The sequence below is a fragment of the Ceratotherium simum genome, chromosome 12 (assembly GCF_057802395.1).
Source record: "Ceratotherium simum simum isolate JZ-2026a chromosome 12, ASM5780239v1, whole genome shotgun sequence".
Classification (NCBI taxonomy): domain Eukaryota; kingdom Metazoa; phylum Chordata; class Mammalia; order Perissodactyla; family Rhinocerotidae; genus Ceratotherium; species Ceratotherium simum.
The window spans coordinates 7,016,544-7,160,722 of NC_141911.1; the positions used below are offsets into that span (position 1 = coordinate 7,016,544).

The following is a 144,179-nucleotide window of genomic DNA, read 5'->3' on the forward strand; positions in this document are numbered from 1 at the left end:
GCAAGTTACTTAACCTCTTTAAACCTCTGTTCTCCAATATGTAAAATGTGGATTAATAACTACCGTAATTACTATAATACTGCTATGAGCAAGAAATGGTAGTGCATGTAAAGCATTTAGTGTATTGTCTGGCATGTGGGGAGTACTCCGTAAGTGCTAGCAATGACTATTTTTGAGGCAGATGGTTGGTTTAGCTGTGCTGTGCTGGGAAGGATGACTGAGCCAGGGCACTGAGGGCTCCTGTGGTCCAGGGCTCCAGGTGCAACGAGGAAAGAAGTAGGACCACATGGGGAGAAAGAGCACGGAGCCATCAAGAGAGATGGGGATATTTCTCTAGATATTTCCAAGCACAGTCATAGTCATTCATGTGGCCTTCGATTTGCCTCGTCAAGATCAGGCTTGTCCATGTATTGGCTGCTGCTCACCGGCCAACAGCTCTGCCCTGGCCCCAGGAGTCCACTCTGCCCTTTCATTGATGAAAGTTCGGAAACTCAAACCATCTGTCGTGTTGTTTTTCTTTGTAGAAGCACCATTTTAAAGTTGCACGAGTGGAAGGATGGTCTTCCTCTGGCCAGGCGCTAGTTAGAATACAGTTCTGGAAGAATTTATTTCTTGTCTGTAGGCTTACCCCGAGCATTTTTGGACCAAGGCCAGAGTGTCAAATCTGATGGCCAGATTGCCATCATCTCAAATCGAATACAGTCATCCTCACTATTCCCAGATTCTGTATTTGCAAATTTGCCTACTTGCTAAAATTTATTTATAACTTCCAAATCAATACTTGCGGCATTTTCACAATCATTCGTGCGTTCCCAGCTGAGGTCGAAGAGGGCGACACTCTGCCTTCTTGTTTCAGCTCTCATACTGTAAACAAATGTCCTTTAGGCAGTATATTTAGTGTCATGTTTTTGCAGTTTTGTGTTTTTTTGTTGGGAATTTCATTGTTTAAAACGACCCTCAAGCATAGTGCTGAAATGCTGCCTGGTGTTCGTAAGCGCAAGAAGGCTGTGATGTGCCTACAGAGAAAATACCTGCTTCGTTCAGGCATGAGTTACAGCGCTGTTGGCCGTGAGTTCAGTGTTACTGAATCAACAATATCTGGAGTTAAATAAGATGTCTTCAAATAGAAACACACATAAGACAAGGCTGTGTACTGATCAGTTGACAGATAGTTGTGACCACAGGCTCGCAGCAACCTAAGCCTGAATTTCCCCGAGGGGCGATGGTTCAGGATTTGCTAATTCAGTGTTTGTGGTGACTTTTCAGTACAAAACTGCAGCGAATAATGGGAATCGACTGTATCCTCTTCCTCCTACCATGACAAATATACATTCAGAACGACCTGGAAAGCAGGTTCAAATGACCGAACCTGTGCGGAGAGCTGCCTCTGGCCTGCAGCTCACTTCTCCCTCCCCACTTCCAGCTCCATGGTGTGCCTGTGTCTGGATCCTGGGGCCGTGGGTCCAGGCTCCGCCCACAACCCTGTAAACAAGCTCCTGGGCCACTGCCTGGGCTTAAGTGGGCAGATTGAGGAGGAGGCCTGGGCAGGCTTTGGAAGCAACCTCAGGGCCGTCTGGGCATTCCAGGGTACCTGGGCCATGGTCTAGAAAGTTGGGGGCTCACCTGGCTTCATGGATTTCTTGCCATATCAAAGTGAGGCCTCTGAAGGTCGAGGCTGAGGACTCTACTGCCTGCCCACACAGCTTTTAACCCTAAGCAAGAGGGAAGGTGACGCTTGTCAGTCCGTGTAATTTTTCTTCATTTCTATTGACTATTTCCCCTAAAGCAGTGCACAGGGACCTTGTGCCCGAGACATGAGAATCTTATCTTTCCTGCTTTGTTCTAGTATTTTCTCCTCTAGGTTTACAGTGGCAGGCACAACTTGAAGATGTCTCTTCCAAATATGGACGTGAATTCTTCTCACACCTCAATATTCTCGAGTGTCCACGGAGGGCTGAGCTGGACAGGAGACTCTTTTTTCTCTTACTAAATATTTATCCTAATGTGACAGGCCTCCTCCGGTCCTTTACGTGGGTAGTAGGGAGTGATTAAAGTAGCAACTCTCCAATTACCAGCTAACTGGGGGCCAGGGTATTAACTCTGGGGCTGTTTTTGCAAGCAATTAAAAAGAGTGTTACTGAGATGAATTCTAGGGGGAAATTTTTCTGGAAGCGATATCCACCATCTGGAGAATTTCAAGATCTGAGTCCTAAAGGAGGCATCCAGCTGCAAGGCCAGAAGTGGCTGCAAAGGAATGATAATTTTCAGTGCCTCAATGCTGGTGTCCACATTTTATTGGCGCTGGTTTCTTATTGCCTTCCTCATCAGAAAGTCATGAAATTAGAATGTATCAGCCCACTCATGGGATCATGAAATTAGTTTAGGGGCGACTTAATGTAGCTGAGCAGAGGAGAGTGTTACACGGAGGATACTGGCTGTGAGACCTGAGGACCAGTGCAGTTCAGCAACCAGGTGTCCACGGGATGCACCCACGTCGAAATGTCTTGTCTTCTTTTTAAAATTGCACACCCTAATTTTGGGATGAGAGAATAATTGTCACCTGTGGGTGGAGAATGTGCTTTTGTAGAGAAGCCACAGTAAACGTTTTATTAAATGCTTTATTATACGCAGTGGAGAATTTTTAAAGCAATGTTCTAATTTAAGGCAGCATTTGAATATTTTGCAATGCAGCAAGTTTCTTTGCCAAAAAGTGAGGTTTACTAGAGGCAGAGAGGAAACATGACTGGCATTCCACAGCTGGGAAACTGTGAGCAGGTGCTCCATCTTGCTAGGCCTCAGTTTCCTCACCTGTAAAAGGAGCATCCTATGTGCTGGAAAAGCCTCCTGTCAACGGCAGGGTGGGCAGTGTGTGTGACGCGCCTGTCATATAGGAGTCTGAAGGCACGTGACGAATGTGTACACGTAAAACGTTTAGAACAATACCGCCCCCCCCACCCCCGTCCATAGCAAACAAGTATTAGTCATCAATTTACTCAGAACTTGCTCAGGGAAGGAGCATGGTGGGTCTTGGGCTCCTTAGGGAGCCAATCTCAGTTCCTGCTCCACCATCGCCACTGCTCCCGAGCCGGGGCCTCTCCTGACCACCCCACCTGCCTCGGCTATAATTCCCAAGAATTTCTTCTTAAATACACGTGCATTCCTTTTCTAGTTTTTAAATAGATTATTCTCTTTGCTGGAGTGAAGGGAGCAAAATGAAAATTGAGTATTTGTCTTCTCTGTCATCATTACACTATTCACCCAGGCCGTGGGCCTATCCCCTACTCATTCACATTATTGATTCAAAGAGAGTTAGTGCGCCCTCTCTGTTTTCCACAGCCTTCATAAATGTCTGCTTGCTCTGGATTTCAACCTTCAGGAAATCGTTCCTGAATATCTGAGCCCCGTTTGGTAATAATCTTTGGTTAGCAGCCCTCCGCTGATCATTAGTAGGATTCTTTAAAAACTGACCTCTATAGTAAGACACCCTGACCCCCATAGCCTTTACTACCTATTCCCTCCCTCACTTGGGAAACCTTTATTGGCTGACTGCTACGTGCCAAGTCTATGAGAAGGTAAAGCAACAACTGGTCCAGAAGAATGTGTAGTTCAGTGGTGCTTAAACCCTGCTCCAGGCCGTCCTAAGGGTCCTGTAGAGACCCCTCAGGGATCACGAGGGAGAGGGTGTGTGTGGTGGGGGTTTCTGAGTGGTTGGGGTTTTATGCTACTCCCTACATTATTCCACCACTGCCCTGCTTTTCTTTGTTCTGTATATTGGGCTTCTGCATAAGATTCCAACCAAAGAGAGGATTGCACTGTCAAAAAAAAAAAAAAAAAAAATTAAAAACCATTGACCTAATTTTTTCCACTGAATTTGTTCAGAATGACTTTTTATAGTGGTTTGACCCTTCCAGCTTGTTTTTGGCCAACAGGACGACAGGGCAATTTGGCCAAAGCATTGGCACCAGTCACATACAGAGTCAAACAGAGAGGACCTCTGAAGTTGTCCTCTTTGCTGAAAGGCTCACCTTCTGGGCTTCATGGTCAAGGCTGGTTCTATTTACGGTAATAAGTAAACAACATGGGATTTTATGGGTGAGGTGCCACACATAAATTGACTCCAAAGGCAATCTCAAAAGAGTTCCAAAAATACTTTAAGCAGTGACACACCATTGAAATAAGTTTATGGCCCCTAAAAACGCTAGAAGCTCTAAAATAAGCTCTCAAAGTCTTTTTGTAGGACTCGTAATATCAAACCGTAACATCAAACCGTAACTTTCCAAAGGGCAGGAGACTGGACTTTGCTTTATCAATTTTGTGGGTTATTTGTTAAGGCAAAACTTCAGAGATCTAAGATAATCAGGGATCGACCAATTACTCAATGACAGACCTATAAAAATGCATCTAATGTAACCAATCAGAATATCTGGCTCATTCTGCTTTTATAAAGATATTTAAAGGATCCATATATTTGCATGTGCATAGAGCATTTCTGGAAGATGCTCTAGAGTGGAGGCTTCATGGGGCAAGCTTTTTTCTCCCCGTTTTGTTCATTAGTGTACCCTGAGATGATGCCTGGCGTATAATGTATGTTCAATAGATAAGTGTTGAATGAATGAATTCACAAGAAAATGGTATGCTGGTTACCTCGAGAAAGTAGGACTGGAGGCTGGTAGAGCTATTAATTTCTTTCTTTCTTTCTTTCTTTCTCTCTTTCTCTCTTTCTCTCTCTCTCTCTCTCCCCCTCCCTCTCTCTCTCTCTCTCTCTCCCTCCCTCCCTCCCTCTCTCTCTCTCTTTCTTTTTTTTTTGGTAAGGGAGATTGGCCCTGAGCTAACATCCATTGCCAATCTTCTTCATTTTGCTGAGGAAGATTAGCTCTGAGCCAACAGCTGTGCCCATCTTCCTCTATTTTGTAGGTGGGATGTTGTCACATATGGCTTGATGAATGGTGCGTAGGTCCACGCCTGGGATCCAGACCTGTGAACCCTGGGACGCCAAAGTGGAACGTGCAAACTGAACCACTATGCCACCGGGCCGACCCATATTAATTTTTAACTTATACCTGCATGTGGTATTTCTAGGGGTGGGTGGGAAGAATGTCTGCTTCTTTCTTTATGCTTGTGCCTTTGCCCACAGAGACGAATAAACTTCTGCCCTTGTTTCACTGTTGTCTTTTGCCCTTATGACCTCCCCGGCCCTGGCCAAATGGAGGAGAAATGCACATTCTGGCCGGTTGTACCTGTATTCTTAGCGGGCAAGATTCCACTCTTTCTGGTCCATTTCCCATCTCCATTGCATTGTGATTGAGGCCTCGCTTCCAGAAGGAGGCGTGGCCATAATTATACTGTCATTTCAGCTTTCTTATCAGTGCCTTGCTCCTGGGGCTGGATGGAAATAGACTTTGGGGTTTATTCCTCAAACCTGGACATTTTAGAATCAAGCAGGTGATTGTAAGAAACCTTGAGTGGGAATGGAGCTCTCCGGGGGATTTATAAAAGTTGTCCTTTGTTCCTCATTTGCCTCTTGTCTTTCTGTGTATAGTTCCTGCAGAAAAGAACTGCAGGGCGGTGTGTGGTAGCATCCAGGAACCCCAGACTCACCCCAATCCTGTGATGCTGTAGGGCTTCTATTCATGTAGTTTACCGTGTGCATGTGTTCTCTTTGAAAAGAGCGTATGGGTCAGAACCTGATAATGAAGTGAGGAGTGCGCACAGGGATGGTGGGTTTTGTCCACCTATGCGACAGAATAATTTTTCATAAACTCTGTTGAAGGCAACTTGTATAAACAGAAGTGATAATAATAATTGGATGGCAGAATGGTTTGGCACTAAGAGGCTCTGTGTTTGAGACAATTGGTTCATAGAATCATTAAATACTTTGGTTAAAATAAAAATGTAAAGAAGCAGAATTATTACTGAAAAACTCTGGTGTCTGAAACAGACATTAACAAATTTAGTGTGGGTGGGGGTGAGGGGTCAGTTGCTACAGAATGTCTGAAGAGGACTGTAATACTGCCACACACGTTTAAGAAGAGTTGCTCCATTGGGAATTAAGGATGAACGCTTTCGCTATTCTGAGATGGTTTCTGCTTTGTGCCTACATGAAGCAGTATTATAGTAACAACAATAATCGCTAACATCCATTGAATGCTGACTGCGAGCTAAGCACAGAAATTCTTTACATGTATAATCCAACGGGGAAGGTGCTGTTATTATCCCATTTTACACATGAGGAAATGAACACACAGATAAACGTGGTCACACACTCCTAGGGGCAGGGTGGGATCCGTGGCGTGCTGAAGTTGGTTCATACGGGCTCCAGTAAGATGATTGTGTACATCCCTCCTTAACACAGTGCTCAACGACATCATGTTGGCAGCTTGCTATTGGTCACTGTGGGAGAATTTACATCATAGGAACTGACAAATGCTGCAAATTGTGGGGTGTTTTTGTTTGATTATTTTTTTCCTTGAGACGTGGTTGCTAAACATTTATGGACACATCACTGATAGGATTCAAACCCAGGCAGTTCAATTCCAGAGCATTTTGGTAAAGATGAATGTTTGATAAATTTGCCAAATTATTGATAAAAGTGTATTATAAATTTCCTTATTGTGTGAGCCACTTCCATTTGGGTATTCTGTTACTTCCAGGCAAATGCACTCTAATTGATTCCCGGGCTTCCTTATAGGATTGTTAGGAGGATTAAATGAGATGATGCATTTGAACCAGTTAGAATAGGGCTTTCCATAGTAAATGCTAGCCATGGAAGAATGCACAGCAGAGACATGGTCCTACTGTCATTATAGCCATCTTTTTCAAATTGTTTCTCCACCTCTGTAGGGACTAATGAGTGGCAAAACTGACCATATTTTCACATTCTCTCTTTTCCATAGTCTATATCTTGGAGCAAAAAATAAATGAGTTAAAAAGAGAAGTCAACAAGATAATCCAGTGATGTTAGTCTACAAACTAGTTATGCCACTTCCAAGCTCCATGAAAACAAAGCCTGAAAAACTGCAAATTTTGTGTACCTTAGGATGCCCTCTCACTCTGCATCTGTCCTCTACTCTGCACCTGGGGTCCAGGGAGTGAGGCCATTTTCATGCCAACTGAGCCTGGATTGTGACCAGCAGAGCATCTGCAGGGCATCACACAATTTGGCAAAACCCAAATCAGTGTAGGAGATGTGGCACTATCATTTGACTTAGATGCTAAGGGCTTTGGGTAAAAAATAATGAACCCTCAGCATCAGGAAGGCAATGTCCATATTTGTAACTAAAAAGACAGCCACAACAAAAACAGCAAGATCAATGAGAAAAAGAACAACCTATAATTTCTGAGTGCTAACTAGATGTCAGGCATTTTCTAAGTATTTTACATGCATTGTTTTATTATCCCAGCAACGCTCTGAGTGATGTACAGCAATTGTCCCCATTTTTGAGAAGAAGAAACTAAGATTCAGAGATGCTGAATAACTGGCTTGAGATAGTAGAGGTGGCGAGTGGTTGAGGGAATTTGAAGCCTGTGACAATTTGATTCCAGAGTTCTTATCCCCAATGATGACACCATGCTGCCGAGGAGTCCCACTGTGGGAATGGAGCTAAAGGAGTAGTCCCGGGGCTTCCAGGTTCTGAGAGCACGGTCAGAGGAGAATCTCCATCTAACAACTCTCCTTGAACTGTGTTGCCCAGGACCTTCTCTGACTGCTAGCACCCCCTAACCTATTGTCTTGGCTTTGGGTCACTTAATACATCCAGCCTTGAACACATTCAACATTTTTATGTGTCTGACTTCCACTGTCACCTGCCCCTGGCTCTAAACCTGATGATGCTGTTGTATTTTGGCTCTTACCTGTGCCTTGAACACTGCTAACCAGCAAATCTTACGTACAATCTACCCTATTTAGCTGGCCAAAGACACCAACTCTCCTTCTTAGAGCTATAACTCCACTCAACAGACATATTAACGATACATTATGAATGAAGAACTAGGGCATTATCTGTCTAAAGAAAGAGGTTTAAAACATTTTATTAGAGAACATACACCAATACTGAACAACACAAATATTATGGCATTCATATTTAGAAGGACAATATAAATGCTTATAATTTGAACAGTCACTTCATTAAACAAACAAAATAAATTCCTTTTTAACAGTGGATTGCATTATCCATAAAGTATATTATTTCAATAATTTATTCATCTGCTTAGTAATATATACATTTGTTTTCTTCAAAGAAAAACAAAACAATGTGATTGATCACCACATCACATCATAAACAAATGGACCTGTAAAAATGGTATGTAGAAAATTCAGGAACACTTAGCACATTCCAAGGATACTGAGTCCATTTCAAAGGAATTAAATGCTTTAGAAGCCATTGTAGTCAGCCTAGGTGTCATATATATGCATCCGTACGAAATGCTGTGGTAAATTCAAGTATAACAATTCACACTATAAACATATTTATTTGACATAGGAGAGAATCTCCCTCTTATGGCAGAGAGCACAGACCAAACTCTTAGCGGATTCAGATGAACTCTGTTACCTGGAGGGGAACGTGGTAAGATCACCTCAACTGAACAGACGCCAAAACCTGGACAATGTGGGTGTGGTTCCCCAACACCACACAGGGAGAACTGGTACCTTACAGGGATCCGATTGCCACAGCAATCATAAGGATTATAGGGAAACCACAGCAGCTCAAATCAGCCAGTCAGCCCACATTTGCGTCCCTGGCAATGTGGAAATGCCGTGTTTGTAGTTTGAACAGACCTAATGAGGAATCAATCAAAAAAGCTGCAGTAAGCCAGGAAATGTCATGGGGTTCACATTTAAACCACATTGGCTTTACTTACTAAAATACAGTTTTAATTCCACAGACAAATAAACCACCAAATTTATTTTCCATAGCCCCAGCAAGTCAAGTCCTTCCGAATTGCTAGTTGATGGCAAAAGTGCAGTTCCAAGGCCTTCACTTTTGTTTGCTTCTCCCATCTCCTCTGCTGCTCTTGGTTCGTAATGAATTCCCAGGCACCCTTTGCTACTACAGCGGTGTCCTCATAGAGCCGAAGACACCGACCCTTCGGTGACGGACCAGGTGAAAGCCAGCCTCTGGGGTACTATAGGGATCCAATTATTTTCTGCTTTTTTTTGTAGGGAAACCTCTTTCTTTTAAAACTTACTGCACAACATTTTCTTGCTAAAAACAATTCCTCAATTTCTAAAAATGCTGAATTGCCTCATGTAAAGATTTGCTTGTTAAGATTTCCAAAGCGTTTGGTTATTCTTATGGATTAGCCACTTCACATTTGAGCAAATGTTTATTCAAACGATGAGAAAGAAATAGACATTTTTTTCTGTTTAGCCACTCACTGTAATGCTGTGCTAAGCCTTGAGAACAAAGAGGATCAGACAACTGAAAAACCAAGGCCTTTTGATTTTCAGCCAAGCCAAACACAGGAGCTTGGTCAGGAAAGCCCCTGAACTCTTTCTTCATTTATTCGCTGCTCCTTGGCCCTTCCTTGGCTTAAAAAGGAGTGAGAAGGAAAGCAGGTGTGGTTTGCCTGCAGGGGACTTCAGGGATGAGGTTTGCAGAGCCAAGTGGCCACCATGATAAGCAAGACTGACTTCTACGGGCCCTGACAGACTGGAGGGGGAGCAACTCCAGCACATGCCTGAGGTTCACAACCCCCGGGGCTTTGCACGGGTTCATTCCCTCCTTGCCTGGAACAACTCCTTCTGTTCCTCACTCCATTTTGCCCTGCAGGCTCCGAGGCTGGGTTGGGTGCCTTCCACCACACTCCCACGGTGCTGTGTGAATACGCATGTCACAGTGCTTATCATGCTCTATGGAACTGTTGACTTGACTGTACTCATAGGTGCCTTGAGGGCGGAGACCATGTGTCCGCCATTGTTTTTCTCCACCCTCTGGAACCCTCACTGAATATGACAAAATGCATAAACGAGTGGAAGAGCCACTGGGTGGCAAGGGCAGCTTCGCTTGGAGGAAGGTGATTTTGCTTTGCTGTAGGGCTTCTACTTCTACGTGCTAGAATTTGAGGGACACGAAGAGAACTTTAGTGTTTAACCTTTAAGAACACAACAGGGGAGTTGTACCAAGCTGACTTTCAAAAAATTGAGCTATTTATCTCCCAAACCTGTTTTTCTCTTTCTCTTTACATCCACAATCACTCCTTAAATCACTATTGTCCCAGTGTTGACAACGGTCATATGTTAGATGTGTGCCTTGGCTGGATGAATGCTTGATAAAGAAGTAAATCCACGTGGCAGGTAACACTTATAGGCTCCTGAGGTGGATTCAAGACAGTGGGTAGCAGGAAAGGGGGCTGGGCTGGGTGCTCTCCTACAGTGGGTGGCGAGGACAGCACTCATGGACACGAAGCTGGCTTCACATAATGGGTGTGCGTCCCCTCAAAAAACAAGGCAGACTGACCTTTAATGAATTATATTAATACTTTTAACATACTAGGTATCGTGCATCAACATGACTAAAATTTTATCCTTCTATAGAGTAAGAATTCTTACTCCAAACCCAATGTATCCATTTTTACAAATTCAGACTTTAGTAGAGCAGGTTCTTTGCAAATCGAGGCCCACACGTATTTCCCTGTTAGCCAGCCCAGTCACATTCTGCTCCCCATGGGGTGATGCTCTCAGTTTTCCTTCTCCCAGAACTGAAAGAACGGAAAACTCTTCTTTTTAATTTGGGCCAACACCAAGCTGTTCACCCTTGCCACAGCTCAGCAGCTGCTTCTCAAAACCCAGAAGACCGAAATAGCCATAGACCGTGTTTATACCAAGCAGAGTTGGGCCAAGAACCTCTTCCCCAAAAGTGACTTTTCCCCTCTGTTTAAAACAAGTTTGAGATTCCAAGTCACAAGAGACCATTTGGCAGGAAGATGGTGGCAGGTCCCTGCCAAACACAGCCGTTGAGTATGGCTGACTGCCCTCAGCAGACTGCATCGTGGTGAAGCAAGCTTGCTGTGTGAACTTTCCTGTCAAGCCATCTGCCCAGGGGAGTCCTGGAGATCATTTAACGGAGTTCACAGAAATGCCGGGGCTCTCACTGGCCGACCTTGAAATTAGAGCTGAGACTGTGATCCAGTGCTCCCATGCTGTGGGTTTGAATTCCGGCTGAAATCAAAACGCCTCTGGGTCATGACTGAGAATGTGCTCTTTGTCTTGTGAACACTTAACTTTTGACAGTTACCCAGGCCAAGCAGTGCCTGGCCTTATTTCCTGAGCTGATTTTAAACTCAAGCTTTGCTTCAAGTGCTCTCCTCTCTTCCAGTGGTCAAGATTACTTCTCTTTCTCAGAACGTCGGTTATATAAACACACATACCTCCTTTATATAGTGACTGCAGTCTATACAGTGTCTTTCATAGACCACCATGATGACGAAATACTTCCTATTGCCAAGTAAGCAATCAATTGAGAAAGATGACAACACCAGCCCTGGGTACTCTTGCTCTGGGCTGTCTACAATCTGAAAGTAGTGCACTGAGTCTGAGTTTTAAAAATTAAAACAAAATGTTCTGGTGGGGATATTTCCAACCCAAAGAAAATAGTATAGTAGGGGTGGGGAGAGAAAGAACTGAAACTTGGAGTTTGGCGCCCAGCATTCTAAATTTAGGAATGATAGCCCCCAAGCAATGGTACGACACCCCTTTTGGGACTTCCTTTCTAATGAAAGAGTAATTAGTGTCTTGAATTGGTGATGACCAACTTCCAGAAATGAATCACCCAGAACTAGGATGAAGAGCAAAGGAAACGGAAAGACTCATTCCATTTTTACCCCTGCATGTGGAGATCTCCACATCAGCTTCAACGTGATCTAATTTACAATAATGTTTTACTTATGTAGCATTTGGGAGGGGAAATGAAGGCAAGGAAAGAGTGTTAGCATTTATTGGGGGTGACTGATTTCAGATGTCTTGTTAGCTCACGAGGCATTTTCACTTACACCGTTTCGTTTGCTTACCCCATTTCACAGGCGAGGAAAACGGGGCCAAGAGAGGTGAAATGACTTGTCCAGGATCACTTAGTTAGGTACAGAGATGGGGCCTGAAATTATGCCCAGGCCGTGTGGCTCCCGGGCCACCGCTCTTCCCATGACACCACTTACAAGATCCCGCTAGTTCCCCTGCTATGATGGCCTTGTGGTGAAGGTGGTAAGGTCAGGCCACGGGCTCAGCGAGCCGGGTGGCCAGGACAGGAGAACTCCAGGAAGAGGTACACGGAAGGCTCTACTCTTTCCAGGCTCTCTTTTTCCTGAACTCCCTACAGACTTCGCTGTCTTTATTCTTCTCACACCCATATCACAGTATTGTTCTCTGTGAAAATGTTTCTTTTGTAATGTGACTGCAAATTCTTATATTTTACCATATCAAAATGTGCAAAGGGATTTTCATATAGTAGATGCTCCAAAAATGTAATTTGTACTACTTAAACTTTCTCTCTGCATACTTCATCACAGCGCATGGTATGGAGCAAACTCAGTTCATTGTCTGCAATATTGGGTTAAGTAGGTGTGGTAATACTGGAAAGTGGACTGCTTGTGACTTATACCCCAGAGACAAAAGTAGCTATTTTCCTCCCTCCACATCTGATGAAGAAAGCATGTGTTTTGATTCAGGCTTAAAAGGCTGAAGTAAAAGTTCTGTTGCAGAAGGTCAGTTCTCATGAGCTGAGGTTGAGGTATCAGGGTTGTGTGTGATGTTCAGAAGGGGAAGGCAGAGGGTCAGGTGAGCTGCTGGACATGGAGACAAAGCAAGCGTGGGACCCCACTTTTTCATTCAATTACTCCCTAGTAAATGGGTAACTCCTTTAAGAAAGTATGTAGAAAACTAGCAATAAAATGTTATTTAAATATTTGTAATACTTGCTTGTGTTGTTCTTAAAAATACTTCATCAGCTCACTTTCTAATAGCCTTCGGATTGGATTTGGGAATCCTTAATTTTGATGAAAGCTGCTCATTTGCCTATGCATTCATCAACGCTCCCTCTTTCCCCGCACTTTACAACTGTCTCCTCTGCTGTGGCACAGGGGCTGGTGGGGGAGGCACTGTGGACTGAGACGCATTCGTCCTGATGCTCGGCTTTTGATTAATGGGCCAAGTGCCCTCCAACTCTTGAGACAATTAGCCACACTGCAGAGCTGAGATCTTTTCATCAGGAAAGATAAGGCTGGGTTCAGCAAAAGGAATGGGGACCAGAGTGGGAAGAAAGACAAATTCTTTTAGTGGATAAATCAAAAAGCCATCGCTACACTCATTCAAATCTGTTTTTGGATGGTTTTGCCTTAAATACATGTAATGGTTTTGTAGGCCCTGCCTCTTCATGTGATTTTTCCTCCTATAATTTCTAGATTGGACCGAAGCTGGCAAACCACAGTACTCTAGAAAATAAGAGTGTTCCATTGTGACGGATATCATGGGACCAGAAACACCTCCAATGTGAGAGTTCCTGGGGAGGGGGAAAGGGGACAGGAAACCAGCGTGGCGGCGTTCCTCGCCCAGAAAGCACCACAGCAGATGCTGTGCAGTTAGAGCAGTCCTGGTATTTCCAAATGAGAACGGACACTCTTCGCGTCTCAGCAGGAACCAGGCAGAAGAGAAGACATCCCTCTACGCTTGTCAGGGAAGCACCAGGCAGGCAATAAATTTGTCTACAATAGGGGCTTGCGTGGGTTGATGAAACAGAAATGGGATGGAATTTCTTGAGACAAACAAGGTGACCAGGGATGGAATTTCTTGAGACAAGCAAGGTGACCAGGCCAAGACACTCTAAGGCCATGCAGAATGGGCAGCGGCACCCAAGACGCAGGCGCAGCAGCAGCTAAGACTGTCCCATTATAGCCACTGGGGGCTTAGGCAGTGAGAGTGGGAGGCAGTCTTCAGAAGGTCTGAATTAAAGTGCCTTTTAGCAGGAATAGCCGTCTAGATCCTCCTATCCAATCAAGTCAGTGTAGCTTCCTTTCCTCTACTCTCTCTTAGGCTGTGCGATAAGGTAGAGGAAAAGCTACCCAAAGGCTTGTTGGCACCCATTTCCCAAGCTAATCCTCATGCAGGGCAGATGTCATTGAAATAGTGTCAACTCACCCATTGCTGGGACTGGGCCCCGTAGTGATTACAGCCTCCCATGTGGTCCTCCATGACCCATCTCCCAGGACTGGGTTCTGTCATTGGTTCTTGATCCCATCTTGCTCTGTCTCATCTTGCTCTCAGGGTCCAGCATCTATCCTCTTCAGTGATGGTGCTCTGCTTTCCTGGGTACAGATGTGTCTGAGGGGATACCACGCCTGCCTGACTCTAGATGGTCACTAGCTTGGGGTTCCCCACTGCTGTGCTCTGTACCTCTGATGAGAATCTTACTGTAACTTCTCAAAAGCCCAGTGTTGTCAACTATTACCTGAGCCTTCGTGGTGGATCATCTGGTATTTCCAAGTCCCTGTGGACCTGGTCTCCCAGACCCTGCCTGTAACTATTGCTTGAATCTTGTCCCTTCTTCTTCTTTGTCTCCTCCCTGCTTACCTGCTCAGGAGGCACCCAGGTCCTCAGATATGAATACCCAGGGCTGAGGACTGTTGTGTGCGTACGAAACGATATGACTGTTCCTGCCCTCCTGGAGTTTTAATCTAGTTGAAAAGGCAGGACCCAGACAGGTACAGCATAAAGTGGGTTTTAAAGTGAAAAAATAGGTATAGGTTTTAAAAAGCAACAGAAAGAACACAGTAAAGTGCACACTTAGTTGCCAAATACGTTTTATAGACAATTGCTATAGGGACTTGGAGAGGATGATCAGGAAAGCTTGAATTTGAACTTCTGATCTGGGAAAAGAATCGTGGATAAATTTTTATGGGCAGAAAGGAGAGAGGGGGGAAGGAAATGTTATGGGCTGAATTACGTCCCCCCAAATTTCATACGTTCATAACTCCTAGTACCTCAGAATGTGACTGGATTTGGAGATAAGGTCTTTAAAGAGGTGATTACGATTAAATGAGGTCATTGGCCTGGGCCCTATGTGACTGGTGTCCTTTTAAGAAGAGGAGATCAGGACACAGACACACAGAAGGAAGGTAATGTGCGGACACAGGGAGAAGGTGGCCTCTGAAAGCAAGGAGAGAGGCCTCAGAAGGCCCTGCTGACACTTGGACTTGGACTTCCAGCCTCAAGAATTGTGACAGAATAAATTTCTGTTGTTCAAGCCACCCAGTCTGCGGTATTTTGTTATGACAGCCCTAGCACACTAATGCGGGGGATTACAAATGCATGGAGCTGCGTCAGCTAAAGCAGGAGCACGTCGGGTAGGAGGGAAGCCTTTGCTTGGAGTGGAAAGGCTCCTGGCACGAGGACATGAGGAGAGAATCGAGGGAGTCCATGAGCAAGTTCCAGGAGCAGACGGGCTGGTGGGATAAGGCCAGGGAGCAGGAGCACCAGAAGAGAAGGACCCCCGTTCACCCAGTCGAGCTCAGCTTAGGGTATGCCGCTAAGGGAGTAATCACCGCTTAGTGCGAACAGGGACCCAAGTCTACTTTACGGGATCAATCAAGGCCTTGAAAGCTCTAAGGGAAAGGGAAAGGGAAAGAAACAACAAAGGCAAGAGATGAAAGACGGAGAAGAAGAGAAAGAGAAGGTGGCTTTGCAGGGCTCGGAAAAACTTCTGAACAGTCAGAGGGAGAGATGGAAACTGGTAAAAGAGAGGAGCACATCTGGGGTGGGGTAGAAATGCCACAGAAAACCCTCCTGCCTAGCAGCTCTGTCTCCAATGTGGTGCCTGTCGTGTTTGCACCCTTCATTCAGAATAATAGCATAAGAACAGAAAGACAGCAATATGGGCATAGGGTAAAAGTCCCTGGGGACGGGGCCTGGAGTGTGCCCTCACCCCCTGGGCGCCTCCTGCCCTGGGTGCACTGGAGGCCACCGGGGCTGAGCTTGTAGCACCAGGCCTGACCGGGGGAGGGGACAGAGCAGCTGAGGGGAGCCCCATCTTGTCACGTAGGGCTGTGCACGGAGCATTGTCTCCCATGGGAACTGGCACCTCTGGAGCGAGGACACCTACCCCCATATTGTGCACTGCTTGTAAGTTTGGCAAGAAGTGGAGGGTGGAATTATGGAGAGAGGAAGGGATGAGGAAAGGAGAAAGGGAAAGGGTCAAGACAGAGAGGGGACAAGAGAAGAAGGGAAGCTGCCACACAGCTGCCCCAAGCCTTCCCTTCTGTGCCCAAGATGGGCAGTGGTGTTATTATTGATGAGCCTCCATATTTCCAGGTCATTCCATATCAGTTCTGCACCCACTACCATTCCACGTCCTTCCCCCAAGCCCTACTGTAGAGTCTCATCTCTCAACGCTGTGGACAGCCTGCCCTAGGCCACACACCTTGTTTCCAACCAGGAACGTCTTCCTCCCCCTCACTGCCCATGTGGACTGGAGAGAGGACGGCGAAAGAAGTCCCTCCAACAAAGTGTGAGCTCAGGGAAATACGGCTTCGTCATCCCAGGGGAGGGCTAATTACGTTTCCCCATGGTAACGCCATTTCGAGTCTAGTTAGACTATTTCAGACTTAAACAAAAAGGAAAAATAAGAAAAGAAGGAAAAGGATGAGGAGGAAGAGGGGGAGAAGAAATCCTGCTAGAAACTAGTATTTGTCTTTTGGAAGATGTCTCTCCCACCCACAACCGCTTTCTGTACCCCACTTCTGTACCCCAGTTCCAGCGCCCTGATGCAGGGCGCTGTGGTTGGAGGCTTGCCCAAGGAGCCAAATGTGGCCCCAGAGCCTCTGCGGACCTCCACTTCAGCAGGCTCCGGGGGTCTGGGAGGGATTTCACACCAGCCTTGGTCAAATGGCACCCACTGGTTGTTGCTACTCACAGAGTCAGCCAGAGTATGCTGGGGGATTTTGCTACCGAGATGAAAAGCTGAAAGACCCCCATGGGCTCCCCTGAGCTTCTGCTGACCTGCTGGTTCTACAGCATCCAACAGTGGGTGCTTTCCTCTTAGCCTGATGCCCATGTAGAGAATCACAATGATATATACTAAAGTCTATCTTTTGGGTGGGCAGGTTATATGGAGCAGGCACCCACCACTGAATATGAGCTTGTCACTTTGTGTAACAACGCATGCAGGTGGGAACATTAACATTGCCAACTGGAGATGTGTCACTGGCATATTAAAAAAAGATGCTTGTATGCTGAACACCAAATCCACTGCTTAGTATCATTTGCACTGCACTGTAAGCTAGCGATGGCACAGATCAAGGATGGCAATTTATGGCCCATGGAATAAATCCAGCCCACGGCCTGTTTTTTGGTATGGCCTGTGAACTAAGAATGGTTTCTACATTTTTAGAGGGTTGTCCAAGAAAAAAAAAATCAAAGAAGAATATGTGACAGAGACCATATGGCCCAGACTGCAAAAAATATTTACTATCTAGACATTTACAGAAAAAGTTTGCCAAACCCTGGTGTACATTAAATAGATTTTTATTTTTTCGTTCATCTGGGAACATCCCCCCGCCCCCCCCCCCCATTTATAACAATGCCTCTTGGGGAAATGCATCCTTGACTTGCAACAGATGAGCTTAGAACACAGCCAGCTCATAAGCTAGGGACTGTCTGTGCCTCTCTGTACTTTTTGTGCCAAATACAGCGCCTGGTGCAGGAAAGGAAGTGAGCAGCTTGCTGATGGTGATGATCAGGGTGTATACAACTCTCAGGCTCACCGGAAAAGGAACGTTCCCAAAACTCCCTTTGAGACCTTTGCATTCCTGAGGTCCTTAAGGTGTCAATCACTGCTGGCTTTGCCTTTCATGCTTCACCCTGTTGAGCAAGCCAAGAGCCCCCTGCCCTGCTTATTCCCTTAGCTCTGCTGCTGCCTATCTAGGGAGAAAGAGCAGAATTACGTCTGCTTGTCTTTTAGCCAATGAGAGAAGCATAGACAAATATGCACTCAGCCCCTGGAATAATCTTGCACTGCCCAGCTACTGGAGAGAGATAACAGGAGAGAAGGTGCAAATAGAGCTGAAAATACAGATCAGTGACAAATGAGTGAAATATGAAAGTTAGGGTGTCAGGAAACACAGCGAACCCAGGGGATACTGAAGCCATCCTGGAAAAAGGAGTCAGAGGCTGGATTTGGGGCTAGTCAAAGAAATCCTTAAACTTCTCCCTAGCCCCCCTCACTTCTTCATATGCTAAGTATAGATAATATTCTCTTCCTTCTTTTTATACCTCACAGGAATGACTTGAGATGGGCAAAACTGACAAGTATAAAGTGTTAAATAAATAGAAGAAAATATTAAACTCATGTTGGGACTTTTGTCTTAGCTTCTTTTCTACTGCATCTGAATGTACCCACTGTACTCAGGCTTTTTAATTGACCAGCAACTTCGTTATTCTTTTCTCCAAGTACAGTATAAATTTGCTCTTAGATTTTTTTTTACCTAATCAAGTCTGTATTTCTCATAGTTTAGCAATAATCATTTCCAGCTTATAACGTGGCCCCATTGACTATGATATGGAGGGAAAGTAATGTAATAACTTCTGAGCCATAAGAAAAGACAATTATTTTGTCTTTGGAAATGAATAAGCAACCAGCTTTAGGGCAGTTCCTTGCTTATCAGTTGCAGCAAAGTATTACTAAACCATCCATCCTGCTTTGAGTAATGTCCGTGGTAAGTCTTCCCCCTCCTTCTCAACACGCCCCCCTCCCCACCATCATAACCTTCTCTTTAGGTGGGAGACTCAGTAATCCATGTTGCAGTAGCAAAGAAGAAATGATATTTTCCTGCATAGAGCAGATAAGGTCCATCCTCAGCGCCCATGATGTTTGGGTCGTGGGGAGCATGAATGAGTTAACGCTGATGGGAGCATCGGCCAGAGGCCGGGTGTCCACTGCTGAAATCCTAACTTGCTTTTGCCAGCCGAGCCCCACAACAGTCATCTCCACTCACTCATCTTGCAGGGACTTTGGAGGGCCCGGAGGCCATTGCTGCCGTTGCTTTTTGAAGATGGTGGACCCCACAGCAGTCTAGGCTCAGCCCTGCTCCACGGCACAGTTTGTAGACAAGGGGCAGGCACCAACAGTGTTCCAACCGGGCTTGACCGGCGCTGTGTGCAGGTGGTTTTCGTGGTTAAAAGTCCTAGTAGTGTAAAAAGAAATCAGAGTAACAAGTGAGCATACCTCTGATGCCTCCATATTCGCCACCTCTGTCTTCTTCTTGGTCACCCTGTTTTTGCTTGCAGAGTTTACCTTCCATGCGCTTGGCCTCCCTTCTCCCTTTGCTGATGAGCAGAGCTCTTTCCTTAATTAAGTCAATGAGTACTCATATGCAGAGGCAGCACCTCTTGTGGCAGGAGGACCTGAGCAGAACCAGCCCAGAAGCAAGTGAGAATGTTTGTCAAGCTGTGATTAAGCAGCTGTGATTAAAGCGTGAATAATTACCTGCCAAAGCCAATAGTTCCTCAAAAGTTCTCACTCCCAGGCCATAACCATGAAACCTACTGGGCCAGAAGGTTTGCGTGATGGTTCACTTTGAGGGGGTGGAGGGAGCTGAGATGCTGAGGACATAAAGCTTTCAGTTGTGGAAAGAAATCCAGGAACAAGTGATGCCAGCTAACGAGTAGCCCTGCCAACTGATTCTTCATTTTCAAAGATTGCCTAGGCCTCTGGCTACCTGTAGATCAGCCTTCTGAACCATTTCCCCACCATGACAGATATGAAATCCACATGTTTGACACATTCTCTGAGCTCTTTGTAATTCCTAGTGAAATACCTACAATTCCTTCTCTCTCTCTCTCTACAACTCAAAAAAAAAAAAAAAAAAGATGTTGGAATACAGGTGAGTGAGAGTGATGTCTTATTTAATTTTTTTTAAAAAGGGATATACTGGGCCGGCCCCGTGGCTTAGTGGTTAAGTGCGTGCGCTCCGATGCAGGCGGCCCGGGTTCGGATCCCGGGCGCGCACAGACGCACTGCTTCTCCGGCCATGCTGAGGCCGCGTCCCACATACAGCAACTAGAAGAATGTGCAACTATGACATACAACTATCGCCTGGGGCTTTAGGGGAAAAATAAATAAATAAAAAATTAAAAAAAAAAAAAAAAGGGATATACTTCCTGAAAGCGTGCCAATCATCTGTGGTTGGTAGTCAATAACTTCAACACACTACACCAAGTGTTTCGTGTCCACACTGTGTTTTGCTGTTCTAGGCCAATGCAGCCTCTTCTGCATTTTCTTATATGTCCATCTTCTCCCAATTTGATATAATTTGTCTTTGTTGCAAGGCCTGAATAACACTCCAGGCCATTATCCCCTAAAAGAGTGGTACATTCTGATGGTTAGAATCGTAGGCACCAAACCCTTCCAATTATGACCTGCTCTTGGGTTTAGCTGGGATGGAGATTTGGCAGCATATTTACTGAGGTTAATTGGAAGGCAAATCCCAAAGGAACAAAACATTAAAAAATTTGAGTATGATTTAGTATCCTCAGCATACCCAATCTCAACTGGGAGACTTTTACCCCAACAATTTATGAGGAAAACAGACTTTAGTGTTAGGGAGTCCCAGGATTGAATCCTGGTTCCTCCTTGGCTTCGGGCAAGTCCTTAACCACTCCTAACTATCAGATTTTTATCTCTATAATAGGAATGTGGAATTGCTGTGAGGTTTAGAAACAACGGGAGAAAAACGCCCTGCTGATGCCTGGCACACAGTAGCAACAAACAAAAAAATCTTAAGAAAATATTTATTTACCCAAATATCACTATCTACCACAGATGGACCAGTCTAAGAGGTGGTGAGAGAGTTAGCAGCCTTAATACTTTGGAGAGTGGTAGCATACAATAAGTGATTACAGGCAGAAGCGGTCTTCAAAGAGACATGAGAGAAGCAAAAGGAAGAAAACTATGAGAAGTAAAATGCTTTTCTGAAGTCCTTGCAATAGTTTGGGGAAATTTTTGAATAAAGAGATTCAAGGTCTCTCAATGCACACAATTTGAGTTGCAGGAGAAACTCAAATTTCGCTTATCCTATAATGTCAAATTGATTTTTTGTGATATTTAGACAATCCCAAAGCAACTGCTTTTTACAACACATTAGAGAAGACATTTTGACCACTGTTACTCTGGGTAAATTCTTCAAACTCCAAATAGAAGCAGTAAACATGTGAGTATAAATATGACAATCATTTGTTTAACTGTGACAATTTTAGATAGTTTTTGGCATGCTCAAAGGTACAGAGATTTTTGTGGATGAGTAAAAAATAACTCGGATAATGTTTATCCCACTTTGACTAAGTCTTGGGTGACATTGTCAATTTCTTGTAAAATTGGCATGTTTATACGTAATATGTTATGGGAAAGGAAAAAAAATGTTAAAGTTTGCCTCCCTGGAGGGAGTGGGGTTGGAGAATAGCATAGCAGACAATTATTTATGGATAGTTTTACATGAATACAATTGTCATGGTTTTTATATGATAACCAAAAGATTTTTGATTAGAAGTAGTAGTAATGTGAGCTTTCTGGTGATCTTAAGCTTTCTAATACCTAAAATTTAAATTTGTCTGTAAAGGTGTTAAAAGATCATCTTAAACACGGAGCCATATTTTGCTGATGAAAAACTATTGCCATTCGTTTCAGGGGGATGCTTTTCCTCTAAGGGGGAGCCTGGCAAAAGTGGTTTTTTAAATTCAGATTCTGAAAGAAGCTTTTCTCAACAATAAAACTTATCTTTCCTATGAAGGCCACGAGAGGTGAGGTTTGCATATTCAAGTCCTTCCCTGATGCCTACATCCATAAGAGAACATCCACATCTGGTAGAGCTGTTATGGGACAGGCAGGCAGACCAGAAGAGTCTGAAAATCCAGCCAACATCTATGCCAGAATCCAAGTTATGAGCACCAGGCAGGGTGTCTATCTGGTCAACAAAGAAGACACCTCCAGAGAAGGCTGAGAAAGCAGTAATATTCTATGTCCAAATGCAATCAACAACCAAGCTCAAATGCAAATGCAAATGTACCCTCCATGGCAGTGTGGAAAGATATTAGCCTTTTAGAAAGATTCGAGGAAATTATCATTTTGCTGCAAGGGAAGAAGGATAAGATGATGGGGCCACAACCTTTGCCATAAAGGTTAAATAATGGCTATAATCTGCTTTGAAATTCTTAGAGGAAGTTATCCTAACAGGGGAAAGAGGCCACAGAAATGGTCAGGAGTTTTAGACCAGTGACTCTAGTCAAAAATTATTCCAAAACCATAAATCTTATTCTACATTCTTATTGTGGATCGTGAAAAATATTTTAATATTTACATATAGTTACCATCTTCCTCTTTAGTAATATACTGAGTTATTAAGGCTTACCAAAATTTGGTATACATAAGGGAAAAAATAGCATGTTTCCCAAGTTCCTATAAAAGTGGGAATAGAGGAAGTGAATAGGCTACTGGATTTTTCACCAAAATAAATGAGCTTCTGTCAAAAACTGTTTGCAAACTCCTGCTTTAGACGAGTTTTTGGTGACCAGTCTGTATTCTCCCAAGTTAAGCATGTGTATCTTTCAAAGTTCAGGAAGGATATACGTGGATCATGAGGCTCATTCCAGCATGCCACACCTGCATTCAGGACCTTGAATCTCATTCATTATGCGATAGTGAAGCAGCTGAGAAAAAACGGAAGTGAAGACGTGCCTTCAAAATACTATAGTCTCTGGATTTTCATAATGGAGTTCTGGAAAAGGTAAGTGATTTGTCAAGAAAGGCCTTTCTAGGCCATGGCAAAAAGGCTGTGGAGTAATTTTGCAGTCTCTATCTTGCATGAAATCAGCACCCATCCCACTGCAACCTCTTGATCTTTAAATGTTACACAAGAAGCCTTCCTCCATCTGATCTGGGAACTGTTTAATGGAATTTTGTCTGTAGTAGTTAACTTGAAAAGATGACCCTCATCTCTACTGTTTTCCATTAGTGAAAGCCATCTTTTCCCTGACTGGTTCTTTCAACACTCTCTGGACTCAAGCATAGAGGATGTGCCTCCATTAGTTCAGAGACATAACGAGTGCCCCTCACTCTCTTCCTCAGGGAATCAGGACCAGTGTCCAGTCAAATTGCAGCAAAAGGTAAATCCCACTTTACAGTTTCACCTAAGTTGAGAAACTGGATGCATCAGAAATGGTGGAGTTTAAAACTTGCTCTAAAAATAATGTGCCTGGATATCAGCCACCATCTCAAGGCTCTTCCTCTCCAGGCCCGCTCCCCGTAAATATCCAACGTAGCTGTCAGTAAGTTTAGCCTGAAAATAAAATCCCCTCACTCCATCAAGAAATAGCTCCAAACTTAGAGTGTATGCTCAAAATATTCATGATGAAATCATAATCCTATATTTATAGTCTTCTGGATTGTGTATGAAATTTTGTTTCCCATGGCGTTTTTCATTGAAAGGGCCAGACGTGGAAAGTGGGCTCAGAGGATGACTGAGAGAGCATTAGCCTCAAGGACATGCTGTTTATCGTCATGTTGAGCTGGATGGTTGCGTGATGTCCTCCCTCTTACCTGATCCCTACTCATTTCCCATGAGTCAGGTCTCCTCCGCCACCCCATTCCCAGATGGTCCCTCGTTTGATGGTCCTGTATTGTCATCCAGGAAGAGTGAACTGGCATCCTGATAAGGAAGTGGAGTGGGTACCTAAGATCATCCCCCCTCCCTTCTGACCTTTCCTGTCCTCTAGACTTCCTCCCCGTTTTCACTGAGCGAGATGGTGTGGATCTTAATGGTTGGAACTTGATGGTTCTCTCCAAGGCTGGGGGTTGAGGGCCCCAAGCAGCAGCAGACCTGCAAAAAGCTTTTACTTCTCACCCGGGCTGTGGTGCAGGCTGATTGGTCTTTGTGCACTGTAATCCTGGCAGATCCACGGGGCAGAGAAGAGAAAAATTTCCATTCACAGACCCCATCCGTCTTGGAGATCTTATAGAAGGTCTCTCCGGATCCCACTGGAATCCGCACCAGGTCCTTGTGCTGCCCCTCCAGGGCATGGCTGGGTGGGTGCAGGGCATAGCCCAGGGCATGTTTGGAAGACTGCTTTCTGCGGAGACACTGGATTCTCAAGACATTCTGAAAGGCCTTTTTAAACTCTTGACTGGAGCATGGGTATATAATGGGGTTGATGCAGCTGTTTAGATATCCGAGCCAAAAAGCTATTTTAAAAACTGTTTCTGAGGGCTTGAAATCAGGGAAGAAAGACCCTGGAAGAAAACACACAGATTCATACATATTATTTGCAAGCCAACAGGCCAATTGGCTAGGAAAACAAGCAAACAAACCAACAAACCTCATTTTATATCTTTAAAAAGTTCCAAATGATTCCAAACACATTTGAGTTTCCTATATTTGACTGACTAGCCCCTGCGAATATCCTTAAAGAACATTCTCACTTGGTCCACATGTACAACATCAATTATGGGAGCAGACCCAACAGGTAGGGTTGCACCTGTTCTCAGTGAAAAAATATCACTTGACATCTGCTATGAAGCTTTAAATAATGAAAACATGAAATTTAGGCTGAGTCATATGCAAATTGTTTTGCCTGAATTTAAAAATAAGTTGGAATCCATTCAAATAATCCATATTAAAATTGGGTCACCTGAATATTTCCTTTGTTCTCTGACACAGTGTTATACAGGCACAGCCTAAATAATTATGAATTCCTTTTCTCCTGAATATTAGAATTGCCTATTTTAATGAGAAGCCCAAATTAACAAAATATTGGCTTTGCCAACTTTTGGCCAGTGATTCTCGATTATTTTTCTTTGACGATGCCTTTTCAAGTTACAGTATACTCCCCTGCTGGGCATACTCCAGTGGCTGCCAAATGCTTGTCAAATGCTTGTCACTTACTGGACATTCAGGGTCCTCCACAGCACTCAACCTAATAGCTTTCCAATGTTAACACTTTTACTTTAGCCTGACTCACTACAAACTTGTCTCCAAGTCATTGCTCATTTTTTTTTGTCCTCTCCCATTGAGTCTCTATGTCTAAAATGCCCCTTCTCATTCTCTTTACCTACTCAAGTCCTATCCACTAATTTACACGGCAGGAATCAAGTTTCTCTCTTTTTTTTTTTTTTGTGAGGAAGATCAGCCCTGAGCTAACATCCATGTTAATCCTCCTCTTTTTTTGCTGAGGAAGACCGGCTCTGAGCTAACATCCATTGCCAATCCTCCTCCTTTTTTTTTTTCCCCCAAAGCCCCAGTAGATAGTTGTATGTCATAGTTGCACATCCTTCTAGTTGCTGTATGTGGGACACGGCCTCAGCATGGTCGGAGAAGCGGTGCGTCGGTGTGCGCCCAGGGTCCGAACCCGGGCTGCCAGTAGCAGAGCGCGCGCACTTAACCGCTAAGCCACAGGGCCAGCCTAGGAATCAAGTTTCTTTACATCTCATACAGTAACTATCACATAGCTCTTGGCAGCAGAATAACAAAACCATGGAACCTTAAAGTAGGAACAATCTTATGGACTATTTAATTCAATTACTCAATTTCTAAGTAAAAAAATGATAACTAAAGAGGTTGTCACCAACATGACAGCTACAGTACTAATAGAGTGATGGATAAAGGGATATGGAACTCCCAGTCCAGTGTTCTTTATTTTCTGCTCTATGGACCCATCAGAGTCATGACAAACTGATGAGTGTGCTTAAAATCCGCTCTGGCAAACAATGCCCTGAAATTTAGTAGAGGACCTCATAAATATAAACAAAGAGCAAACATAAATATTGCAGAACCAAAGAAGACAAAATGGTACAGTGATCAACGGGAGCATTTATTATCTCTAAAGCACACTCCCTGCTAAGTTCAATGTGTCTCAAAGAAATTAACACACATGAGTGATGGCTGTTAAGTGACAAAGTATTATTCTTTAGCTCCAAAGCTTTTAATGTTGTCCTATAATAATAACAAAATTTACTTATTGAGTGCCTGGTTGGAGCACTCTGGGCTAAACACTTTACATACAATTTAATTATCATTAACAACATAAAAATTCATCTTATGTTAGGATGCCTGTATATTGCCCAATGTTTCTTCCCCATAGCCACAGTGACATGATTAAGGGAACCAGCTTCACAAAGGCACGCCTTGCCCTGGGCTTAATGAGATAATGAGCAGGGCACACCAAAAGCTGTAAATCATCTAGAGAAAGGAGTGTATTTCCCTTATTTGAAGAATTTCAATAAAAAAAAAGAATATATGAACTACGAATGTCAATGCTAATAAAATGATTTGGGAGCCTTGGAATTTCCCATAATTCCTTCAAGGACACTCTCTGCTTACAGAGCCCAGTTTTGCATTTATAAATCTCAACACTTTTTTAATCCCTCTCTTCCCATTCCTCTTCCCTCCCTCGAGTGCCCCCTACTCCTCAATCTCCCTTATTTCCAGGTCTGGCTGATCCAGAGTGAGCTCTTGGGCTCTTTTTGCTTTGGCCTTCTTGCTGTGTCCACAGCTTCAGAGGTAAATACTAGTTTCCCCTCTATGTGTCCTTCTCAAAACACCTATTTCCTCCCTGCAGCTGAGGTACAGGGTGAGAAAGGGAGATGGTTAAAAAGAATTTACACTAAGATTTGAATGTTAGATGGTCTCCAGCTTTAACCCTCCAGGGACATTGCCTTGCTAATCCAAGCATAGCTCTAGATGCCATCTCCAGACATCTCTAGATTCTTCTGGGCCAGAGGCATTCCCATAAATGACACCATTTGGTTTATCCCATGAAGTGTGTGCCAGCACCTAGGTGGGTCTAAGCCCAGCACGATTTGCCCACTCCCAATCTGACAGTTCCACAGGGCAGGTCACGGGATCAATTTTTCCTTGCAGTGTTCTTCTTCTCTGTGTGTGTGGGGGTGATTCTCTTTCAGCAGCTGCTGGCTGGGGTTAGGAGAGGGACTCATAAATGTACTTCCTTCAGGAAATTTCCAAAAGGTAAGAAAAGACAGCAACGGGCTGTTTCCCTCCCTCCTTATTTGCATTATCCACATCCTCAGATCTTTCTTCCCTTCATTTTTCCTCTCCTAGGAAGGGGACATTGAGCTGGGTTCAGACTTGGAAAAGAGCTGTTGCTGCCTGGTCCCAGTCAGGGCCCCTGACCCCACTATCTTCTTCTCTGTCCAAACCTTCCTGCTCACGCACTCTCTTCTCTGAACTCTCCATTATTTCTATTCTCAACCTCAAATTCTCCTCAGATCCCTTTCTTCTTGAGGATGATGATGCTTTTTATTTATTTTATTTTTTTGTGAGGAGGACTAGCCCTGAGCTAACATCCAATGCCAATCTTCCTCTTTTTTCTTGAGGAAGATTGGGCTAACATTTGTGCCCGTCTTCCTCTACTTTATATGGGACGCCACCACAGCATGGCTTAACAAGCGGTGTGTCGGTGCGTGCCGGGATCCAAACCTGTGAACCCTGGGCCGCTGCAGCGGAGCGCACGTAGTTAACCACTGCGCCACCCGACCGGCCCCCATGATGCTTTTTAGAATGGGAGGCAGCTGGATCATGCTTCTCCCTGTCCTCCACCCATCACTGCACGGAGCACCAGGGTAAAACCTGCCTGGTTTAGAGATGGACACCTCTGACCCAGTCACTGGGTTGTAAGCTCTATCTGAGCAGGTACCGTGTCAGTGTTGCTTGATCATGGGGCTCCAGAACCCAGCACAATGCTGGCATCTCAAGGCATCCTCCCAGTTTTTGCTGAATGAATGGCCAGCTCCCTGACTGACTGACTGAATGCGTCTCCCTGTCCTCTCCACGACTCTGCTTCTCCATGTGGCCCAGCTCTCTTCTCTGCCTGACAGCTGTAGCCTTGTATTTTCCTTCCTGCCAGTGCCTTCCTTCTGTTGTCTCTTTCCCTTTTTCTGCCCAGTTCAATCCTCTGGTTTTCTCTGTGATACTATTTCGCCATCTTTTTTTCCTTACTGCACTACCTGGTATCTAACACTCTAGTTTCTCCCCTCATGCTTCATAGGAAGAGCTAGACTTTTGAATCATCCACACGAGCACAGGGACTCCTATTCCTCCTGTCACCATAGGTATGTTGTGCTCCTCAACAACCTCTGCCCAGACTCTGCTTCAAGAAGCATAAACAGTGCCCGGCTTAATTCCCTGAAGCCCTCGCCCTGTAGGTCAGGTCATCCTTGCATGCGAATCTGTCCGGTTTAATTCTCGAGCTTTGGAAAATCCCAAGCCCCTAGGGACTCTTCCCTTCACTGAGTTTCTTCTGCTGTTTGGTCTGCTATGGAATTTCTGACTCTTTTCTTTTCAGGACCCTCCAAACATCCTGGTCAACTAAAACTTGGCCAGATTGAGATGGCTAGAGCATGAGTATATCCTGGAACACCATCAACGTCTTCACCCTTGGAGATGCAGAATCCTCACTCCACTGTTGAGGCCTCTAGATTCCAAGGGGTAATTGAAACTGATGATTTCAAATGACGCCACTTATGTCTCATCACCTGATGTCCTCTCCATCGGGAACATTTCATGTCTCATTTCTGTTGTGGGGCTCATCTGTAGGCTTATGATGGGGGACACTGGGGCCATCCTAGTGAAGATTTGGCCATTGTAGTCACATTTTAGCCACAAAGTTACAGCAAAGTTTGCTCTCAATGCCTCCTATACAAGAGAAAACCATTTTGCTGCCAATGTTGGTCTCCTAAGTGAGTTTTCTCCACCAGTGCTCACTCTAAAACGCAGTGAAGATAGAAATGGAGTTCTCAAATTCCAACCCAGCACTGGCAATTAGAAGGTTCCTCTTCAGTTCAACTCTTTCAGAATCAAGGTGACTCAGTATGGAAGCAGAAAGCTATGAGTCAGTCTTTGTTCTAGTCTCCCACTTCTATGTTTCATTTCACCTACCTGAAAACTTGACATCTTAATGACAACTTTGAGAGACATAGGGTTATGAAAAACCCGAATTAGCTGGAGTCATAGAATGCAAGAATGTGAAGACTGGCAGAAACTTAGAGACTAGCAAGTACTGTCAACCCCTCCTTTACAGATGAAGATAGTAAGGCTGAGGAGGGGAAGTGGTTTTCACAAAATCACCTGGCTCCAGTCAAGACTAGACCCAGACTCTGCTCTCCTTCACGCATTTCTGCTCCTGATCTTGTGTGCCATTTAGGAACCCCACAATGGCACTGGAAATGTTAATGCCAATATGTCCAGCTGTTGTCATAGAATGATAACAGGTTTTGTAGAGATAATGAGAAAGAAGGGGGAGGAGAGTGGCAATATCCCTAACTATATCATTTAAAAAGTCGTAATGTACTGTTCAGACACTGGAAAAAAGAACAATGGATGATGATCTTGGAAGGGCTCATCTGCAGGGTATCACATTCTGAAAATTGGAGTTTAAATGACTCCAATTAAAAAAACATGGACTCTAAAGGGGAAGCTAATGTTATGCCACCATAAGAGAAAATAACCTTTAATTGTTTCTCCTTGTCCAACCAGTGGTCTCTCCGTGCATGTGGTACCAGTCTAACGTGACTGGTGTACATCCAACGAACAGAGGAGAGACACAAGCTGTCACACAAATAGGCCGTCAGTTCCCCAGGCCAAGACGCTCCAGTGCCCAGCAACGTTCACGCCAGATCAGTTGGCATCTTCTTGCCAGGAAGAAAACTCTGCCCCATTGAAATGAACCACAAAAGCTGTAGGAATCAGAGTGTAAGCATAGCCCCGATTTTCTTATCATCTTGGAGTCTACTAGATGCCTCCGTGTTGGGCTGGCACAGAGATTCACCCAGGGGCCACCCTTGGGCAGTTCTCAGCCAGACCGGGTCTTTAAGTTATCTACCTAGAATGGTGGTGAGGAATCTCTAAGAATGCTGGCCAGATTAACTGTGGACTAGAACCCTAGACTCTCAACCCAAGATTCATGGATAGACTTCGCATGAAATGAAATACAAGTCCGTGTATGTACAGAGATTCATTTTCCTGAGAAGAGGACTTCAGCTTCTATGGGCTTCTCATAGTGGTCTTGAGGACACAAAAGATGGCTAAGCCTTGCTCCCAGCTGCTGAGAACAAGCTCTCCCTCTGGCCAGCCCACCTCACTTAGCCCATATGTCCTGATGAGAGTGTCAAGCTTACAAACAGGGCAAAAGGATGTTAGTTCAACACCTCTTTAGAAGAACACGCTATTTTCTTCGACTTAACTGGGGCTCGAAATAGCACAGTTCTCGTCTTGTGCCTCTGAGGGAAGTAATGTGGTTGCTTCCTTGAGAGAGTTAATATGTTGAGTCTTTTCTGAACTTTCTGGCAGGAAGCTTGAATAGTAGTCAAGGTGAGGAAGAATGGAGGTGAGGGAGGGTGCAGTGAGTAGGGGCAAAGATGCACACCGTCTGCTGGGTACATAGCACCAAATAGAACAAACCCGGGGCACCACGGGGGCTGTGCAGTGTGGGATGGGAGCACTTTTCCCTTTTTCCAGGGACTGAGGTATACTGGCTTACTGTTACTGTTGTCGAGAACCCCTGCTTCTTCCAACCTGGGCAAGGAAAGAGGTCGCTTGGGGAGACATTCTCTCATACCTCAGACTTCTGCAGGTGGGGGACACTCTTCATGGGGTCCTTCTGACGGCCAAGTGTAGCTCTGCAGAATCAGGGATTTTACCCTGGTTGAGTCCAAGCTGCTTGAAGTAAAGCTCTTCAAAGAGTTTCTCTCATTAATCACCAAAGCCCCAAACAGTATTTCTCCTTTTAGAAAGGGGGATCATGTCTCCCAGAGCATGCATGTTTGGCCCAAACACCCACGATAACCGGGAGAGAGTAACCCCTGACCCAGCTGTGCTAACTCACCGTTTTCCCAGAAGAGCTCCCTGTGTTGTGTGTTTCCTTTTGAAATGAATAAATAATTCAAACACTTTCAAAAGATAGCAAGATTTCTTTCCCTTTACTTAACAAAAATAATTTGATTCAGGAGAACACTAGCAATGAAGTCACCATGTTCTTTATAGGTTGTTTCCTTAAAAGCAATCTCCTTTCATAAACCAGCTTAATTTCCAAACTTTGCCACTTTCACTAAGGTCACCATCATTTCATGAGTCTCACATTTGAAACATCTTCTGATCATCTCTACACAAAAGCTTTCTCCAACCACCCAGTCTAAAGAAGAGTAGTCCTCAGACACACACCCATTAGCATGGTTTCTTTCTTTCATGGCACATATCATGGTTTGTAAGTATTCTTTCTTTCTCAAAAACTTTTTGTTCTCTTTTCTTTTTTCTTGTGATAAGAACTTTTAAGATCTACTCTCTTAGCAACTTTTAAATATGCAGTACAGTATTATTAACTATAGTCACCATGTTGTACATTACATCCCCAGGACTTATTCCTCTTAGAACTGGAAGTTTGTACCTTTTGACCCCCTTCACCCGTTTGGCCCCCTCCCCCACCTCCCTGTACGTTTTCTTGTTTACTTGTTTTCTTTGACTGTGTCGTCCTCCAGAGTGTGCAATAAGCTCTACCCTGGCAAGGCCCGGGCCGTCTTTCTTGCGGTAGTGCAAGCGCAGGGCCTGGCTCAGTTCCTGAAAGGAGAACGTATATTTGACTCCTGCTCCTCCTCTTTGTCTCTTACATTCCAACCAGTCACCAAGCCCCACTGACATTTTCCTTTGAAACATCTTTCAGACTTGCCTTTCCCCTCCACGCCCATCCCTAGCACCCCTGTGTTGTGCAGCAAAGCATGGAGGGGTCTCTTCACTTCCAGCCTCGCTCATTGCTAAGCTAATGGTGCTCAACTCATCACCCTGCAGCCTTGTCAGGATGGTGCCACTTTCCTGCTCAGAAATCAAGGGAGAGCTCAGGACCAGGAATCAGGGAGGCTTGGATCGATTGTTTAAAGCTGAGAGAGTCACTTTCCCTTCCTGAGCCTCAGTTTCCTCATCTGTAACATGAAAGATCTGGACCAGGTAATTGTTACCACTCCTTTCCCCCGTAGAAGCATATGCTTCCAGGAAAACTGAAATAGCCAAAAGTGAAAACCAGTGTGTCAAACAAGATGATTAAGGAACCCTGTGGGGAGATGGCCAGAAAAGAGCGGACTAGAAGGGAGAGAACCCAAGGTTTTGGGTTAGGGTTTAGGGAGGACATCCTGAGGTCCATCCTGGAGATTTGTGTCTGAGCTGGAGGGAAAGAAGGGCTGGGAGGAGAAACCTAAGGGCTATTGTCATGAGACACACCTGCATAGGGGCACATGTGACACTCTGAGGCCCACTGACAGTGGGTTACACTGAGTAGGAATGGCATTTGCTCTTCTTCTGTGTGGAGCACAGCATGGTCCAGGCTGTTGGCAGCTCCAGAGCTCCCATGCTCCTTGGTAGTATGGGGGCTGCACACATGCACATCTGGGGCCTGTGAGGCTATGGCAGTGGTCATCTGGTCATCTTTAAGGAGATAGGATGGAAAAGGAAGAAAGTAGTGGAAGCCATGAGGGAAAATTCTCAGAAATAACCAGAGGGAAGGGAGGTTTTTCAAGGTGCTCAGTAATATAGTTAAAAGAACCTCATAATAGTGAGATCTGCCAAGACATGTGTTGTGCATTATTTTTTGTTGTTGATAAGATCAAGTTCAAGCTCATCACCTTGTCATTTAAGGCTCTTCATCATTTGGTTTCACCAGTCTTACATAACCTTCTCTCCCATTATTCATTCACTTAACAAATAATTTGCCTAGTACCTTCTATGAGACAGGCACTGTTGTAGATACTGGAGACACAATGGTCAGGAAAATGCATAAGGTTCCTGCCCTTGGAGTTTACATTCTATGAGAATTTCCAATAAATGCCTGTTAAATTGGATTGTGAATTTCCAACACAAAGGCTTTCTTCTTGCCATGGTAGACTTTTCACTGTGACTTTGTTGACCAACCAAGGTGACTACGGCCTCAGCTCGTGTGGTTCTTCACTTCACTTCCTGCCCCTCTCTCAGTGACCTGGCCCTCTCTCCCCTATCTATTCAAACCTGAATCCATTCCGAGTCTCAGCCTATCTTGAAAGCTGTCTTCAAAATCCAGCTCATCCGCGAGTCCCTCCTTCATTACAGTCTGTATTTTCTCACTGTTTCCTCTAAGCATTACCCTTAGTTACTCTTCTCTATAGCACTCATCACCATCTTCTATACTTATTTCTTTTTGTTCCTTTTCTTGAATACGAACTTCTTGAAGGCAGAGGTTTTTGTCTCTTCATTTCGCTGCTGTATCCACAACACCTATATGAGCTATATGTTTACAGCACATAGTAGGCTCATGACAAACGATGTTGAATAAATGACACATTCCATCCTTATGATTTCGGCCTCTTTAAAGACACATACTACTTCTTATCCTTCATTTATATCCCCCTCAGTGATGAACACAATTTTCAATAAATGTTTATTGAATCAACAGATGACATTTGTTGATGGAAGAAAATGACATTTTGAATAAAAGTCCTGCTTCAACTACTTACAGCTGGAAATATACTCTTAAATGGAGAAAGAGAGCCTGTCTTAACTCACATTCCAACATTTTATCTTCCTGATCTTTAAGACACTCATATTTACATAAAAACAAAACCATTCTACAGATAATTTTATACAGCTACGTCGCAGGCACTTCATAATATTCTTACTTCCAGTACTTATAAAGACATTTTATAGGCTCCTGTAGGAAAGGTCAAAGCCTGCAATTAAGATGAGATAGTCATCAGCAGTCTCTCATATTTGTGGGATGCGAATGCAAGGCCAAACACCGCAAATCCGAAGCAGTGACATAAAGAGTGAAAATTGGTTACCCAGGGAGGAGGTGCAGGAGTTTTTCAGGATGATGTCCCTTCGCTTTCAGCTTAAAGGCTAAGGCAGGTTCCATTCCAGAGTCTTGCCAGCAAGGACATGGGTGAATTGGCTGGTGCTTATGCAATAAGAGGTGAACAGGGGAGCAGGCAGATGGACTTTTGGTTCTGGACTGCCTGCAAAGATGCTGAATCAGAGTTCTCTGGACAATTCCCTACTTGGAAATGACATTCCAGGTTCTCTCACTGGCCACTGGGTCACCCAGAGGCATGTCCTCTGATACTGTAGCCATCCTCCAGGAATATTATCTAGCTCTGTATCAGGCAGAATATGTATAGCACTTTGCTCTCTACTTCCAGCTTCTGCACACCCCCTCCCTTACCTGGATGAAGCCAAGGATTGGGGCTGTCTGTGGACCCCTGCTACTTCTCCCCAGTACCAGGCTCAAGCTGGGCCAGACCAGCAGGGAGCCTGACCTCCATCAAAAGTGGGTGGTATTCAAACTGACATAACATATACGCATAGGCATTTTAATAGCTTATTTTCAAAATAAAAGGTGTCTTTTTGGAAGCTGTAATATGGCTTTTAAGTACAGGTGAGCAAACCAATTTTAAAGTGCAGAAATGGATTGGGAAAATTTACTCTTTAATTTTAAAAGACAACAGAGTATGGCACTGTTTTGATTATAGATGTCTCTGAAAAAAGAATTGACCATGCCTCCACCTTTCATAATAAATGCAATGTTGGGGAATCTCAGTTTTGCTTGCAGGGCACATCCTCATTCTCTTCAAACTTAACCCAGCCTTCTGCAGTCTAAACTGAGAACTGTCTGATACTCTAAGGGGGAAGATAGAGGTCACAGAAGCTCATCCATTTCCACAGCTTCAAGTTCCTTTTTAACCTTGATGACTCTCAAATCTCTATCCCTAGACCACATCTGGCTCCTGAGCTCCAGTCCTGCACACACAACTATTACCAGACATCTCTCTATTACCAGAACATCTTGATGTTCCCAAACCCTCTCACCCTTAACATAACCAAACTGAACTTATTGTCTCTCACAAAACCTACTTTCTTCTCTGCTCCATCCTCAGTAGATGGCACACCTTCCCCTAAGTTGTCCCAGCCAGAAAGCCACTGTCATCCTCAACTCTTCACTCTCCCACCTCCTCCACTACATCCAATCACCCAGTCCAGACCACTGGACATTCATTCTGCTTGTCACCATCCATCCTAGTTCAGGCCACCATCATCTCTAGGTGGGACCCTTTATCAGGTACTAACTGAGCTTCCTGCTTCTGGTCTTACCTCCTTCCAACCCACTTACCATATTGCTGCCAGAGCGATTCTGAGACAACAAACCCGATTATATCTTCCTTGATTAAATCACTTCAATGACTCTTCAGTGAATTCAAAACCAGATCCAAATTCTGTACTAGGAGTTATAATGTCCATAGGTCTGAGTGACTGAAAATCCACTTTACTAGATCACTAGTTAATGGAGTATGGTGATCTAAGTATCCATTCAAAGACTCTAATTAGTATTGTAGAAAAGTAGAAAATTATAATCAACAGGATTTGAACATTTGTGTAATTGTTAACTGAGTGATACAGCATCTTTGATTCATTACGATGTGGTTTAGGTTTATACTGGTTGATGTATCATAGTTTAATCCTAAGGAATAAATACATGGCTTCCAGAAGGCAGCATTTCTACTAAAAAGTCTTCCCAATGCCAAAGAGTAGAAACCACTCATGAATTTCCAACTGTTCAGTGGCAGTGATGACAATGGTTCAGAAAGTTTTGCAAGATCTGGAAGGCCTGAGTCAGGAATAAAGATATCTGAAGGATAAACACAGAAAGTGGCGAAGAAAAACCAAAGACAGAGACAATCGCATTCGAGGCTGCCTGAAAAGAATGCATTCCTGGTGCATGGTGTGATTTTCTATTACCAACAACAGTCGTGTTTCTAAGGAAAGGTTGTTCCCCACTGTCACGATTCCCCTCTGAAATGCCCACTGAATACTTGCTCAAATTAGGTGATTAATTCAGAACACATCAGATAACCACAAACACTATTTTCTGGATGTGCTGTTCAGAATAGCAACCTTCCTCAGCAACTCCAGCACAGCTGTGTTCTTTACCCAGGCAAATGTTGAAGCAACAGAACTTTTACCTTGCTGCTGTTGTCAATTGTCTTTCTCTCATTTACAGAAAAATTTTCATGAGAAGAGAAGAAAGCTACAGTAGTTTGTCAAAATGAAAATAATGACACTCATTGTTTTTGTTTATTCCAATTTGATTCTGGTGAGTTAGAATCTCACTTTATGTCTTAAGATAGATATAAGTGTTAGCAAGTGGCTGGCTTAGGAACATGTTTGGACCTGGTGGCTCTGGAAGGTTTCCATTTTCCTAAGTTTTTCATAAGCTTACACTTGTATAAGAATAACTAAAGAGGGAGGCTGCTAGGGACAGGGAGACCAACTAGGAGACTAGCCCATTGGTCTCGCTTAGAATTCTGACCAGTGGCTAAAAGCTGTAGGAAGACAGATTTGGGCTGCCCTGGAAGTTGGTCTTCCCATCAATGGAAGTATCCTAGGATAGGATGGATAACCACTCACTGAGATTTAACATACTGGAGATTCAAGCATCATAAAGCATCCTATTAAAATACTCTTTTAGGTGCATTCTAAGCCTGAAGCTTTAGAATTTCCTGAAAAAGCAAACACTACTGGGGGAGAAAAAGTTGCTTGTTCTGAATGTCTCACTTCTTTAATATTGCAATAAAGAAATTGTGCATTAGAAGCATTGTAAGAGGCACACACATATAGGAATATGGACATATTATTGGATCTGACAAATGATTTATTTAGTATAACTTACTTTTTTCTGAGAATGGGACTAGTCTACATGTATTTCAATAATTCCTAAATTTTCTTCATAGTCTACTTGGGACACAGTATACACGTTTTGATCTAAATTGTTATTGAAATCATTTACAACCATTTCCTATAAACCCTTGAGGCACCAAGAACAAAGCTGACTTCTAGGCTACAAATAGACAATGATGTGAAACGCCGAAAGGGTAAGGCACTTGCTCAGGGTTACACAGTGAACAGAGGACTAGATTAAGAACTCTGCTCTTCAGACTCCCAGTTCAGAAATCTTTCAATGAATTAACACACTGAACTTTTCAATGCAAGAGTAGAAATATCTCCAGTTATTTGAGAGTGCTCAGAGAACTTACTCTAAAATATATGGACACCTTCAAGAAGACACAAAGAAATGGAAAGATATTTTGTGCTCTTGGATTGGAAGAATTAACATAGTTAAGATGTCTATACTTCCTAAAGCAATCTATAGATTCAATGCAATCTCTATCGAAGTTCCAACATTTTTCACAGAAATAGAACAAAGAATCCTAAAATTTATATGGAACAACAAAAGACCCCGAATAGCCAAAGAAATCCTGAGAAAAAAGAACAAAGCTGGAGGTATCACACTCCCTGATTTCAAAATGTACTACAAAGCTATAGTAACCAAAACAGCATGGTGCTGGCACAAAAACAGACATAGAGATCAATGGAATAGAATCGACAGCCCAGAAATAAACCCACACATCTATAGATAGCTAATTTTTGACAAAGGAGGCAAGAACATACAACGGAGAAAGGAAAGTCTCTACAACAAATGGTGCTGGGAAAACTGGACAGCCACACGCAAAAAAATGAAAGTAGACCATTATCTTACACCATACACAAAAATTAATACAAAATGGATTAAAGACTTGAATGTAAGACCTGAAACCATGAAAATTCTAGAAGAAAACACAGGCAGTGCGCTCTTCGACATCTGTCTTAGCAACATATTTTCAAGCACCATGTCTGACTGGGCAAGAGAAACAATAGAAAAAATAAACAAATTGGACTACATCAAACTAAAAAGCTTCTGCACAGCAAAGGAAACTATCAACAAAACAAAAAGACAACCTAACAATTGGGAGAAGATATTTGGAAACCATATATCTGATAAGCGGTTAATCTCCAAAATATATAAAGAACTCAGACAGCTCAACAGCAAAAAAACTACCACCCAATTAAAAAATGGGCAAAAGACCTGAATAGACATTTCTCCAAAAAAGATATACAGATGGCCAACAGGCACATGAAAAGATGTTCAAAATCATTAACTATCAGGGAAATGCAAATCAAAACTAAAATGAGATACCACCTCATGCCCATCTGAATGGCTATAATTAACAAGATAGAAAATAATAAGTGTTGGAGAGGATGTGGAGAGAAGGGGACTCTCATACACTGCTGGTGGGAGTGCAAGCTGGTACAGCCACTATGGAAAACAGTATGGAGATTCCTCAAGAAATTAAGGATAGAACTACCATAGATCCAGTTATTCCACTGCTGGGTATTTATCCAAAGAATATGAAAACACCAATGCGTAAAGATACTTGCACCCTTGTGTTCATTGCAGCATTATTCACAATATCCAAGACTTGGAAGCAACCTAAGTGCCCATCAAGGGACGAATGGATAAAGAAGGTGTGGTATATATACACAATGGAATACTACTCAGCCATAAGAAATGATGAAATCCAGCCATTTGTGACAACATGGATGGACATTGAGGATATTATGCTAAGTGAAATAAGTCAGATGGAGAAGGTCAAATACCGTATGATCTCACTCATAAGTAGAAGATAAAAACAGCAACAAACAAACACATAGAGACAGAGATTGGATTGGTGGTTACCAGAGGGGAAGAGGGGAGGGGGGAGGGCGAAAGGGATGATTAGACACATGTGTGTGGTGATGGATTGTAATTAGTATTTGGGTGGTGAACATGATGTAATCTATGCAGAAATAGAAGTATAATGATGTACACCTGAAATTTATACCATGTTATAAACCAGTGTTACTGCAATAAAAAAAAAAAGAAAAAAATATATGGACAACTTCAAGATTAATGTCGGTAGCTAGCACTTAGACATCCCTGTATAACTTGAGTTCTTGTTTATTTCTTTAGTTCATGACCCATACATGCATTTCCACCTAGATGTCTCACAGGAACTTCAATATTAATGTGTCCAAAATCACACACTCTAATCTGCTTGTCTTCTAGCATGCCCTATCTCTATAGATGATAATTAACATTACTCACTTGTTTGTGACAAAAACATGGCAGTCAATCCTGATACCTTCTTTTTGATAGCTCCAGAAGATTATACCACCTAACATTGCCTCTCCACATCCCTCTCTTTCCACTGTCATGGCCCAATCCAAGCTACCACCATCTGTCACCTGCAAGAGCCTTCTCAGGTCTCCTGCACACATGCATCATCCTCCCCTTTCTCTACGATCATCTCTATGAAATGCAACTCCAGTTCAGTGACATCTCTGCTTATATGTCTCGAACACCTTCCAGGGATCTTTGATGAAATCCAAAATCACTAACACGGCCCATCAGGCCATATGATCTGTCTTGCCTCCCGCTCCTGCCCCACCTTGGCCTTGCACACTTTCCCTGACTCTTCCTCTGATCACCCTGATCTTCTCTTGATTTTAGAATGTTCTCTGCTCCAGGACTTTCACATCTGCTTTCCCTTTATGTGGAATGTTCTCTCTACCCCCAGCCCCTTTGTGGTGCTAACTCATCTGCAACCTTTAGGTCTTAGCTTAAATTCCACTTCTTCAAGAAAACTATCTCTGATCTCTTTCCACCCATCTACACACCTCAGATTTCAAACTAGGAGAGTTTTTCTTGTTAAATGCTACCAAAGCAGCCTATACTCTTGATTCATAGCACCTGTCACAATTGTTCTTCTATGATTACATGTGTGATGATTTGCTTAACGTCTCTCCCTATACGAATTTCATCAAGATAGGAACCGTGCCTGGCACACCGTGGGTGTTTAGTAAATATCTATTCATGAATAAAATTAACATTAATTGCATCCTTATTATATGCCAGACATTATGCAAGATATTTCACAAACGTTATCAAATTTAATTCTCCCCTACTGCCCTATATATTATCAACCCCATTTTACAGATGCAGAAACTGAGGCTTAAGCAGTTTAATTCACAACTAAAGAAATTGGCTGAGTTCAGATTCAAACCCAGGCCCATTTGATGCCAAAGTTCATGCTTTTAAACTTCAGATTATGCCATCTAAGGGTCGGTCTCTGCTTTGCTGGCTTTACGGCGAAAACAGTGCACAGTGTTACAGTACTCAGAGTTCAAAACAAAACGATCATCTGAGTGGCCAAAAAAACTAATCACACATTTCATGTACTATTTTTCGGAAAGCAGAGATATGTATAACTCAAATCATTAAAACAAAAATAAATTCTTGAAAGTTAAGAATTTTGCTTGTTCGAGATAGACACGGTTGCCCACGTGAAAAACCGGGAACATTATGTTCTGTCAAAAAACCTTCGACAAAACTATTAATAAGTATGCTTAGAAAACAATCAGGTAAGACTTGTCATTTACAAATAAACATTAGACAAAGTCTAGGCCTAAAAGGCGATGAAACCTCTAGTTCTGGAACGTGGAGAGTCAGGGAAAGGGGAAGGAGAGGAAAATGGAAATAGTCACCATCAGTTGTGCTGCATAAAAGTACCAGTTCCTGCCCCAGACTTTTTAGAGCTGCCCTTGTCCCTGGGAAGGAAACCCTGAGAACTCAGCTCTTAGTCCACTGACGAGGACAAGTTTCTTATCTTCTCCGTGCCTCAGTTTCCTCACGCTTATGGGCACAGAGGCTGGCTGTGGGCACTCATTACATTTGAGCCGTTTCTTCTTCCAGGCAGATCAGTTCTGCACCTGCTGCTCCTTCCTTAGTGTTCATCTTGTCCATGTTTAACCTTCAGGGATGCCGTCTGAGGTCAGAAGCCAGGCCTTCTGACTGTCCATGAGTTATCTTCCTACTTAGACGCATCTGGGATTGTTTTGGCTCTATGACTCTGGCCACCCATGAGCTCTCCCTAATAACCTGCACACTTGCTTATCTCCTTAAACCATGATGAGCCAGGAATTTCACCTGTCACTTTCTCAGAGCAGCTGCTCTGAGAATCTCCAAGTACTTTGAGAGAACTTGGACTCTTATTCAGTGTATTGGGGAACAGGGACATTCACAGTGATTTGTGCTCACATTTCTTGAATAGCCTGCTGCCTGATAATATCTAATTTTGCCTACAAAAAGGAAAGGTCCGCTTGAGAATTTTCCAGGACTAGGTTGAGTCTAATTAGGTAGATAATAGGTCCTTTTCCAAGTTCCAAGCTATGTCCAGACTAGAGCGAGGGCCACATGTTATGTTGCATTTCTCTCTGGAATTCCTTCCTCATGAAGAGCCATCCGGCCTTTCTACCACATCTGGTACTTTGTTTCTTATTTTCATCTGTTTTAGATGAGAAGGTTCCCAGGAGGTAGACATAGTTTTTTTGTTTTGTTTTGTTTTTAAAGTTGCATGATCCCATAAAACCTACAAGAATTCTTCAGAGCACCATGAGGGTGATGATGGTGGTTCTAGTAGTAATAACTATAATAATAGATGTAAACTATTGAGCATTTTCAAGTGCCCGGCATCATTGTGTTAAGCGCTTTTCACACATTACTTCATTATCTCGTTACAACCCTATAATGTAGATACTATTCATCCCCATTTTACAGATGAGGAAAATGAGACTTAACAGAGTTTAATAACTTGCCAAAGAACAGTCAGCCAGGAGAAATGAAGCTGGGTTCAAACCCACCTCTGCCTGGCTTCAGACCCTGCACTTCACCCCTGATACTGAACGTGCCGAACATCTGTACCGCTGCTGTCTGTGTGGGGCTGAGTGCTCACTACCACATTCGCAAAGGCAAAATCAGATTCTGATTTAAACAGTGAAAACGGGGCAGTATTGAATTGATTCTTAAGAAATTGCTGGAAACTTCCTAACATAAAAATTGATAGTGACTTTCTTTTTGGAATTAGTTTATCTATATTTAGGCAACAAAACAGTTTGGAAAAGGTCAAAGCAATTAAGTTAAAAAATATTATATTTTTTAAATTACAAAATTAATACATACTAAATTTGTACAATCTGTAGTATCCATATGTGTGCCCACACGCATGCATGCACGCACACATACACACACGAAATAAAAATCAACCATGATGTTACAATCTAGAAATAACAACACATTTTAAACTGAGATGGCACTTATAGCACATTTTTGTGACCAGGCTTTTTTCACTTAATATATCATGAACATTTTTCTATTTTATTTTTATTCCAGAACCCTATTTTTCATGGCATCTTAGTATTTCATCATATGAATATAACAAAATTTATCTGCTCTTGCTAATTTGAAATTTTGGTCCTTCTACGTTTTCCCTATTATAAATAACTATGAAATACACATTTGTGTGGATAGATTCGGAGGCACATTATGGAGTATTTTCTAAAGAAAAATTCCTAGAAAAAGAATTCTGGGTCATATGATATAAATTTTTGTAAGTTTTTTGACACATATTGACAAATTTCCCTCTGGAGAAGATATAACTATTTGCACTTGTATGCTAATGAAAAACAATGACAAAATTGTGTTGATGACGACAATGAATTATGAGTGCCTCCTGTGTGCTAGGCACTGTGCTAGCTTTCACACGCAGCAACTGACTTAATCTTCACATCTGCTCAATGAGGTTGGGTGCCATGGAGCCCCTCTCACACAAGACATCACTTCTCCTCATAGAAGCTAAGAAATAAATCCTGGCCGAGGACACAAGGGGCTGCTGACCTGGCCTCTGCCATTTGGTGAGAAAGCGTTTCATAGTTGTGCTGAACCTCTTTTTATTTCTTAAACTGCCAAGATTTCCCAAACTCACATCCTTGGTGCCTGTGTTCTGTCTTTGTGAGATGTTCTTCCCTTGGGTTTGCACGTCTAGATCTTTCTCTTTTACATCTCAGCTCCAAGCATACCTCCTCAGAGAGGCCTTAGCTGAGCACACCATCCAAAGGAGCGCCCATTTCATCTCTCTGCCCCCTGCCCCCTACCCGCCCACCCCCACCCTCAGCCTCCCTATCACATCAGCTAGTTTTATTCCTTATCAGCTCTTGTCACTTTCTGAAACATTTTTTAATTGTCTGTTCCACCAATGAAATGTAATCAGCTTAAAGGCAAGAAGCGCCAACACTGGTAAACAGGAGGAACTCAATCCACACTTGCAGGCTGAATGAACAAATGCCCGTAGGAAAGAACAACTAGAAAAAGCCATCAATACTGGAACCCAGATCCCCTTCAGAGACTCTTGCTTTTAGCACTGCAACATACGGAAAACGCCCATCGTCTCCACCCTCAGCAGCAGCACATCTCTATTATCTCTTTGCCAATTTGATAGGCAAAATATGATATCTTTTTATATTCTATTAGTCACTTGTATTTCTGCTTTTGCAAACTGCCTGTTAATTATTCCTGCTCGTTTTTCCATCGGGTGGTCATCTTTTTTCATTATCTGAAAAATGTACATAAAGCCTATTAAATATTTCCTTGAGAGGTAAGAATAACAGATAAAAAAAAGAATATATGATTAACTTGATAGATATAAAAGGCACTTAGTGAAATTTATCAGCTATCCCTGATAAAATCCTCTTAATGCTCAATGACCAGGAGGACACTTCCTTAGCAGCACAAAGAAGACCTATCAAGTTCTGTAATAAGACATAACTGAGAAATGCTGAAATCAGTGCTTTTTGCTAACTCTCTTTGCCTCAGTTTCCTCATATATTAAATACTTACCTCATAATCTCATGTTGTGAGAATCAAATGAGCTAACATGGTAGAGCTTTTGGATTAGTGTCTGCCACACAGAAGGGTCACACACTGGTGTGTGGTTAACCACACATTGGTGATTATTATTGCTTAATCCTATGTTACACGCAACATTAAAATAGTAAATTTATAACTATTTACTAACTAATGTTTATATTTTTAATATATCCGTGTTCACCCCTTGAGGAGTAAAATAAATTACAATGATGTTCAAATATACCAATTGAAAAGATACATGCAAATAGCTTAAGGTCTTGTATTAAAAGACAAAATCTGATAGTCTTTTCAACATATGGTGTCAGAAAAACTGAACATCCACATACAAAAAAATGAATCAAGACACAGATTTTACACTCTTCACAAAAATTAGTTCAAAATGAATCATAGGCCTAAATGTAAAACACATAACTATAAAATTCCTAGCAGATAACATTGGAGAAAACCTAGGTGACCTTGGGTATGGTATTATTTTTGAGATACAACACCAAAGGCACAATCCAGGAAATAATTGTTAAGCTGTGCTTCATTAAAATTAAAAACTGCTCTGCAAAAGACAATGTCAAGAGAATGAGAAGACAAACCACAGACTGGAGAAAACATTTGCAAAAGACACATCTGATAAAGAATGGGTATCCAAAAAATATAAGAACTCTTAAAATTCAAGAAGAAGAAAACAAACAATCTGATTAAAAAATGGGCCCAAGACGTTAACAGACACCATCAAAGAAGATATACAGATGGCCAATAAGCATATGAAAAGATGCTCCATGTCATATGTTAATAAGGAAATGCAAATTAAAACAACGAGATGCCACATTACACCCATTAGAATGGCCAAAATAGAAAACACTGACAACACCAAATGCTGGTGAGGATGTGGAGCAACAGGAACTCTCATTCATTGTTGGTGGGAACGCAAAATGGTACAGTCTCTTTGGAAGACAGTTTGGAAGTTTCTTACGAAACTAAACATTCTCTTACTATACGATCCAGTAACTGTGCTCCTTGATATTTTCCCAAAGGAGTTGAAAACGTCTGTCCACATAAAAATGTGCACATGGATGTTTATGGCAGCTTTATTCATAATTGCCAAAACTTGGAACCAACCAAGATGTCCTTCCAGAGGTGAATGGATAAATAAACTGCGGTGCATCCAGACAGTGGAATATTATTCAGTACTAAGAGAAATGAGCTATCAAGCCATGGAAAGACATGAAGGAACCTTATATATATAATACTAAGTGAAAGAAGCCAACCTGAAAAGGCTACATATTATAAGATTCCAACTATATGACATTCTGGAAAAGGCAAAACTATGGATACAGTACAAAGACTGGTAAAAAGCAAAGGGGGGTTGGGGAGAGGGAGGGATGAATAGGCAGACCACAGAGGATTTCTAGGGTAGAGAAACTATTGTATGATACTGTAATGGTGGATACATGTCATTATACATTATTCAAACACATGAATGTACAACACCAAGAGTGAACCCTAATGTAAACTATGGACTCTTGGTGATTATGATGTGTCAATGTAGGTTCATCAATTGTAACAAATGTACTACTCTATTGGGGATGTTGATAATTGTGGAGGCTACGCATGTGTAGGGACAAGGGGGTATGTGGGGAATCTCTGTACTTTTTCAATTTCGCTGTGAACCAAAAACTGCTTTAAAAAAGTAAAAAATTTTATAAAACAAAAAAAGACAAACCCTCTCAGAGTTAAAAAAAATTAAGTATGTACTGTTTGTGAAAGAACCAAAATACAAACAAAATAAAACACAAAATACCATCTCATGGTTAAAAGAATAACATGGTTTGGAACTTTATACCAAACCAAGGCAAAAAATCCCTGGGACAGCAATATTAGTATCAAACAAAGCAGAATCCAGGGCACAAGGCATTTCACGGGATAAACAGTCTTATTTTATGTTGATGATAGGCATATATCCCTAGAGAGCTATATTTGTTAAGTTTTATGTACCAAATGATATTGAATATGTATATGTGTATATGTATGTATATTAAAAAAGCTCTTAGAAAAAATTGATAAAACGATACGCAAAGTAGAATGACTAAAATATAGAGACAGCAAAATATCTATTGATAATTTTCCAGTCGAAGAGTAAATCAAAACTGCAATGACAGACACCTTAGAAAATACTGAAATTTGAATTTCATGTAATTTTCATGTGTCATAAAATATACTTTTCCCTTGATTTTTTCAATCATTTAAAAATGTAAAAATAATTTCTAACTCACAGGCCATACAAAAAAAGGAAGCTGGTTGGGTTTGGCCCGGGGGCCATAGTTTGCTGACACCCAAAGTAGGATTTACCCCTCACTTTAAGGGGCATTTGTCTGAGAGCAGAAGTATTTTTTCTGTCTTTTGATTATTAAAAATGTTTTTTATGAACAAAAAAAGTCTAAAATTATAATTAATAAACGATGTTCTAGAAGACTAAGTCAATGCAATGACAGAAGAAACAAGAGATATACATAATGGAAAAGATAATTTATTATTATTTGTATACTGTATACTAATAATTTGTTACCTGGAAAACAGATGGTGTATTTTATCTTTAAAAAAATCATATTTCCTAGCTTTGACTACTAAAAAGAACTAGAAACAATGATCAATGCAGTTGTAATAAGCACCCCAGTAGATTATGTCCTCCAAATACTGTTTCCCACCAACAAGAACCAAGGATTCTTGGAGAAATGACTGATGCCAGGTCTGCACAGGAAACAGACAAAAACAGACACAGGTAGGGTGGTTATGAGAGACCACAGGCTCATGTCAAAAGAAATCAGGAACTAACCTGACCACTGACCAAAGCTGCCACAGTTTAAGACTCAATATGGATTTAAAAAGCACTAATCATCACAATAAGGATTAATAATGTGTTTCAATCTGTAAGTTTTAATGATGCTGGGGAAGGGGGGGAATGATTACTGATTACCTTTGAAGGAAGCTAAATACCTACTTTATTATTTTTAAAATTGGTAAATAAGAATCAAACATTTATCCAGCCATTCTTGTAAAATCTACACATCAGTTAATCCAACAGTTGATGAGTGGAAGTTGCTCCTTGTAGATGTTTTCCAGTTAATAATAAGTAAAGATAGAATGATAGAGTTAGAAGATTACCATTTTGCAATCCTAGTAAATAAAGCAAATTGATGAATCTAGGCAATGGTCATCATTATTGATATCTTAAAAAGAGAGTCAATAAAACATTATGTCCCTCCCGATGGAAGTATACACCATCTAAGCACTAGCAAACATCTGATAAAGCTTTCTGGATCCAACGACCAATTTCCAGGAAACACAAGGAGAAAAGGAACATATTAAATGATACCACAGGGATGAAGGCAGCAAAATCCAGACTATGGAAACTGCTTGTTCACATAAAATAAAAATAAAAGTTTCAAGGAAAAGGAAAGAAAAAGAGAGAGGAAGGGAGGACTTGTAGAGTAAAAAGACTTAAGAGACATAAAACCAACCATAATATATGGACCTTATTTGGATCTCAATTCAAACAAAAAGATTCTAAAAGTATTATAAGAAAATTGGAGAAATGTGAACACTGACTGGATATTTGATAATAAGAAATTATTACTGACTTTTGTTTTAGAGATGATAATGGTATTATGGTTATGCTTTTCAAAAAAGAGTATTGTATAGAGGTACACGGTGAAATATTTACAGATGAAGTGATGTGTTGTCTAGAATTTGCTTCAAAAGAATCTGTGTGCGATGGGAAATTTGAATAAAACAAAACTGCCTACATATCTATTTATAATTGTTAAAATTGAGTGATAGGCACAGCATCCTTGTTATACTATTCTCTCTACTTTTGTGTCTGATAATTTTCATAATAAAAATTTTAAAAATTAAAAAAGAATGAAAGCAGATAACTATAAAAGCAGTTCACTTATTACCTGATTTTTTGTGCTTTTACCTGCATTTCTAAGCTTCTTAAAATTCTCTTAAGCAAATTTGCTCTTTAATTCATCCTACTTGAAGACTGAATGTATTTGGGTTGGTTGAGGGACAAAGAGAGGTGAGCCTTTGTTCTTCCCCTCCCGGGTCCATTTTGAACCAAGACTCGTAGAAATCCACCAGTAATTCACAGCACTGAATGCCATGACAAGCATCAGAGGAGATGGTCAGCGAGGCATGGAAGCACTCATGGAGGAAAGTTTCGAGGACCAATGTACTCTACATGTGGCCTCAGAGAATAGATAACGTGTAGACCTATGGGACAAGGGAGGGGAGGGAGTTTCAAGTGAAGAGAAGGATCACAATGAACCTGGGTGGAAACATGATTAAATTAGAAAGGTTGGGCTGAGATGAAAGGAGTCCCCAGAAATTAAGCAAAGGCATTTAGATTTGATACAACGATAGTCCAGCAGCTTCTGCAATGTGTGATCACAGAAAACTCTTGGATACAGCCTTGCTTTTAAGACAGATATATTCAGGATATATTGGAGAGGTTTATTCACTCACTGAGCAAATATTTATAGAAATGAGACTAGAATCGAGTCTGAAATGAAGAGAGTTGTATTAGAGCATCAGTTCTCAAAGTTCTCTTCCAGGGGGTATGTAAGGTGGAAAATATGTTCATAATAACTCTAAGACATCATTTTCCTTTTCACTCTCATCCTCTTGCAAGAGTACAGTGGAATGTTCCAGAGATGACACGATGTGTGTTATTGTGACAGACTGAATGCAGAAGCAGATACGAGAATCTGGCTGTCCTTTATAACCAGATATACAAGAGATTTGCAAAAATGTAAAATATTATTACTTTTTTCACTATACTTTTTTTCAGTTTGGAAAATGTAGTTTCTTTGCACAAAAATATGTTATTCTAACATGCAATGGGTTTATTATTGTTATTTTAAAAGAATTAATAAATATTTAAAATATTTCTCAGTTTTAGTTTCTAATATGGTAACATCAACAGATATAATCCACATAAATGGAAGATGTTTGATGGTCTCAATAATTTTTAAGAGTGTAAAGGAGGCCTGAGACCAAAAAGTTTGAGAACTGCTGAATTTGAGTGTTTATTAAGGATGTGGAGAAAAAATGGGATTCAAGGGGAATTTCAAGGAAAATTGGTCAAGATGTGGTGATTACTTCAATAAATAATCATTAAGCACTCACTATGTCCAAGGTACTGAAATGAGGCAGGAGAGAGAAAAGATGTCTTCAGGCAGTGAAGCTGGCTTTCTGATTCAGTCAGACACAAATTGTCATCTGCATTGACAAGTTAGTTTTGAATAACTTCTAGTGATGCTCCAAATTATCTGCTCTTTTAGCTGAGTGGATGAGCAAATTTTTGAACCTCTCTCACTCAGAAAAGCATAGCTTTATTAACTCATGTAGAAAGAACATGTTCTAAAAAGGACTTCTAATATATTAAGCAGATCTAAATATCCTGTCCCTTTGCTTACACAAGTCATAAACACTGTCAACTCTCACCTACCTCCTGCTTATTCTCATTTACTTTTGTTCCAAGGACATTTTTCATTCCCAAGTTATTTCCCCAGATAGAAATAATAATTTATTTATCTTGACATATCATTTAATGTGTGTGTAGCAAAAGCCATCTCATTTGACTATCTGGAGTCCAATGAAAAATAGAGATAGGATGGTATCTCCCGCAAAAAAGACACAGAGCTTATTAAATATTCTAAAGTTTACAAAAAGGGGATTTTGGGGGGTTTTGTAAGTTACCATTCTTCAAAACCCAAATGAAAGTTTACTTCTTTTTTTTTTTTTTTTTTAGATTTTTTATTTATTTTATTTTTCCCCCCCAAAGCCCCAGTAGATAGTTGTATGTCATAGCTGCACATCCTTCTAGTTGCTGTATGTGGGACTCGGCCTCAGAATGGAGGGAGAAGTGGTGCCTCGATGCGCACCCGGGATCCGAACCCAGGCCACCAGCATTGCAGCGCACGCACTTAACCACCAAGCCACAGGGCCGGCCCGAAAGTTTACTTCTTTAAGAAACTTTTCCAAAACACCACTCACCCACCACCATCCCCAGGTCAAAATTAAACACTGCCCTTGCGCGCTCTGAGCACTTGGAATTTTATCCTACGGCATTTATTAACCTTTGGTATATGACATTTTGTTACGCTTCTTTCTGCTTTACCTCCCCGCCCAGGGAGACCCTTCAGAGCAGGTGTTCTACTTTATTCATATTTGATTCTCAACAATGCTTTACGCAGTGCCAAGTTTCAATAATGGCTGTTGAACTTAATTAGCTAAAAAAATCCTGAGAGTCATCTATGTTGCATTTGTTTATTTAATGTATGTAGTTGTTCAATCGCTTCTTACTGGGTTCTAACCATGACACAGTAATGGGTATCGACCTACTCTCCTAGCATGAAAAATGATAGAACTGGACACAATATATGAAGTACCTGTTTTTAGGCAGTGACGGTCTTGATCCTCGAGAGAAGGAAATGCATGAGATGTGCTCCACCTTTACCGTGGCTTTCTCCCTGGGGGCATTTTCTAGACTCTGGCACAGGGAAGTGCAACTCAAACAGAGAGCATCTCTCTGGGTAGAACAGACAGAAGGTTGTTGCTTAGGGAGACAGAGATGGATGAAATTTGCAGGGCAGGGTTCCAGAGACGAGAAAGCTGTGCAGGGAAGTCCCAGCGAGCTGCAGATGGGTCCCCTTGAATCTATGGCCAAATAGATGTGCAAGCATAGGGCAGGTGCCCATAAGAAGATCTGGCAGGCAGACCAGTCTGATTCTGTTGAGGTTGGCTTTAGGCTTTGTCACTGCTTCTAGGGCTAGAGCAGCCCTGCTCCTAAGTTATGATTTTCTGGGGTCTTAGCCAAGCCCCGAGTATGGAACAAGGTCTGCGCTCTAGCTGGTTTCTCCTTCAGTGTGACCTCTGGAATCTCTGTTGAGCTCCCAGCCCCCAGGGATAATAAGTGAATATTTTGGACTTTATGCCAAAAAATTCAACAACCTAGATGAAATGGATAAATCCCTTGAAATATACACATTTTCAAACCTGATGTACGAAGAAATAGAACACTTGAACATATCAATTTATATGGAAATATTAATGATCTAAAATTGCCAATACAACTTGGAAAAGGAGAACAAAGTTGGAGGAGTTATGTTACCTAACTTAGGTAACTACAAAGGTATGGTAATCAAAACAGTATTGTATGAGTGTAAGGACAGACTAACAAATGATAGAAGAGAACAGAGACTCCAGAAACAGACCACACCCGTGCAATCAACTGCTTTTCAACAAAGGTACAAAAGCAATTCGAGGGAGGAAAGGAAAGTCTTTTTAACCAATGGTGCAGGAATAATTGGATATTCTATATGGAAAAAAGATGAGCCTTATTGTACCTTACACCATACACAAAAAATAATTTGATACGGATTATGAATGTAAACATAAAAGCTAAAATTACAAAGCTTTTAGAGGAAAACAGAAAAATACCTTTGCGATCTTAGAGTAGGGAAATATTTCCTAGACAGGACTTAGAAAGCAATAACCATAAAAGCAGATAAATAAGCTTCATCAAAATCAAAACTCCTGCTCATCAAAACATAACATTAAGAAAATGAATAGACAAAACACAGCCTGGGGACAATATATGCAATATAAATATCTGAGAAAATACTTGTATACACAACATACGAAGAGATTCTACAACTCAATAATAAAAAACAAAAAATGCAATAAAAAATAGACAAAAGACTTGAATAGCCATTTGACATAGGAAGATATGTAACAGCTGATAAGTATGTGAACAGATGCACAGCATAATTAGTCATAAGGAACATGCAATTTAAAAGCACAGTGAGATACTACTACACACCCACTACGACAGCTATAATAAAGAAGACTGACAACATCATATTGTGGTGCAGCAACCAGAATTCTCGTACATTGCTGACGGGAATGTAAAATAACTTTGAAAAACCATTTGACAGCTTCTTATAATGTTAAATTTATGTCTATCATATGATTCAACAATTCTATGCATAGGTATTTACCTAAGAGGAATGAAAATATATATTCACACAAGAGAGGTTAGTACCTGAACGTTCAAATTAGTTTTATCCATAATAAACCTAAAACTGAAAACAGCTAAAACATCCATCAATGGGAAAAAGGATGAATAAATTATGATATATTCACACAGTGAAAAATACTCAGCTATAAAAAGGAACAAACTACTGATACTTGTAACAAAAGGGATGGATCTCAAAAAACATTATGGCGAGTAAACAAGCCAAGCTCAAAATAGTATACACTGTATGATTGTATTTACATGAACTTTAAGAATAGGCAAAACTAATCTATGGAGATGAAAATCAATACTGTGGTTTGACTGAGAAGAGCAGGGGTTCATTAAGAAGGGGCAACAGGCAATGAAATACTCTATATTTTGATAGAGTACACAGGCATACCTCGGAGATATTGCAGGTCCAGTTCCAGACCACTGCAATAGAGCAAATATTGCAATAAAGTGAGTCACATGAATTTTTTGGTTTCCCAGTGCATATAAAAGTTATGTTTACACTATACTGTAGTTTATTAAGTGTGCAATAGCATTATGTCTAAAAAACAAGGTACATACCATAATTAAAAAATATATTATTGCTAAACATGCTAACCATCATCTGAGCCTTCAGCGAGTCATAATCTTTTTGCTGGTGGAGGGTCTTGCCTTGATGTTGATGGCTGCTGACTGAGCAGGGTGGTGGTTGCTAAAGGCTAGGGTGGCTGTGGCAATTTCTTAAAATAAAAAAACAATGAAGTCTGCCGAATTGAATGACTCTTCCTTTCATGACCGATTTCTCTGTAGCATGCAGTGCTGTTTGATAGCATTTTACCCATAGAACTTCTTTCAAAATTGGAGTCAGTCTTTTCAAACTCTGCCGTTGCTTTATCAGCTAAATTTATGTAATATTCTAAGTCCTTTGTGGTCACTTCGACAATCTTCACAGCATCTTCACCAGGAGTAGATTTGATCTCAAGAAATCACTTTCTTTGCTCATCCATAAGAAGCAACTCCTCACCCACTAGTTTTATCACGAGATTTCAGTAATTCAGTCACATCTTCAGGCTCCACTTCTAATTCTAGTTCTCTTGCTATTTCCACCACATCTGCAGTTAATTCCTTCACTAAAGTCCTGAACACCTCAAAATCATTCATGAGACTTGGAATCCACTTCTTCCAAACTACTGCTAATGTTAATATTTTACCCTTTTCCCATGAATCACAAATGTTCTTAATGGCATCTAGAATGGTGAATCCTTTCCAGAAGGTTTTCAATTGACTTTGCCCAGATCCATCAGAGGACTCACTATCTCTGCAGCAATAGTCTTACAAAATGTCTCTCTTCAATAATAAGACTTGAAAGTTGAAATTACTCCTTGATCCTTGGGCTGCAGAAAGGATGTTGTGTTAGCAGGCATGAAAACAACATTAATTTCATTGTACATCTCCATCAGAGCTCTTGGGTGAGAAGGTGCACTGTCAATGATCAGTGATATTTTGAAAGGAATCTTTTTTTCTGAGCAGTAGGTCTCAACACCAGGCTTAAAATATTCAGCATGTTATGAAAGATGTGCTGTCATCTAGGCTTTGTCGTTCCATTTATAGAGCACAGGCAGAGTAGATTTAGCATAATTCTTAAGGGTCCTAGGATTTTCTGAATGGTAAATGAGGTTTCACTTCAACTTAAAGTCACCAGATGCAGTAATCCCTAATAAGAGAGCCAGCCTGTCCTTTGAAGCTTTGAACCCAGGCATTGATTTCTCATCTCTAGCTATGAAAGTCCTAGACGGCATCCTCCTCCAATATAAGGCTGTTTCATCTACATTGAAAATCTGTTGTTTGGTTTAGTCATCTTCATTAACTATCTTAGCAGGATCTTCTGGATAACTTGCTGCAGCTTCTATATCAGCACTTGCTCCTTCCCCTTGCACTTTTATGTTATGGAGATGGCTTTTCTCCTTAAATCTCATAAACCAACCTCTGCTAGCTTCAAACTTTTCTTCTGCAGCTTCCTCACCTCTCTCAGCCTTCATAGAATTGAAGCGAGTTAGGGCCTTGCTCTGGATCAGGCTTTGGCTTATGGGAATATTGTGGCTAGTTTGATCTTTTATCCAGACCACTAAAACTTTCTCCATATCAGTGTTAAGGCTGTTTCACTTTCTTATCATTCGTGTGTTCACTGGAGTAGCACTTTTAATTTCCTGCAGGAACTTGTCCTTTGCATTCACAACTTGGCCGACTGTTTGGTGCAAGAAGTCTAGCTTTCAGCCTATCTCGGCTTTTGACACGCCTTCCTCACTGTTGTTATGTGCCATCGAGTTGGCTCCAACTCTTGGCCACCCTATGAATGAGTGATGTCCACAATGTCCTGTGCTCAACAGCCCTACTCAGCTCTTGTAGACTCAGGCCTATGGCTTCCTTTATGGAGTCAACCCATCTCACATTCAGTCTTCCTCTTTTCCTGCTGCCTTCTCCTTTTTCCAGCATTATTGTCTTTTCCTAAGAATCCTGCTGTCACGTGATGTGCCCACAGGAGGACAGCCTCAATTTTATCATTTTTGCCTCCAGCGATAGTTCAGGCTTAATTTGCTCTAGGACTCACCTGCTTGTCTTTCTATCAGTCCGGGGGATCCATAGAGCTCTCCTCCAACACCATATTTCAAATGAGTCCATTTGTTTCCTGTCAGCCTTCTTCACTGGCCAGCTTTTGCACATAGTAATTAGGAATATGAGGGTGTGGCTAATCTTGGCCTTGGTCTCTAATGACACTTCCTTACACTTGATGATCTTTCCTATTTCTTTCTTCGTTGCACTTCCAAGTCTCAGTCTTCTCTTGATTTCTTGGCTGCAGTCCTCATTTAAATTGATGACAGAACCAACGTAAACAAAATCTTTAACAATTTCAGTGTCTTCATTGTCTATGTTAGAGTTGTGTAGTTCTTCTGTGGTCATAATTTTTGTCTTCTTGATGTTCAAATGCAGTTCTGCTTTGGCACTTCCTTCTTTCATTTTCATCAGAAGTCGTTTCCAGTCGTTGCTGCTTTCTGCCAGTAAGATAGCGTCATCTGCAGATCTTAGATTGTTGATATTTCCTCCACCAATTTTCATTCCTCCTTCATCTGAGTCTAGCCCAGTTTTTTGTATGATACGTTCTGCATACACATTAAACAGACAGGGAGATCAAATGCACCATTGTCTGACACCTTTCCCTATAGGAAACCATCCTGTCTCTTTATCCTGTCCCCACAGTGGCTTTCTGTTCACAATACAGGTATTGCATCAGGAAGTCTAGTGCTGAGGCACACCTATTTCTTTCAGAGCAGCCCATAACTTTTCACAATCAGTGTAGTCAAAGGCTTTACTGTAGTCTATAAAACATAGATTAACCTTACTCTGAAAATCTTTGGAGCATTCCAGTAGCCAATAAATAATCACAATTAGATTTCGTGTGCCTCTCCCTTTTCAAACTCCAGCTTGGACATCAGGCATTTCTAGCTCCATATAAGGTCAAAGCCTTTGTTGCAGCACCGTGAGCATGATTTTACTTGCATGGGAAATCAGAGCAATGGTCCTAGTGTTAATGCACTCCTTGGCATTGGGATTGGGATATCTACAATGAGTGTTTCTAGTCTGTAGGCCATTGTTTTCTTTTCCATATTTGTTGGCATATTTTTGTTAAGATTTTGACAGTCCGTCTCTGTGGCTTGAAATAATTCTATTGAGATCCCACCTACGCTGGTGACTTATTTCTTCCCAGTACTTTCAGGGCAGCTTTCACTTCACTTTCTAAAATTATACTTTCTTCTTTGTAAGAATCTTCTTCAGAGGAATCTGTCATCTGTTTGTCTCTTCTGTGTAGATCTTCAGTATATTGTTTCCACCTTTCCTTTATTTTCTCCTGATCAGATAGTGTGCTTCCCCATTGGTTGTTCAGCAATCCTAGTCTAGGTTTAAATTTTCCTTTGATTTCTTGAATCTTCCGAAAGAGACCTCCTGTTTTTCCTTTTTTGTTGTTTTCTTCTCTTTGCATTGGCCATTATAGTAGCTCTCTTTATCTCTCCAGGATAGTCGCTGAAAAACTATGTGCAGGATTCTAACTCTACTTTTGTCACCTTTTACTTTTGCTTCTTGCCTGTCCTTAGCAATTATTAGTGTTTCTTCTTTCATGCATCTCAATTTTTCTTTTCTTTCTACCTCAGGCATTGTCTTTTTGCTTTCTTCCTTGATAATATTTCTAGTTTCAGTCCATAGTTCTTCTGGTCCATGGTCAATTAAGTTTAACAATGCAAATCTGTGTTTTATATGCACTTTAAATTTGTTGGGAATGTTGTTTACATTATATTTTGGCACTATGATTCTTTTTAGTGCTCTTCTTCACTACGCTTAATCATTTCTAGCTTTTGATTTAAAGTGAGAGATGTGTGGCTCTTCCTTTCCCTTGAACACTTAGAGGCCATTGTAGGATTATTAATTTGCCTAATTTCAATGTTGCTGGGTCTCAGGGAATAGGGAGGCCTGAGGAGAGGGAGAAAAGTGGGGGAATGGCCAGTGGGTAGAGCAGTCAGAACACATACAACATTTATTGATTAAGTTTGCCATCTTATATGTGTGCAGTTTGTGGCACCTCAAACAATTACAACAGTATCACACAGATCACCATAACAAATATGACAATAATGAAAAAGTTTGAAATATTGCAAGAATTACCAAAATGTGACACAGACACAGGAAGTGAGCAAATGCTGTTGGAAAAATGGCGCCAATAGACTTGCTCAATGCAGGGTTGCCACAAACCGTCAACTTGTAAAAAACACAATTTCTGTGAAGCACAATAAAGTGAAGTGCAATAAAACAAAGTATACCTGTAGTTTACATGGGTATATGCATATGTCAAAACTCATCAAAATGGAGACTTAAGATCTGAGTATTTTACTATATGTAAATTATGCTTCAAAAATAGAGACTTACTTGACAATAAAAAGGTAAATAACCCAATTAAAAAATGGGCAAAGGATTTGAATAGACATTTCTCCAAATAAGATATACAAATGGCCAATAAGCACATCAAAAGATGCTCAACATCATTAGTTATTATGAAAATGCAAATTAAAACCATAAGGAGATACCATTTCACACCCACTTAAAGACGGCTATAATAGAAAAGACAGACAATAGCAAATGTCAGAGAGGATGTGGAGAAACTGGAACCCTCATACTTTGCTGGTGGGATTGTAAAATGGTGCAGCCATTTTGGAAAACGATTTGGCAGGTCCTCAAAAATTTAAACATAAAATTACCATATGACTCAGCAATTTCACTCCTAGGTATATACTCAAGATAATTCAAAACATGGCCACAGAAAAATTTGTTCATGAATGCTCATAGCATCATTATTCATAATAGCCCAAAAGTGTAAACAATCGATCAATGGATAAACAAAATGTGGTATATCCATAAAATGGAATGTTATACAGCCATAGACAGGAATGAAATACTGATACATGTTATAACATGGATAAACCTTGAAAAAATTATGTTAAGTGAAAGAAGCCAGACACAGAAGGTTAAATATTGTATGATTTCATTTATATGAAATATCTAGAATAAGCAAATTCATAGAGACAGAAAGTAGATTAGACGTTACCAGGGACTGAGGGAGAAGAGGATAGGAGATATCGCTTAATGGGTACAGAGTTTCTGTTTGGAGTGATGAAAAATTTTGGAAATAGATAGTGGTGATGGTTGTACAACATCGGGAATGTAATTCATGTCACTAAATTATACACTTAAAAAGGTATGTGAATTTTACAGCATGTGAATTATATTTCAATAAAAAACTATATGAGAAACAGTACAAAAATAAGGCAGATTAATGGCTATATGAATGCATGGATAGATACGTGGTAAAGGTGGGCATATGGGAATTCACTGTGCAATTCTTTCAACTTCTCTCTATGTTTGCAAATTTTCATCATAAAAGGTTAGGGAAAAAACAGAGAGAGTTCCTATCCTGCCATGGCATCATCCTTCTATACCCCATCCCTCTTGCTGGTTAAAACTAAAATTTCTGGACAAATACCTAAAACAAACAAACAAACAAACAAACAAAAAAAAACGAGTTCCCTGAAAAGTCAGAAAAGTAAATAAAAATTAAAGGGAAAAGATGCTAGACTGTGTGTGAGTATCAAAATCTGGAGAAGCAACTTGCAGGGGTAGGGTGGGATGGGGAGAGTCCAGTTCGTTTGTTTTCTTCTTCCTCATGGCTTTGCCCTGAGGGTAGACCCCGGCTGTGGAGCTAAATGGTGGTAGTTGCATGAGTGGCTAAACTTCCAATAAAAAACATCTTTCTGGTCAGATGTACCATTAAAAGGAGTCCTTGTGGGCCAGAGAATGGGGGAAATCCCAAAAAAGAGATAACTGGAGAAGTGTACACCCTAATTATGTGTATGAACCTAGAGAAGTCTCAGGCTCTTATCTGAGTCACCAAGCACTATGTATGTGTGGGACAGACTCAAACGAATATAGCAAAGGCTTAGAGAACTCAACTGAATCACTTCCCACAGAAAGCAAGAATGAATTTGTAGTCTCAAGGAAACTTGATATTCAAAAACATCAACAGTTTCCAGAGGATAACAACAGGACTCAGAGTCTACACAACATAACACTCACAATGTCCATGATACAATCTAAAATTACTCAAACTACAAAGAAGCAGAAAAATGTGACTGTCAAAGGAAAAGTCAAGCAAAAGATGCCAACCCTGAGATGACCAAGATGTTTAAATTACAAGAAAAGGCTTTAAAGTATCTATTAAAACTATTGTCTATAAGATAAAGGAAAATATATTTGAAATGAATGAAAAGATATGAGTTCTCAGCAGAAAAACAGAAACCATAAAGAAGAACCAAATAGACATTTTAGAATTGCAGAATACAATACCCTGAAATTTAAAAAAAATCACTGGATGAGCTCAGTAGCAGAATAGAGATAACAGAACCTAAAGATAAATCAATACAAATTATCCAATCTGAAGAACAGAGAGAAAAAAGATTGAAAAAAATGAACAGAGTTTCAGGGACCTGTGGTCCAGTATCAAAGAATCTAACATAGACATCACTGGAATTCCATAGAGCGAGGAAAAAGAGATTGGGGCAGAATAGAATATTTGAAGAAATTATTGCCAAAAATATCTCAAATTTGGCAAAAGACACAAATTTACAGATCCAAGAAGCTCAGTGAACCTGAAACAGAATAAACTTGAAGAAAACCATGCCAAATACATCATACTCAAACTTCTGAGAACCCAAGATAAAAAAATCTTAAAACAGCTAAGAAAAAAGATTACACACAGGGGAACAATGATCTTGGCACCTTTGTTGAAGATCAGTTGACTGTAAATGCATCTATTCTGTTCCATTGGTCTATAAGTATGTTTTTATGCCAATACCATGCCATTTTGATTACTATAGTTTTGTAATGTATTTTGAAATCAGGTAGTGTGATGCCTCCAACTTTGTTCTTTTTGCTTAAGATTGCTTTGGCTATTCACAGTCTTTTGTGGTTCTACACCAATTTTAGGTTTGTTTTTCCTATTTCTGTGAAAAATGCCACTGGAATTTTGATATGGGTTGCATTGAATTTGCAGGTTGCTTTGGGTATTATGAACATTTTAACAATATTAATTCCTCCAACCCATGAACACGAGATATCTTTCCATTTATTTGTGTCTACTTCAATTACTTTCATCAATGTTTTATGGTTTTCCATACACAGATCTTTTACCTTCTTTGTTAAATTTATTCCTAAGTATTGCGTTGTTTTGATTCTATTGTAAATGGGGTTGTTTTCTTAATTACTTTTTTTTGGATAATTTGCTGGTAGTGTGTATAAATGCAATTGATTTTTGTATGTTGATTTTGTATCCTGCAACTCTAGAGAATTAATTTTTTAGTTCTAACGGTTTTTTGGTGGAGTCTTTAGGGTTTTCTATATATAAGATCATGTCATCCGAAAACAGAGAAAATTTTATTTCTTCTTTTCCAATTTGGATGCCTTTTATTTCCTTTTCTAGCCTAATTGTTCTGGCTAGGACTTCCAGCACTATATTGAACAGAAGTGATGAGAGTGGGCACCCTTGTCTTGTTCCTGATGTTAGAGAAAAAGCTTTCCACTTTTCACCATTGAGTATGATACCAGCTATGGGCTTGTCATATATGGCCTTTATTATGTGAGGTACATTCTTTCCAAACCTAATTTGTTGAGAGATTGTATCATGAAAGGGTGCTTAATTTTTTCAAATGCTTTTCTGCATCTATTGAGATGATCATACGACTTTTATCCTTCATTCTGTTAATGTAGTGCATTGCATTTATTGACTTGCATATGTCAAACCATCCTTGTATTCCAGGGATAAATACCACTTGATCATGGTGTATGATCCTTTTAACGTGCTGTTGAATTCAGTTTTCTAGTATTTTGTTGAGAATTTTGCATCTATGTTCACCAGGGATATTGGCCTATAATTTTTTTCTTGTAGTATCCTTGTCTGGCTTTGGTAGGAGGCTAAGGCTGGCCTCAAATAGAAATGGATAAGTTCCTAGAAACATACAACCTATCAAGACTAAATCATGAAAAAATAGAAAATCTGAACAGACCAACAATGAGTAAGGAGATTGAATCAGTAATCAAAAATCTCCCAACAAATAAAAGCCCAGGACCTGATGGCTTCACTGGTGAATTCTACCAAACATTTAAAGAAGCATTAACACCAATCTTTCTCAAATTCTTCCAAAAAATTGGAGAGGAAGAAGCACTTCTAAACTCATTCCAGGTTTTTGATTGTTGAAATCAATAAGCTGATTCTAAACTTTATAAGGAAATACAAAGCATCTAGAATAAACAAAGCAATTTTTAAAAGAACAAAGTTTGAAGACTCATGTTGCCTGATTTCAAGACTTAGAAAGCTAGAGGAACTCAGACAGTTTGGTATTGGCAAAATGTTAGGTATCCAGATCAATGACACATAATACATAGTCCAGAAAGGGACCTACATCTATATGGTCATTTGGTTTTTGAGAAGGATGCCAAGGCACTGTGTGGTAGGCAGAACAATAGCCCCCTAAAGATGTCCATGTCCTAATCCCAGGAACCTGTAGAATATATTGCCTTACATGGCAAAAGAAACTTTGCAGGTGTGATTAAGTTAATGATATTGATATGGGAAGATTATCCTGGATTATCTAGGTGGGCCCAATGTAATCAGAAGAATCCTTATAAGTGAAAGAGGGAAGCAGGAGGGTTGGTGTCAGAGACAAAGATGTGACAATGGAAGTAGAGGTCAGAGCGATGTGAGTGCTGACTTTGTAGACGGAAGGGAGTCATGAAGCAAAGCATGCAAGCAGTCTGTAGCATTCTCTAAAAGGCAAGGAACAGTCTCACCTCTAGAACCTTTGTAAGGAACACAGCCCTGCCGATACCTTGATTTTAGCCCTGTAAGATTCATTTCAAACACCTGACCTCCAAAACTATAAGACCATAAATTTGTATTGTTTCAAGCCACTAAGTTTGTGGTAATTTGTTACAGCAGCATTAGGAACCTCACATACATCTAACGGTAGAGGAAAGTTTTTTTCAACAATGTTTCTGGATCATCTGGTTATCCATATGGAAAAAAGTGAACATTAACCCTTATCTCATACCATACACAAAATTAATTAAAAATGGATCATAGGCCTAAGTGTAAAACCTAACCTGTGAAATTTCTAGAGGAAAACATAGGAGAAAATCTTTGTGACCTTAGGGTAGGCAAAGGTTATTTAGATAGAACACCACAAGTATAAAATATAATTTTAAAAACTGATAAATTGGATTTTACCAAAATTAAAAACTTCTGTTTTTGGAAGACACTATTAAAAAAATAAAAAACAGGGCATAGACTGGAAGAAAATATTTGCAACATATATATCAGCCAAAGCATATGTGTCCAGAATATACAAAGAACTCTTACAACTCAATAATAATATATGTCACACACACAAAAAAATGTGCAAAAGATTTGAAGATAGACTTCACCAAAAAAGAAACAAATGGCCAATAAGCACATAAAAAGGTAACATACATTGTTAGTCATCAGGAAAATACAAAGTAAAATCACCATGAGATACCACTGCATATTCATTACAATGGATAAACTTAAAAAACAAACCAACTGACGAAAGCATGCATTGGTGAAGAGCAACTGGAAATCTCATACGCTGTTGGTTGGGATGCAAAATGGTTCAATCACCTTGTAAAAAAATATTTTGGGAGTTAAAACGTTAAAACATATACCTATCATATGACCCAGTCATTTCTCTCGTAGATCTTTACCCAGGAGAAATGAAAACATGTGTCCACACAAAGGCTTATATATGAATGTTGAAATCAGCTTTAGTTGTATAGCCCCAAGCTGGAAGTCATCCAAATGTTCATCAATAGGTGAAAACATAAACAAATTATAATACACACACTGCTCAGCAATAAAAAGAGACAAATTATTGATACACACAACATGGATGCACCTCAAAATCATGGTGCAAGAAGGGAAAGAGGCAGAAAAGAGTACATACTATATGATTCCATCCAGGCAAGATTCTGAAATTCCAAGCTAATAAACAGTGACAGAAAACAGATTAGTGTTTGCCCTGGGGCAGAAGTCTATGACTCCATGGGAGCCAGAGTTATGCTCTGAATTACTCTAACGTACGTCACTGTTTGTTTAATGAAGAAATGATCATATACAGTGGAAAATCTCTAAACTAAGAGTTTGGGGGCTAATTCCAGAATGACCACTGACAAGTCAGGTAACGTCTGTGTGTACTATCGGGAGAATATCTGATGCCTTAGAGGTTGGTTGTATTTAGAGATCAAATGAGACAACATATGTGAAAAATAATAGCAATTATAAGGCCTGATAGAAATTTAATTTATTCTTATTGTTTGTTACTGACAGCTAGAGAGAAGCCATGAAATTGGGCTTTCATAGCTCATCAGTGAGCATCAACCACAGGTGTGCATTAAAATCAGCTTTGGAGTCTCATATACACACACACGCACACACACACGTACATACATGTATACACACACACACCACCCAGGTTCCACAGATGTTGATTCCGCAGATCTAGGCACAGCTCTGACATTTTTTCTAATGCCACTGGTGAGTTGGATGCTCATTTTAGGCTAGGAATCAAATCCTAAAAGATCAGTTAGATGCCACCTAATTGTGACCACTGAAAATGGGGGTCACAGACGCCTACCTATCTCTTTACCTAACATCAGCTTCCCGGTTTGCCCAGGGCATTCTCAGTTCACGCCTGTTGTCTTGGCATAGTTATTCACAGTAGTTCCTTTCATTTTCTAGACTGTCATGGGCTGGACAAAAAAGTTAACATTGAATTAGGTTAGGCTCTACAAGGTGGGTATAATTACCACTTTAAAGATGAGGCAAATCACTTGCTGCTATGAAGGGAGATCAAGACTCTAGGTCAATGAAGACCAAACCCTACTGCATGTTCACTTGGTGCCTGGTACTTTCTAAACGCTTTCCACATATTATCTCATTTAATTTTCCAAAATTTCTATGAAGTAAAGTATTATTACAGATGAGGAAACAGGCATGAGAGGCTAAGTAACTTGCCTGACACCACGCAAGAAAGAAATGGAAGTGGCTTTGCGTTCCTGCAACCCAGCTCCAGAGCTGATGCTCTTAGCCTCTACACCCTCCTTGCCTTACCTCGCCACAGGTGGCCACATCCTTTCTGTTTGGAGGAGGAGCTGGCATGCCAATCTAACAGTTTTCTTCCTCTGAAGGAAAAGAGAAAATCTCTATCATGCCACCACTTCTGCCCCACCCAGCTCTCCCCCTACCCTAAGCATGACCCACTGTGGGGAGCGATTACCGTCCTATTTTTAACTGGGCTGCAATTCATTCAGCCTCCTATCTGTGTTTGTTTCAAAATAATTTCCCCACAGCCTTCCTTCAGACGTGCTGAAACTGGCCCCAGAAGCTAAGTGTTTACGCTCAAGAACTTATTTTTTAATTGAAAGCAGGTTTCTGTTTTGCTCTTCCCTTGTAGTATAATAGATAAGAGCGTGTAAAAGCTCTTTATCAAGTTAATACAGTGGCCCTAGGTGGAAAAAAAGAGCACAATTCAACTTTTCTGTGACTTCTGGCTCAGTTTTAATGGAATGTAAGTGCAATGCCAGAGCCTGATAAAAATAGCAACTCTGTGGGGTCCAGCCTCTTCTGCAGATGCTGCATGGGAATCCAGACAGTCACTCATCCCTGCGAAGAGCTGCTATTAATTAGTGGGAAGATGTCATGCCTCACATGGGGCAGGAAATGAAAATGGCTTCGAGTTTGGAGTGGAACTGCTGATACTGCCAGAGAATCCGGGTTGCTCCCCAAGTCTCTTTGCTCTGGATTAATTGAGAGTTCAGTCACTATATCAAGATGCCACATGCCTTGAAGGATGAAATAGGAAAACCTGTGCACTTGGCGCCGGTTAGAAATGGCCTGAAGGAAAGTCTTGGAAAAAGAGAAGGAACCAGTTACGGACCCACAGGAAGGATAAGTGACATTCTGGACTCCACTCAAGAAACGTAAATGGAGAAACCAGAGGAGCCCACCACCTTGGGTCACCAGAGTGAATGAGGAGGGAGCAGACACTTGTGAGCACTAAGAGAAAATGAACGGGAGAGAGGAGCGCCAGCCCTCAGATACGTAATGGACCATCTGCTTCTTTACCGAGGGCTGCCAGAGCTTGACTTAGGCTTTGTTCATAATGTAAAACTCATATAGAGGAAAACGCTACAAAAATAAATGTGTTCAATGAATGAGCTTAAAATTCCAGAAACTCTTGGTTCATCAAGGTCCTAGAACCAGGTGGAATGGATATAAGAATTCAGAGCCTTGTAATAGTTTTCACAACAAGAATTATTTTCCTTCATAAATATCACAAACTTAACCTCCTCTCATTAAGCACAGCCTCCTAAGAGGAATTAGCTTTTGGCCTTGGGCAAGCCACTTACCTCTCCAAGTCTCCCTTCTTTATCAATATAATGAGGAAGATCATAGCTATTTTCACAGGGCTTTGTTTAGCAATTAAATAACAATGTATGTGCAAGAATCAAGGAGGGTGACTAAGCACATATGTGGCTAAAAATATTAATTTAAGAAATGAAAGCAATACAAATGATTGGCACAATTAAGTTAGAGAGATTGGGATCACTCTGATTCTTTCTGATTTGCCTGGAGGTAATCTCTTCCCTGGTCAAGTCTTACAAATTTTTACCATTTAGAGTCAATGTCACCTATCTGAGAAGCTGTTCTAGAATGCCATGCTACATTACTAATCTCAGTGTCTGTCTCTCTTAATAGACAGTGAACCCCTTTACAGGAGGGACTGTGCCTCATTTGGGTCTGGGGTCTGCCACTGTGTCTAGTGAAAGGAGGTGCTTGGATATTTATTGAATAAAGGAATGAATGATGATTTGTGTTGGTGGGAAACGTTGAGAAGAGTGCTCCCTTTGGTGGGAACGTGGCACAAACGAAAATAGGAACATACTTAGAATATTCAGAAAAAGATGGGGGAGGACAGCCTGGCTAGAGAACAGGGGTTGAGGAGTATTGAGAAGGGGAGACGTCAGAGAGGCCAGGACCCACCCTGGGTCCTTTTGCTCCCCACCTGTAAATTCTTCCCCCTCCCTCCTTTTCAAGGCCTCTCAACATGGTTAATTCTCTCCATTATCACCTCCTTCTCCTCTTTGGAAACAGACCCAGTTCCCCAGCCCCTTTTGCTAGACACAGGGCTATGCACTTTGCACTTCCTTATTTTTTTTAAGTTCATACTTGAATAGCTAATACATTTACTTGGTTCAAGAATTAGAACAATATAACAAGGTATGCACTGAAATGTCATACCCCTTGACTCCATCCACCCCTTGACTCCATCTACCCTGTTCTCCCTCAACCCTTACAGGTAACCCTTTTTTTTTTTCGTGAGGAAGATCAGCCCTGAGCTAACATCCATGCCAATCCTCCTCTTTTTGCTGAGGAAGACTGGCCCTAAGCTAACATCTATTGCCAATCCTCCTCCTTTTTTTTCCCCTTTTTCTTCCCAAAGCCCCAGTAGATAGTTGTATGTCATAGTTGTACATCCTTTTAGTTGCTGTATGTGGGACGTGGCCTCAGCATGGCCGGACAAGAGGTGCGTCGGTGCGCGCCCGGGATCCGAACCCCAGCCGCCAGTAGCAGAGAGCGCACTTAACCGCTAAGCCACAGGGCTGGCCCCCAGGTAACCATTTTTATTAGTTTATTGTTCATTCTTCCAACCTTTTATTTTATGCAAATATATGAAAATAGGTCTATATAGTCTTATTTGCTTAGATTTCCCATACAAAAGGCAGCATATGATTATATACTTCTATACCTTGCTTTTTTCACTTAATACATCCTGGTACTCTCTTCTCTATCAATGTGTAAAGATCTTGTCAGCCTTTTTTATAGCTGAGTAGTATTCCATCATGTGTATTTAGCATAGTTTATTAAACCAGTCCCCTATTGCTGAATACTTGGTTTGATCCCTATTTTTCCTACTATATACATGTGGAAATGGATAACCTAGTAATTTTGAAGAGTTTTTGAACTTGGTTTCTTGTTGTTGCCTTTTGTTCCTTGGTGACCTCAGTCATTCTTAGGACTCCATAGATGACTTCCACGCTGATAACAAAGCCCTCTTGCCAGTGTGTCCCCTCCCCTGTTCCAGCTGCCTGCCTAATATGATGATGTTGTTACCTCACAAACATCTCAACTGCAACTCTAAAATTGACCTCATCTTCTCCTTCCACCCTCTCTGCTTAGTAGGTTTTCCTCATGAAAAGGTATACACTGACATGCCATGCTCGCTCTCCTCCTCACTAAGATGAGAAACTTCTGTTGCCTGTGCTTTCTTGCCTTCCTTGACCTCTACACTGGGGGCGGGGGGGGGGGTGGGGCGTGGGAGGGGGTGTCAACAAACTCAATTTTTTTTCTTGTACAACATTTTGGCCACGTGTCCTTTCTTTTTATTCTGATTGTTACTGTCTAGTTCAGGTCCTTGTTAACTCATACTTGGACATTTTTAAAAACAATATATAATTAGTTTTTCCACTCTAACCATCTGGAAAACTCTGGGAGGCAAATTCCTACAATTTTGATGGGATTATTTCCTGCCATCAGGCATATCCCACTGCCTAGTGAAGAAAGTGTACACTACTGTTTGTAATCAGAGACTTAGATGTCTCTCTATTGATCTGTGAGGTCTGTAAGAGTAGGGACCTACCTGCCTGTTTACCATCTTATCCCAAGCATCTCTCATGAGGAGGGGCACATGTACGTGCTAAGTAAACAACTGTTGAATTTATCTCTACAACATAATTTCAATGGGCATTTCCAATCTTACTTCCCACTAATCTCCCATATAAACTTTATACAAAAGCCACCTTGAACTACAGTGAAGTATGCCTTTTTGGCTTTCATGACTTGGATTATGCCATTCTCTCTGCCTGGAATAGTCTGTCCTCTTCCCTCATATGTCACTCTGGCCACATACTCAGAAACCATTAGTCTCCAGCGCCCAGCAGCTCTGAGAAGTGCTATCTGATTACCCTAAAAACACTGAAGCCCCAAAGGAAGCAATTTACTCAAGTGGAGGAAATTAAACCAGAATCTTGGTGTCTCAGTTCCAGGAGCCAAGAGACAGTAGAGGCTCTAAGATGAGGAACTACTCATTTCTATTTCCCAGTGAGCCAAGTCATCCTGCCCCAGAAGGTTAGACTGATACTTGCCTTGCAACTTTTATTGGAGAATAGGGAGGATCCCATGGAATAATACATAGTAACCATTTGTGAAAACACAAAGTCTTATCTACTTTAGTGAAGCATATATTACACTTAAATTCAAATAAATGAATGCATTGATGTCACCTACTCAAACAAAGACAAAAGAGTGACAATCCTGGACATGGCTTACTTCCATAAATGGCTTGCCATACAATTTTTGAAAAGTCTCTCAAGCAATTTGGTCCTCAGATTTCCTAGATAGTTAATGGTACTTCTTTCTCAGATTATTACATTCTGTTCTGTGTCTTAGCTGGCAACTTTTATCACAGCAGTGGAACTCGGGTTCTAAGAGGGAGATCTTTCCTTGAAAACTGGCTGCCCTTCCCTTAACCGAGCTCCTCTGGCATGCACATGTCTTTTTTGTTAACTATTAATATTTTAAACTCAGAGGTCAAGTCAATAAAGCCAAGATCTTGACTAACTCGAGAGTGGTCAGCTCAACTACCAAAGCAATTTTTACAAAAAAGAAGTCACGCAAGTTCTGGTAATTCATGCAAATTCCACATTGAGTTAATTTCACGCTGCATTTCTGAATCCCCACTGCAATTTCGACTGAACATAATCACGACTGTGGATTTTTAACTTGTTCCATCCTAAGAGTTGGTGACAGGCAACAAGCTTAAAACAGCCGCTCTGTTTCACTGGGGAGAGAGGCTGCATGTGCACTCTGAATGAAACCACCTGTTGGAATCTTTCAGCAGTGTGCTAAGGAAGGAAATGGTGGAGAATCTTTCAAGAAGCTCAGCTAAAGGTAACTGAGTATTTAAGGGATGATGTGAAGCATCTCAAATAAGAAGGCAAGCAAGCCCTTAGTAACATCCCATTCTGAAGTCATACTGGCAAGGCAGACCTGGCATGTTCCAGCCTAAAATATGCCCAGTGATATTCCTTGCAGAAAACCAATTAGTTCATTGGAGAGATGGCAATGGAGACTTTAGCAGAGACCAGAACCCATATTTCAGGTCAACCCTCCAAACCCAACATACCTACTCTCATAGACCGGCCAATGCATCTTTGTACCTTGGATGACAGGTTTTGCAATTTTCAACTAGTATGCTTCCTATTTGACTGACACCAAATAGTTTGAAAGTAAAATAAAAAGAGTTGCCTTAATTTAAACTATGATTAACCAATTATTTGAAAAAGTATCTAAAAAAATCAAGATTCACCTAGCACGACATTTTATTCTTTCATCATTTCCTCCACATGTGCTTCTGCGCTCAACCAGTTTTTGGAGTTAACCAATACAGAAACATGAATTTAAAGGAAATGCTTTGAATTCCTGCAGGGCATTCTGTATCAAACACTCAGTCCACTAACAAACAGATTCCCTCTGGGTGCCTTTATTTGTTCATCATAATTTTGTGTGAGGCCCTTGGGGGGAAACAAAGAGACAGAAGGCTGGATCCTGCCTGTACAGGGTTCACCATCTAGCTGTCTACAGACAAACTGGTCCTTACACCAGTCTCTCTTCAGTCATTGCCACTAAACTCCAGTCCACTCAGAGCCCACTCACAAAACTTTTCATCAACCCATGGGAGCATGTAAATGAGTATCGACTCTCAAATTTCTTGCATTTAAAAAAAATAGAGATATAAGATTTAAAAAGTGTCCAAATCTTCAGTGTCCAGCTCAATGGTTTTATACATATGTATACACACAGAAAATTGCTACCCAGATCCAGACTCAGAACATTTCCAGCACCTCAGAAGGCTCCCTTATGCCTGCTCCCAGATAATATTCCCCATAAAGGTAATGACTGTTCCAACCTCTAACACTATAGCTTAGTTTCATGTGCTTTTGAATTTCATGCAAATGGAATATATACTCTTTTGTGTCTGACTTTGTTCACTCAAGATCATGTGTGTGTGATTCATTCACATTGTTATACTATCAGTAATTTGTTTTTTATTGCTGTATAGTAGTCCACTGTAGGAATATAACACAATGTATTTACCTATTTAACAGGTGACGGACATTTGGGTTGTATCTTGTTGTTGGGCTATTACAAATAAAGCAGCAATGAACATTCTTATAAATATATTTTGGTAGACATAAGCCCTTTTTTAGGAAAAAAAAACCCCAAATATATGACTTGATAAATTAGATACAGTTTATGTCTTTTCTTTTTGGAAGAAGAAATGTGGTCTATTGAAATGGGAAGCAAAGAAAACTGGACTTTGATCAGATGAAGCCAGAGGTAACCTCTGCAAATTGCGTCTTTTCTGTCTTGGATGCTCCCACTCCTGCCTCTTCCTCCCCTTCTGCCTCCACTCCTACTCACCCATTTTTGTTCTGGGGTTTTCCTCATACTCCATCAACTTATATCTAAAGAAAAAATTATAATCAAGCAACTAACACTTAGGTTTAAATGATAATGACACCACCTTCCTGATTACACACGCATATCAAGAGGAAACAAATGAAACATAGTTTGACTACAATTTTTAAGCATTAATTACAACCATATCTTTCCTACAAATTCTCAGCCAAGGGACACATAATGAAAGATTATACTTGCTTGAATAGTAAAATATACTAGAGGAAGGTTTTTCAGTTAGAGGTTCAGAGTAGTGAAAGCTGTCCAGTTGCTCTAAAAGAGCAAAAACCGAAAAATATTTGCTTCCTCTTATTATATTCATGATAGGCAACCTAGTCTAAGCCACCTAAGGAGCAGGTAAAATGATTTTCAGTGACATGACTAGCACGAGGCTTTTTTAGGCAAGATTACAAAGAAGGTAAAACAAGTATTCTGTGCCCTTTGTCTTTCCTTTCCCAACCCTACTCCCTCAAACTTTCTGCTTCATTGATCCTACTCCTCACAAAAAAGTGAACTAACAAAGACTCTTCCTGGAAGGGAACCTGTAGTTGAAAGAGATCTTAACTACCCTTGCATACATCCATCTGTGCATCCACTCATCCATCCAACTGTCCATACACCCATCCATCCATCCATCCACCTATCCATCCACCCATCCATCCATCCATCCATCCATCCATCCATCCATCCATCCATCCGATGCTTGGATCCCAGACCAGTATTCCACACTGTGGACATTCAGTCTATGTTTAATTCTTTCCAGTGATATGGGACTCACACAAGCCAATAGCCAGCTCATTCCTGACAAAGTAACAAGGTCAACAAGTAGCTTTGGTAAGTTAGCATTCTTTTATTCTTCTCAATATTTTATTCCCTATTGCTATAACAGTTGTTTCAACTGCTGGGCATAGGATATTAGAAACACAAGGCAATTTCATATGTAAAGGTCTTTTAAGACTGGACTCCAAAACCTAGATAAAATGAAGAAGAATTCTGAGAGAAGAAATTTTTCTATAAGATTTGGAGGAGGAGAATAATTTCTCTATAAGTGATATGGTACTGATTCTCATTAGGTCAAGTTTTGCCACCTGGGGCTAACAGATGTGTTTTGTTTGGCCAGCATGATATTTCTAAAATAATAAGTCACTTGCAAAATTTTAACATTAGACTATTTCACATAAAGCTTGAGTCTAGCTTATCTAATAAAAAGAGGGTGCTTAATGATTTTCATGATCTTTTTTCTTAACTTAAAAAAAAATACCTTTAGTGATTATCATCTGATATGGTGAAGAAACATTTCCTGGGATTGAATAATTCCTTCAATTAGCTTTACTGTATTTTTTTCTTCTGTTAAGTAAATTAAATTTAATATTTTAAATGAAAAAGTATACATGACACCATTTTATAATTTTCTTTCTTTCTATCTATCTATCCATCCACTCATCCATCTAGAGAGACATCTAGACTGTGTTGGCCAAATGATAATGGTAGGTATTTCTGGATGGTGGGATTTTACTTGGCCTTTAACTTTCCTTTTTGTATTTTACTGAGTTGTTGTCATTTTTAGTATTCAACACATATCATTTTTACATAAGAATAGTCCTTGTCATTAAAAAAATTCCTTTAAAATTCAAATATACCTCTTTTCTGTTATCTCTTGAACTGAACTTTTAATGAATGTGATTCAGTGAAATCTAAATTAATAAAAGTGTCATTTTTCAGATCATAAGAAAAATTTAAAAATCAGAGTTTCTCTATTAGATAGCTTCTTCCCCTAATACCAACCATTATGTATTTAACTCATTTTAATAATTTACAAACACATGTGTTTTACTCCTTTTGTTGCTCAATATCATCTAGACATATGGGCCAAAATGTTAAAAATTTTCACTACCAAATTCTCATCAAGACATACTGGATTAAATTCTATGGTAAAAGTAAAATAATTGTCTTAAAGAGACTTAAAGATCACAGGCAGACTTCCATTTCCAAAAATAAGACAGGCAAGATATATTGAAAAACCTCCTGTAACAGAACACCTAGGGATAAATTGAACAAGCTCCTTCTTTAAATACACAGTTAAGTTGCAAGGTAGCAAAAAATTCTCCAAAGCCCAGCAACAAGATGTAGCTCAAAACAGAGTTATTTACATGACACTGACCTAAAGCTGCCTTATGGGCATTTGTTGTTCTTGATTATCAAGAGATGCAGCTTTTACGAACCACCCGAGGACAGAAGATTAGGCCTTGGGCCTACATAAGATTGGGAGGAATATAAACTGAGATCCCTGTCTGAGAACTGGAACCCTCAAAGGCCTAGGCCTTCACTGAAAAGTAGATGACTGGGAATCTTATCAGCCTCAGCCTGGATCCTGATTGTGGGAGAGAAAAGTCTCTGCTGAGAACTGAGCCATAACAAAAATTAAATATATCCACACTTGTCAGATGCAGCGAAAGCAGTACTTAGAGGGAAATTTACAGCCTTAAATACTTCTATTAGGAAAGAAGAAAGCTGAAAACTAAAGAGCAAAGTATCTGTCTCTGTTCTCTATAAAATACAGATTGATGTAAGATCAAGTGCTAAAGTTTTATTTGGAAGATTCACTCCCAGGAAAGAATGAGGAAAAAGTGAAGTGAGGCACGGAAGGATAAGAAGCAATGTAATGTGATATATTTGTACACTGGCCATTGATTTATTATAAGCCACAGTAAGACCCAGCTGCTTGCTTGAGAAGTGTACCAATTTGGTCATCCTTTTCTATCTCTAGACAGGCTATCCAGAGAAATAGTGCCTCAAAACAGAATCATGAAAAAGCATCCTCCCTCCCTGTGTAGGACTTGGGGAAGGGAATTGCAGCACTTGCAGGAAAGGTATAAAATCTCACCTGGATCCTTCTCCCATATATCTCTAATGGAACAAGAGCCTTAAACTGATGTGGGAAGGACAAGAAACTCTGTCACTTTTAAAGCATTGGAGAAAACCTAGCAGGATAAACACAACAAAAAACAACACAAGACTGCTGATAACCAAAGACAAGGAGAAAATTTTGAAGACAGCCAGAGGAAAAAAAATACCTATTACATGCAGAGGAACAAAAATAAGAATTATAGCAGAGTTCTTATCAGAAACAATGCAAGCCACAAGACAAAGATGTGACATCTTTAAAGTGCTGACACAAAAAGTCACTCTAGAATTCTATACCTGGTGAAGATATCTTTCAAACATGAAGGATAAATGAAGACTTTCTCAGACAAAAGAAAATTAAAAGAATTTATTGCCAATAGTCCCATACTATAAGAAATGTGAAAGGAAGTTATTCAGGCAGAAATCTGAATTTACACAAAAAAATGAAGAATGCTGGAAATAGAATAAATGAAAGTAAATATAAAATCATTTTCTCCTAATTTTAATTGTTCTACAGATAACTGACTAAAGCAAATATAGCAGAAATGTATTGTATGTTTATATCATTTGTAAAGGTAAAATATATGACAACATTAGCACAAAGAATGGGAGGAAGGGATTGGGAATATACTGTTGTAAGGTCCTTACATTACATGTAACTGATAAAAGTTTATTTGAGGGCAGAGTATAATTAAAGATGTATACTGTAAATGCTAGAGTATCCATAAAAGTTTTAAAAGAAGCATGAAGAATAACTCAATAGTAAAGAAAAATTGAAATAATAAAAAATACTCAGTGAAATCCGAAAGAGGGCAGAAAAAGAGGAGGAAAAAATCCAAAGATGAAACAAGTAGAAAACAGCTAGCAAGGTAGTAGATTTTAATTGAAACGTCAATAATTAAATAAATATAAAGACTAAAAAGACAAATTAAAAGATAGAAATTATCAGACTGGTCAAAAAGCAAAACCTAACTATATGCTGTTTATAAGAAACCAACTTTAAATATAAAGACATAGATATGTTAAAAGTAAAAGGGGCCGGCCCCGTGGCTTAGCTGTTAAGTGTGCGCGCTCTGCTGCTGGTGGCCCAGGTTCGATCCCGGGCGCACACCGACGCACCGCTTCACTGGCCATGCTGAGGCCGCATCCCACATACAGCAACTAGAAGGATGTGCAGCTATGACCTACAACTATCTGCTAGGGCTTTGGGGGAAAAAATAAATAAATAAATAAATAAAAATTAAAAAAAAAAAGTAAAAGGAAGAAAAAAGATATACTAGGCAAATACTAATTAAAACAATGCTGGAGGAGTTATTAATGTCGTACAGAGTAGCTTTCAGCCGGGATAAAGTGGGATATTACACAGTCAAGTTTCTAAGAAAATATAACAACCCCATAGGTGTATACGCTTAATCACAGAGCTTCAAAATACATAAGCAAAACCCAATAGAAATAAAAGAAATAGACAAATCCACAATTAAAGTTGGAGACTTCAACACTTCTCTCAAGTAAAGAGAAAATAAGTAAGGATATAAAAGGCCTGGAACAACACTTTCAAACAACTTGACTTAATTTATGGAACTCTCCACCCAACAAGAGCAGAATACACATTCTTTTCAAGTGAACATGGAAAGTTCCCAAAGACTGACTGTATTCTGGCCATAAAGCAAACCTGAATAATTTTAGAATAATTGAAATTATAATATGTATGTTTTCAGACCATAATAGAGTTAAAAGTCAATTAAAAGAAGATAACTGAAAAATCTATAAGAACTAAGAAAGTAAATAATTCACTTATAGATAACTCACAATCAAAGAGGAAATTGCAGAGAATCCATAGTCTTTTGTCTGAATGAAAATGAAAACATAACTTATCAAAAATGTGGTTCGAAGCTAAAGCAGTACTTACAGAGAACTACAGACCCTACAGATATTAAACTGATAGTGAGGAAATTCTACAAACAACTCTATGATCATTCAACAACTTAGATGACACGGACAAATTCCTCGAAAGACACAAGCTGCTAAACTTATTCAAGAAGAAATAAATAACCTAACTAGTCTTATATCCACGAAAGAAATTCAATTTGCAGTTAAGAACCTTACAATAAAGAAAAATCCAGGCCCAGATGGCTTCACTGGAAAATTCAACCAAACTTTTAAGTAATAAGTAATATTAATTATACACAAACTCTTTCAAAATACAGACGATTCATTTTTGGGGGGTCAGAATTATCCTGACACCAGGTAAGACATTATAAGAAAGGATAACTATAGTCAAATACCCCTCATGAACATAGATGAAAAAAATCCTTAGCAAAATATTAGAAAATTAAAACTAATAATATATAAAAAGGATAATATAACATGACCAAGTGAGGTTTATCTCACAAAAGCAAGCCTGCCTCAATATTTGAAAATCAATCCAGGTAATTTACCATATCAATGACTAAAGAAGAAAAACATATGATCATGTCAATAAATGCAAGAAATCATTTAATAGTATTTAATATCTATTTGCAATAAAATCTCTCAGGATGTTAGGAATAGTTGGGAACTTTCTTAATTTTATAAAGGGTAACTACAAAAACCTGAGTCAATATTGTAATTGATGCTGAAAGACTGACTACATTCTCTCTCATATCAGGAACAAGCCAAGGATGCCTCCTCTCACTACTCAGATTCATCATTGTACTGGAGGTCCTCAACAGTGAAGTAAGAAAAGACAAAGAAATAGAAGTCACACAGACAGGAAAGAAAAACATAAAACAATTAAAACTGTCTCTATTTATAAAAAATTTCAAAGAATCTACAAAAAAGCTACTAGAACTAATAGGTGAGTTTAACAAGACCATGAGATACAAGGCCAATATATAAAAATTAGCTGTATTTCTATATACTAGTAATGAACACTGAAAATTGATTTTTTTAAAAAAGTACTATTTACAATACTACTAAAAACATGAAATATTTAGGTAAATATCTTACAAAATATATATAATATGTAGCTGAAAATGCCAAAACACTAATGAAATAAAAAAAAAAAACACCTAAACTTCTAGTTATAAAATAAATAAGTCCTAGAGATGTAAGGTACAGCACGGTGACTATAGTTAATAATACTATATTGTTTATTTGAAAGTTGCTAAAAGGGTAGATCCTGAAAGCTCTCATCACAAGAAAAAAAACTGTAACTATGTGTGGTGATAGATGTTAACTAGACTTTTAGGGTGATCATTTTGCAATATATACAAATATCAAATCATCATGTTGTAGACCTGAAACTAATATGATGTTATATGTCAACTATGTCTCAATTAAAAAAAGAAAAAAAATTTCAAAAGGGAAAAAAATAGTTTAGTAGATTAAAAAACCTCACCTGAATAAATGGAGAGATACACCATGTTCATGGATTAGAAGATGCAATATTGTTAAGATGTCGATTTCCCCTGAACTGATCTATAAATTCAACACAATTCCAGTGAGAATACCAGAAGGACGTTTTGTAGAAGTTGATTTTAAAATTCATGCGAGAAGGCAAAGCAATTAGGATAGCCAAAATAATTTTGAAAGAAAAAAAGAACAAAGTCAGAAAAATTATATTATCTGCTTTCCAGATCTACTATAAAACGACAGTAATTAAGACAGTGTAATGTTAGACAAAGGAAAGACATAGATCAATGCAACAGGATAGAGAGTATAGAAACACTCCCATTTATATCCGGCTGATAGATTTTTTCTGAAGGTTTCAAGGCAATTCCACAGAGAAAGCATAGGCATGTCAACAAATGGTGCTGGGAAATTTGAATATTCATTTGCAATAAAATGAGCCTCAATCCCTGCCTACTGTACTTCATAAAAAATCACCTTAAATGTAAAACCTAAAACTATAAAACATCTAGAAAAAAATTTAGTAGAAAATCTTTGTGACCTGGAGTTAGTCAAAGATTATGGGGTTAGTTAAAGATTTCTTAGATATGACTCCAAAAGCATGATCCATACAAGAAAAAATGATAAATTGGGCTTCATCAAAATGAAGAACTTCTGTTACTTGAACAAATTTTGCTAACAGAGTGAAAGGCAAGCCACATACTGGGAGAAAAGATTTGCAAATCACATATCTGATAAATGACTTCTATCCAGAATATTTAAAAACCCTCAAAATTCAATAAAGATGTGCACAAAAACATTTTAACATACACTTCACTAAAAAATAAGTAAATGAAAATGACAAATAAGTAAATGTTTCTGGATTGGGGCTATTACAAATAAATCTGCTATAAATATTCCTGTACAGGTTTTTGTGTGAGCATAAACTTCTCTGGAATAAATGCCAGGTGTGCAATTATTGAGTTGTATGGTAGTTGCATGTTTAGATTTTTAAGAAATTGTCAAACACATCCTAAGTGTCTGTATCATTTTACATTGTCACCAGCAATGTTTCTCTGCATCATTGCTAGCATCTGATGTTATCACTATTTTTTATTAGCCATTCTGATAGTTGTGTAATGATATCTAATCGTTGTTTTAATTTGCATTTCCCTAATGGCTAAGGATGCTGAATATCTTTTTTTTTTCGAGGAAGATCAGCCCTGAGCTAACATCCATGCGAATCCTCCTCTTTTTGCTGAGGAAGACCGGCTCTGAGCTAACATCTATTGCCAATCCTCCTCCTTTTTTTCCCCAAAGCCCTAGCAGATAGTTGTATGTTATAGCTGCACATCCTCCTAGTTGCTGTATGTGGGACACCGCCTCAGCATGGCTGGAGAAGTGGTGTGTCAGTGCGCACCCAGGATCCGAACCCGGGCCGCTAGTAGTGGAGTGCGTGCACTTAACCGCTAAGCCACGGGGTCCGCCCAGGTGTACATTATTATATATCAGTTTCTGTATAGACTGCATCATGTCTAGTTTTTATCTGTCACCATACATATGTGCCCATTTACCCCTTTCACTCTCCCCCCACCTCCTTCTCCTCTGGTAACCACTAATCTCTTCTCTTTATCCATGTGTTTGTTTATCTTCCACATATGAATGAAATCATATGGTGTTTGTCTTTCTCTGTCTGGTTTATTTTGCTTAGCATAATATCCTCAAGATCTATCTAAGTTATTGCAAATGGCATGATTTCATCTTTTTTATGGCTGAGTAGTATTCCATTGTATATATATACACCACATCTTTTTTTTTTTTGGTGAGCTAACATCTGTTGCCAATCCTCCTGTTTTTGCTGAGGAAGATTGGCCCTGGGATAACATCCATGCCCATCTTCCTTTACTTTATATGTGGGATGCCTGCCACAGCATGGCCTGATAAGCGGTGCATAGGTCTGCGCCTGGGATCTGAACTTGCGAACCCCGGGCTGCCAAAGCAGAGCGCACGAACTTAACCACTACACCACTGGGCCGGCCCCCCACATCTTCTTTATGCATTCATCCATTGATGGGCATAAAAATCAGTTGCATTTCTATACACTAATAATGAACTAGCAGAAAGAGAAGACAAGAATACAATCTCACTTACAATTGCAACAAAAAGAATAAAATATCTAGGAATAAATTTAACCAAGGAAGTGAAAGACCTATACATTGAAAACTATAAGACATCATTAAAAGAAATAGAAAAAGACATAAAGAAATGGAAAGATATTCCATGCTCATGGATTGGAAGAATAAACATAGTTAAAATGTCCATATTACCTAAAGCAATCTACAGACTCAGTGCAATCCCAATCAGATTCCCAATGACATTCTTCACAGAAATAGAACAAAGAATCCTAAAATTTATATGGAACAACAAAAGATCACAAATAGCCAAAAGAATCCTGAGAAAAAAGAACAAAGCTGGAGATATCACCATCTCTGACTTCAAAAATATACTACGAAGCTATAGTAATCAAAACAGCATGGTACCGGCACAAAAACAGACACAGATCAACGGAACAGAATTGAAAGCCCAGAAATAAAACCGTATGTCTATGGACAGCTAATCTTTGACAAAGGAGCCAAGAACATACAACGGAGAAAGGAAAGTCTCTTCAATAATGGTGTTGGGAAAACAGGACAGCCACGTGCAAAAGAATGAAAGTAGACCATTATCTCACACAATACACAAAAATCAACTCAAAATGGATTAAAGACTTGAATGTAAGACCTGAAACCATAAAACTTCTAGAAGAAAATATAGGCAGTACACTCTTTGACATAGGTCTTAGCAGTAAAATAAGTTCTGAAATTGGATAGAGTGATTCCTCTTACTTGAAACTTCTTTCCAAATGATTTTGGCTATTCTCGTTCCTTTTCTCTTCCACACAAATTTTAGAAGAGTCTTGTGTTGTGTATAACTACAAAAAAGTCTTGCTAGAATTTTGACAGTGATTGTGTTAAACCTGGATACCAATTTTGGGAGAATTGATGTCTTTACTATGTTGAGTCCATGGACACAAAATGTCTCTCCATTTATTTAGATCTTTGATTTCTTTCATCAGCATTTTGTAGTTGTCAGCATACAAATACCGTATACACATTGGTAGATTAAAGCTAACTATTTCATTTTATGAGCAATTATAAATGGTATTGTATTTTTAATTTTGGTGTCCAGGCACTCATCACTAGTATATAAATATACAATTTTTTGGTTTATCTTGTATTTTGAGACTTTGCTGAACTCATTTATTAGTTATAGAAGTTTTCTTTTTTAAATAGATTCCTTGAAATTTTCAAAATATATATCATATCATCTACAAATAACGCCAGTTTTATTTCTTCCTATCTAATCTGTGTGTCTTTTCTTTCATTTTCTTGCCTTACCGCATGGGCTAAAACTTCCAGCAATATGTTGAATAAGCGTTGTGAGAGTGGACAGCCTTGCCTTGTTCCTGATCTTAGGGGGAAAACAGGTACTCTTTCACCATTATGTTTAATGTTACCTGTAGGTTTGTTGTAGATAATTTGTATCAAGTTGAGGATGTTCCCCCATCTATTCCTAGTTTTATGAGAGTTTTTATCATAACTGCATGTTGGATTTTGTCAAATGCTTTTTCTGCATCAATTGATATGACCATGTGATTTTTCTTTTTTAGTGTGTTAACATGAACTACATCGATTGATTTTCAAATATTGAACTAGCCTTGCATCCTTGGAATAAATCCCACTTGATAATGATATATAATTCTTTTTATATATTGCTGAATTCTATTTGCTATTATATTGTTAAGGCATTTTATATTATATTCATGAAGGCTATCAGATGAGTTTTCTTTCTCTCCTCTCTCTCTTTCTCTCTTGCCTGTCTTTGATTTTGGTACTAGCTCCAAAATGAGTTAGGAAACATTCTATCTTCTATTTTCTAGAAGAGATTTTGTAGGATTGGTGTCAATTCTTCTTTTGACAAAATTCTTCACTGAAACCATCTGGGCCTGGAGATTCTTTTCTGGCAGTTTTTACGTTATGAATTCAATTTCCTTAATAGTTATAGGGCTATTTAAATTATCTATTTTATATTGAGTGATTTGTGGTAGTTTGCACTTTTCATGAAATTAGTCCATTTCATCTAAGTTGTCAAATTGATATGTATAGAGATTTTCATAGTATTCCTCATCCTTTCAATGTCCGTAGGATCTGTAGTGATATCCTGCTTCATTCCTGATATTGTCAATTTACATCTTCTCTCTTTTCTTCTCGGTCAGTATTGCTAGATGTTTGTCAATATTATTGATCTTTTCAAAGAACCAGATCTTTTTGTCATTGGTTTTCTCTATTATTTTTCTGTTTTCAATTTCATTGATTTCTGCTCTTATCTTTTTATTTCCTTCCTTCTTCCTGCTTTGGGTTTATTTTGCTTCTCTTTTTCTAGTTTCTTGAAGTAGAAATTTAGATTATTTATTTGAGACTTTTCCTTTTTTATAATGTATGTATTTCCATCTCAGCACTATATTAGCTGTGTCCCACACATTTTGATATGTTTTATTTTCATTTTCACTCAGTTCAATGTATTTTTGATTTCTGTTGATACTTCCTCTTTGGTACATGGATTATTTAGAAGTGTGTTGTCTAGTTTCCAAGTGTCTGGAGTTTTTCCTGTGACCTTTCTGTTACTGATTTCTCATTTGATTCCACTGTGGTCAGAGACCACATATACATGTATGATTTTAATTTTATATTTGTTGATGTGTGTGTTTTATGGTCTAGAATATAGTCTATCATGATATATATTCTGTGGGTGCTTGAAGAATATGTATTGTGCTATCATTGGGTGGCATAGTCTATAAATGTCAATTAGACTGTCTTAATCGATAGTGTGTTGAGTTCTAAGTGTTTGCTGATTTTCTATCTGGTTATTCTATCAATTGTTGAGAGAGGGGTGTTGACATTTCCAAGTATAACTGTGGATTTGTCTATTTCTCCTTTCAATTATATCAGTTTTTGCTTCACACACTTTGCAGGTATGTTATTTGGTGCATTCACATTTAGGACTGCTATATCTTCTTAGTGGATTGACCTTTCTGTCAGATTAATTTTCATGCTTTGAAGACTAATTTTTCTGCTATTAGAGTAGCCACTCTTGCTCTCTTTTGATTAATGTTTGTATGATCTGTCTTTTTCTGTTGTTTTACTTTCAACTCTCATATACCACTCTACTTGAAGTGAGTTTCCTGTAGATAGCATATAAGTGGGTCATATTTTGTTAATTCACTTTGCCAAGTCTGTGGTACATGAGGTAAAATCCAAAACCCAGGAAATTTATCACTGTGTTGTTCTTCAGGTATGAAGGTCTTTAGGTGGTCTGCCTTCTTCTCTCCAGCTTTCAGAATCTTCTTATGTTTATTTTATATATAAAGTCCAGGATTTTTAGTTGTAATTAGTGGGAAGAATAGGAAAAAGTACATCCACTCCATCTTCCTTAGAAGTAGAAGTCACTAGTCATATTTTGTAAGCATTTTTTGTTGCTATTTCTCCATCAGGGGTACAGTATAGTACGGTGGTTTAGAGAGGAGATTTTGGCATCACACTAGCCAATATCCATCACTGTTCTGCCAACTACGATTCCTGACAAGTGACCAAATATCTCCAAGACTTAAATTCTTCATCTGTAAAGCCATACTTAACTCATAAATTGTTTTTGAGGGCTAAAAGAGATTATACATACAAATGCTTAGCATGTAGCTACTGAGAACTTGAAATATGGCTATTATGATTGAGGAAGTGATGCTTTTAATTCACTCAATTTTAAGTCATTTAAATTTAAGTAGCCACATGTGGCTAGTGGCTACTATATTAGACAACACAGACTTACATTGTTATAAAAGAGAATAACAATAATCCTCATGGGATCAATGCAGAGTAAATAAAAATATGGAAAATAAAATATGCTTTGAAGACACTGTAGTATACAACTTAAGGTGATATTTGTTGTCAGTATAATAACTCAAGTACAGTTTGAGCACAGGTCAAAACAGTTTTTTCCCTTCTAAATGAGAACAGACATTTTTTGTGATAGAAATGAATTGAAGAATAAATATCAGCAAGAAATGAATGAAATAGGGGAGGAAGCAACAGGAAGCAAAATGTGTGGCTTTCCTTTCTCCAAAGTGTGCTCCTCTCTGTGACACACTCGTACAGTCACACAGTACAGCATCTGCCGTCCACACTCTGTCACCTGCTGAGCTCCACTCCACATGGCGGCTCAGTGCTGGGGGTTGCGCAAGCGATTTCCATCTGCTTCCTTATGGAGCACTGCCTCACAGAACTCATTATGGAGATAGGTCACCAATGGGAATATGCTCCAGTATGAAAAACTGGTCCCTGGTGAGCCCTATCTCTGATTCCCTTCAAAGAGTTATCCAAGGAAAGTAGATGAGGTTCATTGACAGATAGTTCATTATTCCCCAAGATAGCTGTGAATTTCATGAAGAAAAAAGAACCTTTCTTCCAACCTGGAAGTGAGGACAAGTGGACTAGCTCCAGCAGCATCAGGATGGGTGTCAGGCTGCTGGGGTTCTTGACATATTTGTGCCACCAGCTATCTATGTGGCACCAGGAACTCCCTTTCATCTTGTGTAAAATGGAGGGTCAGAACTTGATGGCCCAAGACGCCCACCAGGACCACAGTTCCATTATTTGTACCTGACATTTGTATATTTTTGTGGCTTCATGGAAACAACCCCTCCCTGATATATATTATGATTAGAGTTGTAGAGATGAGGAACCAGAAGTGCAATAAGACTGTCATCTGGTCAAAGCCTCACAATAAGTTGGTGGCAGAACTAGAAACACAATCTTCAAACTCCAAGCCCTCAGGTCTTTGCCCCATACCATGTTGCTCTGAGCTCACCTAGAAGAAAGTATGGCTCAAGGACGAAAAACTCAGTGCCTAATGAATAGATCTGTTTCTCTCTCCTTCCTCTGCCCCTCCTTTCTCAATCCCCACACCTGTTAACACCAGCCCTTGTCTGGATGTGTAGAAAAGAGGGAAAAAGCAGAAAAAAAGAGATAGGGAGCAAAAAAAAAGAGAAAGGCAGGCAGGATGCTTAATAGTTTCCATTAGTTCAGAAAGAAAGGCACTTAGAGTTTCAAGAAGAGCCAGTATCTTCATAGGATCATGAACAGTTAAAGAAAGTGAAGACAGGAAGGCGAAATGGCTTGTTCCAGGTAACACAGGTTTGTTTGGTAAGTAGACACTAATAATGGACAGCACAGCCTGGGAATTAAGGCCAATTACAGTTCCCATCCCAGCTCTGCTGCTTTCCAGCTGGGAAACCTTGGTCAGGGAAGCCTCTCTGAACTTTATTTTTCTCATCTCTCTAAAGGGGGTCATGATACCAACATCATAGGGTTATTGTGAGAATTAATGGAGATAATGTATGTAATACATTATCTTGGACAGATAAGAACATAATAGAAGAGAAAATTTATTAGTTTGGACTAGAACCCAGAGATTCTGTTTCAATCAAGTGATCTTCCCATTATAATATGCTGCCCCGCGTCTTCCCTCCCTCCTATCTCAATGCCAGCTCATTCCCTTAAGCCCTCTAATTAGCTAAATAAAGAGTGCAGACAGGGCCTATGTAAAAAAATGCTCTCTGAGCCAAGTGAAGTCCCCAGGGAAGCAAAGAAACCCACATGGCCAATTACCATAGCATCATTTCATTTCCTCGGAGTGACTAATATCCAGTGACAGTCACTTAAACACTAATTGCAGGAGAACAGGTAGAAATCATGTTAAATGAGCCCATCTTTATTTATGGGGAAAAAGACAGCAAGGCTCTCTAATCCATGAGCAGGCTTGCTTTTTGACCTTCTACAGAAAGAGAGGGTGGCTTCCATTTCCAATTGGACCTTGGATTTTGATTGATCAGTAGTTGATCTTAAACTAGCCAGCAGATTCACAGCGTGGAACTGAATTACCAGCATAACAATGTGCCAGCTCTATTTGGTCAGCATTTGATTTTTCTGAATTCAAGCACTGCATAAAACAGTGATGCCTACATGCTGCAGAGAAACTACCGATGCCCAAGGTCTTACCTTGAGCTTGCTAGACCTTCCAGAGCCTCGGTCCCCACTTCTGTGCTGAGGAGAGCAAGGAGAGCCTCTTCTTTAGGAGGATTTTATGAGATCTCTTCACCAAGGACTACTGTGAATTGTTACTCTCCACCCCCTAACTTGTTCTCCGCTTTCCAACTGTAGCTCTTTTTCCTTCCTTCTCTCTTATCCTTCCTGCCTTTAACCGTACTTCCTTCCATCCAACGCCAAAGTGAGCGAGTTGGGTTGTTTTACAAAAGGTAGAAGGCAAGTAGGGAGGAAGACAGATTTCCTTCACTTCCTAATTCCGCCCTACTTCCTGACCTACAATGTGCCCATGAGCACCTTTCACTGGTCATCCTAGGGTCTCATCCCCCAAAGGCTGAGTTTACCCCACCTGCAAGCTATCAGCCATTCTTGTCAAAATTTTCTAATCCCTCCTACTGAAGTCCTACTTATTCCCTAAGTCTCAGGTCAATGTCACCTCCTCAAAAAGTCTTCATTTAGTACTTCAGCCCTCACACAACTCCTGTCACTTCTTTAGAAAAAACAAAATTTAGTTCATAATTACATACATATTGTATTGTCATGTAATTTAGACTCCCCATCCTGATTTAATGATCCTTAAGGGAGGGGTTCAAATCTCCCACCTGTGTCTTCTACAGGTGTCCTGGTTCAACGCTGGGCAGAGCTGGTTGCCTATTTGATACCTGCTTAAAACAGAAACCCACTTCTGAGTTCTGCACGCTGGTGTTTGCATGAGGGCATGAGCTTGGTAAGCCGCAGAAACAGCTTTCCATGGTGCAGTGGTTCAGTTCAACACAGAACACATTTCTTGAATTTCTCCAGTGTTCGGTACTGGGCTGGCCACTGGCCACACCAGAAACACATTCTGTCCAGAGCAGTCTTCACTTCTTCCCAAGGAGATGGCCAACCCACCTACAAGGTGGCCTTATTCTCATCATGGAGATAACGAAAACAGGGTGCTTACAGCTGAGCCAGCACTTCATGCCTGTCAAGGCTCAGCTCAAGTTGAATGTCCTTCTGTGAACTTCCTCAGACTGTGTAACTACACGTTTCATCATTTTTTCTAAGAAAATGAAATAAGGAATGCTAGAGTAATTGACTAAGATGATTGTCTCATGGGATGATCTTTTGAATTGATTTCCAGTTGTAGTTGGGTGATTCTGATTGGCAGGCAGCCCTCCCACAGGCTCCTTCCACCTGTGGCTCTGCCACTCTGTAAGGCCTTGGGGTGACCTGCAGGTCCAGGAGGCAGCAGCAGAGCCACATTATAACTTTCATGGCTCTAGCTACTTTTACTTTCATGGGCCCCTTCTTCCATATAAAATATTAAAAATTATGTTTTATGACTCTGTTGGTATAAAGATGAATATATTGTGTATTAGTAGACTTTCTTTGACCTTAAAAGTTTATTTTTTAATTATGATTTTAAGGAAATTAAAACATTTCCATGAGTACTTAAAAGTATCACGGTCCCTAGGTACTGAGCTCATGTAGTCTGCACTCATCTCTTCCTCATCTGAACTTCTGTAGTGCTGGTAAGCCCCATGCCCTTGGCACCCAGCTCATGCTGCCTGGCTCTGCCCACCTGATAGGTACACACTGGCCTTGCCAGACAGACAGCAGGGTCTTGGGCCTTTTGCTAGCTGTCTAGCACACTGTGCAGTGATTTGCCTGGATTTAGGGCTCTATATGTATCAATGACGCAGCTGTGCATGATTGGGCAACTTCCTTAACTCACTAAACCTCAGTTTCCTCATTTGTAAGATGGAAAGCAAGATTCGAATCCCTCTCATGGTATTCCTGTCAGGATGAAATGAGAGGATTCATGCTTAACCCAGCATCTACCACATGGTAAGCACTAAATAAATGTTAACATTTTTATCATTATGATTTAATATGACAATAACTCATATTTATAGAATACTTGGGTTCTCACAGAACTGCCACAGGATGAAACCATGGCTCCAGTTTCCATGTCTCATTGCAGCCAAAGCTTGTTTATGGAAAATGTTGAGGTTTAACGGAAAGGTTTTGTAATAAGACAGATGTGGACTTAAATCCCACTCTGCCACTTACCAGCTGGGTGATGTGTGGCACAGATTTAATCTCTCTGAGACTTTGTTTTCTCATCTGTAAAATCAAATCATAATAATACTTCCTTCACAAGTATTAAAACTGTCCCGGGTCTCCCTGTCACCCGGCTGTCTCCCTTTTTTGTTGAGAACGAAGTTTAGTGTCTAACCAAATACCTCCTGCTAGCCTGTGGTTATGAAAGCCTCAAAGTCCTCATGGGAGACCAGGAGATTTGTTGCTAAGCTCAAGAGTGCTAGCGCCCTTCCCCGTCCCTATCCCGATGAAAATAAAAATACCGTATGCCTAGAAGGGGTAATGCATAAATCCTTCATCAGTGGTTAACACTTTAACATACATGTGCTTCTTGTCTCCAGAGAGCAGCTCCATCAGCTGGTGAAAGGAAGGATATAAGAACACAAGGCTGGGGGCGAAAGCCTGGGATGCTGAGGACTGACTTTGTTTCCTTCTTTATACATATTTTTTTTCTGTGATATTGGCATTGCCACAATATGATGAAGTCCTCCTGGTTTTAGAGTGACAACATTCTTGTAGAACTCTTCTCTGCTAAATGAAGCTATAGTGTGTGAATTTCAGTTCTTTCAAGTCTTTGTGGTCAGTGGCCTAATATTCCATTGACCTAAACACTGAAAACAGAAATCGTGCCCATCGCCTATTGAGCGCGTACCATTTGCTAGGGACATGTCATAACCATGTGCAGGACATTGGGTTAGAGCCCAGGACCTGATCCTAGTCTTGCCTTTGACACATACCAGCTCTATGAGCCACATCACTTAAACTTGGGATTCCTCCATTTCTGTTTCTTCCTTTAAATTTGAATAATAACAGTACCTACCTTATGAGGCTGTATGCATGAGGTAGTGCATGTCAAGTTTATGGTGTCTGGCACATAAAAATTTTGCAAAAGCATCACATCTCAGTACAGCAGAGCCATACTACATAAACGGTTGTTGGAAGCTGGGAAATACACCAGGAACAGTGGTGCCTTCCAGCTGTCACCTGAGCTAAGGATTGAACCATCACCCACACTGACCCATAGAGCCACAGGCAGCCTGCCTGCCTTACCTGCTGGCAAAGACAAAGTCTAGATAAACCCTGCTGGATTCAAGACTGAATGATGAGAGGGCGAAATATAGGGCCGACAAAAAATGACCACAAAACAAGGCAAATTCTAAAGGCTACTTATAGTATCCATAAAACAGAGTTTCCTGGGAAAGAATTAACAGGAAGACAAGACAGTCCTGAAGAGCATTCTAAAAAATGAGAAAATGAAGAGATATGCAGTTTCCTTAAAGCAAAGAACAATATTGCAAAGATTTCAATTCATCCCATATGTTAAATAAATACAATATTACTCTAACGGAATTTTCCTTGGCACTTAAAATTATGTTATAAATAACATCCACAAGAAAAAATGGCAAGGAAAAGATAGATAATTCAATAAATGGAGACAGAAAACAACAACCAATGAAAAATAGGCAATATGATAAATTGCTTACTCATATATCAAAGAAACACAGCTAAAAGTCACATAATCCCTGATTTCACTTCTGAACACATGGAACCCGCATTTGGAGTTTCTTATAAACATGGGCAAAGAGGCAGCAACAAGATTCAGAAGAATAGCCTAACAGAAAATTAAAACCTAGAAAAAGATCAGTAATTCCATAACCCATCACTCCCCTTACAAACAACCCTACAGGCTCCTGGTAAGTGTCTACAGGGGAAATACTGAAAATCCTGATCTAAGGCTCAGGCAAGCTGAGCAGAGGCTGATTCATTAGGGAAATAGTGGCTCCACATTCCTAAATGCCAAGGGTGTGGAGGGAGGGGTGGACTGGGGTATTGCAGGGAGAAGAAATGCCAAATGCTTGAAGAAAACATCAGATGTGTGAGAGTGAGCCTCTACTAGACTCAGTTCAATTAACTATCTGTGTCAGAACCACAGGACCCACCCCAGCTGCATGAGGCAGAATTTCTGGGGGTGGGGCTGGGAATCTGTACTTTTTATAAGCTTTCTAGGTCATTCTTTGCTCACCAAAGTTTGAGAACCACTACTGTAGTCCCTCCTACCCAGAGCTGTCCCTCCCCCTGCCAGACAAAAGATGCTTCACGGCTTATTCCGTACCTGCCCTTGAACCTCGGGGGCAGCCAGGGATACCCTTCTTTCAAGGAAAGGGGAGGACTTGGAGGAACTTGGCTGTGAAATCCCTATGATCTCACTCTTGTCAACCTGGTTACGAGCCTTGTTTTCTTCTGCTATCTCCAAAGCCCCAAACTTAGCCATGAGGGCTCCTTTGTCCTGAGTGTGAGGACGACACACGTCTGGACCATAGGGAAACGGCCATGAAAGGACGAAACTCCGAAGCCAGAGAGTATACTTTTAATACAAGAAGGGGAAGAGTCATCAGAAGGCAAAACCAAAGATGGTTTGGCCAGTGGGACAGCACAAAGCTTTATCAGTGTGGCTATGGCAAGAGTTTGCAGAAATGACGGTTTACTTAAGGAATTAACTGAGAAATAAGCTGTTCTGCCCACAGTCATCTCAGCTGCCAAAACCCAGTTATTTTCCTACCCTGGGATGATCCCAGGAAAAGAATGGTCCAAGTTCTACCACAGTGTCAACTACTCCCTCTGGACTTTGTGTTAACTCCTTTAGAATGTTAAAATGTGATTCTGCAGGCTCTCAGAACTGACCTGGATTGTTGCAGTAGCCTCCAAGATGGGGCTGGTTGGGGTGTCTCTCTCTCTCTCTCACACACACACACACACACACACACACACACAGACACCTTTTTCCTCTTTATTTACTTATTTTCACAAGATTAAATGATTTGATGAAAGAAGATATTTGTCTTCATAAATGTCTTTGTTCTCACTGATGTACTGTGACTTACCAGACTTCAGGAGACTGAGGTCTTTTATAAAGAAATATGCTCAGGAGATGAGTCTGGGCAGGGGTTGGGGGGCAGGTGTCTGGAACTGTAACCTAATCACGCATCCCTGGCAGCTAAGGCAGGATCCCCTGCTGACTTGTCAAACTCTCACAGGGATGTTAAGAAGATTAAGATAATAGCATGCCTAACATAGCTAATGAGAAAGACTTAAAACAATTGGCAAAAATAGATTGAGTTATGAAATGCTTATTAGGGATAACGATTCTGTGTTACAATAACAGCATGTAGGGTCAGCCTCATTTCAACACCAAAAGGAGGAGAGGAGATGCCGATGGCAAGGCAGGGAGAGACAGAATCGGCAACGCTTCATGCCCAGTGCCCAACCAGGCAGGCAGAGACACACTTGCCTGGCAACAAGCCCCCACCACACCCCATCACTGATCATGGTCGGTTTGGAAGGGTGTATAGGCCACGGAGTTGCTGGGTCACATCCGACATGTTGGACATTGGAGGAGGTGCATCTGTGGCCAAAAATCCTAAATAGGTTTTCCTCAATTTAAAAATAGTCACCTCAATCTTCCCCCTTTCCAGCCTGGGCACATCAGTGACTTGCCAGTTCTCTTCTTGTTAGTTTTCAGGGACAAGAAGAGCATAATTCCTCTTACAGGGAACTAGCTAAGGACCCTTCTGTGCCAGGGGGAGCACACCGTGTGCATCTCCTCCCCAGGCCCATCCTTGCCCCAACCTTGCCCTCCAGTGCTCCGTTCACACTTCTGGGGCTGGCCACAGCAGCCGCCCCTGCCCTATGGGCTGCCCCGCCCTGTGCAGCCATGCGCTCCAGGCCAGTAGGCTGAAGCAGAAGAGGTCCTGCTGGTTTCCACTCCATATTTCTCATCCATTTAGAGGAAGGAGCCACCTGGAGGCCTAAGGACTTTCTAAGCCCATCGGACTTGTCTTCCCCTCACCAAACTCTCCTTCCTTTCAGCAGGGAGGGGACAAGGTTGGGTCTGCCGTGAGACATGATGAAGGCCCGAACAAAGGCCTGATCAAAGACTAGCTCTTTAATCTTCTGTGGGAACATAAGCAGCAGGGAACTCTTCAACATTGCTGGGGAAATGGTGTAACAGGCTCTTAAGAAGGTTATCTGGAAACATCTTTTAAAATTGAAAGTACGCATACCCTTTAAACCGGCAATCATCCTCTTAGGAGTCTATCCTACAGAAGTAAAAGCACCTACGCACACAAGCACCTTTATAAGATGATGTGCGCCGTGTGGAGGCAAAAGCTCAGGAACCAGGTGAGCGCCATTGACAGAGGAACGCAACAGACTACAGATGCTTTTATAGGGAGCTAACTGAACAGAGGAGAAACGCAGGCAGATACAAAATAGGTTGTGAACATATGTTTTCTTGGGAGAGGTCAGTGGGGCTGATGTTGGTATACAGGACAAGAGACGGGAGGAGTTGGGGAAAAAAAAAAGCAAAAGGATGACACTTTAAAAATTCAGGCAGATTGTATAGGTCAGGGAAGTAGATTGAGATACAGACTCTACTCCCTGGGAAGTAGACTCAGATGGAGATTTGCCTGCAGGAGATTTAGGGGACTGCCTTCAGGATCACACCTGTGGGGGAGTGAAGCAAGCTGGGCCTCAGCCTATCCCAGTGGAGCTGGGAGTGCTCTGGATAGATGTCCCGAATTAGGACTAAGACCAGTCATTGGATGCGAGCTGCTACCAGAAGGGAGACGGCTCCCATCAGCAGAGGGCGATCACCAGGAGGTGAGACTGAGCTGTGAGCTGTGAGCTGTCAGCACGGCCAGCACTGGGGCGATGAACACTTCAGCCCTGGAGGGAAGGGACCCAACGGCACAGTGGAGCATCCGCAGCACGGGGGCACGATCCCATTTACGTATATTTGTGAAATTAGAGATAGAATGTATGTGCAGACATATAAAGAAAAAGAGTAAGCAGAAGAAGAGAGTAGCCTCTTTGAGTCTCAGATTTTAAATTTCTTTCTAACACGGACAATTCTGAAGCCTAACCAGACTCTGTACCAAAGGAAACAGACGAGACTCCCAGCCTGGGCAATTCTGGTGGTAATGCTGGCCCGACGATTTCCCCTGACCTTGTCACAATGGAAACCAGGCGCCCAGCCTCCCGGCTGAATTAATGTCTGCTCCTGAGAACTCTGACTGCTTTCTATTTTCGAATGGGTTGGAAATAGAACCAAGGGATAAATTTCGTCTCCCTGTTGCTTGTCAGGAGTGGGTACCTTCAACATGGGTTCGAATTGAAATCAAGCATAAAATATAAAGTAAAGACCTCAGAAGGACACCTGCTGTCTCCCGTGGAGGCAGAGCTACAATGCTGTAAAATTGAGGCGATTGCTCTGACCCAGCCCTAACTAGGAAGCCCAGTGGTGACTCAGGCCCCCTCCTGAGACAATTAAGATGCTATAAAAAATGTAGGAACCTCATAATTAGACATATAATCAGTGCCTCAATCCTACCTTCTTCTTACACCCTATTTCTAAGGCAAAGTGGAGACATGCATTCAACTTGCATATTCTCCCAAGGTTGTCTTTCACAGTCATCTGAACGGAGATTTGACTTCCATTAGCAAGTGTTTGAGGAGCAACGGAGAGGGAGGGGAGGCTGGCACACAGCTTCAAAGTTCCGTGTTTCTGTTGATATGGAAAGAAAGATCCAGCAGCCTATCATGTTCTGACAGGATATCTTCATTTATTTACGTTGTTCTGGAAATAATAGCTAAGGCAATTAGCCAAGAAAAAGGTGAGTTATATGTACTGGAAAGGAGGGCTAGACTTAGTAAATGTAGATGATTTTTTTATATCTGGATACTCCAAAAGAATTAGAACTGTAATAAGAGAGCAGGAAGGTGGTTGGTTAAACATTAAATATGTTAAAATCTATAGCTTTCTTATATACCAGTAATAATTAGAATTAGAATGTAATGGGCGATAAGATTCCATTCACAGTGACAATAAAAATATAAAATAGGGATACATTTAACAAGAAATGTATAGAATAAACAAAGAGAAAGCTACAAAAATTAGCTAACTTGAATGAAGTGATAACATTCTTGGACGGGAAGTCATTATATTGTGATGATATCAATTTCATTCATTTTTATAGATAAGTTAACAGAATTCCAACAAAATTTATTTAGAACTAGACAATTCTAAATTTCATCTGGAGGAATAAATATGGATGAAAAGCCAAAATGAGATGGGGGTTGCTCTATTTGATATTAAAATACATTTTAAAATTATATTAAGGTATAAATATCAATACCAAAATAGAAATTAGGCTGTCTGCTGATCATTCACCCACTTCTGACATGTCTGCACAGGAAAATTAGCATTCTCTCTTTCCTCAGTCGACCATGGACTCTTGTGAATGTTATTCCACCTCATGGCTTCTCCATCCAAATCCTGTCAGCCCAGGAAAAGAGCCATGAGCCCCCATGGTTCTCAGCCCCATCTTAGGAAAAGCAGTTGTAGCCCTAACCTTCCAACCTGTATTCTTGTTAATGATACCCAGTGAGTTTCCAAGGTCAGACATCAGAGCACACGTCCTCTGTGTCTACAGGACACCAAACATTTGGGAAAAAAGTGACCTATCCATTTGGAACGAACTCTTACATTTTCCACTTCCTGTCAGGCTTTTTCTGGAAGAGTAAAACATGCAGACTCTTATTTTAATTTTTCAATTGTCTCCTGGACTTTTGCTATCTCACATACCATAGCTTCTCACATCATCTGTGTGAAGGGCCAGTTTTTTCCCAACCCATCATGCACCAGTACTTTTTTTAAATGTAAAAAAAGAAAATGACTAAAAGTGAAATAAAAAAAAAACTGCCAAGCAAATACAAGCCCCAATTTTTATTATTATATTCAAGAGAGATAAAATCACTCTGTCATAGTGCTATAAACGTCTCTAAACACTTACTCTTTTCACAGACCAGTGACAAACCGTCAGCAGCAGGGCGCCTGTTCACCGACCGCACAGCTCTCACCTCATCACGCACAGACTAGGTACACTTGAGCTGAGGACTCTTCACTCCCTGTGGTCGATGTAACAAGACAACCTTATATTTTTATAGCGCTTAGCTTTTTATAGCACTCAAATCTCTTCCCTCATGTGACTCTCCAATAATTCTATTCTGAGGTAATTGGGCAGCTTTTAAACCAACCCCATTTGTCAGGCAAGAAATGCAGATCCCCACAGAGACATTCGGTGATGTGCTCAAAGTGGTTAGTAACAACGCTGGAACTCCCCTGAAGTGTTTTGACTCACGATCCGGGTTCTTCCCCCTCCTTAACTGAACCACAGATGTGGCGATGAACTCGATATTGATCTACTCAATGAGTCTAACCTCAAGGCTCTGACCAACAAAGCATTTTAAACACTAATACTGCAGAAGTCCCTTTCTACTTTTCTTTGCCCCATATCCTTGAAGAGAAAGCCCACCAGATTGCCCCGAGCTCTTGGACTAATGATGCTGTTCTTACACTGTGTCATTGCGTTAGGAGAAAAATTTCAAGTGATCCATGATTCTTAAAAACAATAGCAAATATCAAACTGCAGCCATGTCACTAAAAACTCTCCTGAAACTCTTTAAGAGAAGGGCAGCAAATTGTTTAGGCTACACGGACATAACCAAGGCAGCATCACTGCCCTCCTAGCTGTTTTCCCAAACGGCAAGTACATTATGTAAGAGCAAATGAGTAGCCTCTCTCGGATGCCAAGATTGCAAATTAAACTCCAGAGAGATATCAGAAAGTTCTAACAAAATCCCTGCTCTTCATTCAGAAGGGGACGCTTTTCCCCGTCTTCTGCAGGAGGGGCCAGCAGTGGTGTTTGTGATGGGTGACATCAAAGGTAAGTGTGCAGGTCACCTCAGGGCTCATGCAGTTAAACACGGTTCCCAAGAGCTGCAGGGAAGCGAGTGACCAGCCCAGGAAGGCAGCGTAGTGCAGTGGAAGGGCCTTGGTTCCAGAGTCACAGGGTCCTGGTATGAATCCCAGCCCTGCCACTCCTGCAAAGGGCCTTGACCTAATAGAACTGTGATTATTAAACAAAGATATAAGTAAAATGGCTCAGCACATAAGTGCTGGAAAATGTTTATGCTTGTGAATACAGAAAGAGCATACCGAGTTCACCTTCCTCTACCAGGCACCTGCCCGTATCTTTTCAGCCCCTTCTAAGATTTTTGATTCGTTTTTGCCTCAAACTGATTAAATAGAATTAAAATAGCCTCAGGCGGGGTGTGGAATCTACATGAAAAAACACAGTTCAAAGCAGAAGAAGAGTCTACAATAGCCATTGGCTACTCAACTTATATAGTCTGAGAGCCGACTGGCGTCCACAGTGGGGATGTGTTATAGCACCGGAAGAAAAGGTTTGCTTTATGAAACAACTTTGCAATGAATATTTCAATGCCCACCCCAAAGCTAACATGTATGGAGAAGATGTATCTATGGCGCAGAGTGTGCCCGCCCTTGCTGGCTTTGATTCCTATCCTAACACACGACTTTAGTCTCTATCAAGGCAACTCAGAGGACAGGGAAATAGAATCGTCTTTAAGTTACTGGACGCACTACAACATACAATCAGGACAATTCAGATTTTTTTTTGGCTTGAGTTGTTCCAGTTGGCCGTCTATACTGATCACAAGACTCCTGTTTCTCAGGCTGTATAAAGTTAAGCCAAGTAACCGAGTACAAACCAGGACAGGCATTCAATCATACAGATGTTTCACACCATGTTTTCTTTTCTGGCAGCAAAAGAAACTCAGAGATCTTCTTTAGTTTATAAGACTACATTTAACTACTTTGGATAATTGAATTTTTTTCCTTTTATATTTAAATATTTAACAACACAAGGTCTAGGCCAGCCTTTGCCTGAATCTACATCTGAAGAACCAGTTTAAAGATCCAAGTGGCCAAGGAGCCGCCTTCCCAGTCTCTGTGACAGTAGAAAACCCAAACCCTTGGTTCTGTCACTCAGACAAAATATGGCCCAGCCAACCAGGACCTCCGTGCTCTTCATTAGGACCAGTGCTATCACCTCACATGTAGGACTGCACTTTGAGTTTCTTTAATTTGATTCAACAAATATTTATTCAGTACTTACTACTGTGCTTCAGCCCTGAGGATTCAAAGCTGTTTAAGACTGATTCAGGTTAGGCCCGTAGAATACAATTTATAGCTTAAGAAATGATCACCTCGGCCAACCTCATCATTCTACCGATGAGGCCTGGAGAGAAGGAACCTTCCCAAAGTCACACAGAGAGCAAGTGCAAATCTTCAAAAGTCATACTTCTGAACCAGGGTAATTCAAAAGTTTGAAGGTATGGTTAAAATGTAGGTGCCATTATTATCAAAGAAATGGTAGAAAATAAAAGTACCGTATGCAAGTCTCCCATTCTTTAGCTTTTGGACTTAGTTGTCAATCCATTTCCCAACCTGGACACTGCACACTCAGCTGTCTGCACACTGTCTGCACAGGGCCAGCCCCCCACAGAAACTGCCTGTGGTCCTCCAATCTGCCCCTTCGGTTCTGAAGGCAGCGTCAAGGCTACGATGATCCTCACTATGTTCGCAGCTCTATTTAGGTAAGTGAGATTTAACCCAGTATAATAAAGACCAGGTTTTCACATTCACGATTTCTGTAATCTAAGGAGATATCAAGACAGACTTGCATGAAGATGTATGAATTTAAAACCAATGTTATAATTATGAAATGTGCATGATATTTATATTAGAACGCTATGGATCATGCTAGTGAAGTCACTGCTTTTATGAAGTCTTTTTTGACATCCTACCCCCCAAACTGGAAAAGCAACCTCTTCCAGCTGTGGCTGTGTAATTATCACAGCCCTTTATCGGCCTTGATTACATGTCGGTCTCCACCTTGAAGCTAGGATCTGCTTATGTTTGCCACCCAGTAGGCTCTCAATATGTTTCTTGCATAAAGTAAACAAAAGATATTTTGAGATCCTATTCCACTCCAGGGTGGCTTCCCAGAAGAGGAAAGCTGAGATTTATTTTAAGAAATGGAAATGATTTGGTGGAAGGAGGCACATTTCTTCCTCAGTTCCTTCACTATGCCTAGAAAATAGGAGCAGTGCTTGGGGTAGGGGTGGTGAGAAGGGTAGGGGGAAAGGAAAGGCACACACTGTTCCTATGATTCTCCCATGATTGGAGAAAAGTTCTCAGGGGCAGGCTCACTCTTCCAAGGTCAAAGGTGAGAACAGGAGAGGAAGTCCTGACCCTCAGCACAAATTCGCTTGTACTGTCAGGCCATATGTTCTCCATGTGAGACACCTTTGTGCCGAGCTTTGCAGTGACCTTGAGAAATCACTTCCATCTGGAAACCTGGGTGAGTCACAGGAAGGCAATATGCAATTTCTCCAGTTTGCATTTGGCCTGGACTGTCAAATCTACACTCTGACCCTTATGAAACACTATTACCCAAGAACACTCCAATGGATGCAACATTAGTACATCAAAAGCCTGTGGCTCTAATTCCCTTCCAATTATATGGAACTGCACACAGTTATACATAGAGAGAAGTCACAGTTGGATGCAGCCAACGGTTTGACTTTGAGAGGACAGCCTACTCTGGGAAGCTCTGGGCACGTGGTCAGCACAGTAGCAAAGTGCAAGTGTTTGGGAAGGTAGTGGTTGGGTGGGAGAGGCTGTTGCATGCAATATTTTTTTTCTGGTATTTGTCCCAGGAGATCCATTTGATATTGACACCTGAACTTTGTGACATAGCTGGATCCTGCTCCACTGGCTTCCATGCAAAAAACATGATGCAAACCAGCTGGGGTAAAAGCAGTTACCATGGAAACCCCAGGCTTTGGGTTGGAAAGTAAAAGTGATATTTATGATGACCACAGCTATGGTTTGCACCCTGGGAACGTACTTCCTGGGAAGTTTCTTTTTATCCTGAACGTCAGGTTTTCCTTTTTTTCTTTTTTTTCCTTGCCACGTGGAATTTGGCAAAAGAAAAATTTTAAATCAGGTTGGAAATATTACCTTCCCAGTTAAATAGCTAAAACAGGAGGTCTTGATTTATTCAAACCATACTTGTTGAAGACAAATTTAACTCTAAACGAAGAAACTGCTTAAAGGTCAAGTTTTGTCTTGGATACTTGGAAAGAGTTGCTAAGCATTTTGTCCCCCATAGAGGCTGGGTTGACACCAGGAGGCGTTATTTGTCTTATTTCCCCATAACCATTTTTCCACCTCTCCATAACGAGAGGAGAATTATGGCTAGAGAGAGCAAACACAGCCTTATGTGGGCATGATCACAGTTGTGGCCAACCCAACCATGATAGCAGGAATAGACCGGTCGCTTTAGCACACTGGCCTGAGAACACAGAGGACATTAAGGGCAGGCGAGATTGGGCGCCAGAGAGAACCAGGTTCCAACTCCTACTCTGCCACTTGTATTTGCTACATGTCCCTGCGTGAGTTTCTTAACCACCTCTGCCACAATTTCCTCATCTCTGAAATGAGACTCAGAGTACCAATCGCTCCAAATGTTTGCAAGGACTTCATGAAATAATGCACACAAAGCATTTAGTATCAGCCCATAATAAACTAAAATCAAAAATTAAATCAATCTCTAACAACTCTTTAATGGCAAAGAGGGCGAATTATCTTTGGTCAGTGGAGTTGGCAGTACACACATGCACGCACGCATGCACACACGCACACATATTCAACTGTATACATCTGTTTTTAAAAGGAGCTCTTCAAATACAAGTGTAATTATTGATCTTTGTAATTAAATAGCATTGAATCAGTTGCCCATATGTTGAACGTAGTATGATGAGCCCTGTGCGGCAAACATTAAACAGACCCTGTCCTTGTCCTTACAGTGTAAAACAGATGACACTGACGTGGACAAATACTAAGTGCACACGTATAGTGACAACAGATTCAGAGAAATCTCGACAGCTCAGCAGTAACATCATGCATAAATGTTAAGGTGTAACGCATTAGAAAAAAAATCAGAATTAAATCAATCAACAGGAAGAATCCAGTGGAAGGGAAGTGGGGAAGACAGGAGAGCAAAAGCACGCAGACCAAGCTGACACATTCTCTGGCTTCAAGCAACTGTTCCAAGCGCCAAGGACAATGGCCACAAGCCCACCCACAGTTCCCCTTCTCCCCAGTGCCCTGAGCCCCACAAAGTCTAACCCCTCTCCTCGTGACATCCCATTCCAACCGTTAAGGCATTTGGTTTTCACAGGTACTCTCTTCTTCTAATCTTCTCAACCAACCACTGAAGATTCCCTCTTCTTCTGTACTTGTCTTCCTTTTCTTGGGAAAAAAAACAGTAGTTGACCACGAAGCCCTTGGTGGTGACAGTTCAGTCTCCTTCATTCCTCTCCGTTCTTCTCCCGGCAGCTGGCTCTGCTCCTCATCTCCATTTTCTTCCCCCCAAATCCTCCTTAACAAGCCCTCCATCCCCACCACTCTACTGAAACTGTTCCTAGGTCCTGAACTCCTGCCTCAGTCTCAGAGAAAGCTGGTGACATTCCTATTTAACTGCATCTCTCGCTCACTCCTCCATCGAGTTTTGTAGGTCACAAATGACCTCAGATTACTAAACACAATTTTTTTTCTGGTTCTCTTTCTCCTTGACTTCTCCGCAGCATTTGACATTGGCACCACTCCCTCCTCACTGACATTTTCTCCTCTTTTTGTTGCCAGGATTTTATGCTATGCTGAGTCTTCCACTTTTCCAAAATCTCGGGAAATTTCTGTTGGTTCTTCTCCTGCCCGTTTCTCCCAATTTCATACATGTCCTAAATTCAGCCCTTGGCCCTCCTCCTTGAGAGATGACCCATTGACTTAGCATCACCATTTTCCCATTCTCATCTCAAGAGCTCTCTCTTCATCATAATGCTAACATTTGCTACTGCACTCTAGATCAGTCCTGTCCAATAGAACATTCTGAGATGATGGAAATTGCCTTACATCTGCACTGTCCAGTATGGTAGCCAGTAGCCATATGTAGCTATTGAGCACTTGCAATGTGGTTAGCCTCTTGAGGAACTGAATTTTTAATTTTATCTAATTTCAATGAATTTTAATTTCAATTTAATTCACCACATGTGGGCTAGAGGCTACGTATTGAACAGCACAGTTCTAGATAGTTTCACTTAAACACCATGATTTCAGGCTGACTATGGTCAAAACTAAAGGACTTCCAGAATGTATTCCTCCTCCTAGCATCTCTGTCCATGGCACCACAACCCCACTCCATACTCAAAGCTCGAATGCTACCTTTTGTTTATCCCACTCTGCCTCCTCATAAACAGGCTCTGATTTTCATTGACTCTGCCTTGAAATGTCCCCACTCTCTGCACCACCCTCTGTGTCTCATGGCCACACCTTTGTTCAGGTCCTCATTCAAACCTAAATAATCAGCCTGAATCTCTCTCTTCAATATATCTTGCCATCACGGCTGGTCTAATCTTATCCTAACACTGCTCCATCATGTCATTTACCTGCCCAAACCCACAGTGGCTCCCTACATTCTCTTACTTCAAGGACAAAATCCTTGTCCAGTTTTCAAAAAGACATCCTGGAGAATGTTGTCCCACCAAGCGTTGGGACAACGCTGTTTTCCATGGCTCTCCCCATATGCACTCACATGTACACACATGTACACACACACACACAATCAAACACCTCCCCAGCGGGATTATCTAACTAGTCCATGAACATGCCATACTCACTCTTGCCCTGGAGCTTCGCTTTGCAAATCCCACCTTTCAAGACCCAATTGAAGACTCCCTCCCTCCATGGAGATTTCCATGTCTATCCAAGCCCTGCCTGACATATCTCGCCTCTGAATTCCTAGAGCATTTATAAGGGATGCTATCTTGTCCTGGTAACTATTGTTTCGTGGGTGTTAGCCTTTTCTTCCCAATTAGACTTCAAGGCAGTGGGTCATCTTCAGTATCTTTCATAAGACTTAGCTCAGAACCGAGCACACAGTAGATGCTGAGTGCTTCATAAACACTTCTCAACTAATCAGCAAGTTCAGGATAAGAACAGGACTGAGGACTCAGTGGACATTAGACTCACATTGTTAATAATTTACTCCTTGCTCCCCCTCACTTTCTGCTCGTCCCTCTATTTGTCCTGGCTTTTTCCAGCTTCAGTTCCTCTCATTTGTCTAATTGTTCCCTTCATCCAGGACACTATTCAAGCTAATCATGACAGGGTCAGGGTAGAAAGTGTAGGATTTTCTCTTTCTTCTGGTGACTACAGCTAATGCTTTGTTTGCCATATGAACCATATGGTTCTACTGAGGAAGTTAACATACTATAGAGGAAACATCATGATAGACTTTCTGCTACCAGCTTGATGGCATTAGGTAAACTACTCAACCTCTATGAGCCTCATTTCTTGGGACAGGTAAAACAAGGATAAAAATACCTCCTCATAACTTTATAGGGGAATTACGGAGTTAAATAAAATAACACTTGATAACTGGCTAAGGATATAGGATTGGATGTACCAGAGACAGAATGCATGCACCTCATGGACAGCCTGGGCACTTTCATTTTAAAGAATGAGCCAGGGGCCGGCCCGGTGGCGCAAGCGGTTAAGTGCACGCGCTCCGCTGCGGCGGTCCGGGGTTCGCTGGTTCGGATCCCGGGCGCGCACCGACTCACTGCTGGCAAGCCATGCTGTGGCGGCGTCCCATATAAAGTGGAGGAAGATGGGCACGGATGTTAGCCCAGGGCCGTCTTCCTCAGCAAAAAAAGAGGAGGATTGGCGGATGTTAGCACAGGGCTGATCTCCTCACAAAAAAAAAAAAAAAAAAAAAAAAAAAGAATGAGCCAAAGGGCATGTTTTAACCAAAATAACTCATGAAAGAGCAAAATTCCAAACTGTGTAAACTAATCTGAAGGAGGAGAATCATCTGGAAATCACAAACAGCCCATGATGGCTGGAGAGGGCCACACAGAGGTGAGAGGGAAACTGGGCAGGTCCACTTCCTTTCGGAGTGATGAGGCAGAGCAGACCTGTAAAAGGGACGAGGTAGTCCTCACACAGAGGCCAGACCAGATACCAGCCACCCAACAGCAGGAGGAAGATTTTCTTTGGTTTCCCACCCAGAGGAGCTAAGTAGGACCTTGAATTCATGGCAGCGCTTTCCTTTTCAGTTTCTCCCGATTTATAAAAAGAGGCTCAGAAAAACCACTCCCAACTTCCACTGCCCGAGATCACTTAAGTATTTTTCCCCACGGAACCTGTGTTTTGAAAGATTTGAAACGGGCTAGAGTAGGTGAAGTGCCTAACACATTGACTGACACAGATCAGTTGTGTCACAAATGCTAGTTCATAAAACACATTGCGATCATTTGTTTTTCCTCGTGTTTTTCTAATCAAAGATAGAAAATCAGCAGAGTTTTGAGCATTATGAGATAACCAGTGTTGCCCTCATAGAATAATACAAGTCCACCATTCCTTTTCCAAAACCTTTGGAGCTAGGTGTGTTTTATAATTCAGGATTTTTCAGATTTTCTAAAGATAATACAGGTCATGTACTGTACACTGTATAACACCACCAGTGGGGTGTGGGGCAGCACCCCACAATCAAACACACAAATCGTTTTGCAACTCAATGTGTGAGAATATAGATTTTATAGTCTATATTCTTTATATTCTGAAATCTATATTCTCACAGATCTCATAGAATCTATAGATTCATGTGAGTTCAGATTGAGTTTGCTGCCAAATGAGTTCTGATCAGGCCAGGTTTTGGCCAGATTAATAATGTAGAACTTTCCATCTTCAGAGATTTCTAAATTAGGAATTCCAAAGGAATTGTGTAACTGTACTATTCTACATAGTTTTCTAAAAAAGAGGTAGTTTTTTTGAAAACTTCCATTAAGCTTTTGGGAATGTAAAAAGTAGTAGGTAGCAATTTCAAAACTCATTACAAAACTACAGTAATCAAAACAGTGTGGTACTGGCATAATAATAATAGACATGGAATATGGAAGAGAATTGAGAGTACAGACAAGACCCATATACTATAGTTGATCGGATTTCAACAAGGTGCCAAGACCATTTAATGGGGGAAAGAATAGTCTCCTCAACACATTGTGCTTGGACAACTGGATTTCCACATGAAAGAATGAAGTTGGGAATTTACCTCATACCATATATAAAAATTAACTCAAAATGGATCAAAGGCCTAACTGCAAGAGCTAAAACTACAAAATTCTTAGAAGAAAGCAAAGAGATAAGTCTTTCTGACCTTGGATTAGGCAATGACTTCTTAGATATGACACCAAAAAGCAACAAAAGGAAAAGTAGAGTAATTGGACTTTATAAAAATTACAGACATTTGTGCATCAAAGGACACTATCAAGAAAGTGAAAAGACAACCCACAGAAGTGGAGAAAATATTTGCAAATCATGTATCTGATAAGGGTCTAGTATCCCAAATATATATAGAACTCCTACAACTCAGCAACAAAAAAGACAAAACAACCTAATTTAAAAACAGGCAAAGGACTTGACTAGACATTACTCCAAAGAACGTATACAAATGGCCAACAAACACATGAAAAGATGTTCAACTTCATTAGTCTTTAGGGAAATGCAAATCAAAACTACAATGAGATACTACTTTACATCCACTAGGATGGCTACAATTAAAAGAAAATAAAAAGGAAAATAAGTATTGATAAGGATGTGGAGAAATTGAAACCCTCATACATTACTGAGAGTTAGGTAAACTGGCGCAGCTGCCGTGGGAAACAGTTTGTTGGTTCTTCAAGAAGTTAAACATGGAAGTACCATATGACCCAGCAATTCCACTCCTAGGCAAATACCAAAAAGAACTGAAAACAGGTATTCAAACAAAAACTTTTACATAAATATTCATAGAAGCACTATTCACAATAGTTTAAAGATAGAAATAACCTAAATGTCCATCAACTAATGAATGGATAAATCAAATATGGTCTTTCCATACAATGAAATATTATTCAGTTATAAAAAGGAATACAGTGCTGACACATGCCACAACATGGATGAAGCTTGAAAACACGATGCTAAGTAAAAGAAGCCAGACACAAAAGGCCACATCTTGTATGACTCCATTCACATGCACTATCAAGAATAGGCAAATCTATGCAGACAAAAGCAGATTGATGGTTGCCAGGGGCTTGGGATGAGGAAAACGGAGGGTGACTGCTAATGGGTATGGGGTTTCATTTTGGGGTGATGAAAATGTTTTGGAAGTAGATAATGATGATGGTTACACCACATTGTCAAGGTACTAAATGCTACTGAATTATACACTTCAAAATGGTTAACGTGGTGAATTATATGTTACGTAAACTTTACCAAATTAAAAAAAATAGTGAGTAGACAGCTATTACCTTTTTAGGAAACTTGAGGCATCTGGAGACCTCAGGGTTTTTTTGAATCACTAACCAAGATGTTGGAAACAAAGTAAAAAAAAATCTGAAAAATAATCAAACTTGGTGTTCTGTTTTAAATGTGGTGTTTCTAAAGATTTTCATAGATTTTAGGATTCCTATAATATAACCAGAGTTTATCAATCTTGGCATTGTTGTCATTTTGGGCTGGATAGTTCTTGTTGTGAGGGCTTTCCTGTGCAACAGCATCCTTGGCCTCTATCCAGTAGATGCCCAAAGCACCTCCCACCCCAACTATGACATTGTGACAACCAAAAATGTCTCCACACTTGCCAAATGTCCCCCAGGGGTAAAGTCGCCCCTAGTTGAGAACTACTGCTATGACTTCTTTAGGAATAGTTTGTTATTCTGGGATTTCATGCTCTCCTAGAGTTTCCTTTAAAAAAATCCATTTCTGAGATTGTCCTTTTGTTATCTCCTGATGACGGCGAAATCATTTTGCAAAACAACACGACTGCAGATTGCAGGTAAACTTCGAAAACATTTCTCAATATAAGGGATCAAACTACACGATCAACTTGTAAACAGCAGGTTTCTCACTGGCAACTAACTGCCCTGGCAATGAGCTAAATGTGGATAGCACATAAAAAAAGAAAGAAAGAAAGTTAGTGTGCAATGTTCTCTTTTCAAACCCTTTTTGGGCAAAGACTACTGCTCTGCCAGCATTCCAGAATAATGACAGCTGATGTGCCCTTTGTCAACTTTCCCTCCTTCTTCTTTGAAAATGCAAACCAAATTCCTTCCAGAACTTCTGATACCATTTACTGAGATACCGTTAAGCACCGACAGCAACCTGTGCTCCAGACCCCCCGGGTGGCCGCTGCTGGACCAGGGTGCCGGGCGTGGGGCCACTTTTATCTGTTTTATATCTTGGGCCTCTGAGTAGGATTTCATTTGAACAAGGAGTTCTGAAGCTGAGAAGTGTGAAAGCAACTGGCCCCATGCACACCCCTTTTTCTACAGACGAGGAGAAGAAACCCAGGGCTTTTAACTCATGGCCAGACCACTTTCCACTATTCCAGGGAAGGCAGCCAAGCAGCTTCAGCAAGATGTCACTTCATCTCTGTTGGGCCTCAGTTTCCACTTCTCTACATGAGCAGAGCAGCTTCTATCTTACAGGCTTGTTCTGGGAATTAAATTAGATGCAGTAAGTGGCAGGCAAGCACCGCTGCTATGGACTGAGGTTTGTGCCCCCGCCAAATTCGTGTGTTGTAGCCCTAACCCCCAAAGTGATGGTATTAGGAGGTGGGGCCTTTGGGAGGTGATTAGATGAGGTCATCAGGGTGGAGCCCCCATGATGGAATCAGTTCCCTTATAAGGAGACGTTGGGACCAGAGCTCGCTCTTTCCACCATGTGAGGACACAGTGAGAAAGCAGCCGTCTGTGAACCAGGAGGAGGGCCATCACCAAGAACCTGACCATGCCGGCATCCAGCCTCCAAAATTATAAGAAATCAATGTCTGTTGTTTAAGATACTCAGTCTGTGGTATCCTGTTACAGCAGCTTAAACTGACTAAGAAAACCACTGATTACATCAGATATGTGAACCACTTCATTTCTTTTTCCCAGAAAGAGACTTGTTAAACTCTTCACATGATTTCATCTAATCCTCTTGTGATCAGGGCCACAAGAGAAAACTCAGCTCACTGAACTATATGGAACTCTGCCACTGTTTGACCCCACAGGTGTCTTCCTCTAACTGCTTTGTCTTGAACCACAAACTTCCATGGTACCAAAGGAAACAATCTCACGTCAGCTTATTCTCATTTCTGCTTCACACTTTGATATCAATGTACAAAGGTGCCTGAGCAGTGGCAGTGACTTCTAGATCAAGCTGAACTTCCTCACCCTCTTTCTAAATTCTTACTAAATCTAAAAGAATACACACAGGGGTAAAATTTTACATCATTGCTAAAAACACTAGGGAAGGGCAATATCATAAGCCAGAATCTCAGAGAAAATTCTGGAAACTATAGTTTGGTCACGACTAGCTTGAATGAAGGACTGATGAGTCCCCAGTTTACTTCAAGAAAAGGGATTTGTAAAAGTAAGATGACACCCAGCTGCAGCTCAGTGACACCCCCAGAGGCTTGGAGTAACAGACGCTGAACACAGGCGGACTCAAGGGTCGCTTTTCAAAGACGAATCTCAACTGTACTTGAGCATCTGAGGAGAGTACCGATGCTGAGGTCCACACAGGGTGGGAAGCCCCTTGGTTTTCCCAGGCAAGGTCAACAGACAAGAAAAGGGGGCTCTTAGCGATATGGATCCCAGGGGGCCAGTCACGCCACCCTGAAGGGAGGCCACTGCACCTGCTGTGCCAAGCAAATAGGACAAAAAACTCTGCTGCACAAAAGTGAAACCTTTTCCTTCTCTGCTCCCCATGGATATACAGATCTGCACTCTGGTAAATTTAACCTAAAACAAAGACAGTTCTTTTCTTCTCCCCTTAATTTGGCTCTGAAAGATTTGGACAGGGACCCACCCAGTTCCAAACAGAGCCCATTTCAAATTTTATGACTAGGTCATCTTCTGTGAGGTTGAACAAAAAGAGAAGCATTACTGTTGCCATGAAAAGATTCAGTTGTTCAGTAGACGAGATAGATCTGAGGAATCAAAGCACAAGTCCACCTTGAAAACAGTGATATGTTAGAAAATCTCTAAGTTGGATTGAAATGAGACTTAAGGAGCTATTGGGTTTATACAATGAGGGTAGGCGGTAATGAAGATGGAACAGTGTGCCAATAAAATGGGAGTGGAGTGGAGGGAATGTGGAGGAGATGGTATATTACTAAAATTAACCAGGTAAAATAGGACACAAACTTGAGAAACTCGAATGGAAGTCAGAAGAAAATAGTGAAAAGATGACTAATATGAGGAAAAAAGCAAAACAAAAACGGGACAGATACAGAAGATCCAAAATATAGCTAATATGAGTTCCAAGAGAAAGAGTGAGGCAGAGGAAGTGATCACGGAAGTGCGCTATCTTTAGCTTCAGGACCAAAAATGTGCACTGGGTTACAGACAATGGCAATGCAAAGTGACTCCTAAACCAGAAATCTCCAGGAGACAGTTTTTTTCTTTTTTTGGTGAGGAAGGTTGTCCCTGAACGAACATCTGTGCAAATCTTCCTCTATTTTTCGCATGTGGGATGCCGCCTCCGCATGGCTTGATGAGTGGTGTGTTAAGTCCGAGCCCAGGATCAGAAGCTTTGTACCCTGGGCTGCTGAAGTGGAGCACACAAACTTAACCAATACGCCACCGGGCCAGCCCCACGAGACATTTTTTAATTTGATTGGGAAAAAATTCTATAAGCATCTTGGCTAGAAAATAAATGCATAAATAAAGAGAATACTTGACAAAAAACAATAAAGTGGACCTCAAATCATTTATAACGTGCTCAATACCAAGAGACAAAGGAGTAACAACAACAGTATTTTGAAATTAAACGAAAAAAAAAAACGACTTGAGTTCTATGCTCAGAAAAGTTGTCTTTCATGTCAACTCAAGCATGTGAAGGCTTAGAAAATGTGTTTTGTTTATGTCTTTATTGGTAAAATTTTATTTGATGTTCTAGGCTTTTTAAATATGATAGTAAATATTTTAAACTGTGGGCCATGCAGTATCTGCAGCAACTACTCAATTCTGCTGCTGTAGCATGGCGGCCGCCTTGGATGACGTGTAAGCAAATGGGCACAGCTGTGTTCCAATAAAACTTTATTTACAAAAACAGGCCACTGATTGCTGGCCCCTCTTCCATATGGTAGACAAAGCAAAATCCAGAGCTCATGAGTGAGCAAATCACAGTATATAATAAGATGGCAATTAGTATTACTAAACTAAATTATAGACAGATAAAAAAGATGGGGTAGGTAACACAAATATTTAATACCAATAATCTGGATTTAAAATGCAAAATTTTATTAACCAAAAGATGCGGGTTTCAGGAAGAGGAAAAAATAGAAGTGTGCTAAACTTCTTCCCTTATGTGGGCAAAGGTGGGTGATGAGAGGTGGGTGGTAAGAGAGAAATGAAGGTTAAAATAAATGCTCTTGAAAAACTCAACGATGACCTCTAGTAGAATTAAAAATAGGAGAAGACAACCTTTCCAAAGCACTGCAGAAATAACAAGGAAAGAAAAAAATTGGTCCAATTTGTAAGAGGCAGAAAACAAAAGAAAGAAAGCATAAAACAAGAAGATAAAAATCAAACTAAATATCCGTTACAATGGGAATTAATTAAATCCTTACTAAGAGAAATATCTAGATTTGACACATAGGCTATGAAAAATCCATTTGATGCAAGATACACAAGCTGATACGTAAAACGATGTGCAAACATATGTTGGCCAATGCAAATAAAAATATATTAGAGATTACAATATTAATTTTTTTAAATGTACATATCAAGGAAAAATAAATAGGACAAAAAAGTCTGTCTGTAAATGAAGATGTTATCGGCTCAATCTTTTAAGCATCAAGCAGCTGCATCAACATATATAAAGCAAAACCTGTTAAAAAGATAAGAAATAATTGAAAGAATTATTCCCAGTAGCAGTGGGAAGGTTTACCACATCTCTCTCAATATTTGACAAATAAAGGCGATGATGGATAAAGGTAAAGAATAATGGATAAAGAAGATCTTAAAAACACCACTTGTTAAAGTTTAGTTAATATATATCTATTAAATATGCTAATTGCTGATCATATATTAAGTCATAAAGAAAATCTCTATCAACTCTATAAACTAGAAATTATTTAGTTCACATTCTCTGACCACAATGCAGTAAATTTGAAATTAATTTTTAAAAGTGTAGGATTAAAAACACCAATTATTTTCAAATTAGCAAACGACAACACAACGAATCCTCTTCTGTCTACACAGGACAAAGGAGATATTAAAAGTGGAAACATAGATGAACCAGATGAGAGAGCACTGCCTAGTAAAACATAAGGCAAGGAACTCAAGCTTGCTGAGAGAAAAAGGCACAGCTTTGCTCACTTTTAATCTTAGGCAAGAAAGAATTAAAATACGTGAACCAAACTTTCTGCTCAAGCTAATATAAAGAACGAAATATAACCAGAAAAATAAGAGAAATAAATTTCTAGAGATTAAATTAGTGCACTGGAGAACAGATTAAAATGATTAATAAATCCAAGACCTGAGTTCTTTGAAAAAACTAATAAAATAGACAATCTTCTGGGACATCTCTGTGAAGACAAAAAGAGAGAAAACAAATACCTGATGTGGGAAATGAGCAAGATAGAAAAGAAACGAAAAATTACAGAATTTCATGTAGAATTCTATGCTAAAATGTTAAACTTCAATGAGAAGGAAAACGGAAAGTAAGAAAACAAAGATTATCAAATCTGACAATCAGAATAGACCACTATCCATGGAAGAAATAGAAACCAGTCTCCAAGAATTGCATCCATAAAAGGAGCTGTGCCCAAATGTTTTATGGGCAAGTTCTTTCAAACCTTCAAGGAACACATAATTCTTATGCTATTTAAACTGTTACATATCATAGGAAAAAAAAAAAAGCGTCACAATTTGCTTTATGAAGTTAACATAAACTTGATACCAAAATGTGACAAAGATAGCACAATAAAGTAAAACACTATACTCATTTCACATAGAAATGTAGATGCAAATCAGAAATAAAATATTTAGTATAATGCAGTAACATAAAAAAGAATAATGCCACTGATCAGATAAAATTTAACCCAAGAATGTATGGATAGGTTAATATCATGAAATAAAATTTATCAAATCAATGTCAATTAAAAAAAGATTATATTGATGGATATCAAAAAAGCAGCAATTGATAAAATTAAAAATTCATTTTTGATAAAATTGTTCTATAAACTATAGAAAGATACTTCCTTGATATGATGAAGTGTATTGATCTAAAATCAATAATTATGTCATATCTAATGTTGAAATACCAAAGCAGTATTTCCCAACATGATTGTAATAATCAGTTTTCCAAGACATGTTAGTAAGTGTGATTAAAAGAAAAATGTAAACAATAGTTCAAAAGTAATTTGGGAAGTAAATGGAGAAACATGTCATATGTCTTAACAGAAGGTCTCAGCTTGATAAAGATGTCACTTTTCAAATTATCTATACATTCTAAAAAATTATGATTAACATGTGACAAGATTTCTGTGTGTGTGTGTGTGCATGTGTGTGGTGTCGGTGGAGAAGGGGGTGTAACTTGACAAAATGAGTCCACAGTTTTCCTGGAAGAATAAATGTTCAAGGGTAGACAACATAATTTTGAAAAAGAATATTCATCCAGAGACCTTAAACCAGAAAATATTAAAATGTATTATGAAACCACAGTAATTAAAATAATGTGACACCAATGCTAGAGTTGACAGACAGATAAATGGAACAGAAGTGGAAGTCCCAAAACAGATTCAAGATTCTTTCTAATATAACAAAGGTGGTTTTCCAAATAAAACAGGAAAGGATGGATTATTCAATAAATCTTTTAAGAATATCTGACTAACCATTTCAACATAAATATAGATAGATATCACCTACTAAAAGACAAAAATAAATTCCAGGTAGATTACAAATGATGCTCTAAAAGAACTAGGAGAAAATAGAGGTTATCTGATTTACATTGGGGAAGATCTCTCCAAGCATCCCCGAGAAGGCACAATCCATGAAGAAACAGATTAAAATATGTGACGACAGAAAAATTTTATATGTCCATATATTTGTAAAAACCACAAAAACAATAAAATACAAAAAAACCCAATGGGAAAAATCGTTGCTAAATATGTACAAGGATTATAATATTGTTAACTACTCCTCATCTCGATTCTCGTTTTAGTAAGCCTGTCTCTCTCTACCTGCAGTCCATTTGCCATCGCTCTTCCATAGAGGGCGGATGCTACCCTGCGAAGCAGGAGGACACGATTCAGAGGAGTGTCCTATTAGGCAGAAAAAGGAAAGGAAAGTCTTTCCCATCTACCTCCCACAAGGGGACTGCGGGGAAGTGGGGAAGGAGGTAATGGAAACAGGCTGTGGGGTGTTTGTTCTGAGTTCCCCTTCAACAAGGACCACAGAAGCATTTAAGAAGATAAAGGTGGAAGTGAAGGTGCTTTTTCCCACTCTCCGTTCTGGGCGTCTGGGAGATGGCATTGCTCACAGCAGCGAGGGCAACAGCACCTATTAAAGTGGCAGCCAGCATGGCTGGGCAGAAAGCAAGCCAGAGTTGGCACGCCTCCATGGTGTGGTGTAGTGTCATGTAGTGTGGTGTGGTGTGGAAGGAACCCACAGGGCTCTCCATTCCTTAAGACAGGAATGGAACGTTGCTGAGGATTTGGCTGAGGAGGGGAAAGGTGATCACCGGGGGCGTAGGGACAAAATGACTCCTTGGCCAATGGTAACAGAACAGGGGTCACCGCAGCCAGGAACCAAATGGAGTCACCAACAAACCTTGAGCATCTGCAGTTGCAGTAAGAACTGAGTGGGACTGAGTCATCAGGTGGGGCAACAGCCCATGGGCGAGCAGCCTCACAATCATCAGGGGACAACAGCGAGATGGCCGGGGACCAGCGCCTAGGAACCAGTCGCTAGACTGAGCCAACCCTCCCAGTGTAAGACACTGAAATTAACAATGAAGGGTCAGCCCAGTGCCCTAATTTCCTACCTGCCCCCTCCACTACCATGAGGTTATGTGAGCCCTTGGGGCTGGTCAACAACTTAGGGAGCAAATCTGAAAGGCTGAGTTACCCAAAAGAGACTGAATATAGAAAGACACTGCTTAAAGGTCAAATCTGACTGAGCCTATTGGATTTAACTAAAAGTGTGTGCATTTCCGTGGAAGTTCATGAAAAAGATCACATAGATTTTTGGAAAATAAAGAAGCTACATTTTCTCAGCACGTCTGAATGCAGCATGAGAAAACGGGCAACCCACTATATACGATAAATAAGCCATTAATATCTTCAATGTATAAAATGAGCTTACAAATAGAAAATAAAAAGAAATACCTTTATAAAAAGTGGCCAAAAATCACAAACAAGCAATTTCACATCACAAAACTCAAAATATAAATGACAAAAATATGGGGGTAAAATTTTCAAATAATAAAGAAATATACAATTTAAAAATGAGAAGTCACTATGCAAATGTCCAGCTGGCAAACCAAATGGCTGAAATACAGTGAACCTGCTAGACAAGAAAATGCCTGAGAAAAATGTCCTCACATCCGAACCTGAAATGCCTTAGTCACTACGTGTGGTCACTAATGACTTGCCTGTCTGTAGCCTGATTTGAGAGTCGGCTATTGTTCAAGCAAGTTAGAATTCATTGTAGAAGTCCTCAAGCCTGCAGCACATTCTCTTGAATATGATGGTAAATCTTCATTGACAGATTTGTCTTGTAGAAAGAGCCAAAATTAATTTAAAGCCAAGTCTGGTTATACTATTTATGATCAGAGAAAGGTTTTCTCGTAAACCTGCTCCGGAGGCAGTGATAAAAGAGGCATCCCAGAACTATGCAGCAGCTCACGGAAATAAATATTTTCAACCACATGTGAGAAGGATCGTACTTGGCAGGAAATCTCTCACCTGTCTTGTGTAAAGGTCTCCTAACTTGTCTATCTACAGTCTTCTTTTCACTAAGCCTTTGATATTCTGAAATATAGACTTGATCATGTCATCCCTGTGCCTAGTCTTCTTCAGATAAAAAAACAAAAACTCATAAAATGGCTCTAAAGGCTTCTTTGGTCTGGTCCCTCTTTCTCCAGCTTCATTTGACACCAATCATCTCTTGGCCTTTCAGCTCTGGCCACACTGGTCTCTGGAAAATTCTCAGGAACATCAGGCCAGCCCTGTCGGAGTCTTTGCCCACTCTGTTCCCTCCCTCCCCCTTTTAGCTACTGAACCCCTCCTCATTCTATAGATCTCAGCTCAAATGTCAAGCCCTCCTTCCCAGCAAGGCTTTTCTGCCTTCCCTGCCCAGGGTCACCCTTAGCCACAGTATATGTTTTCAAGGCACCACGCACATCTTCTTTATTGTACATAGTTTTGGATTTTTTGCGTGGTTACCTGATTAATGTCTATCTCCCCATGGAGATTAGAAACCTGCAGGAAGGCAAGAACTCAGAGTATTTTTACTTGGTGCATTACGTAAAGCCCAGCACATGGGAAGTTCTCAATGAATAACTGGTGGATGAAAGAGAAATGTTATTTGATATACCTGTGAGGTAGATGTGCTGCAAGACGGCCACAATAATGTGCCTATCCCTCTATGCATCTGCTGCTCCCCCATCAGGAGATGAGTCTATTTCCCTCCCCTGGAACACACACTGGGCTTGTGACTTGCTTTCACTGCAGAGCGAGGCAGCAGTGACACCGGGCCAGGTCTGGGCCTAGCTCTTCAAAAGCCTGGCAGCTTCTGCCCTGGCTCTCTTGGAGACGACTGCCACACTGTAAGAGCGCTGGTCTAGACCACTGGAGGAGGAGAGGCCCCCGATTCTGAGAGCCAGCCCCAACAGCCAGATGAACGGGGCCTGACCCGCAGAATCGAGAGCCATAAAACGGTTGTTACTTTAAGCCACTACATTTTGGAATGCTTTGCAGTGCAGTAAGAGTAACTGAAAAACCGGTCTCTCATCTTAAAATCATAATGGCTCTTAGATTCTCTCCACACCATTATCTCTAAGAGGTCAACTTCTACCATAAGAATCAGGGGCCCGATCCCTTTGTACCTGCAGCAAACAACACAATCTCAAGTGACCTTGGCCATCCACAAGGATCAGAGTCATTATATGTCATTATACGTACTTGCCCTTTTTCCTTCCTGTTTTTCACATTTCACCATCTGAAACTTTGCTATGTATTTAACTGTGCAGATTTTCAGCTCCATTAGGGCACAGGTTTGTTTTTCTTTATCTCCAGTGATTCTCCAGCTGCCTGGCAATAGTTGATGCTCAATGAAATTTTGCTGAATGAATGAATGAATGAATCATTTGCTGCCTCACTGCTTCCATCTGATAAGCCCCTTGCCAGCTCTGCCTTCCCCTAAACGTCTTATTTTAAAACACATTCTCCCTCCTCACCACACTGTTGTCTGCTGTCTTTTTTGTTTTAACATAATTCTCAAATATTCTGTGTCCACATGAGCCACAGCTCAGCCCAATGCTGCCTCCTTTGATTCAGAGAAAACAGCAATGGCTAGGTCCAATAATAATGCCTACTTTGTATTCCCATCAGATAATGTGTCCAGAGTTCAGACATGCACTATGTGTTCAGTAAATGTTGCCCCCGCTTCGTCCCTTTCTTTCTGATGCTCTCTCCTTCTCAGACCTCCAAGGGCATCCACTCCTCATGGCAACATCCTTATGTCAACATATGTCAGTAATGGTCTGTGACTCATATGACTTCCGATAAGATGAACATTTATTGCCATTTACTCTGTTAGCACTATGCTAGGCAGCTGACGTGTATAACGTCCCCTATTTATGAAAAAGAAAGCCTAGGTTTAAATCTCAGGCCAATCTGTTTTCCAGCTGGCACACTGTCCCTGGGGCTAGTGAGCTCTAGACAAAAGGATGAAATAGGTACAGATGATGCACATACTTCGGGTACCCGGGCTTCTGTGTGAGGCACATTTTTCCCCCTTCCTTCTTTCATATGTTGAAGGCTAACACCTTCATATTCTCTCTATTTATATCCATAATCAAAACTTGTTTTTTAAAAACATTCACTCCAAGGTATAAATGACTGATAACAAACTCAAACGTGATCCCCCTCCCCTGAAGGGGTTCTGAATTTCAACCAAACATTTAGGATGCAAAAAGAAAACAAGACTAGGAAGACTTAGACTTGAGAGCAGGCAAGTCAGATTCCTACCTGCAGTCACACCATTTAGTCCAGCAACCAATCCAGTCCTGGTGGGGAGGAGCTGGGGAGGGAGGGAAGTGTGGAGGCAATAAGGAGACAGAGGCTTCTCACAAGGGGTGACCTTCGGCGATGAAACGGAGAGTACTCACTCAGCTGATTGCCCTGGGCCAGCTCCTAGGTAGGTGGGCACTTCACTTCTCAGCTTTGTACACCACACTCATCTCTGGTCTGGTTTTAGTTTCTAATCTCACCATTCTCTGGCAGCCTAGCACAGACCGATAACCTCTTCTTCCCAAGAGAGTATTTGTCATACTTGAGAGCTCATGTCCCTTGTATATGATAATATAATGGCATATTTATTCTTTTGTTCACATTTTGCATGCAAAATTTACTTAAGATACTTACTAAAAACAAATAACATCTCATTGATGACCCAGCAGAAGCAGTGCAGTCTGCAAGTCCCTCTCAGTCAACAGTAAGACTTCTAGAAGCTTCTGCAGTGACCTTCAGACACAGTTAACTGCTGTTATATTCTTCAGCACTTGTAATACCACTTTGAGGACCAATCTCACAGACTTGTGATAATTGTTCCTAATCTGTCTCCTTAACTAGATTATGTTTTTATTCTGTCTAACTCAGTGCCTGGTACTTATTATACAGTCAATAAATCCTGGAAGAAATAGTCTTTTACTCATTTGGTGTCAAGAAGAAACTGTGGACCATTTTTTTGGTATGTTTAAGGATCTTTTGCCCTACTGAGCAGGCTGGTCAGACACCACCAACTGTTAAGTTTTCACTTTCCCTTCTGCCACATCACATCATGAGGACTTACAGGAAGCCCAGGGATTCCGGGTGCTCCTGTCTTACCACAACTCCTTCCGCCATAACATCTTCACCTCAACATTAACAACCCCCAAGACAGCAGATCCGAGAGGGAGGCTGTGATTAGACCAGAGTCCTCCTTGCCCTTGAGGACCTCAGGACCCAGCCCATTGTGCTCATCTCCCCGGACAGCTCAGTCACCACCAGAAGTCCCAAACTCCTAGTCACCTATCATCACCTGAGCTTTTTCCACCATCTGACTCTGTCTGAGTCCTAATCTGATCCCATTTGTGCCCTTCACAAACAGCCTCTCTTTACTGTGGTTCCTAGATATAGTCAGTCATCAGCAGCCTATAATCCTCAGCCTTTTAGCTGTTAGGGAGCAATGTACAACCTTCTTGACTGGTCTGACTTTAAATTTAGGACCATAAGTCTCAAACATGTCCTCAGGACTTCCTGGTGACTCTACTAAATTTCCATAATCTATCTACTCTCTCACCTCAAAGACTAATATTTCATATCTTCTTTTGCTCCTCAAACCACCATCATTTCCTAGTCCTTCCTCACTGTCAGTTGATGATCTTGCTTCTTATTTCATTGAGGACATAAACACATTTTGAAGAGGTCTTTACCTCTCCCCCTCCATATCTACTTGCCTCTGGCTTCCCATCACTTCCCAGGCCTCCACTCGGGCACTGAATCCCATCTCTTCCTTGCCTGTACCATCAGCATCACTCTATTCCATCATCCCCATCAGAATATAAACATGATATCCTATCTCCCGCCTTTGAAATTTCTCTCTCGATTCTTCCAGCTACACTCCATTTCCCTGTTCCACTGTCTGGCAAAACTTTTGCAAAAAATTGTCTATTTTCACCATTCCCACTTCATCTTTCATTCTCTCAAGAAAGCACACAATCCAGCTTTTGTCTTCATCACTCCACTGAAACTATTATCCTCAAAGCACCTCCTCATACCACCAGGGACCACCACACAGCCAAGTCCAATGTCGATTCCCAGTCCTCGTCTGTCTTGGCCTAGCAGTTGCATATGACACAGCTGATTCTTCCTGCCTTCTTGAAACACTTCCATTTGGCTTTGGGGACACCACACTCTCCTGGTTTTCCTCGTACCTCCCGACCCACTCCTTCTCAATTTCTTTTGCTGGTTGGTTCTCTTCCTTTTCCCGACCCTCAAATATCAGAATGTCCCAAGGCTCAGTCCGTATCTCTCTTTTCTCTCCATACTTTCTCTCTTGTAGATCCTTCCATTTCTGTGGCTTTAAATATGTTGACATGTCCCAAGATTATATCGTAGCCCAACTTCCCCTCTTAGCTCCAAATTCATGCATCCAACTGTCTATTCAGCATCTCTGCTTAGATGTCTAATAGACACTTCTCAACGTAGGCTATGCAAAATACACACTCGTACTTCACACTCCCGCCAGCCCCTTGTAATCCTGGCATTCTCTAGTTTTCCCAATCTCAGTAAAATGCACTACTATTTGTCCAGTTGTTTAGGCCCCAAACCCAGAAGTTATCTTTAATTCCTCCCTTTTTTCTCACATCCTATGTCCAAACTTGTTAGCTCTACGTTTGAAATAAGTGCTGAATGTGATCACTTCTCACCATCTCCACCTGTCTCACCTGAGGGCAAGGCATCATGACCTTGCTCCCCTTGACTTCTCCAGCAGGCTCCTAACTGGTCTCCCTGCTTCCACTCTTGCCCGCAAACAGCCCACTCTCTACCCAGAAACTGTAATGATCCTTAAAAATATAAGACCAGCCACTCACCTGCTAAAACGCCTCCAATTGTGATGGCTTCTCATCACAATTAGAATAATAGGCAAATTCTACTTTGGCCTAAAAGACCCACATTACTTTGACCTTGTCTAGCTCTCCAACGTCTTTTTGAACCTGTCTTCACCCTCATCCTCTGTAGTTCAGCCACAACGGCCTCCTTGCTCTGCCTTGAACAGATCAGATTCTTTCCCATCTCTGTATTCGCTGTTCCCTCTGCCCAGAAAGCCCTTCCTCCCAGACTTTGCAGGGCTTGCTCCTCACCTCAGTCAGGTCTCTGCTCAAACATCACCTCTTCAGAGAGGACTTTCCCACCACTCGCCCTGTCATCCTGCCACTCTCTATCCCACTTATCCTGGTTACTTTTTTATAGTGCTTATTAATCCTCGACTTCTTAGGATCTATTTATTTGTTTGTGTCTATCTCCCCCGAAAGAATGCAAACATCTGACTGGCAAGGACTTTTCTGCCTTGTTCATCCTAAGTGTCTAGAACAAGTGCTAGAACAATAAACACTTGACGAGGGAATGGATGCATCAACAAGGGTGCAAACTTCAGAAGGAAGTAAGAGATGGGATGCAGGAAGGGAGGTAAGCAGGCAGTGGCTCAGATAAAGAGCGCTATTTAAATAAATTCAAAGCTGTGATGTACTTCCAGGAGCAGAGTAAGCAATAATGACGGGCAGGCACAACAGAAGGCCAGGTAGTGGACTCAGAAGGGCCTCTCAGGCAACCCTGTTGGATAGAAATTCCTGCATTGATGAAAATGTTTATATCTCTGCTGTCCAAAACAGTAGCCACTGGCCACATATGGCTACTGAGCACTTGAAATGGGGCTAGTGGGACTGAGGAACTACATATTAATTGTCTTTAATTTTAATAAACATTAAATAGCCATATGTGGCTGGTGGCTATGGTACTAGACAGTGAAGCTCTAGAACCTGAAGAATCCCTCCCCTCCCCCACTTGTGGTTTCAGGATAATCATGCATAACCCACTGAGTCGTTGAGAGGACTAGCGAAATAAAAAGCCTTGTCAAATGTCTGAAATACCATTGGCTTTCAAAGAATAATAGCTGCTATTATTACACAGAGCTGCAAATTAAAGTATTTTAGGTACATGCCATTTAAATTTGCCTCTAAAGTGCTGAAAACAGACTTTTATTAATTTTTATCATTTTTTTTGTTTGCTAGAGTTAGTGGATAATCAATGTGTGGGTCTATATTTGAGCTCACAAACTAAAAATAGCAAACAACCATTTTGGGATCTCACAACGGCCTTTCGGAGATAGATGACTATTCCAAGTGGATCAGCTTGCTGATACTGACAACGAGCTAATTAGTTTTGACAACAGCTAATTTAGCACTTGCAAAAATTGGATTTGTAACATTACTGTATTATTTTCAAACAGTGTCATCTGCAACCTCCTGAATGATTTTGGATAAGAGTAGTGTTTGCTTTAATACTTATTATTAAAATAAAAGGAAAAGTATTTACTTATTGGAAACACTATGTTGAATTATTTAAGCCCTAAATTGGTTTGGACATAAAATCTTTTTTTTTCTTGTCAGTGGCTCACCATACTTTCTTCCATACTGAATCCAGAAAATAAAATTAACACAGATAGAGAACATAAGCAGACCATTATAACTAACCCTTAGGAATAATCTAATCTAATAATAAAATTACACATTTGTTCAGAATAAGCACGGTGTTTATTTTTAGGCCAAGAGAATTTGTGGTCCACAGCAGCAGAGGAGAATGTGGCATTCCCAGCCGCTGCCTTCATGCAGGTGGAGACTCTGAGACTTGAAAGAGGATGTACGTATTTAAATTAAACACATGCTTAAAGTCATTAAGAAAAGTCGACATTCTTATTAAGGAGACCAATTAATGTGCATCGGTTGGAAGCCACTTTACATTAGTTGAAAAAGTGCCCTAGGAAATAATGTAAATGAGACTGGAGTAGAAAGGGAACGAAAATTCACTTTTCTACAAGGGAGCCTTTCCTAACTGCCCTCCTAGTCTTGCTGTTTGAAATGCAGATCCTTTCTCTTTCTCAGACTGAGTCTGGAGCAGCAGAAGGGGAAGAGGGTGAAGACTCCCCAAACAACTAAGATGAGGAGTTGTGAAGACTTACCAATGGGCATCACCAAGAAAAACGGGAGCCAGCAGAGGACGAAGCAGCCGACCACGATGCCCAGCGTTTTGGCCGCTTTCTTCTCCCGGGAAAACTTGAGGAGCCTCACAGAGAAATGCGTCTTGTTCTTGGCGCTGACCCCGCTGCCTCCTACCGGGGCATTTTTCCGATGAATGCGGAGCGTCACCTGCTCCGAGTCCGACTTGTCAGTCTTGAGGCCGGACTGGAGGCCCCGGCTCTCCCTCTTAGCCACCACGTAGACCCGGCAGTACATGACCAGGATAATGGCCAGCGGCACGTAGAAAGAGCCCAGCGCCGAGAAGAGCACGTAGCCCGGCTCCTCGGTGATCTGGCAGATGGTCTCGTCCTCGGGGGCCGGCTGCCTCCAGCCAAACAGAGGCCCGATGGAGATGACGAGGGAGAGCGCCCAGACGCAGAGCAGAGCCATGAGACCTCTCTTCTGGGTGACGATGGTGGGGTAGCGCAGCGGGTAGCTCACGCCGATGTAGCGGTCAATGGAGATGATGCAGAGTCCCATGATGGACGCGGTGCAGCACAGGACGTCCACCGCCGCCCAGATGTTGCAGAAGACCCTGCCAAAGGCCCAGTAGCCTAGGATCTCGAAGATAGCGGAGAAGGGCAGCACCGTGGAGGTAAGCAGAAGGTCGGCCACCGCCAGGTTGACGATGTAGTAGTGAGTGACCGAGTGCAGATGGCGGTGACAGGCCACGGAGAGGATCACTAGGATGTTCCCCAGTACTCCGAAGATGATGAGGCCCCCCAAGATCACCCCGAGCAGAATGGCCTTGGAAATGTTCACTGGTGCCGGCGGGTGGGTGCAGTTGGAGCTGTCGGAGGCATTTCCAGAAAGAAACACCATGGTCCCAGCCGCGCCGGACGAGGTCCGGCTCTCAAGGGCCACCGGGGGAGCAGGGAGTCAAAAGATCTCGGCTCGGGGGAGCCTTGCCCGCTGGGGTTGGCTGGGGGTGGAAGAGAGCGCGCGGGGGGGAAGCAACCCTGGCCAGCCCTGGACACCGTCAGAAGGCCACGCAAAGGGGCAGGGCATTAAAGGCGACATGGCCAGGGTCGCGCGGGGCTGCCCGCGGATCCTCTCCACCCGCTGCGCCGGCCCCAGGCCCTAACTCCCTCCCTACCCGAGGTTTGGCGCGAAGCTCGAAGAGACGCGGTGCAAAGTGCAATTCCAGAATTACGGTTGTACGCTTTTCTGCACTGTCTGATCCGTCCTGGTTAGAAGTTGCAGCATTCTGCACATAATTTGGAATTCAAAAACCCAGCTTCAGTCTGCTCCCAAACCACAAGCAAGTACCGGTCTGCCGTCGACTCTCAAAGGCGGGCACTTCTGGCATCTGGGCACTTCTCCTGGCCCGCAGTTACCCACCGTGTGGTGGCCCGCGGTGGACCTGTGCTAGATCCAGCTTCTAGGCGTGCAGGCCGAGGGACGTGGATGTGAAATGTTTGCCAAGACTGAGGCGGCTGCGGGGCGTTGTTTGCCCGCGTCCTCCTGAAAGAGCGCAAAGAGAAAGGCGGGTGTAAGCCAGGCGTCCTGGGGAGCGAGGCCGCGCCCGGCTCGACGGGCGGTCGGACCCGGCTGGGAGCCCGCCAACTCTGCGGTCCCGGAGCGGCTGGCCCTGCCGCAGCAGAGGTGGCGCGGGAGGAGACCGCGCGCCGCGTCCCCGCTGCTAGAAACCTGCCCTGGCGCGCTCCGCCGCGCGGCCTCTGGCGGGGTGCAAGATCCGGAGCCAACAAATCCCAAACCGCAGCACCCGGCGGCCGGATTAGAGCGGCCGTACGGCGAAATTAAAACCCCTCAACCCCAGAGGCGCGACTGCGGCTGGCGTGTGTGTCGCACCCAGCCGAGCTGGTGGAAACCGGAGGTTCTACCCGGTTGCCATTTGAACAGGTTGCTTCGCAGTCACCTGGAGGCGGCGGCCTGGGAGAGGGAACCGCTGCGACCCGGGCACCGCGGGGCCAGTGCCGCGCGCACCCTCACGCCGGAGGAATTCACACTTGGGTATGCAGAGCGCGCGGGTCTGTCGACCAGCCAAGCCGGCCTGAGGGCCAGGTCCCGAGCAAAGCCCGGCGGGTCCCGGGGGCTGAACGCGACCTAGGTCGGTCCAGGATTTCTTTCCAAGCCACAGGGTCAGCAGTCCCGGAGGACTTGAGCCTCGAGCCACACCCAGGAGGGCTGCTTGGCTCCAGGGGGAGGAGTTGGGGGGAACCTCGCTGCAGAAGGGGCTTTGCAGGTGGCAGTCACTGCGGATTTTGTAGGCGTAAAAATCATGCCCGCGCGCCGGCGTGGACAGGGGACGCCGCGGATTTTCTGGGCTGGGGGCCACAGTCTGCTTAAGAAACAACCGCAAGCCGACCCCAGGGTCTCAGGCAGGAGTACGAGGAATGGGGACCACTCTTGCCTTCTGAGGACTCTGAGTTGGGCCCTGAGGCGGGACCCCCGGGCAAAGGCTAATGTGAAAATCACAAGTTCAAGAGTTCACAGGTGGTACTAAAAACAAGCAAGCAAGCGCGGAAACCGGTTTTCCCCTACCTCGGGGCGATAAATACGGGGTTACAAACACACTTGTTAACCAGGAGATAACTTCCCAGAATATATAAGGGAACGGGGTGCGGTGGGGATGCTGGTGTCAGAGCAGGTGGAAAAAGAGGGAGGTGCTTGGGGGAATGTGGGGGTTCGGTCTCACCGCGAGGCCGAGGGAGATCTGTCCTCGCCCTCCCGGCCCTGCTGGACGCCCCGCGCCGCGGCACACTCACCTGGAGCGCCGATGCGGAGCCACCCGCCGGCGTACGGCGGCGAGTGGACGGGGTTTCGGTCCCAGGAGCAGCCCTGACGCCTCCTCTCTGGAGGGAGAGGGGACCGTCTCTCCGAGGAACCAATTTCTAGTCCTTTTGCACCCGCTGACTCACCCCTCCACCACAGATGTCTTTAAGCTCCTGGCTTGCTATCGCTTTACCTGGAGATTTTAAAATAAAGAGTGAAAAAAGGATAAGAAAAAAAAATACAGCCAACCAATAACTCCACATTCACCCTTTTAATATTCAGCTCCCCGACATCGGGAAAGAATGGCTAGGAACTTTGCAGCTCTCGCTGACGTCACACGGGCAGTAGCCCCTGCTAGTACCGTAAACTCCTGCTGTTACCGTATTACTCTGTGGCAACAGGCACAGTGCGCACAGCCGTAATTTTTTTTTTTCCACCTGCCTTGAGTGGATTGAGTTCTCGCTTTACTTTAAAAAGGTGAGGGGAGGGATTTATTTGTAGCAAATAACTTCTTTAAATACCCTGATCTTAAAAATAAAGAAAATTTGACACTCGCCAGACAGATATTACCGTGTGTTTGGTGTGTTCAAAGAAATGCCCAATAAAGTTACTTTTCAACAGCTTGATTCGGTTACTTGGACTAGATTCTGTTAAAATCAAGACGCATATTGTTATGCGAAATATGCAGGTAAGTTTAATTATTTGCAGATACAAGTAAAATCTTTAGATACAAATAAAATCAGATAAAGTTCAATTAATCTGATTGTAATAAAATTATAATTCCGGGAAGATAGAGTAAGCATATCTAAACCTTATTAAGTATGATTTACCTCTCATTTCTTTAGACAAATAGATTTAGAAAACATTATAGTCCCACTGTAGTTTCTTACATGGTTTAGTGTTTTTAAAGTGCCACACATTCTTTTCCAGTTTTCGTAAGAAAATGTATCCTTTAAAGGAATGTTGCTTCTCTTTGATTCTTTAATAGTTGCAATATGAAAAGCTAGTTTACTTTTTTTTTTTCTGGTAAATTCCATGTTCTGTTTACCTTGCAACTGAATAAAGCCATATGTGTTTTGGAATATTGGAAAAACACTAGAATTTTCTCCTCGCTGATTCCCACCTCTTAAGTCATCGTCTTTCATCTCTACTGATTCAGACAAAACATACTGTTCTTGAAGTATTTACTAGGTTCCCTTAGACCTAGTAACAAAGATACAACTTTGAGCAGTGGTTTGTGCTTGAATTCCCTTCCCTGAACAAAAGTTTATGAATATTATTACCTTTTCCAAGGGAGATATTTGGGAGGCTCTTTTATAGCAATATATCTCAAAATGCCACAGAGGAATGCCAATGAGAGGATCAGGGAACCCTGCTTCATTGAAGACCTAACATTTAGATCTCCTTTCTTGCACGCAATGCCACTCCACCCCCCACATCTATAGGGGTAGTATCCACACCTATCACATTTGATTAGACCTTAATATTATTTGATTTGACTTTAATATTATATTCAAAAATATACACAATTGGCTTGCTCATCCATAAACTGCAATTTTTGTTGTAGGAGAAACACACTGGGTGAGGAGACAGGAAATCTGGGCTCACTCTTATCACTAAGTCACCTGTTCTCTCTGGGATTCAGTCCCCTCAGGTGGAGAAGGCTAGACTACAGTTCCCTGTGATTCTGACATCTTATCATCAAATATGTATATAATGTCTCTTCTTCGGAAATCCCGTCCACTAGAGGGATATATTATTGTTTAGTTTCATATTCATTAACCTTATACCATGAATGCGAGTTTTCTATAAGATCTGTTCCATGGTAGATAAGGGAAGTTGTGTTATCAGCAAGAAAAGCAACTGAAAATTGCTCAGCTCTGCAAAGTCAAAATGTACAAAGGTCTTTGGAACTCCCAGTCCCTCACCCCCCAACAAAGAAGCATACTCACAATCCCCAACCCCCCACCCCAACTCACTAGCTAGTGCCAAGACTGGGAAGAGCGGCTCCTTATTTCTAGCTTGGCCCCTCTTTGCTACCAGGTAGGTCTTTCGAATCTGCTTTTCAGCTTGTGAACATCAATCTTTGTGAAACTAACTCTCAGAACCATTTTTTCCATGGCTAACCATAGTTTCCACAAACAGGAAACTATCCATCTTTTGGTTACTCTTTAAAGAATGATTGACATGGATGTCCCAGAAGGGGCTGAGTTAAACATGTGGGAGGTGGGGTGAAGAGAGAGTAGGCTATGGAGTCATAAGGATGCTGTCCTTGCCCTGCTGTGAGACCAGGGCAGAACTCAGCTTTTCTAAGTCTTGGTTTCCTATTATTTGAAGGGAGATGATAAAACCCCCCAGGGTTGTTATCAGACTGAGTGAGATTATATCTCATGAAGCTTATCAACCCTCTTGTTATTAATATTATTAATCCTTTCCCTTTCTGCTCATTTTCCATGCTGCTTTAAAGTGAAACACATTTCTAACCCAGGGTGGTCCAAATCCCACATTTAACATGAGCACGATGTATTCAGCGGAAGAAATGTGCACAATGACCTGAGAATTACACCTGGGCCCACTGATGTAATCAGAGTGACCCAACATGGCAGGATGAGAGAGCTGGCCCTGGCCACTGGCTACTCCTCCTTTTCTTCCCACTCCCCCTTGTCCCACATCTTGAAGGGCCATGCAAATATGTGTGAACACTTCAGTCTGTACACCCAGACAGCTGTCCCTTGGCTTTGGGCCTCGGGGTGCACACACCTGTGGTGTGATCTGCCCTTGAGAGGATAGGCCCAGGAAAAAGGCCTAAAGGCCCTGAAGGTGGCTGTGTGGCCATTTGGGGCAGGGGATTCTGGGTCCTTGCATCTAGATGGGAGGATGATCTACAAGAGAGGGCACAGGCTCCAGGCAGGGATATTCCCTTAGTCCTGTGGTCCTGTGGACACTTTGTCCCAAGGAAAAGGCCATGGCCAAGGAGAGTCAGAACTGGGCTCTCTAAAATCCGAAACCTGAGGCAAGGGTCCTCTTGCCTGGACCTAAGGGTGCTACTTTGTAGACTTCAGATGTGGTGGAAGTAGAGAAACCCACTGCAGGGGAGGTTCTGGGAAGGCTCATGGAATGATATTGCTCGATTTAGGATTTGCAGGAGAAGCAGGATTCAGACTGGTAGGCAAAGTGAGGAAGGCAAATCAATAGCAGCTGTACAGTAGAGTGGTGTGTGTGTGTGTGTGTGTGTGTGTGTGTGTTCAGAGACACTGGAGGAACCAGCCTAATTGGAAAAGAAGGGCTCGCAATCAGCATCCACTCCATGCCTTGGCTGGCAGGACTCTGTTAGTGACTAGTCAGAAAGTGTGGGAGACTCTAAGGAAATAAAAAAAAGAACCTGTCAATCATTCTCTTAGAAGACAATACACAATGGAATTAGGAACTGTTTTCTGGGACTTATGATTCCAAGTGACAGAGTAGAGATGTTAGTATCCACCAAAAACACCTGGCTTTTCAACTAGTTCTCCTAACGGTTAAAAAGTTAAAATGGGAGGAAAATGAAAAACATTGTTCAGAACGATATTGATGCGGTATCAAGTCACAATTCTCCAAACGAGCATTGTGTGCTAATCCTTTATCAATATGAGAAAAGCGCGCAGTGCTCAGATACTGCTGAAGGAAGCCTTGGATGGAATAGTAATTCTGTCTTTGGCATCATTCATCCTGTTTGTTCTCATCACCCTGAGAAAATAACCTGCTCCAAGTCTTGTGAGTCGTGGCATCCCACCCCTACATTGTATATTGTGGTGGGACTGTGAGGTCAAGTCCGCCTATAGCTAGATCAGGTAAAATTATTCCTTTAAAATGACAAAACTTTGCTCTTGCATAGCAAATGTGAGTTGAGACGTTATCAATCAAATTTTTTCAATACCTTTGCCAAACATCATCTGAAAGGAGAGTGAAACACTTAAATCAACGTCTGTACCAAACGTAGAAATGCTTTATCTCATTTCTCCGCCTGCTGAAGTGCTGTTATAGGCACATTAAAATGCTTATTGACCTGTATTTCATTATAAATACATGGTCATAACACCACATTTTGGAAAGTTAGAAATGTATAAAAATAAAACATCTGTAATTCTACTGTTGCAGAAATAGCCGCTGTTAAATATTTGGTACATTTTCCCATTGTTTTACCTATGTATGTAAATGATATACATAGAAATATATATATGAAATATATACATATATTGTGTGTGTATATGTACATTATATAAATATGGTGCTTAAACTGTATCTACAATTATATATCTTGCTTTTTCATTTAATATTATTTTATAAACACATACCCATATTATTAAATTTCTACCAAAACATGAGTTATAGCAGCTTCACAGTAATTCCGTTGCACGTATGTATCATGATAAATTTAAGTATTTGGATGCTTACTATTTGGATATTTAGGTTTTCTGAAAATGTCTGGTTTATAACTTGTACTGTGATGAATACTCATATATAACATTGTACTCTAAATTTCTCTTAAAATTAACTTCTATAAGTGAAATTAGAGGATCAAAATTATGAACATTTTAAAGGTTATAATATATATTGCCCTCTAGAAAGATTTAACAAATGGAAATGGAAAATGTAAACTTGTCAAAGTAGTGTATGATAGAATCTGGATTTTTTTTTGCTTCTTGTCAACCTTGAGTATTTATAATAAAATAGACAAGTATATAAATATATATAAATGAAATAAACCTTAGTCAATTTGATAAGTAAAAAATATCCATTAAAAAGTTTTGTTCTTTAACTATGGGTGCATTTTCATACAATTATTTGACATTTCCCTTTATTCTTTTGTGATTTGCTTGTCCCTGTTTCTATCAGTCAGGATTTAGTCAGAAACTGCTGTAGGTATTTCAAGCAGAAAGTGATTTAATACAAGGAATTAGAGGCTGATCAGACAGTTAGGAAAGATTGAGAAATAGATCAGGGAAAGCTGCTACTTGCTTTCAGGAAACCTGGAAGTACGAGGACTATCAGGAAACCACAATGATGAGTTCAGCTGCCTGCAGCATCAGTAATGTGCAGAACACCCAGAAGCTCCTGGCAAAACCTCACATGTGCCGTTGGCTGAAGCCTTCATTCTTGCACAACACTGTTACAGGATGAACAATGGCTTCTGCTTCTCTTTTACTTTCAGAAATTCCTCTCATCGGTGGATTGTAACCCAGAATCCTGCTGACAGATTCCTCCAGCTATTGCAGTGCAGAGAAGAGCATAGAAGGAAAAAAAATGGTTCTGAGTGCCCATTAGACCATTTGTTATAGTGTCTATTGCCCATTTTTATATTGGTGTTTCCTTCTTTATCTTATTGATTTGCAAGAACTCTTTATATATTGGCAGTCATGAAATGTGCGTCTCAGATCTCCTGCTGCGTAATTGAGCCTAACTGACTGACAGTCTCAAATTTTGTCCTTCTGGATCCATTCCTGTGCTCATGCCACACTTCCTACAGGCTGCTCCCAAACAACAGCTGTGCATGGCAGAGGTTTTAATGCAGGATCATTATTGCTAGACATGGGATTTCTTGAATGAGAGACTTTGTCTCAAGGACTCCCCATCAACTGGACAAAACTTTCTAATAACTATGCAACAATCTGACAATGTTCTTTCCCAATCCTTCTTCCTTCCCCTCTGCTTCAAAGGATTTTGAGTTGGATCATAGTCAGAAGGTTCTCCTTCTCCAATTCTTCCTTTTTCCTTCACAGGAATTTCCTCCAGTAAATCTTTTCTGTGATTAATCATGTCCTGGTGTCTGCTTCTTGGAGGAGCAAAATTAACACATATATTAAGGATGTTAGCCCTTTGTGATATTTGTTGTCATTTCTTCCTGTCATAGGTATTTAAAGGAAAACACTTCTTGGATTTATATAAAGAGAGAGGCTCTCCACATAAGTTCTCTCATAATCAACAGAAAGTGATATATTTATTTAGACCTTAGCAACATATTAACCTAATCTGCCCATACTTTGTGCATATTTTATAGGATTTTACTGGTCAGTGATTTTTCTTCATGGTCAGAGTGGTTGACCTCATGAAAAAACCTAGAGGAGCTCCCTTATTTCTCTCTACTCAGGGAATTTTTGTTCCACACTTAAGATTTCTGATAGGACTGAATTGAACCCATATGAAGCAGATGAGAGTTTGCACTAATTTTAAAATTATTCTAAAATGAAAACCTTATAGAGTAAGTATTGAGGAGGAGAGCTCCCTTAATTTCCTCTGGCTGCAGTTCAGCAGAAAATACATGATTATCCTAAAGGTTTAAAAGGAGAGAGTCTCATCTTTCTTATTGAAGGATAAGCTTAAGTTCTAGATCAATAATCAGAGTTTTTTTATCCAGTCTTGTTAATACACCTGCCATTAATGCAGTTTCTTTGCCTTCTGTAAGACATGGGACAAAAATCGACAAAATGGTCTTGTTCCTCTGTCCAGCATCATAAAAAGCAAAACAAAACAATTTTTATTGTTTTTTTCACTTTCTGAAACCACCGTCATCATTTTTGTTTACTCCCTTATGGTAATCAAATGAGCCCAGTTAATAAAGTTATAACAAGCACGTATGGAAAAAAAAACCATCAGAAGTCAGGCCAATCTGCTTTCATCGCACACATTGTTATTGGGAAATTCTTGGAAAGAAGAGTTAAATTATCAACAAAGAAATTTGAAAACAACAGAAAAACCTGGCAAGTTGAGGATCCTGAGCATCTGTTTGATATTTTCAGTGACGAGTAAGTTTCCAAATATGAGAAAGTTTGTAATGAAGCAAACTAAATACCAATTAAGTCTAGTGTAGCAGGTTTGATCTCCATTCATCTTCTCTCCGTGGTTCCCCCAAAACATAAAGCCTAAATTAAAAAGTGTACTTGCTATATAAACTCAACTTCAAGGCAAGAACCCTAGCCTTCCTCTCCAATCAGATTTGCACTTCTCAGTTCCCATGTATAGAATTGTGTAACTACCAGTGAGCTGTGTCAGGAAAAGCAAAATGGATAATCAAGGCAATGATTATAATGGGAACATGGGGGAAACTAAAATGTCCAAAATGATTGTTGATTTTGGTAAAATTTCTTGGTGAGATACTCAATTTGTTACTTCCTGTATTGGTGAGAGTCTAATCAAGAAAAAGATTGCACAATGAAAAGGGTTTAACTGAAGAAAGATTAATTGGTGGCGTTTGGACATTTGATTCTCCATATGGAAAAATTAAAATAAAATTCAACCTCTACTCACCCTATACACAAAAATAAATACAGCTAAATTAAAGATCTAAATGTAAAAAATAAAATTTTAAACAAATAAAAATAAATATATGAGAATATATCTTCATACTGAGATTCAGGAAATGTTTTTTAAACAAGACACAAAAAATAGAATTTTTGAGAAAAATTGATAAATTGAACATACTTTTCAGTATGATAAATGGGACAAAAGGGCAAGGTTAAATTATAACTTTAATTGGGAGCAAATATTGTAACCCGTGTAACAGACCAAGATGATTTTCCAGAGTATATGTGTTCTGTTGTCTTCTAACTGCCGTTGTTTCTGAGAAGTCAGACAAATTTACATCATTCTTTCACGGTAGATAGTATATCATTTTTCTCTAGCTGATTTTAAGATTTTCTCTTTCTTTCTGAATTTCAGCAGCTTGACTTGGATGTGTCTAGGTATGGCTTTGTTTGTATTTATCCTGCTGAACTTCTGGGATCTATAGATTTAGGTTTGTCACTACCTTTGGGAAAATTTCTTTAAAAATATTTTTCTGCCTCATTCTCTCTTCTTTTCTGGGATTCTAGTTGCATGTATGTCAGACCACTTCACTTGGTGCTGTCTCACTAGTCTCCAAGGTTGTTTATTTTCTTTAATTTTTTTCTCTCTGTTTTTCAGATTGGAAATTTTCTGTTGATCTATGTTCAAGTTAACTGACTCTTCTTTTCTGCTGTCTCTAATGTGCTGTTAGACCATCCAGCAATTTTTAATTTGTTAGTGTACTTCTTTATTTCTAGGAGTCCTATTGTATATTTTGTATAGTCTTAATTTCTTTGTTAGGATTCCTCACCTGTTCATTCACTGTAACTATATTTCCTTTAAGTACTTGAATATATTTACAATAGCTATTTTAAATCTTCTCTGCTAATTTCAACACTTGAGTCATAATGGAATTAGTTTTTATTCAGTGTTTTTCCCCCCTTGAATACAGATCATATTTTCATATTTCTTTAGATGTCTAGTAATTTCTATTATATATTGGACATTATGTTGATACATTTTAGGGATCTGGGTTTAGCTATATTCTTCTGAAGAGTGTTGATTTTTGTTCCAGCAGGCAATTAGCTTGCCAGAAGTCCAAATCTAAGCTGTCTCCTTTGTGGTGGGCAGCAGCTGAAATTTCCTCTTGGTTATTTTAGGTTCCATCTTAGCTTTCACAGAGTTCCCTGGAATGTCCCCTGTATACCAATAATTCAGCATTCAGCCAAGGATTTGAGCAGATTTTATATGCAGATTTTAGTGCTCATGCCCTTTGTGACTTCCTCCTTTTGGAGATTTCCCCTCAATTTTTCAGCTGCTCTACCAACTTTGAATTCTGTCTTCTGATACCTAAAGCAAGTAAAACTGGAGATTTCTGTGACCCTATAAAATAAAGACTGGAATGTGCCCTAAAGCAAACAGCACAGATAAACAATCTCATCTGGTGCAATTTCCATCTTTTGAAGACGGACTTTCCTCCAGTTTCTGTCCTTTTTTGGTTAATCTATGGTATTTTCATATAGTGTGTAAATATATAGTCAATCCTTATTATTTGCAGATTTCATATTTGAAAATCGATAAACTTGCTAAAATTTATTTGTAATCCTTAAATGAATATTCATTGTGCTTTTGCAGTCATTGACAGACTTTTGCAAAACAACAAAAAATTGTTGCTCTATGTGCGTGTTCCCAGTTGAGGTCAAACAAGGTGATGTTCTGCTTTCTTGTTTTAGCTTCATACTATAAATAAGTGTCCTTTTGATGCTCTACTTAGTGCCACATTTTTCACATTTTTGTGTTTTTTGGTGGTGATTTTACTTTTTTGTGTGTGAGGAAGATCAGCCCTGGGCTAACATCCATTGCCAATCCTCCTCTTTTTGCTGAGGAAGACTGGCCCTGAGCTAACATCCGTGCCCATCTTCCTCCACTTTATATGAGACACCACCACAGCATGGCTTGACAAGTGGTTCGTTGGTCTGCGCCCAGGATCCGAACCTGCAAACCCCGGGCTGCCGAAGTGGAGTGCACAAAATTAACCGCTACCCCACTGGGCCAGCCCCTGTGATTTTACTTTTTAAAATGGCCCACCAGCACAGTGCTGAAGTGCTCTTTAGTGTTCTTAAGTGCAAGAAAGCTGTGATGTGCCTTATGGAGAAAATGCACGTGTCAGATTATCTTTGCTCAACCCTGAGTACTGTTGGCCATGAGTTCAATGTTAATGGATCAACAATATATATTAAGTAAGGTGTCTTTAAACAGAAATACATGTACAACAAGGTTATGTATTGATCGATTGATGAAAATGTTGTGACCAGAGGCTTGCAGGAACCTGACTCTGTGTTTCCTGTAGGAGCAATGATTCAGTGTTCATTAATTCAGTGTTTGCAATGACTTTATAGAACATAACTACCATGAATGAGAATAAAGTGTGTGTCTGTCTGTGTATCACACACACAAACATACACACATGCAGACACATATACAGTGTGTATATGCACACACACATATATATAGGTAATCCAGGATTTATAATTGTTATGTGTAGGAGGATTACTATTACAAAAATACTCCAACATTTCCAGAAGCTAGAAATTTGAATTTAAATGAGTCATTTAAGTTTTAATGAGTTTTCTGGTTTCCAACAAAAATCTTATTAGAATTTTAATTGTTATTGCAAGAGTTAATCTGTGGAGAAGTAACATTTTTATGATAGTCACATCAGCTACAATGAATATTTCCCCTTTTACTCATAATATATTCTTCAATAATATTTAAACTGTTTTTCATAAGCATCTTGCATGACTTTGGTTAGTTTTCTTATAACTTATAGTTCTTGTTCCTATTATAAATGATGTCCTTTTCCTATTAGATTTTAAGATTTTCTTTTGCTGATATATAGGAATGGTATTAATTTTTGCATACTGATCTTATTTGCCGAATTTCTTCTATTTCTTTTTTAAAAATTAATATTGATTTTTTTATTTGCAAATTATCTTGGATTTCCTGCAAAGACAATTATCTATATTTAATAACAATTTTATGTCTTTCTTTCAAATGCTTATACTTCTTATTCTTGTCTTTTTATATTTCATTAGCCCCAGTATAATGTTGACTTTTAGGGATAACTATAGGCATTCTTGCTTTAATCTTTACTTTAGAGAGAATGCTTCTAGACTTCCAATATGATGTTTGTGTATCTTTTGATAATAATCTTATCAGTTAAATGGGTTCCCATCTAGTTCTAGTTTGCTAAGAGGCTTTTTTATTCTTGTAGCTCTTAAGATAATCATATGATTTTTCACTTTTAATTTATTGATATGGTGAATTACACAGATTGATTTTTTTTTAATTTTATTTATTTTTTTCCCCCAAAGCCCCAGTAGACAGTTATACATCACAGCTGTACATCCTTCTGGTTGCTGTATGTGGGACGTGGCCTCAGCATGGTCGGAGAAGCGGTGCGTCGGTATGCGCCCGGGATCGGAACCCGAGCCGCCAATAGCAGAGCACGTGCACTTAACCGCTAAGCCACAGGGCCGGCCCAGATTGATTTTTTATATTGAATAATTTTTCCACTCTTGATATAAACACTGCTTGATCTTAATATTTTCTTCTACATACTTTTTGTTTCATTTTTTGTAATTTATTTAGAATTTTTTCCTGGTGATATTTACTAGTATGATTGGGCTATGGTCTCTTTTTCTTTCTTTTTTAAAAATAATTTATCATTTTTTTCTTTTTTTTGAGCTTTATTTTTTTTTCCTCCCCAAACCCCCAGTACATAATTGTGTATCATAGTTGTAGAGTTGTAGCTCTTTTATATGGGATGCCACCTCAGCATGGCTTGATGATCGGTGAGCAGGTCCACACCCAGGATCCGAAGTGGAACATGTGAACTTAACTGCTATGCCACCAGGCAGGCCCCTCCTTTTCTTTTTTTTTTTTTTGAGGAGGATTGGCCCTGAGCTAACATCTGTTGCCAATCTTCCTCTTTTTCTATGTTCTTCCCAAATCCCCAGTACATAGTTGTATATCCTAGTTGTAGGTCCTTCTAGTTCTTCTATGTGGGATGCCGCCTCAGCATGGCTTGATGAGCACTGAGTAGGTCCGCGCCCAGGATTCCAACCAGTGAACCCCGGGCCCCCGAAGCAGAATGCAGGAACTTAACTGCTAAGCCACCAGGCTGGCCTCTGGTTTCGTTTTCTTATGTTGTCTTTGTTCTGCTTTGAAATTACAATTGTACTACCTGAAAAAAAGATATCTAGTTCTCCCGCTTTTCTGTTCTCAGGGACAGTTAAAATAAATAGGAACTTCTGTTATTTGAAAGTTGTACAAACAAGTATAAAACATTTGACTTAATGTCTTTTTAGAGGGGGAATTTTTGTGTGTCAATTCTATTTCTTCAACAGTTTATAGTTTACTCTGGTTTTAATTTTCTGTTATATTTTAATTTAATTTTTTATAGTTATTGTCATATACATTTTTCATGATATTGTCTTACAACTTTTAAAATATTTACTCTATTTTTATGTCTATTTATTTTTTTTATTCCTAACATTGTTTAAATGCTCTTTCTCTCCTGTCTCTTAATCAGTCCTTCAAGTGGGCTATGTTTTTTTTCAAAACACTGGTTGTAATTTTGTTGGTCATCTCTTTTATCGCTTTTGCTTATTTGTATTCTACTATATTAATTTCTGCCATTATCTTTATTCTTTCCTTCTTTCTTTCTACTACCTTTGGGTTTACTCCCAATCTTAGTATTGGGGCTGGCCCCGTGGCTTAGCGGTTAAGTGTGCACACTCCGCTACTGGCAGCCCAGGTTTGGATCCCGGGGGTCACCCACGCACCGCTTCTCCCGCCATGCTGAGGCCGCTTCCCACATACAGCAACTATAAGCATGTGCAACTATGACATACAACTATCTACTGGGGCTTTGGGGAAAAAAAAAAAAAAAAAGGAGGAGGATTGGCAATAGATGTTAGCTCAGAGCTGGTCTTCCTCAGCAAAAAGAGAAGGATTAGCATGGATGTTAGCTCAGAGCTGATCTTCCTCACACACACAAAAAAAAAAATTAAAAAAAAAAAAGAAATCCAGAACTTAAAAAAAAAAAATCTTAGTTTTTTGGTGTTAATTAACTAATTTCAATCTTTATATTTTTTATATTTCAATCTTTATATTTTAAAATGCATTTATGAATATAAATTTATTTCTAAGTGTCACTTAAGCTATATTCTAGAAGTTTGATGTCATTCCTTTTTTATTATGTTCTAGATGTACTTTAATTTCATCAGTATTTTTCTTTAACCAATTAGTTTTTCTAATTAAATTTTTTATTTTTAGATAGTTGTAGATCACAAGCCATTGTAAGAAATAATACAGAGAGATCCCGTGCACTCCTTACCTAGTATCTGCGTTGATAACGTCTTGCAAAACCGTAGTACAATATTACAATCAGGATGTTGACGTTGACAGAGTCAAGATACAAAATAGTTCCGTCCCCACAAGGATCCCTCATGTTGCCCTTTTATAGCTGCTCACATTCCCTGCCCCACGCCCACCTGTCCCGTTCCCCTGACAACTAATCTGTTTTCCATTTCTAAAATTTGTTCTCTCAAAATATTATAAAAGGAATCACACAGTATGTGACCTTTTTGGGGTTGACTTTTATAACTCAGCATAATACCCTAGATATCCAAGTGGTTGCATGTAACGATCGTTCATTCCTCTTTATTACTGAACAGTATTCCGTGGTATAAATGTGCCACAATCAGTTTAATCATTCACCTTTTGAACAATGTGTGGAGGGTTTTCAGTTTTTGGCTATTCCAAATGAAGGTGCTATAAACATTTGTGTACAGGTTTTTATGAGAACATGAGTTTTCACGTTTCTGAGATAAATGCCAAAGAGCACAATTGCTGGATTGTATGATAAGTATGTTTAATTTTATTAAAAACCTCCAAACTATTTTCTGGAGTGGCCATACCAGCAGTGTATGAGTGATCCAGTTTCTCTGAGTTTGGTATTCTCACAATCTTTTTTATTTAGCGATCCTGGTAGGTGTGTAGTGATATCTCAACATGGTTTTAATTTGCATTTCCCTAATGGTTAGTGATGCTGAACATTTTTTTATGTGCTTATTTGCCACCTGTATATCTTCTTCAATGATTTTACTGAATGTCTGTTCATGTCTTTTGCCCATTTTCTATTTGGATTATTTAGTTTTTTTACTATTAAGTTTTGATATATACATCACATAATTATTTCTTCTATTGATGGGAACAATTAAGATCTAATCTCTTAGAATTTTAATGTTTATAATACAGTTTTGTTGTCTATAATCACTGTACTGTGTATTAGATCTCCAGGACTTATTTATCTACTGGTTTCAAGTACATACCCTTAAACTACATTTCTCCTGTTCCCCCACCCCGCAACCCCTGGTAACCACCATTCCACTTTCTGTATTTTCGAGTTCAGGTTTTTTTAGATTCCACATATAAAGATATCATACAGTATCTGTCTGTCTATGTCTGACTTATTTTACTTAACATAATGTCCTCAAGTTCCATCCATATTATTGTAAATGGCAAGATATCCTTTTTTTAAAATCATGACTGTATAGTATTCCATACATATACATATGTGATACATATATATATCACATTTTATTTATCCATTTATCCACTGACAGGCACTTAATCCATATCCTGTGGTTTCCATATTTTGGCTATTGTGAATAGTGCTACAATAAACATGAGAGGGCATATATCTCTTTGATCATCTGTTTTCATTTCCTTTGGATATATATCCAGAGATGGGATTGCCAGGATTGTATGGTAGTTCTCTTTTTAATTTTTTGAGACTCCATACTGTTCTTCATAGTGGCTGAGCCAGTTTACTATCCCACCAACAGTGTACAAATGTTCCCTTTTCTCTACATCCACGCCAACACTTGTTATCTCTTGTCTTCTTAATGATAGCCGTTCTAACAGGTGTGAGGTGATATCTCATTGTGGTTTCAATTTGCGTTTCCCTGACAATTAGTGATGTTGAGCACCTTTTCAGGTACCTGTTGGCCATTTGAATATCTTCTTTGGAAAAATGTCTATTTAGTTTCTCAGCTCATTTAAAAAAATCAGATTGTTAGTTTTTTTTGTTATTGAGTTGTGTGAGTTCTTTATAAATTTTGGTTATTAACCCCTCATCTGATACATGATTTGCAAATATTTTCTCCCCGTCCGTAGGTTGCCTTTTCATTTTGTTGATTGTTCCTTTTGCAGTGCAGAACCTTTAAGTTTTTCGTAATCCCGCCTGGTGATTTTTTGTTGTTGTTTGGGCTTTTGGTGTCATACCCAAAAAATCATTGTGGAGACCAATATTGAGGAGCTTAGTCCCTATATTTTCATCTAGGAGTTTTACAGTTTCAGGTCTTATGTCTAAGTCTTTGATCCATTTTGAATTTCTTCCAGTTTTTACTTTTTGTGCCTTTAACAAGAGCAAAATTTCTTCTCATCAATTTATCCATTTTTCCTTTTATGTATTGTGCTTTTGGCATCAAGTCTAAGAACTCTGCCTAGCCCAGAGATGTTTTCCTATGATTTTCTTTCCTAAAATTTCCATAGTTTTAACTCATTCGCTTTTTAACATTGTGCTTTTCGTTCTATTAGAATTTGTTTTGTCTCTTTAAAGAGTCTTTTTATCGTTGATTTCAAGTTTAATTGCTTTGGGGTCATAACACATATTACTATGCTTTCTCTTTTATTAATTTCTGCTCTTTCCTTTACTCTTGTTTTCTACTTTATTTAGTTTTACTCTGATGTCATTATTCTGGCATGTTGGATGTGACACATTGGATATTTTACTAGTTTACTTTCAAACCAAGTACAATTATAGTAATAAATTTGTCTCAAAATTCCGCTTAACAATCCCCAAGGTTTGATTCATTACATAGTGCTTTCCTAGCCATCCAGTTCTAAACACTTCAAACATTCCAATATGTTTTTCTTCCTTATCCATGAATTAATTAGGAGTGTGATTTTGTTTTTAGTATCAAAATTTTAAGCTATTGTTTTAATGTTGATATGTAATTTGATTACATGGATGTTTGAGAAAATCGTCTATATGATATTGACTCTGAAATTCTTCAGACTTACTTTGTAATTTAGTATATGGTCAGTTTTGAAAAGTTTCATACATGCTTGAAAAACACGCATATTCTGTATTTATTGGACACAGGGATCTCTGTACACCTATTACATCAAACATATTAATTTTGTTATGAAAATTTTATGTTTGCTTGATCTACTAGTTTCTGATATAAGTGATTTAATATTTCCACTATGATTATGGATATAACATTTTCTCTTTATAATTCTGACAACTATTGCGCTGTGTCAGTATTGTAGCCTGGTTCATTCCAATGCCTAATTATTCATTCTGTAATATTCATAGTGCTGAGGGGCAGACCAAGAAAAAGTCCCTGCTACATGATAATGTAATGTCCCTTCGTTTTTCCTATTAAGGATCTTTACCTGAAATTTTATCTGGTCTCATATTAATATTGCAAAACCAGCTTTGCTTTGGGCAACCTATTTCTGGTTTATGTCTTTCCAGACTTTCATTTTCAACTTTTCTGGATCTTTTTGTTATAGGACTGTTCTGCATAGGTACTATAAAGCTTCTTTATTTTTTTAATATAATTTGAGTTCTGTATTTTAATGGTAAGTTTCATCTGTTCACGTGCATTATGATTATAAATTGTTTGGATTTATTTATCTGTTTTCAAAATTAGATTTATCTCAGTCATATTATTTTGCTTTCTGATTATCATTATCTCTGCATTTTCTCCTGTTTTCCCTCTTTCTATTGTATTGATAAGTTTATTCTGTCTTTTTCCCTTCATCTAATTTTTGTTTGAAAAATTGTATATACTTTTTCTATTCTGATCATAGTTACTATCAAATTTTTGTTATTCATACTTAAGTATGTGTTTTTCAAGCAAAAGCCAGAGTTATGCTGTGTTCCTCTTTCTCCTCCTAAAACTAACCATTTTAGCATGTTCTCATTATGCATTGAACTAGACTTTCCAATTCCTGATTATTGCTAATTAGAATTTAATTCCTTTTAAAATAAAGGAATAATCCTTTTAAAAATAAAAATTAACATTGGATAGTTATAATTAAATTTACAAGCATATTTTCTAATTTTTCCTCACTTGGCTTGTTGCACCTATTCTTTCCCTCTGAGTTCACTTTTCTTCTTCATTCAATAAATTTTTATTAAAATTCAAATAAATTAAAAATTAAAATAAAAGGAGATAAAAATCTCTTCGTTTATAGATTTTGTATTCTTGTTAAAATATCATCTTTGGTAATTCTTCCACAAAACTTTTATAAGTGATATAAAACAATCTGTGTATATCTGAAAACATTTTTATTTCATATTTACTCTTGAAAGATAGTTTCTTTGGTGATGAAATTCTAAGTTAACATTTATTTTCTCTTTAGTATTTAGAAGATTAATCCTTTTTCTGCTGTTATTCATTTTTGCTGCTGATAACTTTGCTATCAATCTAATTGACATTTATTTGTAAGTAATCTTCTCTCTCTCTAGTAGCTTATATTTTTACCTTTTATGTTCTGCACTTTAATAAAATGTGAATTTGTTTCTATTCTGTTGGGTACTATTGTGTTCTTTCAAAGTGAAGATGCCTGTAATTCTTTATTTCTTGACAATTGCATTATTCTTTGTTTAAACTTTTAAAATTGAAATAAAACACATATGCAGAAAAGTGCCCCAATTGTAAATGTACTGCTTAATGGATCACCACTGCCCAGATTTTGAACAAGAGCATTGCCAATACCCTAGGAGCCTCCTTCACAGGCTTCTGGTTATATTTATTCCCTAAAGGTAACCACTATCTTGATGTTTAATTTTATACTTATGCCTATTTTTGAACTTTATATAAATCATACCAGTATATATTCAATCATGTCTTGCTTCTTTAGTTCAAGATATTTGTGAGATTCAATCATGCTATTTCATATAAATCATGTGGATCATTTATTGACATTGCTTTATAGTATTTCAGTGTATGAATAAGCCAATATTTATTTATCCTTTCTTTGCCCAGTTTTTAGCTATTGTGGATAATGTGTAAAACACTCTTGGTGCACATGTTGCAAATTTCCATCCGGTATATTTCCTAGAAATAAAATTCCTGAATCATATGGAAAAATATACTTTCTAAATGTCCTGCTTTAGCAGATATTGACACATACTTTTTCAAAGTAGTTGTACCAATTACACCCCTATCACAGGAACAAGAATCTCTGTCGTCAGTTTTCTTAATTTTAGCCATTTTGGTGTATGCTGAGATAGCTTATTGTGGCTTTAGTTTGCATTTTCCTGATTACTAATGAAGTTGAGAAACTTTTCATATGTTTATTGGTCAGTTGACTATCTTTTTTTGTGAAGTGTTTGTGCAGGTCTCTTTCTGAAATTTCTATTGAGTTTTCTATTTTTTTTCTTATCTAGTTTTATTTTTTAGATAAAATTTTTTATTAAAGAAACAGGGCCAGCCTTAGGGGCCTAGTGGTTAAGGTTAGCATGCTCTGCTTCAGCAGCCGGGGTTCGGTTCCCAGGTGTGGACCTACACTCTGTTAGCAGCCATGCTGTGCTGGCAGCCCACATACTGAAAAATAGAGGAAGATTGGCACGGATGTTAACTCAGGGTGAATCTTCCTCAGCAAAAAAAGAAAAAAAAATAACAGTAGTATTGTACAGCTAGCTAGATTTTCACAAAGTAAACTCCCTGATTAAGCAATACAATCTTACCAGAATCCCATTAGGACCTTTCATGCCAACTCCCAATTATTTATATCTCCTTCCTTCCTTCCTCCAGCATAGTAACTACTATGGTGACTTCTAAGACCATAGGTTAATTTTGCCTATTTTTTTGATCTTTATGTGATTGAAATCCTAAGTATATATATATTCTTTTGTGTCTAGTTTCTGTCATTCAATCTTATATGTGAGATTCATCCTGTTTTGTATGTAATATTAGTTCATTTCTTCTCAAGGGTCTAGAGCAGGGCTTTCCAATAAACCTCTGTAATGATATAAATTTTTTACATTCTGTGATTTCCAATACGACAGCCACTAGCCGCATATGGCTACTGAGTGCTTGAAATGTGGTTAGTGTGACTGAGTAACTGAAATTTTAATTATATTTAATTTGAAATAATTTAAATTTAAATAGTCCCATGTGTCTAGTGGCTATCATGTGAGACAGCAGATCTCTAGAATAATCCATGTATGAATATGCCACAAATTATTTGTAAGTTCTGCTGTTTATGTATGTAAGAATTACTTTAATGAATAAAGCTGCTGTCAACATCCTTGTACAAGTCTCTTGGCACACATATGTACATGTTTTGCTGAGGAGTGGGATTTCTGAATCCTAGCACGTGCATATATTAAGCTTCAGTGGATAAATACCAAGTAGTTTTCAAAAGGAACTTACGCCGATTTACTCTCATATGGCAGTAGATGAGCATTCCAGTTCTTCCACCTCCTCAAGTATCTTCTTCGTTTTAGCCGTTCTTCTGGCTATGTATGCTATCTCTGTGTATGGTATCTCACAGCACTTTAATTTGCATTTAAGCAGTGCATAATGAGCTTGAGCATCTTTAAAAATGCCTATTAGTTATTTGGAATATCCTAATTTTTGAAGTCTTTTATCTGTTTTTCTAATGAATTATATTTCTCTTATTGATTTGTAGGAGTTCTTTATATATTCTGAATACTTGTGTTTTGGCAGTTGTATGTATTGCAGATCTCTTCTAATCTATGGCTTGTCTTTTCACTTTCTTAATAGTGTCATTTGACAGAGGTTCTATTTCATTTTATTATTATTATTTTTTTGTGAGGAAGTAGCCCTGGGCTAACATCTGTTGCCAATCTTCCTCTTTTGGCTGAGGAAGCAAGTTTTATATGTGGGATGCCTGCCACAGCGTGGCTTCTTGAGTGGTGTGTAGGTCCATGCCCAGGATCTGAACCTGTGAACCCTGGGCCGCTGAAGCGGAGCGCACGAACTTAACCACTAAGCCACTGGGCTGGCCCCTTAGAGTTTCTATTTTAATGTAAGAGATATATTCATCTTTCCCTTTATGTTTAATGTGTTTTATACCCCAACGCCATGAAGATGTTACCCTATGTTATCTTTTGAAGCTTTGTTGTTTTACCTTTCAAATTTAGATCTTCAATCCACCTAGAATAGGTTTTGCATGTGGTGTGAGGTAGGGATCAAGGTGAATTACTTTTCCTGTGACCTAAATTATTTTTCATTTTTCAATGACCTAGAATCATTTATTGAAAAGATCATCCTTTCCCTCACTATTCTGTAGTGTCATTTTGGTCTTAAATAAATTGTTTGAGTATATGGGGTTGGTTTCTGGCCTTATTCTAGTCTACTGGTCTATTTGTATATCATTGTACCAATACCAAACTGTTTTCCTGTATCTTTCCAATAACTTTGATATCTGGTAGTGAAAGTCCTACAATTTTGTTCTTCAATATTGTGTTAGCTATATTTGGCCCCTTCATACTTCCATATACATTTTAGAATTCCTTGCCAAACTGCAAAATATTTCAGGTGGCTCTGATGCATTTTGTTTCTCATTCTTTAGGGTAGTCTCTATAATCTGGGTCCAACAAACCTGTTTCAAGCTCATTCACTAATTTGATTGTATCTGTTGTTTAGATCCATAGAGATATTACCTTATTTTAGAGTATGCTTTATATTTTTAGGGTTTTAAAGTGGTTTAACGTTTTGTATATTGTTGCAGTTTATAGCAACTGGGGAGACGAAGGTAAAATAAACGCTGAAACTCACAGTGCCAATTTGACAAGAAATCCTCGACATTTTCCCAGTCCTGTTTCTCACTATTGCCCTTTTCTCACCAGCTATGTTGAATTATTTGCCATTCACAAAGCTTTGTTCTCATTCTTCATTCAGCCTGATTTGCTCTCATATCTTCATGTGAAAATTATAATTGTATTTCAGAACTCATTCAAATGTTACATCTTCTATGATAATTTCCCTAATACACTCAGCCAAAATTATTTTCTCTCTTAAACTTCCAAAATTTTGTTTATATCATTTGTTGGTAATTATCACTTTGTACTTAATTTCATAGTTATTTGTGTTTATTTTATCTCCTGTAATAAGGCTTACATTCTGTGAGACACGAACTATTTGAATTGTATATACCTTTGTATTACGTATGATTTCTAGCGTGGTTCTTAGCCCATAGCTAAGGTGACCGTATGTTTTGTTTTCTCAGGACAGCCCAGGTTTATGCTATTGTCCTGATGGCCCATCTAGTTAGCACTCCTTTCTGCTCTCAACATTGTCCGAGTTTATATGTAGTGTTATTTGGTCACCCTATCCATGTTAGAAGTTCAAAAAAAAAAAGACAGAATGGACAATAATTTAGCAATTAAATTGATGTTTAGTGAAAGGAGATACCTCCAAGTGACTGGGAAAATAGTTGGTAACATTAATTGAAGGAAGTCAGGAGGAGGAAAAGATTTGTGAAGTGGCTGATAAGTGTGATAAATGTGGCTTGGATATGTTGAGATTGCTAGTGAGCTATGTGACAGAATGCAGAGTACACACAGGATGATGGACAGATGGTGGTGGTTAAAACACTGGGAGTGAGCTGTGGGAGCCATGTTCTATATTCCTTACAGAGGGATCTGTCAGGGAAGAAAACAAAGTTCCTGCCCTCATGGAGCTTAAAATCTAATGGGAATAGGTACCATAGACAACTATTTATAGGTATGAATGATTCTGTTGTCTGAAGGATGGAGCTGAGGAAAGAGTTGGGGTCAATCAAAAATTGTTGGGAAATGCTGGGAGAGTAAAATGTCAAAAATTTCAAGCTTTAAAAAAAAATAGTGTGGTCTGATGTCAAATGTTAAGGATTAAAAAAGAATGACTGAACAATTAGAGATAATTTGTTATACACATTTTAGAAATGGACATACTGTTTACTATCCCAGTTTACCACAATTTGTTGATGTCCTTAAATAACCTTTTTTTTTTTTTGAGAAGTACTTTGAGTCTCATGGGAAGAATATAAATTCATCTTTTGTCTGGTTTGTTGCAAAAGTTTGGTGACATTTAATAGCTGTTCAATTCCTAAATGTATTAGACAAGGTAGCATTTTGGTCACAACCAACTAACAGCATTTAATTGAATGTGCCTTTTCTCCTTACCAAAGTATATTATATTAATTTTCAGCAAAATCTCAATTGCTTCACTCATTTTAATTTCAATAAGACAGAATTTTTGGCATTTGAAAACAGATTTATACAAATATTTTTTACAAAAATAATTATTTTCCTTTTGTGGTTTTTCTTCTTTGAATGTGGAAGGTTAGGAAACCCCAGTTTCTTTTCCATACAAGTAATTTCCTACATAAACAAAATAATAACTTCTAAGAAAAGTTTGAAGCTTTCTAATAATTTA

The 144,179-nt window shown here is 40.3% G+C and overlaps 1 protein-coding gene and 1 long non-coding RNA gene across 2 annotated transcripts; one reads left to right on the forward strand and one right to left on the reverse strand.

Annotated features, from left to right (window-relative positions):
* Positions 1 to 19,857: 19,857 nt before the first annotated feature.
* Positions 19,858 to 120,466, reverse strand: ADRA1A (adrenoceptor alpha 1A). The gene is made up of 2 exons (XM_004433557.3): positions 119,550 to 120,466; positions 19,858 to 24,260 (listed from the first exon to the last, which is right to left on the reverse strand). Exons 1-2 carry the CDS (start codon positions 120,427 to 120,429, stop codon positions 23,743 to 23,745), a joined length of 1,398 nt encoding a protein of 465 aa, XP_004433614.1. The 5' UTR covers positions 120,430 to 120,466; the 3' UTR covers positions 19,858 to 23,742.
* LOC147915770 (uncharacterized) lies at positions 22,611 to 31,234 on the forward strand. The gene is made up of 4 exons (XR_015553775.1): positions 22,611 to 22,758; positions 23,100 to 23,137; positions 26,455 to 26,526; positions 28,328 to 31,234. It is a non-coding gene; the product is annotated as an uncharacterized LOC147915770 (long non-coding RNA).
* Positions 120,467 to 144,179: the final 23,713 nt, after the last annotated feature.

Excerpts from the sequence above, each read along its gene's own strand:
- ADRA1A (XM_004433557.3), bottom strand. The coding sequence starts at position 120,429 with ATGGTGTTTCTTTCTGGAAATGCCTCCGACAGCTCCAACTGCACCCAC. Across the intron at positions 24,261-119,549 it reads TTTCTTGGTGATGCCCATTG|GGTCTTTCTTCCCTGATTTC; the intron begins GTAAGTCTTCAC and ends GTTTTCTTCCAG.